A 119,600-nucleotide genomic window follows, 5' to 3' on the forward strand; every position below is an offset into this window, starting at 1 on the left:
TTGGGAAGTGGGAGTTGGGTAGTAAGAATATCAAAAGCTTTGCCTTTAAATATGTTACAATCTATAACTAGCACAGTCTCCTAGAAAAGGAAGAAGCTGCATCTCTCTTCTTGCCAAAAGAGCAGCTGACTCAGAGCTGCAGCTGTGCCCAGGCGGTGGCTAATGGGCTGAGATGACTGGACATTGGAAAGTGATGTGGGCAGCTCGTTTCAAAGCCTAGTGGGCTGGAAGATGGATGTTCAAGTCTTCAATGTTAAGGACAGCTTTATTATGTTCCACAAAGATAAGAGCACTATTCTAATTAGATAATTAAGCCTCATGGCACTTTGGCTTAGATAGAACTCTACCTACAGAGAGCCTAGATTTCTCTCCTGAGCTCTGAAGCACAGACTGCCTTCCCAGCTCCTGGGATTTTTAACATATGGAGGTATCACTTCTAGCTAAGAGGCTTGCAAAGGGTGCTAACATTGCCTCAAAAATAAGACATTATTAATGTCATCTTTCCTTAAAATTATAGGCAACCCTGGAAGTTGAGGTAGACATTTATATCTTTCAGAACTCTTGTGCACTTCATATTTAAGTATTTAAGCACTTGCATGCAGAAACTCTATGAGGTGGGTGGGACTGACAATTATTATCATTGTCAGCTAAGAAATTTAAAGTTTTAGGGAAAGAGAGAGAAAAACTAAACTGGAAGTACTGAATAGCAGCACAGGGTCGCAGAGGTGATTGTATCCAAGTTTGGATAAGGAACAAGGTGTGTTAACTCTGAGTTCAGTATTCTTCCCGGCAAAGCACACAAACATAATTAGAGAAAATTTATCTGTGCCTTCCTTAATCTCTTCTGTAGGTTTTCTTTTGGAACAAACATAAACCTCTGCAGTCTAGTTTATGTTCAAGGGTTGTTGGGAAATAATTCAAGAAGGCTATTGGCAAGTGAAGGATGGACTTGCTTTTATTGAGCGGTCATAAAATATCTCACATAAGCAATTGGAGAATATCCAGTTCTTTCTGGTTGCAGAGAAACTTGTCCTCCAACTCCTGGAAACAGGAATTTTAGACACAACCAATGAAGTTCAAGCAAACAACATTACCTCATCAAAAGAGGTTTTCATTAGCTGTTCACTTTCCAAGTAGCATTAATATAAGTTTCTAATACTTTAACCCTTGTGTGTATAAATCTATATAGTACAGCATTGTAGCTAACTCTTGATAATAAAGCTGTTCTATGGGATATACATAGAACATATGGCTAGATTAAAGAAGCAAATGCCACTTATTTCCATTCAAAATGTACAAGCAATACTAGTGGTCAATTTAACATTAAAAAAATCAATTTTCTTTTTTTTTGCTGACTCATAATGACTCAATTTTCATGCTAGAATGCTATAAAAATATTAGTCCAAACAAGAAAAAAGAGCAAAGATAACCCTAGTGATGCCTTGCTGTGTGTACCAAACCTTCTGACTTCTGAAATAGCCCATTTCTCCATGGTATCTATCTCGTTACCCATCTGTGTTCAGCAAGCTGGGGCTTAGTGTTGGGTTTAGGTGTTGGAAAGTTAAATAGAAATCTACACATGTGGAAAAATGATGAATACAGATAAAGGAATAGACCAGCACTAGAGGGATCCAGGGATTAGAAGACTCCTGTAGTTAATCATGTCTTTCTACAGTATAGGAACACCTTCTCCAATACCCTTCTTCCCAGTCCCACTAATCCTCTAGGCAGAAGTAAAATCCTTTCTCTTCTATTTATAGCGGTTCCCATTATTCTGGTGCCACCTGCTGACTCTCCCCCCATCCCCAGCCCATTTGTTCTTTTCTACTGTTACATGACAATTCTGTGCTGAAGTTGTGACCTGATTGTATTGTTAGGTAATATTTTTTATTCCGTTTTACCAATTAGCTTGTAAATCCTGTAAGGACAAAAATTAAGTGTCACTTTTTTTAACAGCACTCAGAACCTAAATAATAAACACCCAGAAATTGGCTGATATTAAGATGATTTGAGTCAGACTCCAGAATAAAGGCCAGAAGATGACCATACTTCCTAAGAGGACAAGCACCATCCAGTCCAGAAGAGAAGAGCTGGGTCTTTTTTCTCCTTCATAATTCACAGACTTAGTTTCTTGAGTCGTTATGCAGTGAGCTTGGAAAAGAGCTAGACTTGATGCCTATCTCTGTCTCTATCTGTATGGAAAGTTTTAATACATTATTGGATTTCCAGAGGCTTCACTTTCCTTGTCTGTAAAATGGGGGGAAACGGAGCCTACTTCCAAAAATGATCCTAGGGATTCAGACAGATGTGCAGACCCACCTTTCTTTCTGTCCTCTTTACTGTCTCTCCTTCACGCTGGGCAGGACTCATTCATCTTGGATATTGAGCAAGAAAATGTTGCATTAGGAGGAAATTTCTAGCATCACCCCCTACTTGACTCATTCCTGCCTTGAGATTCTGAAAAGCTTCATTTCTGTCTTGACTTCCCTCATCGCCTGTAGTCAGTCCCCAGCAGTAAGTGTATTGAGAGCATCCAACTTGTGAATTAAGGGGTCTTGAATTACATTTGCTGTCATCCATCTGCTGCAGTCTAATGAATCGTGAGCCTCTGAATTCCAAGTCTGCATCCTTCACCTTTTCCCCTAAGTGCAGGCTCTAGGTTCTCTCTGACTTTTTTTCCTACTCAACTTTTTGATTCCATGATGTTAAGAAAGTGTCAAACTCAACTGTAGTTCACATTACTAGGATCTAGACATTGTTCTTTGCCACCTTCCTATCTTCAAGACAGAGCTGGGCCATCTTTGTCCAGCAGGGAATCTCCTGTCATGAGCCACAGACTGGCCTGGGTCTATGTTATCCCTATCAGTAATGAGCCATAAGCTTTGACCTTTTTGGATATTACTTTTCATTACTGCAGTTAATACACACACCCTTCTTGGCTGGTTAATTCATTCACTCTTTCAAGTTTTCATCTGTCTGAGCTCACATCCTACTTTGTACCCTTGCCTAAGCCCTAGGATACAGAGTGAAATAACTGGAGTGAGTTCCATTGGTTTTGATCTAGCCATATCTCAACTTCACCTCACACTGCACTTATCCCAGTATGACTCATAGCTGAGCCTGAATCATCCTTAAAATCTAACTTAAACTGTTTAGAGAAAATGAGAAAATGAAGAAAACCTTAACAGATCCTAATGCATGTTGAATAATTTAGATATTTCCAGAAGTCTTTCATTCGTCACCAAACAAACAAGCAAATTACCTTTTCTAAGTGAAATCATTTACAATAAAAGTAAAGAGATTAACAAAAGGATAGATTGGAAAGGAAAACATACTGGGAAGTGTAGTTAAGTCACATACTGTTCTTTCTTAGAGAAGGGCAGAGAATGCAGCAAAATAAATTTAAGGAAGGACTTGGTCTCCTCTGCAAAAAAAGCTTTAGTCTTAATAGATGGCTGATTTGTTATAGTTCTAATAAAGTTAATGGAAATGAGCAAAACCTTTCCAAGTAATACTTGTTTTTACTTTAAAAAAATCAATATGTGCTGTCCACTGAATGACAATTAAATATGAAACCAATATGTAGAGTTTGCAGAATCTTCCAGAACTGTATGCTTTAAATGAAAAACTGCAAGGACTTCAATGCTTTAATGACCAATCACTGCTTACCCACTGGTGGTCCGACTTGGGTCCTCTGAGCTAATTTGAGCAAGCACAGGGAATATTAGTGGTAGTGGCTCCTTTCTGGGTAGAATTGTGGTTAAGCCATATACTCCAGCGTGAGTTTCAAGCGTCCTATGGAGTCTCCTTCTCTGCCAGGTTGACTTGGGTTTTATATATGGAAGTGAGCCCACATTGCTAGATCGGCAATTTACTATAACCTCAAATTACATTATAGTTTATTCTTATAGAAAGTGATGTTAAGAAAACAGAAGTAGAATATTAGATAGAGACTTCAAAAATAGAAAAAAAAAAGTTGCCAAGGCTTTTTTTTTCTTCAAATCTGTGTTTTGTTGTCTTTAATGGGAGAAAAAATATATATATCTATATATATTTTAATCACTTGGAAATTTTCATTTAATTTATTTACTTAGTCACGGTCTTGCTATTTAGCTCAGGCTGGACTTGAACTCCTGCACTCATCCTTCTAAGGAGCCGGGACTATAGGTGTATACTACTAGATGGGCTTTGGACATTTACATCTTTTTTAATATTTATTTTTTTAGTTGTAGTTGGACACAATACCTTTATTCCATTTATTTATTTTTATGTGGTGTCAAGGATCGAACTCAGAGCCCCACACACACCAGGCGAGCACTCCATAGCTGAGCTACAATCCCAGCCCCCATTTACATCTTAACTAATTAGACTACATAAAGAAATCACCAAATAATGTCTTACAAAATAGTGCTCTACTTCCACAAAGTGTATGTTCTTCTCTTTCTTTCATAGAATTATAAAGAGTCATAAATTAGTACACATTTGTAGGGATGATAACTAGTCTGAGCAGCAAAATAGAACTTTGAGAGAAAACTATAGGGTTAAAGCAATTTTATGTCACTAAAGATTTATGCAGAAGGACTTGTGGTATATACCTAAAGGAATATTAAAAGTTAGGAATGCTAACAATACCTTATTTTTTCATAAAATTAAACATAAATTTTATGCTCAAATTTGCATATAAATGTGAAGATATAACTCCATTAAATATGGAATCAATCTAAATTATACTATTCTCTTCTCAATTTGAAAATGTTTATTAAAATAGGCCCATGACATTATAAGTCCATCCTAAAATGGAATCAATAAATGAAATCGCAGTATGCAAATAAGTCACAAAATAGCATTTGCTTATACAACAAAAACGTTATTATAATGATGTTGTGTGGTACTGATTTTGGCTCATTGATTTGGCTCACTGCTCACTCTGATATACACATCTGCTGACATAAGATTTATCACCCATCTTTTAATTAAATTGTTGAAGCATGATGTAGAAGTCATGATCGAGGGAATAATGATTGCATTTTATTCTCTTATTTGGCTAATTTTGGGATATTTTAAATATTTTTGAAGATAAAATTCTAATTGAAAGTTATTAAAGATTGTAAATATTAATACCAGAAGTATATTTTATACAATTAGCATTGTCATAGTTCTTTCTTCATTATACCTATGTAGGCTTTCAACTAGCTGTTTATACATAAATTATAAAAACCTGAAGTTTTAATGAATTAAGTGATTATTTAAGTTGTAGAAAGGTAGATATCTGTCTTTAAAGGCAAGCAGACTTCTGTTTTATTTTCACATGGGCATGAAAATTCTCCAGTTTTTCAACTGGCCTATTTGATATCAAATGCTATTGTTGAAATATCCTCTTCAAGGAATTATGGAAATACCGAGGAAGACAAAAGAGAGAGAGAGAGAAGGAGGCATAATTTTTTTGACAATAAGGATTTCTTATTTTGTAAATATATAGACATATTTGAGTATCTTTTAAAATCACAAAAACAGATTAATGCTACATTAAGATTAGATTTTCCTTCTAGTTGTACCACTTAACATTTTGACCTTAAATAAGACATTATATATACCTCCAAATGAGATAATTTATGCAAACCACTTAGTCTAGTGCTTGATACAGTTCTAACAAATTATTGGCCATTGTTACCTAATGTTATTTAAATGGTATCAATCTGTATTTCTATGACTGAAATATGGCATGAAACATTGCCACTTCAGTATTGTATTATGCCTCTGCATTGCGCGATAACAAAATTTTTATTGTATTTACCTTGGAAAATAGATGAAACTTAGAGGTTCAACTCCTCCAAAATTGTCTTCAGCCATACAAATTTCTCCCTACCTATCTAATTCAAGCCTGTAGCCTACATTGTCTGTACTCAAAAGAAATTTCCTAGAAATGCTATGGATTATTAAACAAAAGTAGAATAAGTGTTTCCTTTGTCCTAGTTCTAGGAAATCTAGAAATAAATAACTCTAAGTTCTTGTTCATATAGACTTATTGGCAGAAAGAAAGAAAGAAAGAAAGAAAGAAAGAAAGAAAGAAAGAAAGAAAGAAAGAAAGAAAGAAAGCCTGCTAACACTTTCAATGAAGGGGCAAAACTAGACAGTGGAAAGCCAGAACCAAAGACTATATGCATGTATTTTTATTGGAAGTGATCATAGGGAAGAAATGAAGGGCAGTGGAAGTGAAATATAGAAGAGATAAGTCTTAAAAGGATGAGTAATCTAGTTTGTTCCAACTATTGGTATATCATCCCATTGGCCTGAGATACTCTATGAAAAGTTTCAAAACTGATACTTCGTGTTGGCATTGACTCCTTTTTTCTCACTGGTCCCCTTCCCCATTGGTCAAGTATAGCCTGTCACTGGAAAAGTTCCTGGAGAAGGGAAACCTCTACTCAGGACAAGTGGGGTTCTTGAATAATATGATAGAAAAGAATTTCATTCAGCCACATGCTGGACAAAGACATAGATTTATTTAGGAAAGCAATTACACGTTCAAGGGAGAATGCAGGCTATCCTGAAAGAGAGAGGAGGGAGAGAGAGTGGGGGGAGACAAAGGGACAGAAAGGGAGAGACAGAGAGAGAGATCTTTGGGGGTAAAGTAAGAAAGACAGTCCCCCAAAACTAAAGGCCAAATGTTTTCTCTGATGTGCAGATGTTAATTCACAATAAGGGGAGGGGTGTTAGGGAAGAATAGAAGTATTTTGGATTATACAAAGGGAAATGAAGGGAAGAGAGGGAAAATGGGAATAGGAATGAAAGATAGTAGAATGAACTGGACATTACTATCCTATGTGCATATGATTACATGACCAACGTAATTCTACATCATGCACAACAGGAAAAATGAGAAATTGTACTACATATCCGTATAATATGTTAAAATACATTCTACTATCATGTTTAGAACAAATTTTTTAAAAAAGAAATATACATTCAAGGGAGAATTCCAGCCATCTTGAGGGCAAGAGATTTTTAGGATAAAACAAGGAATACTGGTCAACTCCAAAGGGAGAGACAGCAACCCATTGTTCTAGAATGTCTATATTTATAGAAGAAAGGTAACTAGGGGCTGAGCCGCAGGTGGAGTCAGGGTGGAGTTACACAAGTTCTCACCAGTTTTTCTAGCACTTGAGTATTAATATCATTTACTTTTTGCAGGAAAAGGAATGAACTCGGGCTGGGTTGCTCAGGAATGCCTCTTTTGCATTCCAACTGGCCACATGGGAATTTACTTCTCATTTTAGACTCAATATTTCTTTTTCTGTATCCTTAGATTCCTATCTCAGTCCCATGGCTTTAATTCCCTTGCATTGTTGACTGATACTTAGTTGAGTGACTAGCTGATCTTGCCAGTAATTCAAGCCACAGGGGTAGGAAATGTGAAGTATGTTCCAACATTCCAACTTACCAATACTCCACTCCTTTCCTTAATATTATGTAAAAGCATTTATGGAATCTTCACCTCAATTACTGTAGATTTTTGTGCCCCAGATTCAAAGAACTATCAATTTGTACCAGACCCAGGTAGCTTTTCCAAGACATTGACCTCAAGTCATCAGTAAGGCTTCCATTTCCTCCTCCTCCTCCTCCTCCTCTTCCTCCTCCTCCTCCTCCTCCTCCTCCTTCTTCCCTAATCATGCAGGGCCAATGCATTCACACGTTTCACTGATTTCTGCCTAGTTACTATCCAGATTGTGAAATAAATTTCATGTGTAAACTATTTTCTTCCAAAGGGAGGGCTATTTCCTAATCCATTTGTACAAAGTTCTGATTCAAGATACAGGACTGTAAAATAGTAATGAGAAACAAATCATTTTGTGCGACTCTGGTTTCGCCCTTTTATCGATATCTCTAGGCAAGAGGAAGCTTCTTTCCTCTAGCAAAGGAATTTTCTCTATCAACCTCAAGCATTTCAGTGACTTAAGATTTTCAAGCTTGTACACATAATGCCCAGTTTCAGGGATGAAATGCAGGTGGTTTAAATGAGAAGAAAAGAGGGGCAATGATAAAAAATGGAAATAGCAATTCAAAGATATACTATCACCAAAGGAGACTGATGCAATATGACATTTTGAGAAGTTTTGTGAAAGGCTTAGAAATATCTGACAGTGCAAAGACATTGGGAAGCATCTATCCACCAGCTCTCATATCCCAGTGGTCAGGAGGTGCTCCACGGTGTGAGTTCTTCAATACTTATGGGTGTCCCTGAGGTAGGAGGTAAAAAGGATGTGAGACAGTCTTAGTTGAAGTACTGCCCCTTGCATCTTTGTAAAGCCTGGACAAAGTGGTGATCTTCAGCATGGCTTAGATAAGAAATTGGTGGGGAAGGGGACAGCAAGAGAAGATTTGAAAAAGGCACACAGAGAATTTTAAGGATGCTATACTAGATGTAGTACAGTTTACACTATATATTTTTTCTTTATCCTTTACAGCTTATATACTCTTCAAGAGTACTTTTTCCCCCAAAACATGTCAGCTCTTTGAAGACCACATCTATTTATTATTTACTAATTACATATTTTTATTTGTGTATTATAAATATATGTAATAGTAGCATTCTTTGCTATATACTTGTTCATGTATACATTATAATTTTGTCAATATTGTTTCCCCATATTTCCCCTTTTTCTTCCTTCCTCCCTCTCTCAATCCCTTATCTCTATTCAACTGGTCTCTTTTGAGTACCACATCTATTTATATTACTTATTTCTAAAATATTTTTTCAGTTGTAGATGGATACAATACTTTTGTTTTATTTGTTTATTTTTATGTGGTGGTGGGGATTCAACCCAGTGCATCACACATGCTAAGCAAGTGCTCTACCACTGAGCTACAACCCCATCCCCTATATTACTTATTTTAAATTCTAAGATGATCCATCAATGTGTGGTGTTCCATGATAATAGCATGTTAAATGATTGATTAAATAATAAATTTGTTTTCAGCTTCCCAAATATCTGACTTTCTAAATAACTGGCTTAAATAAAATAATAAGTATATTTACTAGTAGAGGAGATAAGATAAAGTCAAAATAGTGATGAGAGTTTATTTTACATTTTATTAAGGTACATATATTTTAAATTTTAAACTAGCCTGTAATCCTAATGTTTTAATGGAATATACTTTTCTTTCCTTACATTAACTGCTATGATCACATTATATGTTTAATTTTGTATTCCTTGAAGTAGAGATATTAAAAAGGAGTTAATTAGCACTTTAAAAAAATAGTAAGCCTATGTAGTCAAATAGTATCCTTCAATAATTCTACCGTCATCAAGACATGAGAATACAGAACAAAAAACTTGGGAGAATTAACAGACTTAATTCTCAGTTATCACATCTAAAGAGAAGAAGTTGTGACCTAAATAATCTTAAGACTATTTACCTTTGAGTTTAGAATTGTAGGGATTTATAACAATAGTAATTTCTTAAACTCACCTAAAAACCAGGGCTTTGCTTGAGGTGATATTAAGACCTACATATTTTGTTCTTAGACAGGATAGACTAAGTGGAAATGATACCCAATATTAGTATTGGGAAGGAGTTACTTAGGTTTAAAATCTTAAATAAGATAATCTATACTTGAATATTTGTGAACCCATGTGATTTCCTTGTTCCTTCTATATTTTGCAAGTAGATAGAGGTGTAGAGTACTGATAGACTAATTTTTAAATATTCAAACGTGTCTCTCACAAGGATATATTGTGGAGGATATATTGTGATGTATACTTAAATAGGAGAATTCAGCTGTCTTTTATTAAGTTAGAAATTAAGAAGATTGGTAAAATAATTGCAACAATCAGACCATTCTGATTTTGATAAAAATATACTATTTATGTCAACAAGGAATAGGATTACTATTATTTTTAAATAGTTTATTTTTGTTTTATTTTATAATATGGCAAATAGCAACAACTATAGGCAACAAAAATTAAAGTCCTTGGATCCTCAATATTTTTCGGGAGTGTAAAGAGGTTTCCTTATATTGAGATTCGCTGCAATACATCACTAATTGTCCAGTGACAGGACTAGGCAAAGAATTCAGAAATAGAGCCAATGGTGACTGGAAGATTCTGTGAAGACTTCTTGGAGAAATAGAAACTTGCATGGGGTCTTAAGTGACAAGCGGGATTTAAGTATTGTAGAATGGAAAGGATTTCTATGCAATGAAGCTGGTGAGGGCAAAAACACAGGTACAAAACACTGAATGTAGGGGTAGGGAGACCGGATCAGTTTGGCTGCAATGGGAAATAAAGTAGTAGCAAAACACATAGAAAACAAATGAATGGTGGGAAAGACAAAGGCTGGAACACAGGACTAGGGATTTAAATTTGATCATATTAGCTATTGGAAACCATTGAACATTTTCAAGGTGTTGGGGGGAGTGACATGAATATAAGTGGATTCAACTTTATAGAGAGGGAAACTAGTAGAAATCTTATCACATTAATGCATATGTAAATCGATAAGAACCAATGTTGAGGGTTTATGGTTTGAAGCCTGAATGATGTGGGAGAATAGAACATGAAGGGAAACAGTACTCAGTAGGGATTTGAAGAAAAGATAAACTATTTACAATAATGCTAAATCACTATTTGGTGTTAAAGATGCTCCTGAATCATAAATGCAAAATGATATTTGATATAACTTAAGTATTTTTTATTTTTATATTATTAGGATTTTAAATTATGTGAATATATAAACAAAGTATATGAAAGATTTAAAAATTAATTTGAATAACTGGTTAATTAGAATTCCTTATATTTTTAACCATGCCACGATTACTATAATTTGCACATGGACACACATTATCGAACTGTCTCATTTATTATGAATAAAGTATAGTTCTTGTTGATTTAAAATAGTCGCTTCATATATAATTAACCCCTTTCAATGTGAAGCTTGAATGCTTCTGAAACTTACTTTATTCTAAGTTGGAAAAGCACTATATTCAAGAACTAAACCACTACTGAAAAAAAGTTTCTAAGACTTTGGAATAAATAAATTCCTTGCTTAAAATAATGTGGTTGGTTTGCTTGTTGCACTCCAACATTGTGCACACATTCTCCTTTTCTGTCCTTCACACACACACACACACACACACACACACACACACACACACATCCATTAAAAAATGAACAAATTATTTTTTGGAATACATCCAATGTAGATTAAGCCCATTAACTAATAAATTGGTACCCTTAAAATTAGAGCTTCCTGGTCAGTCCTGGTTTTAGTACAAAGAAATATATTTAACATATTTCTTCATAACCAATCTAGCCCCTGAAACAGATGATGATGAAATCTTGCAGGAAACCAAATGGATTTGTCATAATATTCTACCATTAAAACTTAATGACTGGTTATAATTTCAATTAAATATTTCATTTTGTTAATATGAAAAAAACCTCATCCACAGCTCAGCAGTTGTGGTGTTAAGAAAAAACCTATTCATCATTTCTTTCCTTGAAAATGACAAGGTTAAAATGAACATTTATTTGGTGAAATAAAATTATTGGCATGTAAGTTATTAACTTATTTGATGAGTGTAGGAAATAAATTGAGAAGAAAGCCATGTACTTGGAGATTCAGCATATGGTTTACTCATTAATTTTAAAAGTTCAATTCAAATTTTTATATATAATTCAAAAGAAAGGGATAATTGAAAGGAAGTCAGAATATGTTGAATTGGTCATTTGTACACAAACGAATTACAGCATTTTAAATCCAGGAGAACCACAAATCAAAATACGCTGTTAAGTATTCTGTAGCAAACTCACATCTATCCGAGCCCAGACAATTTGTTTGGCATAATAAGGATAGCAAAATTATCTCTGTTGCTCACCTGGCTTCATAGTTTCCTTTCCAATGTTTCTCTGGCTCTGTAGAACCCTTTTTCAATTATTTCCAGAATCTTAGAGATACTCTCTAAATACTCCTGTGACCCTCTTGGATTCTTTTCTCGTTTTAAAAAAATTGCTACAGATGGCTTAAATTAAAGAGCTTCAATCATTTGTCCATATTCCTACCCTCTCTCTGTATAATTTCTTTTTTTTAAGAGAGAGAGAGAGAGAGAGAGAGAGAATTTTAATATTTATTATTTTTTAGTTCTTGGCGGACACAACATCTTTGTTGGTATGCGGTGCTGAGGATCGAACCCAGGCCGCACGCATGCCAGGCGAGCGCGCTACCGCTTGAGCCACATCCCCAGCCCCTCTCTGTATAATTTCATTAAGATAAAGTGAATCTTCCTAGTGAGTCTTGGAAAGCTCTGAATGCACAAAAAAGTAGCCACCATTGGACTTTGACCTCAGAATATCTGATATACCAGAATTTAAGAAAATAATTCCTTCCCTTTTTTCCCCTTATTATTCTTCCCTCCTTCGAGTTACTAACCAATTTACAGTTCTTTGGAATTATATTTCTTGGCCCTTATGTATACTCTACGGGCCTCTCTAGATACACGGAACAGGCTTGAACAAATAAGTGAGATACTGTTTGAGATAACCAAATGCTCAACATAACTATACTGCATGCTGGGGGTTGTTTCTGAAAACATGTCAACCACAAATACTGGTTAAAATCCAATTAAATCCAATTGCACAGGTGCTTGCTCTCTTTTTTTTTAAAGAAAGAGTGAGAGAGAGGGAGAGGGAGAGAGAGAGAGAATTTTAATGTTTATTTTTTTTAGTATTTGGCAGACACAACATCTTTGTCTGTATGTGGTGCTGAGGATTGAACCCGGGCTGCACACAGGCTAGGCGAGCGTGCTACCGCTTGAGCCACATCCTTAGCCTAGTGCTTGCTCTTTGTATGATCATCTCAGTTAGAAAATACTTTATTGGACTATTCCTTAATACAATGTTTTAAAGATAAATTTATATTGGTCTTGGCAGAAATCCTAGGGCAGAAATCAAAATATATAAAAAAATCAAAGCATTTTATAAATGTTACTATTATATAAAAATGAGAATATTTTAATTTAATAGTATGGAACGTGGCATTACTTTGAAAATAATTTAATTGCTGTTTATTGTATGAACATATTACTTTGAAATTTCAGTTACACAGTTTAAAAATAATTGAATGAATTCATCATAATATACAAAATCACTTTTATGTTAGAATATTTGTATGGAAACTTAATCAACTGTTTGAAAACTACTATTATTACTAACCTATTATTATGTTTAGGGAAATGAAAAAAGGCAGGTAAGTTTAAATATTGATATTTAAATATTGATATTTCCAATTGTTGGTTTTTAAGCTATATTTTTTTTTGGAGTTAAGAGGTTTTTCCTTTAAAAATGCATTCGTATGTACATGTTGACATCTGTGTAATAGTTCTGGAGACAAAAAGGTTTCTGCTCTGCTATGGTGTCACAGACAGTATCAGGAACTTGGAGCTGAATTCTGCTTCCATCTTTGTTCCTGGTATTTGATTGTTTACCCATTAGTTAAAGAGACACTTTGACATCACTGTTCTGCTTGTTTCTCTAATGGGAACATGCTGAAATTTCTGTGTATGCTTTTCAGAGATGGACATTTCTTTTTTGCCCCTTTTCTTGTATTCACCCAGTATCTCACATAATGGAGGAATTATTGTCTGGAATTCAGTCAAATATTTATTGAGTACCTACTACCATAATGGAAATTAATACATAGCATTTACCAGGTTTTAGATGCTGTTCTAAACACTTTGCATGTATAGACTGATTCCATCTTCATGGTACATTATTATCGTCATTTTACAAGAAAATAAATGATACAGAGATGGGAAGAAACCTGTCTAAAGTCATACAACTAGAAAGAGTTAGAACATGGACTTTAGCAAACACTCTACTGTGATTGGCGCGGGGAGAACAAAGATGAACACAACACAGTCCTTGATCTCAAAGTATTTACTATTCAGCAAGAGGAAAACTAACATACTTTTAATGTAACTGTAAATCTAGTAATAATAACACTAGCAAATACTTATGAATTTTATATCTATTCTGAACCCTGTAATCATCCTTTTTTTGGTATTGTTTCACTCTCACAAGAATTTTATGATTTTCATTTTTTAGGAAATAAAGATAATTTTCCCCCATGTGGGAAAGAACAAACCACTCTTTGATTGTCAGTTTGAAGCTGGTCTGGCTTTGAAAACATTCCCCTGAAAACCAGAACACTGAAGAGTTCTTTTGGATATCAAATATCTCACAGAACGTTACTTTCATGGTGACTGTGACAGAGCAAGATAAAATTGTGTACTCTCCACCATCTTTTCAGAGCATAGATAAAAACAACAACACTGACCAAACAACAAAAATGACCCATCATCCACCTTTCTTGGATAATATAATGTGACTGTTCCCTTTGATCAATTGTAGCTTTAGATCTACTTTGTTATTTTCATTTTCTAGACAAGAATCAGTAATATACCCTACATAAAATTTTTCATTTCTGCCAGATTCGAATCAAGCAAAATCACACTCCCTGAATCCTCTTGAAAGCATACAAAGAAAGCCTATATGAAGCCCCATCTAACATCCTCTTTTGGGACTTCTCACAGTTCCTGTAGGGTTGCCTTCCTTGCTGCAACGAACCCATAAATCCAAATCCAACTTGGTTTGATCCCAAGTGTGTTCCTATGGTCTTTTGCTTGAGGGTATTAACAGAAATGAAGGTATTTCAGCAAGGATGTGCTGTTGGAGCAAGACCCTAGACATAGTTTACAATGTGTGTATTGGAGGCCCCTGGAGAGCTTCTCATGTTCAGGTATTCCAGTTGACTCTGGCATATGTTCTCATGGGACTTTTCTGGCTTTAGGATCAGAATTTTATTGTTCCTCATTGAGATTGTTCTCTGGCCTTGAAGTTCTACTTCTATGGTCTGCTGTTTAGTGTTTTGTCTACATAAGGAAACACCATAAGAAGAAAATGGATATAGACCTGCATTGTCTAGTTTTGAGACAATGCCAGGGAAGGAGGAGTTAAGAAAATATCATTAGATTGGTGTTCTTCAGATAAAAGTTGCCAGGGTCACCATTTTAGAATCTTAAAAAGACTTTTCTCTTAGTTTTATGAGAAATGACTTATTTAATTTCATCTCTCCAGAGTCCAGGTTTTTTTTTTATCATGTCTCTGATCACTATAAATTAGCTTTTGCCCAAATTCCAGATACACATAATTACACGATTATCAACCTTATGGACCCCTTGAGTTCCCATGTGGTCCTCTTAATCTAAAATTGCACCTTTTAAACCAAACACTTGTTTCTTCTCTGTTTTCTGAATATAAGCAATACTTAGGCTCTGACTGGTAAAATTTCCCAGAGCAATTCAGAATTGTAGTGACAACTGGGGGAACTCTGACATCAGCAAAACATAAAGTATTTACAGAGTGTGCATAAAATATCCCTGTCTCATGGCATTTGTATACTAAAGTAACGTGTTAGGCTAGAAACAAAATGAATATAAATGGTATGATGTCAAGCAGTGAAAGGCCAGTACTATAAAAAGTTTGGGTGTGTGTAAAGAGAAAGATGTTTGTTTTTTAGATATGGTCATTTGAGGGTCTATAGAGAGAGATATAATTTTAAGAGAGGTAGACCTTGGCCTGAATAAAGTGATGAAGTACACCAGGTGAACATCTATCTAGGTGAAAAGGGTTACAACAAAGAGAAAAGCAGTGCAAAACATAGAATAGAGTGTGCATGGCATTATTTTAGGGAAAACAAAACAGCTGGTCTGGCTGGAATACTTTGAAAAAGCAGAAGAAAAATAGAAGATGAATTTGGAAAGGTAGCTTGGAACAAGGTAATGTGAGATTCTGAGGGCTTGGGAGATTTTGTTATTTCTAGTGTAGACAGAGAAGATACTTTGCACTGATTTATGTATTGAAGGAGTCACTCTGGCTGCTCTACTAACAATAGAAATCAGGAAGGCAGCATTAAGGACTCTTGGATTATGCTGGTTGAGGATGTAGTTAAGATTGTAAGAAAAGGAGGATCAACAAATAAAGCTGTCTGGTGTGGTTCTAAAGAATGCTAGAGTTACAAAATGGGAAAAGGAAGGTAAATTCCTAAGACATTGTAGAGGTAGGGTAAATTGGAAAGTGAATGTGGATGGCAGCAAGATTAGAGGGAATAAAAAAAAGGAACGCAGATGTGAGGCTCTGAAAATCCACAATTGGGACAGTGGTACCAATAATTACACAAAGGGATTTAAAACAAGTTTGAGAAAAGGGGAGATAATGGATTTTATGTTCACTATATTTAGAAGTAGGGGTCGAATTGATAAAATCATAAGTTCATTCAAATACCAAAAGTTGAGGCTAGTTTCACAGGTCTCAAGGAAAAAACAAGGGGCTATACTTTGGGAGTGTTTTAGCAAAATAGGCAGGAGGCTATTAGCCAGGAGTTGTTTCTATACCAGAAATCTAATGTAAGCATATTCTGAGTTGCCTTCAAAACATTTCTTGTAACCAATTAGGGAAACAACTACTATAAACGAAACCTCAGCCAGTCACAAGCATCCAACAAGATGACTGGATACAATCACCCACCCCCAAAACGTATCTACCTAGGGGGAATGCCTAGCTGTGGATAATCAGGCAGTTTCCTCACTTTGCTACTATAATAAGCCTTGCAAGTTTTCTGCTAATATTGCTGGAGCTGAGCTCTCTGAACCTCTTCTGGTTTTGAGTGCTGCCAGCTTTATGAATTGTTCTTTGTTCAAATGAACTGTTCAGTTTAACTTTTTCTTTTAACAGAGTGATAGCTAATACAAGCAAAATGTTCACATAATAATGGGAAATGAAAAGCCTGGGAAATAGGAAAGAGGGATTTATTTGTAAACGCCTTTTAAAAATGTGATGTAGCATAAACATGACTGTAGAGCTAGACTGCCAAAGTTCAAATTTCTGCATCAACCTTTTCTAGCTGTACTACATAACATTGGATAAGATCATCTGGGCCTTAGTGTTTGCATTTGAAAATTATTATACTAGAACTTCCCTGATAAAAGTGTTGTGGTGCAAACATTCTTCATCTGGAGGCCTTGAAATTTCATAACATCTGTAAACATTGTAATGGAAAAAATTATGATCCTATTTCTATTAACCATTCACAAAATTTGATTCCTTCCTTTACAAAAACCCTATATAGTTTTAGTATCTATGACTTTGTTTCCTATAGAAAGTATAGATATTTTCATATTGCAATACAGTGGTTGCAGACATCATGAAATATTGTGATGACTGTTACTTCAAAATTACCAAATTTATTGCAACTGGCTGTTAGATCGCATGTGATGACTGAACTTATCTATTCCTCATACCATTTAGTTGGCCAAATCTCCTGTAATTTTATGCCTCTTGGTCAAACACAATCATTTTGGGTTGCCTGAATGTTTATAGAGTCACACATCTATATTGCTGTCCAATATCCACAAAATACAAATATTTGTTCATCAATATGAGGAAGGAGGAGAATAGTTTGATATTTCCATTGTGATGGATTCTTTGGAAATCATATATATTTAATTTCATACATTTAAAATATTATTTTCAGATTAGATCCATAGGGTTAATCCCATTGTCAGACATGTTCAGGGTACAAGAAATCTTGAGGTAGAAGGATAAAATGAGTAGGCATGACAACACCTGGCCCTTAAGTTCAATAAAATGTCTGCTACTATTGTTCTTAAAATTTTAGAGAACAGAAATTGAGTTAAGTTCTATTCATTCTTGCATTCAAATCAGCTAGAACACTGCTGTGTCCATTGGCAGTCAATAAACACTGAAAGAATGAAGCCAAGTCTATGTTGGCTTCTCAGGATCTTCAGTTGGGGTTGAAAAACAGGTGTCAAGTTGTGGGGCCACTTCTTATGCATCCAGAAAACTCCAGAGTATGTTAGAGCGCTTGAGAGTTTAGACGGAGACACATATGTGTCCCTAAACTCATCCCAATAAGAATATGAATACCAGTAGCTTAGAGTGGCCAGATCCTTAATTCTTCAAAGCTCTCCATCACCCAAGAAGGCAACCAGGTAAAGTATTGGACTGAGAGGTCCCTTGCTTATTCCTGGGACCTAGTTTCAAAAGGACAGTTTCTGATTGAGCAAGATAGACAGCAGCCTCTCTTCCCTAGGTGGGGCTCAGGGTACAGTCGTGGTGAGAACTCCGAGCCGCGCGCACCGAGCCCTCTCTTCCTCGCCACGCCCACTTCCTGCCCCATCCAGCGCCTTTCCAGGTCTCTCTCCTGGTGAACCGGATGCGCTGTCAGTCTCCTCCTCCGTGTGTCCTCGGCCTCCACCCAGCTCCTTCGCTGAGCCTTTGCCACCCCGAGGCCCCAGCCAGGAGGCTCCTGGCGGCTGGCCTGGCAGGTGTGGGGCGCAGTAGGAGCTGGGCGCTCACGGTTACCGCGCGTGGAGGAGACACTGCCCTGCGGCGATGGGTGCCCGGGCCTCTCCTTCACTCCGGAGACCGGCGGGGCGGCGGCTGCGGAACCTGCCCACCGGGAGCTTTCCTTTTCTCCTCCTGCTGCTGCTTCTCTGCATTCAGCTCGGGGGAGGACAGAAGAAAAAAGAGGTAGAATGAATCCTGTTGGCTTTCTCGAGTGGGCCTGGGCGGGCTGGGGCGGGACACGTTGCCAGGAAGCCCCGCATGGTGGCTAGGCAGCGGGGCGGCGGGGCGTGGGCGGTGGCGGCCGCGTGGGTGGAGGCCTAGGGGCGGGTGCTTTGCGGTCCGCAACCTTTTAGCCCAGTACTGTCCCCTGAAGGGGAAAGGACGCGTCCGCTTGGCTGCCCTGGGCTGCTCCTGGGAATGTCACTTAGGACCACTGAGAGTCCCTCTGTGTGCAGGCCGAGCTTTGGGCGCTGGTGTCGCTGAAAGGGGTGTGGTGGATGAGAAAATACCCTTGAGAAGTATTTATAAAGCTCCAGGAACTATTTAACTCTTTATTTTTCTCCTTTTCTGGATTAAACAGAATATCGAGAGTGTTTTAAGTTTTTTCTCTATTCTGAATTATACCTTCTAAAAGGGTAGGTTTATTTTTATTTTAAACTCAATGTGTAATTGTGAAATAACCTCATATTATTTACGTTATGCACATTTTTGGGTGAAGTTCAGATCACCAGATTTTAATCTTAGTCTTTAACTTTGGCCAGAGTGAGATTTGAAACGACTGTGTTTAAAGTAATGTAGAGTTATTTGTGAATTTGGTTATGTATCATTACTATGGATGATTGATCTAGAAGTTTCAGAAGAAAAATTCAGTGTTTCTAATTGTGGATCATTTTGGTTAATATACTGGTTATGTAATCCAAGATGGTTTTTCTTTGGTGGAATTACACAACTACACATGTCTCATAATTTGAATCAAGATATTGCCAGAAATTTCTTAATAGCTGGATAGAGAGAGAAAAAATAGATAACTTTCGAAGTAATCGTTTTGTCTTTTCTTATTAATCATTGCAGAAAAAACTGTGGTCAATATTCACTGTTTTTTTTTTTTTTTTTTCCTTTTGCGTCCTGGGGATTAAACTCAGTGTCACTTTAACCACTGAGCCACATCCTCAGCCCTATTTTGTATTTTATTTAGGGACAGAGGCTCACACTGAGTTGCTTAGGGCTGCTTTTGCTGAGGCTGGCTTTGAACTTGAGATCCTCCTGCTTCAGCCGTCTGAGCCACTGGGAATACAAGCGTGCACCACCTTACCTGGCAATATTAATGACTGTTAGTTTTTTGTTTTTAATTTTAGCATGAAATTAGGCCATACAAAATTCCTTGTGGAGTTTTGACAACAACATTTAGAGAATCACTAGTCACTAGTTTTGTTACAGTTGTATTTAGAAATATAAATTGAAGATATATTTTTAATACTTGGTATTTATATGCTATATTTCAAGAGTTTTAGGTTTTATAGTTGTTGATGAGAAAAGTAGAAGATTGAGTAGTAGACTTTTTTTTTCCTTTTTCTTTTTTTTTTTTTGTGAGTTACCAGAGCAGAGAGCAATAAAATATGATGAGGAATTCCATGGAAATTCTGATGTTTTACCTCCTGGGAATGTCACTTAGGACTACTCTTTAAACTGCAGAGGGAAAAAATGCAAAAAGGGTACAGGTTCATGGCATCTTAGTGTCTCCATTTGTAATATTACTTGAATATGTAAAGATGATACCAGTGTAATTAATTAAATCTAAAAGTCAGTAGTATATTTCCATTAAGGTATATTTTATAGAAGGTATTTTTAAAATGAAAAACTGGGGAGAACAATGCTGAAGATTGAAAATGAGCATCTTCCAAAATTATTCTTTTTCTCATAAAAAGGAGAAGCTAATACTAATATATGGTGGTGTTACAGTAACCATGTATTTTTCTTTATGGAAAAAAAGGCATATTAAAAACATTTGAAGTTTTGATACTTAGGTCTCTGAAGTATTATAGGCCAGTTCTGTATATAGTACTCTGTTAGCAAACTGTGATATCTTCTATTATTGAAATAAAAACATTATACATTGGAAATAATGAGAAATGATTGTTCACTAGTATGATGCTTTTTCAGGGGTACCTCTTTTTTTTTTTTCCTGTATGTGGTTTCTTTCTTTGCTGACATTAGAATCTGATGCCCAGAGTAAGATTTGCCATTGAACCAGAAAGTATAGCAGCTGAAATGTAGTTTACTGCAATGAATATGACTACCATTATATATCAGAATAGTTGACATGGCATGAAGAGCTTTTCTTTCTTGGGAATTCAAATTGAACTCTAAAATTGAGTCTGGAGTCAAGAATGTATATTATTTGCTTTTAAGGAAGTAGTAATTGTGGTGGTAATATTTACAACATGTTTTCTTGAGTCAGACAAATGATACAGTTATAACTCAGTCCTTGATTGTATGACACAAGGCAAACCATTTAATGTTGCTGAATTCTGGTTCCTTTTTTTAAAAAAAATACAGACATAATACCTATATCTTGGGATCATTGTTGGGATTAAATAAGTTTATGTAGTATCTAGTGTGATGACTAGAACATAACTGATGATCAGTAAGTGGTAAGTAGCTATTATGGGTTTCTTATTTAAATAAACATGTTAGTATGGTGAAATTATAAAATGTAAGATTTTTTAAAAATTATTTTTAAGCTTTATGATGATAATAAATTATATGGCTTCTAAAATAGATTATCTATTACTTATGATGAAACACTGAGAATTCTAGACTTTTATATTGAGAATTTTGCACATAGAGATTTTGCATCAGAATTAGTGATACTCCATGCATTTGTGTATATGTATGTGCATGTACATGTGTATGTATTATGTATATGTTTATATACACGTTTCTTTATGATGACATTTTCATTCCTTAAAAATAATTAGTTTTGTTATGTATTCTGTTTAAGAATATATGTAGGAATAGTTAAGTGGATAGACAAAGAAAAGTGAGGATTCTTAAGCCACATCTCTTAATTGTATTAAATACAGTCATTAAAAAGTAATTTTTAATTCTCAAATTAAAATGATGTGATGTGAGTGTGGAAGACTTTGGCCTCTTAGTAGTTTTAATTTGTATATTAACGCATTTTGCTTTTCTTTTGATAGTTTTTCTATTTCATAGATTATTATATCAGTTAATCAGCTTCATTTGGAATTGTTGTAATTTATAATGACCTCTTCTGATTATGTAAACAGAGCTCAAATTGTATAATGAATTACAGTAGAAGTATTGATTTGTTAGTCATCAAAAACAGCCGTTATAATAATTTATTATATTTGCAAGGAATGTAATTAGTTAATAGGCTAGGATATGTAGGTATAATGAATATGCAATATGAAAAATTGATTTGCTCATAAATGCTTCCTGGGAGATTAGTAAAATATTTGCTTAAAATTGTTCAGCTGCCTTTGACATAATTCTGTATGCCATTAATGTTTTTAAACATGTTTTACACTGGGTGAATGATATCTAATTTCTAGTGTCCCAACTGCGAAATAGAAATTTTACTTAGAAAATGATTACAAGGGAGAAGATGGAGGTAAGCAATAGAAGTTCCCTTTAAGCAAAGAACTTAAGTGGAAGAAGTATGCAAACAGTACAACTTTTAGAAATGCATAACAATTTTACATTGATCTGCTTACATATAAAAAACAGATGATGCTGATGTCAGGCAGTTGTTTCATTTAGGTTAGATTATGTGTGTGATAATCTTTGAAGAATGATTGAAAATGACAGGTCTTACTCAGAATAGCCAAATGTGCCTGTCCAAGAGCTCCAGTTTCTTGGATGATGGCAGAAGGTATGGTATTCCTGTATCACGGCATTCCATGAGGAATGTGTCACAGAATTCCATGACTTTTAGGTACATGAATATATTACAGCACTAGAGTTGCCAGAGTATCAACATCTGCATTGGTTCCTTGAGCTTTAATTGGTTAAGGGCAGTGTAAGAGGGCCAGGTGATCCTCAGGTATGTAGTAGTTGAATTACAGGAGAGCAACCTTGACTGTAGGGAACGCACATATTTTAAAATGCACACACTTTTTAATTTTTTTCTTTTTTTGGTACCAGTGATTGAACCCAGGGGCGCTTTACCCCTGCATCAATCCCCACCCCTTTTTATTTTTTCTTTTGAGAGAAGGTCTTGCTAAGTTGCTTAGTGCCTTGCTAAATTGCAGAGGCTGGCTTTGAACTTGTGATTCTCTTGCGTTTGCCTCCTTAACCACTAGGATTACAGATGTGCACTACCGAGCCCACTTTTTTTTTTTTTAAATAGAGAACTCTGTCTTGACTAAGACAGTTATATATAATTTTCACATGATGGCTTTATGCTACACAACATCCTTAAAAAGATAATCCAAAACCAAGTTAAGTCTGTAGCTTCACTCACAAATTGTGTAGAAACCCACGAAGAATTATCTCTTTGAGAAATTTCATCAAAAGGGAACATTTTTAGGGTATTTTCTTAGAGGTAAATATACCACTGGCAAGTATAGTCCCATATATGTACTTAATTGTATGTGTATGTCATAGAGAAAGATGGAATGAAAATATATAACACAAAGCAGACAACATTAACACTTAACCTTTTGTTACATTTACTTTTTCATCCTTTCTCTTTTGCCCTAAATATTTAGTAATTTGAATGCCAGTGCAGTCTGTTATGCCCTTGAGTGATGTTGGTTTCTTCACTGTATTAGACTATCCTGATTAGCTTATCTGCATAAGAATTCCTCTTGGAGCATCATGGTAATTCTACCAAAATAGAAAATTTATCTTTGGTTAAGTGTAGGAGTAATGTGTTCCCTGCTAGAAAATGGGTAGATGAAAAAAATGACTATTTGTTGCATAACAGTAGTGTGAGAGTGTGTATGTTTGTGTGTGTGTGTAAGTGTGTAACAAATGGATAATACTTCTGCTGATCTCTATGTAGTTTTTATTTCTGTTGTTAGGACAAGATTTCTGCAGTTCCTCAACTTGAGCATATCTATTGAGCATATCATCCTTTCCTCTCTCCATCTGGTCCATCTGATTTCTCATTGCTATTAACAGTGTTGTTTTATGGGAAACAAACTTTTAATGTTGAAGAGCTTCGTTTTTTTTTAATCTAACTACATGCTAGTATAATACATCTTTGCAGTTTTTTTTTAACATTTATTTAGTTGTAGATGGATACAATACCTTTATGTATGTATGTATGTATGTATGTATGTATGTATTTATTTAATATGGTGCTGAGGCTTAAACTCAGTGCCTCACATCTGCTAGGTGAGCACTCTTCCACTGAGCCACAACCTCAGCTCTCTTTGTAGTTCTTAAATTATATTTTGCAGATAGTAAGTAGAGTCTGTGATTACATGATTTCTTGTGGAATTACACATGGATTTAAGGAGAGAATTTTAAAAATAGGGCTCCTGATTTATACATAAATATGTAAAACATTTAAGTATTTAGGCTGAATATTAAAGCTTCAACATTGTTATTTAGAAGAATAGATAATACTTTTTCATAGTAATTAGTTTCTCTCTGCCTATCTATATTTTTCTTTAACTCTGGAAAAAAAATATCATGAGCTAGCTTATTGAGTGTTTTGGAATCTGTAACTTAATAAACATTTTAGTACAGATAGCATCCTGAAGAAATTCATGAGCTGAAGACAGTTTTGAATAAAAGTAAGTCCTTACTGACATATTTATTAAAGTTTTTGTTGATCACCAAAAATACCTATTGAGTTTTATACTTGAAGATGTCAGGAATTTTCTTTTTCCTTCATGTTACCTTGAGAAATCAAGTAACTGTGATGGAAAGGGGCAGTTCAGTATAAGTTAAATAAATGTGGTATTGATTGTATTTAATGCAAATATTTTATAAGTATATCTTTTAGAGATGGTTTATTTAGATGTTAATATTTATGTGACTTAAGTTTTGGAAATATTTTGATATTTTTGACTCTGCTTGAGACACAGAAAACTATTGGCAAGTTAGTTCATATAAGTGGTAAAACTTATTTTTTGTAATTATTTATAAATTGTGTAATCTGTTTAAATTTTAAATAGAGTGTAATACCTTAGTATAAATTCCTGAATTTGGTAAATTGGGAGTTGAAAATAAGTCTTAAATTGTATCAGGAAAAGATAAAGAAAGTAGCAATACATAGACAGGATGCTAGGCCTTTCCCTTAATTAGATTATTGAAATGCATTGCATGTTTGTGCCCTTCCAAAATTTATAATTTGAATTCCCAACCCTAATGTGATGGTATTAGAGGTATTGTGATGGTATTGGAGAGCCTTTGGGGAGTGATTAGATCCTGTGGGTAGAATTCTTATAAAAGGCACCTGATCGTTCTTGTTTTTCTGCTCTGTGAAGATATAGTGACAAGTCAGCATTCTGAAGAGAGCCCTTATCAGAACCTGACCATGCTGGCACCCTGATGTTGAACTTTCAGACTCTAGAAAGGTGGAAATAAATCTGTTTTTTAAGCTCCCCAGTCTAAGGTAATTTGTTGTAGCAGCCTAAATTGACTAAGACAGTTATCTATAATTTTGACATGATGATCGTGGCAGATGGTCTTGTTTACCTGACTTTTGGTTTGGTTTAGCTGGGACTATTGCAAGCTCCAAGTAGTAATTTTTATTAGTCAAAGATCATCATGATTTTTCCAGCATCTTTCAAATTGTTGTTTTAAAAGTGAGCAGATGATACAATTTTGGGCAAGTTTCTTTGTTCTTAAAGGATGCAAGAAGGTAAATTTTCTCTTTCTGTCTTTGAGTATGTGTATGACAGTGGGATGCTTGAGTTGCTGATCTCAACTTGTAATTATGATGGTACAAGCTTGAAGCAAAACCTGTGGAGGAAAATAATAAGAATGTGAGGTCTTGATTATGTAACTTAGCTAACCTTGTTATTGTTCTAACTCTGGACTCTTGTGTTCTGAAGTTAATAAGTGTTTTAGCTTTTCTCGCTGCTGTGACTGAAAGGACCCAACCAGAAGGGAGGAAAAGTTTATTAGAGGGCTCACAGTTTCAAGATCTTAGTCCATAGAAGGCTGGTTCTATTCCTTGGGGCTCTAGGTAAGGCAGAATATCAAGTGGAAGAGTGGCTGAGAGAACCAGCTCACATGATGATCAGGAAGCACAGAGAGAGGTCTCCACTTGTGAGATACAACTATATACCCCAAAGCCACACCCCCAATTCCCACCTCCTCCAGCCACCCCGACCACTTCAGTTACCACTCAGTTATCAGGGGATTAATTCACTGATTGGGTTAAGACTCTTACAACCCAATTATTTCTCCTCTAAACCTTCTTGCATTGTCTCACATGTGAGGTTTTTGGGGACACCACATTTAAACTATAACAATAACCTTCCTTATTGTTAAGGAAATTTCAAATTGGATTTATAGTTGTATCATAAAGCATTCTGCTAAAGAAGAAATTACTGAAGTTTTTTTTTTTTTTTTTTTTGGATCAGTGATTAAGCCTAGGTGCTTTACCTCACCCTTTTTATTTTAAGACAGGGTCTCACTCAGCTGCTTAGGGCCTTGCTAAATTATTGAGGTTGGTTTTGAACTTGTGATCCTCAGCCTCCCAAGATGCTGGGATTACAGGTGTGTACTACTGTACCCAGATGAATAGAGGGTTTTGACCCTGTTTTTACAATTTGTACACTTACCGTTTTACTCCAAAGTTCTCCTTCTACTCTGTTTTAATAACTAGCTTCATAACCCTATTTATGAATTAGTAGAGGATTATTTAAATATTAGTAGATGATTATGCAAGTGTGCATAACCCTTTCTGATCCTTGAATCTCAGTTTCTGATCCTTGAATCTCATTTGTGCAGAAGTGAATTTTTCCATGTGTTTCTTCTATTGATAGAATTTTGTTTCATTGTATGTTTGAAATTCTATTTAAATATTGTATGAACCAAAAGCTTTTAATAAAAATACTGTAAGCTTAATATGTGTCTTAAAAGCTGCCAGCCCAAGAAAAGAGTGGAAGAGTAATATATGCCTCAGATATATTTTCTGTATATGATTCATTTTACATGTGAATGCTTTTAAAAATATTTTGTGTGTATAATAGATGAGCAGGTGGTTTCATTTTAAAGGCACACCAAATAAAATACAGGGAAATACCTTTATTTTGAAAAAAGCAATCATATTTTAGTAACATTCTTTTGATTAACATTTGAGTTAGTATTAGGCAAAACTAAAACGGATTTCTTAAGAAGGTATGCTGATTGGGCCATGTTTTCTTAAGAGCTGGAGTTTTCAAGGGGAATAAAGGGACTTTTCATCCTGATGAAACAGGAGTGATTGTGCTCTGTCTTGCCATTGTTTCCAATACATTTTTTTTTTTTTGGAGTCTTTATGGGAAAGAAGGGTGGTTGAATCAACTTTTAGCACTGTCATAATGGCATTCTAATTCAACTTTGCTTCCAACTGACAGCCACAGGAGTTGCATGCTTTCATCCTGGAGCACAGTGCACATCAAAATAGTAACTATAGAATTTTTTTAATACTACATTATACAATGTAGTGAATGGGAAATGTCAGATTTTGGGCTAAATAAGGAAGCTGGGGCTAGAAGTAAGGTTTGCGGACACCAGAGTTTTTGTTTCTATATTTCTATGATCTGTTTTAAGAGAATTTATGCTGTCATGGTATTTCCTCCTTTAACATTTTCATATTATTTTATTACTGTCATTATTCCTTCTTTTATCTTTACATAGTTTATCATTTATGGAATTCCTGTCCCAGGGGACTTGTTTAAATGTTTTTTTTAAAATTCCAATTTAATTTGTTTCAAATGGATCTGTATATGAGTTGGATATGACATAGGATGCCTTGTGATGATTCAGAATATGTATACATTGGGTAATGTTTGAATCAGATTAGATATTTCCCTGAACAGTTTTTATTTATATTAAAAGCATTCAACATTCTTCTAGCTTTTTAAAATACACAATACATTGTTGTCATCTATAGTCACCTTACTGTGCAGTAGCACACCGTTACTCCTAGCTAATATAACTTAGTGTACCCATTGATCAACCATTCCCCATGCTCCCTCCTGCCTCCTTTCCCCAGCCGCTACCCACCAGAATCAATGTTTTAAAATTATATTCTGCATATGAATGAGATCATGTAGTACTAATCTTTCTGTGCCTGACTTAATAGTTCCATCCTCATTGGCAAAAATGACAGGATTTCATTCTTTTTTTTATGGCTGGATAGTATTGTATTGTGTATATGTACTTCATTTTCAGTATTCATTTAGCAGTTGATAAACACTTGTGTTGTTTCCATTTCTTATCTACTGTGAATACCCGTGCAATAAACAAGGAGAGTACAGAAGTCTCTTTGACATATTGATTGAACTTCCTTTGTGTATATAAACCCAGTAGTAGGATTGATGGATCACATGGTTTTTGAGGAACATCTATTCAGTTTTCCATAATGGCTATATTAATTTGTATTCCCACAAATGTGTACAAGAGTTCCCTTTTTGCCACATACTCATCATCACTTGTTATCTTTTTGAGAATGATCATTCTTATTAGGATGAGGTGATATTTCGTTGTGTTTTTTTAATTCTTTTTTTTAATGATTAGTGACACTGAGCAACTTTTCATATACTTGTTGCCAGGTTGTATGTGTCCTGAGAGATGGCTATGTAGTTCTGTTGCTCATTTTTAAATTGGGTTACTTTTATACTGTTGAAATTTGGAGTGCTTTATATATTCTGAATATTAACCCCTTGTGAAATGTATAGTTTGCAACTATTTTCTCTCATTCTCTAGGTTGTCTCTTTGTTCTGCTGGTTATTTCCTTTGCTGTTTAAATGCATTTTAGTTTTATGTTATCTCATTTGTCTCTTTATGCTTTTGTCTCCTGTACTTTTGGGATCTTACTGAAAACATCCTTGCCCATTCCAGTGTTTGAAAGTGTTTCCTCTGTTTTCTTCTAACAGTTTCAGGTCTTACATTTAACTCTATCCATTTTGAATTGATTTTTGTATCGTGTTAGAGATAGGTTTCTAGTTTCATTCTTGTGCATGTTTTTTTTGAACCCAAAGAGTGACTAAAGATGTGGCAGATGAGTCTTTTAAAACTGCTGAAACTTAACCACTGTAAGAGTATAATTTATAAAATTAGACCATTTGTTTCTTTGGGAAGTTATTTAAATAAATGAAGTTAGACTCCGGTAACCTTAGATCACACCTAACATCTAAAGGATTTAATCTATATGGTTAATAATGTATGAGGGGTAAGGTTCTGTTCTGACTTTCTTGCCCAAACTGGTATAATTCTATCACAGATAAAACACTCTCACACATCTATTTGCCAAATGTAGATATCTGGACACATTTCTCTGAACCTCAAACTTTTTTAAAAATCGCCTCTGTCCCACCTCAGCCAAAGATATCTGCTGGGACTTCTCAGGAGAATTCAATCTTTGAGGAGTGCAGTTTAAATACCAGTGGCCTTGTAGGACACAATTTAAGATTCTTTGCATGTTCTTTAGGTGCTTTTTCCTGAATGAGCATTGTGAGGTTCTGAGATAGTGTGCCACTGAGACATAGAAGATATAAGGCAAGGAGAGAGGCTCTAGTTCTTCACAAATAATTGAGACAGACTCATGGCCAGATATAAGTTTTTTCCCCCAGTATTGTTCAGGAAGGCCAGGATGACCATTGTATTAGTTTCCTATTGTTGCTATAACAAATTAAAAATTTTGTGACTTAAAACCACAAGATTAATTATATTAGTGCTCTGAAAGTACAGTGTTGTCTCACTGGGCTAGCATCTAGGTGTCTGTAGGGCTAGCTGCCTCAGGAAGCACTTAAGGGAAAAATCTGTTTTCTTACTAAGAGGGATGGTTTACTGAAAATTAAATATTAAAACAATCGGATCTCTTTCTGTATTTTAAAACATTTAATTTAGAGTAGTACATTTTCCTTACATTTGCATTTGTGAATGTATTGTATAAGGAAATTGTGTCCATCATGTATTAAAAAATTATTCTCTAAGCCTTCAGTCTAATGTAGAGATGTGCATTTGTAGCATCTTTTCTGGACTGTGGTATTAGAACATGGTATTGCTTGAACTATGGAATCAGAATATGGTATTGTTTACATATTTAGAGTAATGGCCTCATACAATATACTTTTTGCAATGTTCAGACTACAGCAAGAAATTCAGTACCTATTCTTTAATAGTATTCTACTCTTTCTGAGGTCCAGCAGTTTTATTGCCAGTATATTTTCCCCAAAACATTTAAAATGTTTCTGGAGTTCAGAAGTAAATTTCAATGACTAGTGTTTGGGGGAACACAGCTTTTAGCATCATCTTATTTATTCCTCATGGCTTTTTTTTCTTTTTTGGAATAGGTGGTATTGTTACTATTTTAAGATGAGGGAGCTAACTCAGTTCAAAGATTTTTTATCCCAAGGTAACATAGTTGATAAGGGAAAGAGCAGGGTCTCAAACAGATGTAAGTTGTTGATCATCTACCTCTAAAGTCACTACTTTTTTCTTGATATATGTACTTCAGAGTGGACTTGTATACCTTGCTTCACAGAAGATATGTACTCTTAGCATGAATCATATTTTAACCTTTTAATTGATGTTGTATATGTTGAATATATTCTTGGCTAAGAAAATGTTGCAGCAAACTGGGAATCTGCAACAAAGGTTTTAGTCAGATAGTCTTTAAATTATCAGCTTTGGATCTTCATTAAGCCACCATATTTTTCTGGGTCTCAGTAAAACTAGAGATGAACCAGATGTCTTTGATTTCCCATATGTTACCATTTCTTTTAATGAAAGAACTAAAATATACTTCAGGGAAGTATATTTTAAATACTTTAAAATTTATTTTATTTTCAAGGGAGCACTGAAATTGATATTTTTTTTCAGTTAAATAAGTATGTCTCCTTGCAGTGTTTCTTTACTTAGCTACCAAGTATTAATCTTTCTCTCAGTGCTCTCATAGTACTCAGAGTCATGGTCTTTGTTAAATGTTATTAGTTTAAGGTTCTTTATGTTGTTTATCTTCTAATCTTCTAAATAACCTGGCCCATTATCATGCTCAGAGTTAGTTCCTTGCTTAAGTATTTGTTTAGTATTTAAAGCACTAGCAATTATTTCTCCAAACAAGATTCACCTTTAATTAAATAGTACTTGGGAGGAGTCCGGTTTATGAAATAAACTTTAAGTGATGTGTAATATTTCAAAATGGTGAAAAAGGATTTGGAGTTCTTTCTTTAAAATTAAACCAAACTTACAAAAAAAATTAAATGTGATAGATTCTGGTGTGATTTTTGTTAATAAATTATATGATAATTTAAATTATCATAAATTATATGATAGTATAGGATATTTTCAGTTAATGTTTAACTTTTTTAGCATGATTCTAGAGGTCCTTTCTGTGGAAATATTTTTGGTTTTAGTAATTTTCTCAGGTGCTGCTTTGAATTCTTTGACATTAATGTCATTCTTTATTGAAGTATGTAATATGGTTATTTTTATTGACTTTATTTTTTCACATGTTATAATTTTTTTTCTTTTTTGAACCTGGGGGGTTTGAACCCAGCCCTTTCTGCATGTGAGACAGGTGCTTTACCTGGGAGCTACATCTCAGCTCACACCTTATAATTTTGACAGGTCTTTTCTTTACTTTGCATATAATTTGAGCAATTCTCTTGTATCAGTTTGTAAAAATCGACTTGATGAAATTTTTTGCATTTATAATGTTGTAGTCAAGTATGGGAGTGACCAAAAAAGTAGTATGGTATGACGAACTGGGATAGAAGCTGCAGGGGAAATTTGGATGAATGTCTGTGATTGGTCCATTTGAACTAATAATATAATTATCTTTTTATTGTCTATATAGCTTTGTGTGTGTATGTGTGTGTGAATGTATTGAATTAACTGTGGCATATGCAAGACTAAAAACCACTGTATGTTGAGATGAACGATTTATTTATGTTGCTGGTAATGAAGGACATGTTAATGTTTGATATCTATGTTTTTATCCTCTGTAGACCTCCCTTTCCCTTCTTTTTTTTCATCATAAGAAGCTGCTCCTTTATGGCCACATATTATTAGGCCAGGCTCAGATCTTTGTCAACTCTCTTGTGTCTTGCATAGGATTGGCATAAGATTGGGCTAGTGGCTAGAACACTCCCTGGAGTTTTTCTAAATGGAATTGGCAGAAAGATTGCCTTGCTGGTTGGTTTATGAAGTTGGAAGAATGTGCTTTTTTAGATTATCACTTTTGGCACAGAAAACACTCATGTTTAGTAGTTAAGCTGAAACAAAGAGGGGATATTTATTCAATAAATATTTAAGTACTAACTGTGCCAGTTTCTATGCCACTAATATAGAAATAAAGCATACAAAAAAATTGTTGCCGTCACTGAGCTTTTAAAACTAGAAGGGAGTATTGACACCATCAAATTCTTGGGTTTAGTCCTTCCTAAAACCAGATTTTTCTCTATTTTTTGTCATATGATGTTATCAAGTCTTTTTTTCTAAACTGAATTAAATTAGGCTTACATCATTATTAATTCCAGGATTTTTGAAAAATTTAAAAGAATATTTTATTTTTTTCCTATTTTTATTAAGAATGTAAACTAGAATTTATGTGGATTCTGACTGATGAATTTGGGTAAAATTCTAATATTTTCACATTTCTTTCAGTTTTTGGTATATGGATATTATCCTATTTTTTTCTCTCATTTTCATTTCAAGCTTTACCACATTGTTTTCTTTTTTAGTCATTCAGGAAAATATATTTTTTTAGTAAGCTTTTAAGTGAATGTACATTATCTAATACTTTTTTATTGATTGGTAAAATATAGCAATCTTATTTGAAAATTTATCTGTATTCAAGTAGAATAGAGAAAAAAGATTTATAAATAATAAATTTTGGGTTGTATATACAAAGCATTGCTTTTAATGTTTGTTCGGAAAGAGACTACAGATTTCAAAAAGTTACTCATATTATCACTACTTATGTGTTGTTTATAGCTTTTCCATAACATTGTAAATTCTTGGTTACTTCTTAGTATAGTTGAAATGATGTGTACATCATGTCTTCTCTGAATAGTAATTTTTTTCACAGAACACCTTAGCACATATTTTATTCTTTCTCTAGTGTTAAAACAATATTTTTATAACGTGTTCTATGTGTACTCATATAAAAACATATGTGATTGAATGGTGACTGATTTTCTTAATTATACTTGATGGAAATTTGTTGAAAGATTGTATTATTATTTAGTTTGAGTATGCTGCAATTATATTTATAGCATCTGAAATTGTGTATATTCAAATAGGAACCTATGTTTCCCCCCCATCCCCTTTGTTTATCTAAAGAGCTTAGGAGAGGAAATTTGGAAATGATTTTTAAAATCATGTAATTGTTTGGATGTAATTAAAGCAGACACTAATATTATATATTATTTTAATTTCTTAATTAAGTTGAACTAGTGATAATTACCATTTATTACATGCCTATAATTCTAAGTATTTTGTATGTACCCTATTATTTAATCACAACCTTAGTATGATTTTAATTTATAGATGAGGTTAAGAGATGAAGATGTTTTATAAATTAGGATAATTTGCTCTGAATCATACAACTAGCAACTCTGCCAATATTCACGTATGGATTTGACTTCAAAGTTGTTCTGAATCAACTCTTTTTCTTTCTTTGTTTCTCATACTGAAGGGAGAAATGAGTGAATGTGTACCTTTCGAGATCTTGAGGTGTAGCACGAAAGCCATCTGATTGTTTAGAATATCATTATGATCTTATATTTTATATTGAAACTGTTTTGCAAACATTGCTTTGTATTTCACTGTCAGTTTAGTCCTTTTTTTATTTTGGTACTGGGGATTGAATTCAGGGGCACTCGACCACTAAGGTACATCCCAGCCCTGTTTTGTATTTTATTTGGAGACAAGGTCTCACTGAGTTGCTTAGTGCCTCACTTTTGCTGAGGCTGGTTTGAACTGGAGATCCTTCTGTCTCACTCTCCTAAACTGCTGGGATTACAGGCATGCACCATTGCATCCAGCTACTATTGGTTAAAAAAAAAAAAAAAAACTTTTTAAATAATAATCTCAGTTGAATATAAGGATGGCATCAGGATGGTGTACTACATTTTTCTTGGCATACTATCAAGTCATACTCTAGGGACAATTCCGCAAAGCCATATCTGGTCATATGGTCATATCTGGTCATATCTACCTCTGGAGTAATTACCAGCTTCAACCATAAAGGAGTTGTGTATGTCAGTTAACGTCTCCTAAACAAGTGTGATGGGATCTGCTAGGTTGGCTTGCTGTACTTCCAATACATTCTGCTGCTCAGGAGCCCCATGGATTTAGGTAGTGTGTTTGTTATTCAGGGCACAGCAGGCGTCTGAACCAGAGCCTGACATTGAATCAGTGGGTCTGTATCATAGCTGAGAAAACCCGGAGTTTAGGGACCCTAAGATATTAAAGGAGCTGCTTTAAATCTCTCCAATTTTTGCCTTGCAGAAGATATAGCTTTATTATTCTGGTCTAGGAAACAAATTCTGTCCTCTGCCTCAGAGGGAAACTATGCTTCCATGCCATTTATTACGCAGATGTTCTTGAAAGAGATTTTGGAAGAAAAGCTGCCGAGACATGCAGAAAGGTCATGGAGTATTATTTTCCCAGGACATGTTATCATGAAACTTCCCTGATTGTTCCAAAATGTAAGGGGGAAGAGCACTTATATTCATATTAGCAGAAGGTAGAGAATGAAGAAGGTGGGTAAGCCATTTCTTTTTATAGGTAACTTTAGGTGCATCCTTGCCATTTTGAGGTCATCATTTGTTCCTGGAAATTATTTCAGACATTTTTGTTTGAAAGTTTATCTATCTTATGTGAACTTAGGGCAATTTAAGAGACATTAACAATTGATGTGTATTCAGTTGTTAACCTGCTTAAGTCACCTGTTAGTTTTTTGTCCATTAATGTACAATAAATCCCTCCTTCTCCCTCTTTTACTGCCTAGAGATTTGACCTATTACATTGTTCATTACTGTCTCAAAGTGTGCAATTACAGATATAAATAAATGAGTAATAGAAAATTGAATAGATTGTAGCATTGTTAGGAGGCATCATTCTTTAGTGCTCGACTTTTTATCTTTGTTTTATTGTCATCCTCCTCTCAATTATTCATTCATCAGACTCTGTGTCTTGCATAGGCTCTTTCCTATAAATGAAATGTTATTTTTTACTGTAAGACATTAGGTTATGGTGGGTCTGGATAATATATATGATGATGTAAAGCATTCAGCCACTTTTAACTCCATCAGAGTGATTTTTTAAAATTGGTAATTCTGGTTACACTGCCTCACCAAGCTTATTTTTAGGGTTTTGACCCATGGCTCTTTCTGTAAGAGTTAGTTCTCATTTTGTAGCTGACATTGTCTTATTCCACTTGAGAATTTGAGTCAGTTTATACTATATTAGAAAAATAGATCAAACATTTTAGGTTACATTTACACTTTGTGTCCAAATGGGTTTTTATATAGGTGCAGATCACTTGGAAAACATTAGCCAATTAGAACCTAAATAAACATGTTCAGCTTTATGCTTTCAATTATAAGGAATGTCTCCTGCTGTTAGACTGCTCTCTTTTTATTATATTTTAAGGTTATTTTGAAGGAGAAATATATATACTAACTTTGGGATGGTTATTTTCCTGCAGAGTTTTCACTTTTATTTAATTTTTTTTTGAAGTCATTATTTGGAAAATTTTTAAATTTTATTGTAAGGTTACTCATCAAAAACTAATTTTTAAAATACAATGCAATGTAATTTAAAGGGAACATTTAGTGGGATATATTCAGTTAAATAAATTTCTGTGTATATATGGCATGTAAATATTTTTATATTTGAAATTAACAGGAATTTTGTGAAATGCAAGGGGCTGGTGTCGTGGCTCAGTGGTAGTGTGCTCGCCTAGCAAGCACGAGGCCCTGGGTTCGATCCTCAGCACCACATAAAAACAAATAAAGGTATTGTGTCCAACTATAACTAAAAAATAAATATTAAAAAAAATTTTGTGAAGTGAAAAAGTACATTTCATGTCTTCTATTATGTTTTTTGAGGTTAGGGATTAAACACAGGGTCTCATGCATACAGGCAAGTGCTCTACTGCTGAACTACATCCCCAGCCATGCGTTCTCTTCTTAAGAATTTGTGTTTTTAGGAAAGACTAAGTCTGCCTTATAAAGTTACCAATGTTGTATTGAAAGATTTCTAAACTGGAATTATTTGAATTTATTTTGCAGTGATTATCCAAATTTGTTATTTTTCAAGTCAAATGGAATATTTTCACAGCAGCTAGTTTTAATATTAAAGAAGTTAAATATCTAATATGTGCGTTTATATAGTTTCATTGTAAGAGAATAATTCATTTTTTTATTTCAAACATTCTTTTGAAGTGTATAGTAGTTCCCACTTAGTTTTGTTATCATTTTCCATGGTTTCAGTTACTTCTGGTCAATCATACTCCAAAACCAGTAAGTGCAATATTTCAGAAATAAATAATTCATGTTTTAAGTTAAAAATTTGAATGATGGTGGGTCTCACTAAATTTTATATTTTGAGATGGGGGTCTCATTACCTTTAAATAATTCATAAGTTTTATGCATTCTGCTGAGCACCATGATGAAATCTTGTAACATCCCACTTCTTCCCTTCTACAATGTGAATTATCCATCATATCCATAGTGAATATGCCATTGAGCAATTGGTCATGTAATAACCCTCTTGGTTTCAGGTAAGAGAGAGAGAGAGGGACAGGGACAGGAACATGGAGGGAGGGAAGAAGGAAGGGGGGAGAGTGAGAGGGAAGGAGGGAAGAACAGACCTCTGGGGGGTCTTAAAACCTAACTCCAGTAGATTAGGGAGGATTACTGTTATTTCTTTTCTAAATATATAGTGCATATCATTTTTTGGTAGCATTATATGTTTAGACTTTTAAGAGATACATTTATGTCCAATATTGAAATTAATTTTGAATTGAAAGGGTTATAAAAGTGAATCAGACACTTATAATTTATATAACATAAATAAATTTTATAAATCTGTATTAATAGCACATTGATATAATAGCAATTGAATAAGATACTGATTTCAGATTTTGAGACTGATGTTAGTTTTTTAAAAAAATATTTATAAATGATGCCAGATATGGCTGTGTACGCCTGCAAACTACTCAGAAGGCTGAGGCAGAAGGATTGCAAGTTTGAGAACAGCCTCAGCAACTTAGTGAGACCTGTCTAAATATAGAAAGTAAAAAACATGTGGGGATGTAGCTCAGTTGTGAAGCACCCCTGGTTCAACCCCAGTACCATAATTAATTAATTAATTAAATATGATTAACTGGTTTATTTGAACCTCTTTGTTTCCATTTAACTTTTTCTAAATATTTTTTTTCTAAATAAATTAAAGCAACTAACTAGAGGTTTTGAATAATTTCTGAAGAATTCTTTCTCACTTAGATGTTGGAGTCTGGCTTATAAATTTGTCAGCTGATGGTCTATCTTGCTTAGCTAGCTAGTTAGGCATCTAATGTTTTTTATGTAGGTATGAAATTTTGGCAAAGTTAAATACATTGTTTTTTTGTGAGGAATGAGACAAACCTGTTTTAATAAATTCTTTTTTTGTTCCAATACCTTTTTATTTTGAGATGGGGTCTCACTACATTGCTGATGCTGACCCTGAACTCCTGGTTTTAAGTTATCCTCTTGCCTCAGCCTCCTGAAGAGCTGGGATTGCACCATACCACTTGGGAGTTAATGCTTTCTTACTTCTTGTTTGGAAATGGATTGAGGATGCTTTAATGCTGTAATGAAGAACATTTTGACTACTTTAAATATGAGCAACTGCATCTTAAATTTCTGAAAATGTGTGTTAATTAACGTTTTAAATGACAATTAAAGAGACAAAAAATTAAAAATGCTATAAATAACATATAGCTGGATGACTATATAATTGATAAGTAAAACTGAAGCACATTTGGAAAGGAAGGGAGATGCTAGTAATAATTACCCCATAGCAATAAGAATAAACTAGAAATATTTGAAGCAAATCTAATACAGTGTAAAGACAAAAGTTAATAATGTATTTTGTTGTGGATATATTTTTAAAAGCACACTTGTGTTTTACACAGAACATCCTAGCATTAAAAATCAAAATCATACTTTGTTTTAATATAGTCATGTCAGGGCAGTTTCGTTCTTTTTAGAATTTTTGAGGTAGAAAGCATCTTTTAAATTAAAGTTTGTGCTTTTTATTTGGTTAGTGTCTTATTCCATTTTCTGCTGTTACAACAGAATACCACAGACTGGAACAATGTGTAAATGATATTAGTTTATTTAGATTACGGTTCTTGAATATGGGAAATCCAAAGAGCATGGTGCCAGCTTTTGATGAGTGCCTTTCTACTGTGACACTACATCTTAGAAGGACAGGCAAGTATATGTAAAACAGAGTCATATGGAACTCATTGTTTTTATCAGGAACCCACTCCCGTTATAACTAATCTACTTCCAAGTAATGACATTAATTCATTTATGAGGACAGAGCCCTCATGATCTAATAACTTTTTAATATTACCAGCTCTTTTTTTGGTACTGAGGATTGAACACAGGGATTCTCAAACACTAAGCCACATCCCTAGCCCTTTTTTTATATTTTGTTTTGAGACAGGGTCTTGATAAATTGCTTAGGGCCTCTCCAAGTTGCTGAAGCTGGTTTTGAACTCTCCATCCTCCTTCCTCAGCCTCCTGAGCTGCTGGGATTATAGGTATGCATCACCATGCCTGGCTAGCATTACCATCTCTTAATACTTTTTTAATGACAACTAAATTACAACATGAATTTTAGAGATAGCATTCAAACCATAACATTTATGTTTTATAATTTTCTGTTTATCTATATTCTGTATTTGATGAGTCATTGCTATTATACTTCAATTTTCAAGAAACTTTTGTTTTTCAAGAACAGTTTCCCTTAGTTCTTTGAATATAATAGCTAATTTGAAGTTTTTCTGTTGCTTATATTTTTTTCCTTTAACCTATATCTGCTTAAGATTTTTCAATTTGTGTACTTATTTTAGTTATTTTTATGCATGCTGTTTTGAAAACTGAACATTTTAGATCAGAAATTTTTGTAACTGTAGATTCTTATTAATCCCCTTTCCCTCTGGAATACTGTTTATTTTATTTTTTATGTTTATTTGGATTACCCATAGTTCTGGATGAATTTTTGTGGAGTTTGGCTGCAGTATATAACTTCTGATTTTAATGGTCAGCTTCCCACACCCACTTGTTTTTATTTTTAAGCCTTGCTTCCTAGAAGTTGTCAATGACTGGTCAGAAGTGTGTACCCTAGAGGCAGTAAGTTTTCCATCTTTTGCCAGTTTCTTGGTGTGTGGTTTGAGGAATGCTTTGAAAGTTCAGGGACTTTTAGCCAAGCTTACCAACTGTCAATTATCTTTTCCAGCGGTTACTGAGCAGGTTCATTCTGTGGCCTTCCAGACTAGTAGGCATAAATGCAGTCTTAGAAGGATTCCTTTTGGCTATGTTTTTCCCTAAATGTTTTTTGTTATATTTATGATTGATATGCTGTTGTTTTCACTGTTATGAGTATCTAATTGTTGCTGTAATTGCTCAATACTTTAATCTTTGTTTTTTTGGATAATTGCAGAAGCAGTACTATAGATGCTTTTCCTGGAGATCCTCTCTTGTTTTTTCCTGGAGCTGAGGAGGAGAAAATGGTAACCCTTTCATCCAGCAGGAGGAGTTAGAACAGGATGGTAGCCCATGGTCTTCTTAGCTTGCCCCTCTTGGGAAAGACTAGATCTAGTAGATGGATATGACATAGGTGGATATATATATACTCAATATAAGGAAGAATTTTGAAATGTCATTGTTTTGAAGTGGAGTTGGCTGCTTAAGTGAGAGAGCAAGCTAAGTTTTACCAGAAGTATTCATCTTTTCTGATCAACCTGCATGATGAGGAACGTAAAATTTTTCCCTTCAATACAGATGAGAGAGAGAGAGAGAGAGAGAGAGGGAGACAGAGATAGAGATAGAGATACACACACTTCCTGCCAAGGAAATAAGTATACAAATGAATGTATGAATATTATTATAGTAAGTGCTCTGAAGAAAAAGCATTCCCTAATAACAACCTATTCTTTCTCTTCAGAATACTTACTATAAACAATAATATTTAATAATAATAACAACAGTAATAATAATAATAATAATAATAGAGAAAACATAGGAGTTTACATTTCAGTGGAGACCTGAAGTTAAAAGTAAAAAAATCTTCCAGTTAGCAAAAGATCTGTCTAGAGGAGATACATTTTAGTCGTATAGTGAGCTAAGGGGAGAGCACTTATAATGATATTGGAGTTGTAGACAGATATCAAAACAAAGAAGTACTTCCTGGGTCATGTTAAAAGGTAGGCAACAAGACTAGATGATAAAGTATTTAAATCAAAGGGGTGACATGATCTCTTTTAATGTTTCAAAATAATCACCCTTGGAATAATTTGGAGAAAGAATTGGTGAAAACAAGAGCAATGCTGGAGAAAACTTCTAGGAGGCAGCTTTAATAGTTTAGGTAATAGAGATTAATGGTTGATTAGGCAGTTAATAGCAACCAGGGAAGTCAAATCAAAACTACGCTAACATTTTAGCTCCAGTTAGAATGGCAATCATGAAGAATACAAAGAACAGTAATTGCTGGCAAGGATGTGTATGTATGTGGGGGAGTACATTTATACATTTCTGTTGGGAATGCAAGTTAGTGCAGCCACTTTGAAAAGCAATATGGAGATTTCTCAAAAGCCTAGTAGTGGAACCACCATATGACCCAACTGTCCCACTCTTTGTCCAAAAGACTTAAAATCAGCATACTATAGTGATACATGCATACCAACGTTTATAGCAGTGCAGTTCATAATAGGCAAGTTGTGGAACCAGCCTATGTGTCCCATCAGATGAATTGATAAAGAAAATATGGTAAATATATGCAATGGAGTTTTTTCCCTTTTTTTAAAAAAAATTAATTCTAATTAGGTATATATGACAGCAGAAAGCATTTTGACTCATTATACACAATTGCAGCACAACTTTTCATTTCTCTAGTGGTATGTGATATAGCATTGCACCATGTATGCAGTAATACACATACCTAGGGTAATAATGTCCATCTCATTCCACCATCTTTCCTGCTGCTAGGCCCTCTCCCCTCCCTTCCTCTTTACCTAATCATAGTTTCTCCATTTTCAACGGCCCCCCCCCAAATATTGGATCAGTATCTACTTATCAAAGAGAACATTCGGCCTTTGGTTTTTTTGAGATTTGCTTACTTCGCTTAGTGTGATTTTCTCCAACTCCATTCATATACCTGCAAATGCCATAATTTTATTCTTTTTTATTGCTGAGTAATATTCTTTTTTTTATTGTTGGTCATTCAAAACATTACATCTTTCTTGATATATCATATTTCACAATTTGATTCAAAAGGGTTATGAACTTCCATTTTTACCCCGTATACAGATTGCTGAATCACATCAGTTACATCAGTTACATTTCCATTGATTTACACATTGCCATTCTAGTGTCTGATGAATTCTGCTCTCTATCCTGTCCTCTACTATCCCCCCTCCCCCCCTCCCCTCCCCTCTTCTCTCTCAACCACCTCTACTGTAAAACATTGTGTATATATACCAGTTTCTTTATCAGTTCAGCTATTGAAGGGCATCTAGGTTGGTTCCACAGTTTAGCTATTGTGAACTGAGCTGCTGTAAAAATTGATGTGGCTGCGCTACCCTAGTATGCTGATTTTAAGTCCTTTGGTTATAGAAGCAGGAGTAGGATAGTTGGGTCAAATGGTGGTTCTATTCCTAGTTTTCCAGAGAATCTCCATACTGCTCTCCAGATTGTTTGCACCAATTTACAGTCCCACCAGCATTGTATGAGTGTGCCTTTCCCCCCCATATCCTTGCCAACGCTTATTGTTGTTTGTATTCTTGATAACTGCCTTTCTGACTGGTGTAAGATGAAATCTCAGAGTAGTTTTGATTTGCTTGTCTCTAATTACTAGAGATGTTGAACATTTTTTCCTGTATTTGCTGGTCAGTTGTATATCTTCTTCTGAGAAGTATCTGTTCAGCTCCTTAGCCCATTTATTGACTGGGTTGTTTGTTTGTTTTTTTTTTTTGTTAAGTTTTTTTGAGTTTGTTATATATCCTGGAGATTAGTGCTCTCTCTGCTGTGCGTGTGGCAAAAGTTTGCTCCCAAAATGTAGGCTCTTTTTTTCACCTATTGATAGTTTTTTTTTTTGATGAATGTGTGTGTGTGTGTGTGTGTGTGTGTGTGTGTGTGTGTATCACATATATAATTATAATGCACTAATTAAAATAACAAGGTTTAAGAGGGTAAAGGAGGATAGAGAAAGGGAAGGTATTAGGGAATGAGACTGATTAAATTATATGCATATATGAAGATGCCATAATGAATAATACACTATTATGTATAATTATAATGTACTAATAAAAATTTTAAAAAGTTGGAGATGGAAAGAAGTGGAGAAAAGTAGAATTCATTCAACATGATGATGCGGGAATTGAAGAAGGGAGGTACTGATAAATGTTTCTTAAATTTCTGACTTGGTTAGCTTTGCTTTATTTACTAAAACAGGAAAAAGTTTTGAAAAAAAATCAGAATTCATTTTGAATCTGGTAGTTTTTATTTTCATGTCTTTATTATATAATCGCATGTGGTTTAATGATAGAGATATGATCTGAGATAAGTATCAGATGACTTGGTCATGGTCTGAACATCATAGAATTTACTTATTGAAACCTACAGGTATAGCCATTTATACATTTAAAGTGTATGGGTTGTGTGTGAATGTTTGTATAGAGTGGGGGATACTGGTGTGGAGAGAGAGAATAATCTGCTGCTCTTGGAGTGGTAATGATCAAGCACAAGAGGAAATGATGCAATAAGGAGATGTAATAAACACAGGATATTTGATGCTGCTGCTGCCATGTAACAGGGCATACTGTTTTATAGTAAACTTTTTTAAAAAAAAATAAACCAGAAATAAAAAACTTGAAAGTAGTGATAATAGTTTTTCAGCTCCATTATGGGGATCACCATTGTTTGAGATCTGTTTTTGACCAAAATATCCTTATGCAGCACAGTTTACACAACCACCAGTTTAATATTATAGTTGTGGTGATAACTAGAAGTACAGAATCCTAGGATTAATCACAAGCTATTCACTGGGTAGGTGGAGTCTTTATGGTAAAAGCCTCACTTGTATTGCAACTAAGGGACTTTAGAAAGCAGTGGCCTTGGATTTTATAACTCAGGCCAATACAATTGTGTGTCAAAGCAATAAAGGAAAAATCCTTTTTCTAGGGGGGTACTACAGAGAGCTTAGATTGTTCTGACCAGTCCTTCTCTATCTGCAGGACCTCACACTCCTGAACTGTTGTAGTTATTCTTGGAACTATAATTGAGAAAGAGGGGAGATCTGGGTCGTCTGGGGACACTTGGAGAATTGTTCTGTAGTTCTCATATACTGTAGGATAGATCTCTTTCCTGGCTTCAGGTAATTTCCTTTCAGGATATGATCATCCAGATCTCTAGATTTTCAGTTTTCTCTATGCATAATTATTTCATCTCTAGCACTTTGCCATGTGATTCTAGCTGTGTTGGTTACCTTGCCTCTACATGTGTTCACCTCTTCTATCCCTCATCCTTGAATGTTTATCAAGGTAGTGGAGTGGAGTAGTCATAGGGCTCACCTTACTTGTTTCTTGTCTCTTAAACACATGTGCCTTTTATTTCCTGATGGCCAGTGTCCTGAAAATTATTTCTTTTTGTTTGTTTCTGTTAGGTGGGTAAATCCAGTCCCTGTTGCTGCTCTGTCTTTGCCCAAAATGGAAGATATACATATATATATTTTAAGCAGTATGATATTGACAAGAAAAATTCTTGAGGGATAAATGTAGTGATCAGGTTACCCTTATATTTCTATGAAGTTGTCTCAAAAATTAAGTAAAGATTTTTAGTATATGTGTGGAAGCCAAAATGGACTTAACCATTTTTTTTTCTAGCCTTAGAAAATGTACTTCATCTCTCTTTGTTGTTGAAATTAAAATGAAGGTTTTTGTAAATTCAGTGTATACTAAAAGGAGTTAATGGTTTTAATAGATGACAAATTTGACCAATTGAAAAATAAAGGTCCCATGAATATCTTTAACATACTCTAAAATTAAGGTTATGCGTAAAATAGCTCCATGATGACAGCTAGCATTTCCCAGGTGTAGTTTGAAAATTTTCTAACTTTTACCTAATATTTGTTTTCTCAAAATGTTTAGAAGAAATATAGAAAACTAAGTACTCTTTCCTACTTTAAAGTCACATATTCTAATTGAATACATTATTTGTAATAATGAAATGAAATATCTAAATTGGATGTCTTTTTAAAAGGTTGATTTTATTTGTATAATCTCCCACAGAAAGAATGAAATGTTTTAGTTGCGTTTTGATAAAAAATATTTGGAACTTGAATTAATACATTGTATACTAGTAGTAATGATAATTATAGGTCAAAGTATAAATTGTAACCTTATTTTTTCACACTGTTATTATGCTTTTGCCATCATTTATCAATTGTAGTCATATTTCCCCCATAAAATCCCAAATTTAACTGGATTACAAATAAGTGTTCAAAGTATGATACTTGGTTTAAGTATTTGGAGATTTTGCATTGCTTAAGTGAGTGGATATAGTGTTTTTAGAGGATTGACTGTAGTTTTATTTATAATTCTTTTTACCCTTTCCCTGATTGTTTCAGAAATGAAATGTTCTGATTATAATCAATTATCATGTCAAGTATGAGAAGGTCTTTAGTAATTTAATTGTAAATTGGTCTGTGGGTTGTGATAGAGACTACATGATAGGTAATAGGATTCACAGTCCAACGTAAAGCTTGGTCAGTAGCGGCAGTTAAAAGAAAATAATTAGTGTGGAAGGCCAGGAGAAATTGGGTGAGTTCAGAAGAAATAGTAAGACTTCTGAGAATATCATAAACTAGTGCATTGTAGGTTAGAGATATCAGAGATAAGCAAAATATGCAAATGAGAGAGTACTTGGACAAGATCAGGACTGGAACAGTGGGAAGGGGCTAACTTTAAGAATAGAGATTTGCTACAAATTTTTATGGAGGTAATTTAAATCTCTTATAGACCAACCCAAGAAATGTCTACAGCCCTTGGCCCTTTGAGCCAAAGGGCTCTGAACCCGTATCATTTGGCTTATTATATAAATTTTGGAAACTGCTGCTTTGAAGGTAAATTTTGTATTCTTCTTAGGCCAATTGGGTGCTTGTTTATGAAGTATTACTTTCTAGTTTCAGTTTGTCTCTTATACTTAGGTAATTTATTGAGTAATGAATGCTTCTTTTTCTCCTTTGTTCTCCTTTAGTCCCTTTGGAATGGTGAACTTTGTGTTAAATAAATTTTTTTGAAAATCATTTTTACATGGTCAGATCTATAGCATTTTATTAACCTAACCTCCCAGAATATTGGTTGCATAAGCCTAGAACATAGGATATGTATAATATGCTAAATATACATCAAAATCAGATTTATGCTGTTTAGAAAAACTTTCATGAATTTGTTTTTAGAAAATGACCATATATATAACATTGGAATTAAGGACATGTACTAAAAGCATATGGCTGAGTCTTAGCATCTTGAGCTCTACCTAGTTCATACTTTGTAATTTGTCAAAAATAAATATAGCCTAGATTTTTAAGTCAGTTGGAATTCTAAATTGGTAATTAGGGATAAAAAACTACACTTAATACTATGCATTGTTTTTATGTATTAACATGTAATCTGTGTTTATCTCTCAGCATTTATATATTTGTATGTATTTGCGCACACTTTCCGTGGTCTGGCATTGATACTTTCAAGGTATCTTGAAACTAATTTTTCACATAAGTTGTTTTTTTCTAAGCTTCAATAAAAATAACATCAGATTACCTGTAAATTTCAAGAGCTTCTGGTTAAATAAATCTGACTGAAAGTAGAATTTGGAGGGTATTATGTAATTGGTATTTTATGTGATTATCTAGAACTTCATCTCTTCCTCATCTTCCTACTGCAATCAAATGTTTATTAATTGATATGTTAAAAGTCTGCCAAATCAGGGGAAGGTACAGATATTTTACCTATATCTCCTGTCCCAAACATTTATATCCTCTTCATTATCAACATCCCTACCAGAGGGTACATTTGTTATAATTGATGAACCTAGAATGACATAATAATCACATAAAGTCTAGTTGGCTTTAGTGTTCACTCATGGTGGTGCACTTCTATGAGTTTGGATAAATGTCTAATGTGTCCATCATTTACAGTGTTATATAGAATAGTTTCACTGCCCTCAAAATCCTGTTTTCTTCATATTCTTCTCTCCATCTCTCCCTATCCTGGAAACCATTTGTCTTTTTACTGTCTTCATAGTTTTGCCTTTTCTAGAATGTTGAATAATTGGACTTGTACAATATATAAGCTTTTCAGATTGACTTCTTTTACTTAGTAATATGCACTTAAATTTCCTCCATGTTTTTTCTTGGTTTGAATAGATCATTTCTTAGCACTGAAAGATACTGCATTGTCTAGAAATATCATAGTTTATCCATTCACCTGTTGAAGGTCATTTTTCTTGATTATGAGGTTTGGCACTGAAGCTTCTAAAATAAATTTGTACAGTTTTAAAAAAAATTATTATTTTTTGATTGTGTGTGTGTGTGTGTGTGTGTGTGTGTGTGTGTGTAGACACAAGTTTTCACCTTCCTTGGATATATACCAAGGACAGAGATTGCCAAATCTTGCCTTTAAGAGTATGTTAATTTATAAATAACTGTCCGATTGTCTTCCAAAGTGACTGTGCCATTTTATATTTCTGTCAGTAGTAAATGAGTGTTCTTGTTGCTCCTAATCCTACTTAGCAGTTGATACTATGAGCGTGCTAGATTTGTCCATCTGGTACATGTGTAGTGCTATTCCATTATTTTCATTTGCATTTCTCTGTTGATACATGGTGTATATCACATTTTTATTTACTTAATTGTCATTCATATATCTCCTTTAATAATTATTTTTCAGTTGTACGTTAACCCAGTATCTTTATTTCATTTTTATGTGGTGCTGAAGATTGAACCCCATGCCTCACGTGTGCTAGGCTAGCACTCTACCACTGAGCCACCCCCCAGCCCCTGATGTATCTTCTTGATAGGAGCTTTGATAAGATCTTTGGCCCTTTAAATAAATAATCAAGTTGTTTGCTTTCTTGTTAATGAATTTTATGGAGTTTTTTGTATATCGTGGATAACAATCCTTCATCAGATACATCTTTTGCAAATATTTTCTCCCATTTGCTTGCTTATCTTCCCATTTCTGTTACATTAATGATGTCCAGATTATCAATCATTTCTTTTATGAGTCCTGTCTTTGGTGTATGTAAAAAGTCATTACCATGCACAAGGTCATCTGGATTTCTTCTTCTGTTATCTTCTTTTAGGAGTTTTATATTTTACATTTAGATCTGTCACACATTTTGAATCACATTTGTGAAGCATATAAGGTTGTATCTAGATTCATTTTACTTGCATGGAAAAGTTCAAGTGTTCCTGTATCAATATGAAAAGAATGTATTTGCTCCACTGTATTTCCTTTGCTCTTTTGCCACAGATCATTTGACTATGTTTATGTTAATCTATTTCTTGACTCTGTATTCTGTTCCATTGAATCTGTTCTTTTGCTAATACCATGCTGTCTTGATTGTTGTAACTATGGTAAATCTTGAGGTTGAAGGTTGGGTTGTGTTCCCCAATTTTGTTTTTTACCTTGAAAGTTATATTGGCTATTCTGGATCTTTTATCTCTCCAAATAAACTTTAGAATAAGTTTGTCCAGATCCATAAAATAATTTGCTGCGATTTGGTTTGATATTACATTGAATTAGTAGATCAAATTGTGAAGAACTTCCATCTTGACAGTGTTACATCTTATTATTCATGAATATGAAGTAACTCTCCCTTTATTTAGTTTCTTCTTTCATTAGAGTTTTATAGTTGGCTTCATATAAATTTTGTAAATATATTGTTAGATATTTTTCTAAATATCTCATTTTTTGATTTTGCTCATGTTAGTATTGTGTTTTTAATTTCAAATTCCACTTGTTCATTGCTGATATTTGGGAAAACATTTGAGGTTTGTTTTTTACCCTGTGTCCCACCTTTTACTATTATGACTTATTAGTTTGAGGAGTTTTAATTGCTCTTATTGATTCATTTGGATTTTCTATATAAATGATCCATGTGATCTGAGAGCAAAGACAGTTTTATTTACTTTTTCCAGCATGCTTTTAATTTCTTTTTCTTATTGCATTCGCTTGGGCTTGAGAGTGAATGGTCAGAGGGGACATCTTTGCTTTTTATTTAGTGGGAAAATATTTATTTCCTCATCATTAGATATGATGCTAGCTTTTGGTTTTGTTTGTTTTTTGATGTTCTTTATCAAAAGTTGTAAAAGATCTCCCATTTTCCTGGTTTCCTGAGAGTTTTCTGTTTATCATAAATAGGTTTTGAATTTTGTCAAATGCTTTTACTGCATCTATTGATATGATTATTTGCTTTTTAATCTGAGCCAGTTTTTATGATGGGTTACATTAATTACTTTAATTGATTTTCAAATGTTGAATCAGGTTTGCATACCTGGAATAAATATCACTTGGTTGTGTTGTGTTATTCTTTTTTTACATTGTTGAGTTGGGTTTTCTAACATTTTGTTGACGATATTTCAATCAATGTTCATTAGAGATAATATAGTCTGTAGTGTTCTTGTAATGTGTATTGTGACTTGGATATGAGGTATCCCCCAAAAGCTCCTGTATTAATGTGGAAATGTTTGTAGGTGAAATAATGAGGTTATAAGAGCTGTACTAATTAGTCTATCCTAGTTTGAGTGAATTGAGTGTTAACTATGGGCAGGTGGGGCATGGCGGGAGGAGATGGTTATTGAGGCTATGTCCTAGAAGTATGCATCTGTCCTGTGGCCCCTTCCCCTGCTCTTTTTCTCTATATCAGTCTTTCTTGTTTCTGCCATGAGCTGATAGATTTCCTCTGCTGGGTTCCTCTCTCAAGAAGTGCTGCTACCTGATGCCTTAGCCATCTATGGACTTAGACCTCTAAAACTGTGAGCTCCAGATAATTTTCCCTCCTCTGTTTTGTTCTTATTAGGTATTTTGATCACAGCAATGCCAAAGCTGACTAAAACAATGTCTTCATCTGGTTTTGGTATTAAGGCAGTGTTGGTGGCATCAAGTGAGTTATGAAGTGTTCCCTTTGTCCTTTGAAAGAAAATACAGAATTGGTATAATTCCTTCCATAAATGTTAGTAGAATTCCTCTCTGAGCCTATTTGGGCCCAATGCTTTCTCTTTTGGAAGTCTATTAATTATTGATTTAATTTCTATCATCAATGTAGGCCTTTTTAGATTGAGGATATTTGCCTATCTGTTCATAAGAAATATTAGTCTGCAGTTTTCTTGTACTCTCTACTATGGTTTAGATATGAGGCGTCTCCCCAAATCTCTCTTTGGGTGTGTTTTTGCAGATTGTGTTTTCCAAGGGATTGGTCCATTTTTATGTAGTTTATTAAATTTGCGACATACAGTTATTTTTAGTACTACTTTTAATCCTTTTACTGTCCTTGGAATTTTTAGTGTTATCATCTTTTTTTTTTTTTAATTTCAGCTCCACTTTTTCCTTCTTTGATAATCTCCCTTTCTTTGTATAGAGTGAATTTAGAACTTATATTACTTTCGTTCTCTCTAAAGAACTTCTTTTAGCATTTCTTGGAAGACAGATTTATTGGCAACACATTTTCCTAACTTCTTTGGCAGGTAAAGTCTTTATTTCTCCTTCTCCTTTGAAGCATGTATTTTCGGGCATGCAATTCTGGAGGTTTTTTTCTTCTTTCAGCACTTTGTTTCACTCCCTTGCCATCTTTTTTTGTATGGTAAGAAATCAGATGTAGTTCTATCATATCTTTGTTCCTCTAATAGGTAAATAGGAAGGAAGGCAGAAAGGTTGGCAGACAGGGGAGGGAGGAGAATGTGAGAGATAGTGAGGGCAGGTTGTTATTCAGTACTTTATCTTTGATTTTTCTATAGTTTGAAAATAATATTCCTGGTGATTTTTTTATTGTTGTTTTTTAATGGCACTTATCCCTTGGTGTTTTTAGAGCTTTTAAGTGTATTGTTTTTTCTCTGACATTAATTTAGGGAAATTTTCAGTTATTCTTGTTTCAGAGATTTCTTTTACTTTCCCTCCTCTTAATCTTTGCCTTTTGTTTTTCTGATTAATATATGTTAATTTTTTGTAATTGTCAATAGTACTTGTATTTTCTGTTCTGTTTTTTAATTTATTTTAGTCTTTGTTCTCTTTGCCCTTCATTTTAGAGGTTTCTTTTGATAGCTCCACAGGTTAGAGATTTTTTCCTCAGCTGTGTTCTCTCCACTGATAAACCCATCAAAAGCATTTTAACTTTTTGTTGGAGTGCTTTTGATCTCTATCATTTGGTTTTGTTTCTTAGGATTTCCATCTCTCTTTTTACATTGCATATCTGTTCTTGTATGCTGTCTACTTTATTCATTGGTGCCCTTGGCATATTTATTGTAGTTGTTTTAAATGCCTAGTCTCAGTTCCAACATCCCCTGTTATGTGTTTCTTATGCTTGTTTTAGCTCCTTAAACTGTGTTTTTCTTCTTTTAATTATGTCTTTTAATTTTTTTCTTTTGAAATCCAGAAATCATGTACCAGGTTAAAGGAACTTTAGTAAATAGGCTTTAAATAATGTGGTGGCAATGCATTCTGTCCTCCTTTAATTAGGTTTCAGTCTTTCAGTGAGCCTGTGTTCCTGGACTGTGGACTGTGTAAGCAAGTGTTCTTCAGGTTTTTCTTCTCCTTTTAAAGGTGGGGCAGAATACATATAGTTGAGGTACAATTGGGAATTTTCTTTTTCTCCTGGATCAGTTAGCCTCTGATAAAACCCCTATATGTTAAACTCCGGATAACTAGTTTGTTCTGAGAGTAGGTCTTGTGTCAGAACATAGTGCTTTGACATATTTCAAAATGGCTCCTTTTCTTTTCCCTTGCTATTTATGGTGAAAAACTGGTGAGTTCCTACAGACAGAACTCAAAAATGTGTGAGTCTTCCCCCATGACTGAGGCCTCATAAAGTTTTGAACTCTGGGTTGTGCATTTTGGATCTTTAGCAGTTTGTTAATTACAGCTCAGGTTTTCCTGTCCCTGCAGTGGTTCCCACTGCAATTTCTACTGTTGAGACTGCACGAATGAGCTGACTCCCTTTGCTCACTTGTTGTTCCAGTCTTGAAGGCAGTGACTTTTTGTATGGATCCAAGAAGTGTTGATTTTTTAGTCGGTTCACTTATCTTTAGGATGTAATGGCTACTTAGAATTTTCTCATGTGTGGAACTGGAAACTAGAAATATGCTATGCCTTTTTATTGAAATTTTTCATTTGCTTAAGTGACCTTTTAAATTTGTTTCAATCGAGACATACAATATTTTGTTACAAGATTTTCCTACTTTGGAATTAATCGAAACCAATATGTTATGTTTTGTTCCATTGCACATTGGACCATAAGAATGGATGTTAAAGTACATTTCATCAGGTTAAATTTCTATGCTTTAGATTGGTAGTGGGTTTTTCAAAGTCAGTTCATTTACAATAAGATGCCTTTTTTGACACACACACAAACACACACACACACACATATATCTATATCTATATATATATATAGATATAGATATATGTATATTTATATATATATTTATTTGAAAATTTTACTGTGGTTGTATGATTTAGAAAAACTTCTTGATGGGATAGTCTTTTACATCTTAAATATTAATATCTTCTTAAAGATTTATAGTTTGGTATAGTAGAATAAAATTTATATAATTTATAAAATTTATATGATTTTATATAAATGTTACAGTGCTTTTGTTTTAAGATTATTTTGTAAAGCATTTGTGTGACCTCACTTGTTGTCTTAATACATATTTTTATTAAATTGTCATTAATTCATGAGAGACCATCAAATTGACAGTAGGGAGAAAAATGATCTTTTTAATGAAAGCAAAAGTAAATATTATTGGTGGGAATAAGATTAATTAAGAAAGATGTTGATTCAGCAAATATCACCAAAGATATAGCCAGGAAGAGATTATGCATACTTTTGCAGTCACACTGAGTGCTTTGAATTGCTTGTGTGCTATTTTATTGTCATTTCACTTGTCAAACTTTGCAAAGAGAGAAATTAAGTATTTGTTTCTTTCTCTTAAGTAAATTGCTTATATTAACTTTAAAGTACCTTCACATAATTGCTTTATTTTGATCTTTGATTCCAAATCCTCAGGCTTCATGTGCCTTATTTGCAAAATAATGATAATAATTGTGCTATTATTTTATAATAAAAATATTATCATTGTTATAAAAAAGTAAGATGTTGAATTATTGAATTAGAATAAAATCAGAAATGAATTTATTGAAGGATAGATGGATTAGAATAGGATGTTGGTAGGCTTAGGAAATATGAAAAGAATGTTAATTCACTGGAAAGATGAAAGATGAGTAGTGATTCTTACAGTTTATTGTATAAATTTCTTTGGTAAAAGCTTAGCATTATTGTTTTTTTTTTTTATTGGTTGTTCACAACATTACAAATCTTAGCATTATTGTGACCAATAAATTTGTTAGGGATATAAAATGTTTTATTATTTTTTGTTTTTTCTTTATGGATTATAGGTTTTATTTCCATATAATTTATCAAGTGGACTATAGTTTTTACATCTCACATTTTACATATACTTATAAACAGTATTTTGAGCTTATTTACAGATGATTTCTCCTGGCGATAGGAAAAAGAAACGCAGTGGTTTGAGATACATAGTATAGTGTTAGCAGTTGGACATACAAGTAACTATCTTTGTGACCTTGTGCAGATAGCCTAATCTTTATAAAGGTGCTTGTGATAGTTGCTGTTTTACTGGATTATTGTGAAGATTAAGTTTTTTATATGTGAACATATATATATTATGTGTGTATCCTTATCATTTATTATTTACTATATTTGTTTTATTTGAATAAAAACAGGCACCAGAAATTGCCCATGGAAAAATAGGATTAGCATAAATTAAAAAGACAAAAATAAAAATAAGGGTAAATGAAACTTTAAAATTATTAGAGTGGGAGACTATCCTATGATGTCATGTTAGAGAAGTGCTTTTTTTAAAAAAATTTATTAAGTACTGGGGATTGCACGCAGGAGCACTCAACCATTGAGCGACATCCCCAGTCTTTTTTATATTTTATTTAGAGACAGGGTCTTGCTAGTTGCTGAGGCTAGCTTTGAACTTGCAACCCCCTTGCCTCAGCCTCCCCAGGCACTGGGATTAATGGTGTGCACCACCATGCCCAATAAGAAGGGCCTTTAAAATAAAACCCAAAGAGATTATGAATTGTAGAGGAACATATTTAACTTGACTGTATTAAATAACAAAATTTGTGAGATAGAGTATATCGTAAATGGATTTATATATCAAGTCATAGAAGATAGATGCCATACATGTAAATAATTAATATTATTAATACATTACTAATTTATTACCAAGATAGAACAATTACAAAAAAATAAGACAATCCCACTGAAAAATAAGTAGTCTGAAAAGAAAGTGTATAGTAGAAACCTGATTGATTAGTAAACATTAATATGTGTAATATCATTGATCATCATGGATATGAAAATTACAAGGTTGAGATACCATTGTTACTTGTCTGTCTTGCAAAAAGTTTAAAAATTATGAAAGTGCTAGAATTGATAACTATGAGAAAATGGGGACATCTACATTGCTAGTAAGAGTATAAATTAGTATACAATTAGCCCTCTGTTTTTGTAGGTTCCATGTCTTTAGATTCAACTAGTTGTACTAGCAAACAAGCAAAAATTGTTTAGGTACTGAGTATGCACAGACTCTTTTCTCCTGTTGTATTCCCTAAACATTACAGTATAATGGCTATTTATGTAGCATTTACATTGTATTAGGTATTATAAGTAATCAAAAGATGATTTATTAAAGTACATGGGGAAGTATACAGAAGTTATAAGCAAATATTATACCATTCTAAATAAGGATCATGTGAGCATTTATGGATTTAGTATTTATGGATCCTCTAAAGTTACTAAGGGACCACAGTAATTAGTCTGGAAAAGCAGTTTGGCTAGATCTTATAATTGGTTATTACATTTTTATATGCCATAGGCATTATATGTCATAGTCTGGTAAATAAACCTCTGTGAACTTCTTTACAGAATAATTTTTAAATGCATAAAATAGAATTTGTAGATAACCCTACTGAAATGTAGTTATCAAAATATAAAACAATATAGTAATTTTTATTAATTAGTAATACAAATCTAATAACTGAGCTATAAACATTGTGATTTCAAGAGAGTGATGAGTATAAACCATATTTTGAACCATCAGCAACAAATGGGATAGAGTAGGAAAATATCTATCATTTCTATTGGTTATGAAGTGGCAGGTACTGCTAATTCTCCTCTGTTTTTGTGCTTCTACTTAAAACTGAAATGCTAACTTTTAGTTAGAAATTTGTGAAAATGAAGCCTTTCTTATCCCTTCCATTGTTCATGAATTCCTAAATTATAATCATGGAAAATGTAGAGTCCCAGTTTAAGAACCTTGTAGAATGTCTCACTCATGAACAGTACCAATCGTTATAACTTTGGTTTTTTTTTTTTTTAAATTATTCTTATAAACAAACAAAAACGGAAAAACCTGTGACCATTATTAAGAGAAATGAAAAGATTTAATGTGATATATAAATATGATGAAGTGCTCTACAGCACTGGGAAAAACTGAATTATACTTATGTGTCAATATGCATAGGTTTCTTTTTTTTTGGTACCGGGAATTGAACCTCGGGCACAACTACTGAGCCACATCCCCAGCCCTTTTATTTTATTTTATTTTGGAACAGAGTCTCACTGAGTTGATTAGGGCCTCGATCAATTGATAAAGACTGGCTTTGAACTCAAAATCCTCCTGCCTCAGCCTTCCACGCTGTTAGGATTACAGTGTGTGCCACTGCGTCTGGCTTCAACATGCATATGTTTCTGAAACAGAAATTTTAAATTAAAAGTTTCAGTATGATATTTTAGAAGTTTGTTATATAAATTAAAACGTCAAATTAAAAACAAATCTTATTATGTTTTTATATATAAAGATAGATTTGAAAACAATAGTATTTGTTCCTGACTGGGAGATAGGAAAATAAGATGGGATAAAGAAGATCAAAGGTAATTGTACTATTTTAATTCTCCATGTTTAAACAAATCATAACAAAACAAAAAAGCCAGGTATATCGCAAATAAAGAAACCTGAGTGGTGGATGCTTGAGGGTTTATTTTTATTTTTTTTGTAGTTTTTAATTAAAACAGCTCAAAGTTTCTAAAATAATGATTATAATCTGAAATTTTTATAGTAAGAAATAAATATTGCAATGAAAAAGAAGTAGCATCAAGATATGTTAGAAATTACCAAGAAATTATAAAGATTTCTGTCACATTGCTTCATGTATGGGTTGATCAAGTACATAATTACAGAATTGATATTTTTAAATTAATGTTAAGTTTTATTTGCTTTTTACTTTTTAAAATTTGAAATATAAAAGAAAGCCTTGAATAGTCTTTGATTATGGTAGCTGAATGTGGTTAGGTACTCCCAACAACTTAATAGCTCTAAATATATCCATTTTTGGAATCTTTATCATCAAAAACAACAAACAAACAAAAAAGCCAAAACAAAAACAACAAAAAACAAAGCTCAAAACTTTTATCTTACTACATGCAGGAAAACTATTATATTTGTTGGATTTATATTGGTTTCTTGTATCTCTTCTTTCTAATGGTTCACTAAATTAGATTTGAAATATCTGGAATTGCTTTCTTCAGTTTCTTAGCAAAGAGATACATGAAATTCTTATTATTGAAGAACTTCTGATTTATACTGCAGGTCATTTTTTTTGAAATAAACTAAAATGTTAGTCAATAAATATGAATGTAGTAGTAACTGTGCAAGTTAGAATACAAAGAAACATCCTCACTTTTTCAAATAGCATTCTGATCCTAGTAAGAATTAGATTGAACTGAAGTGAGCATAGCTTCCAAAACAGTGCAGTCAGTCAATATATTGGAAGATGAGTATAGGAGCAGCACAAAGACATACAGTTCCTGATGCCAATTCCTAGATGAATCAAAATTTCTTGACTTTTCACTACTATCTTTTGGATATTTCTTGCACTCTCTCTCTGTAATTGACAATTCTGCTGCTATATTGTTCATAGGTGATAACTTTTTCAATAATATAGACATTTATAAAGTAGAAATATACATAGCTCTATAATCTTCTATGGAAATAAACCATTATCAATTATCAATGTATCCTTTCAAATTTTAGCTTATATATAAAAATGTTAGTGAATAAGTACATATGTGTATTTTTAAAATATGAATTGGTATGTTAGTGTCCTTAAAAATAGTTTTTAGCTGATAAATAACATTTATTGAATTACTTAAATTTTGGATACCCTGTTAAATAAGAGGTATTGTTAAATAAATATATTAATATTTTATGTACTGTATTATGTTCTAACCAAACTTATTTTGTAGGCACAAATATTATTTCCTAATATTTGCAATTATAAACAGTGCTGCAGTGAATATCCTTTTACATAAACATTTGCATATTGCTTTATTTCTTTAGATTTCATAGATATAATACTAAAGGATGCACATCTTTAAATTTTATATGTCTTAATGTGCATTATTTTTATGTGTATTGATTTCATCAGTGTATGTACATATTGTGTCCCATGATATGTTTTTAAACATTTTCACTGGTATTTAGGATAGAGCATATTTATTTATTAAATCATGTATGATTTTATAATATTTTACCTACTAAATATTACCACTAAATATTGTATTGTATGTAAAGACTAATTCCAAGTTTTAATGATCTGCTTTCATCCTGGCTCCTGTCTCTGATCACAATACCAAGTGTTTTGCCACAAGGGATTAGGGGAGGTTGTCTGATCCAAAGAAATATGCATTGTTAGTAAATTGTTGAATTACTTAGTTCAGGAACTATCTGGTCATTAGAGATTCAGTGAAGAACAAAGTCATAGTTCTGAGCTTTCAGGAATTTATAATTTAGTGATAGAAACTACTAAATATCTTAAAATAGTCAACTTTTTAAAAAACTACTGTTATAGAATAACTATTAATGCCCTAGTTTCCATCTCCACCTCTAAATATTTTATAAATTGCTATAAATTTGGAAACTAATGTATCATATCCAAAGTGACCATATAACTTACTCAAACTGGAATATTTTTGAGAGAGTAAGAGGAGGTGCTATTATTAATAGCTAGGTAGAGATTCCAAGTGCATTTTGTAGTTTGGGGCTTCCAAGACAAACCAAGATTGTCTATAATATTAATTACTAGAGTTGGTAGTTTTATATTTTAATTTACTTGTATTCAAGAAGCATTATACTTACTAACATTTAGTATTCTACTCCAGAGCTTATTTTGTGAGTTCTTTATTTTGATTCACCTCTTCATGGAATTCCATCCATAGTTTTTCCTTTCCTGAATACATTTATTTCTTGGTTAGATTTTAACCTCAAGTAGTTTTTCTCTCCATAATGGTCCAATGTGCACAGAATTTATTAAGTTTTGCCTTAGATTCGTTTTGTACTTGTTATAAAGAATACATTTCAAGATGAAATGGTTATTTATGCTGAAGTGATACATGGAATGGTAGTCAGGTATTTGAGTCTGTCCTGGGCCATGTGATTAGAATATTGTCTCTAATATGATATATTCCACACTAAGTACCATATAAGACATTCCTTTGGACATTTTATTGCTTTTGGGAGCAGTACAGATGGCAATTAGTAGGTAGTTTGATACTTTTTGGTTGTATATCTTTTGTACAAAATATCCAAAGCAAATCTTTTGAACTACTGAAAAAACTAGACTTGCTCCCTTGCCATTTTGAAATAATTTTGGTAGATAAAAGTCTATTCAAGTTGATGAAAAAAGCATTGGGAAACTTTTTAAGTATGTTTAAAGCTTTGCTTTTGCCTTGTTTTGTATTGGATTCTATTTAATTTTCTTGCTCTTAATAACTTAACCATTATAGACTTTATCGACTATGTGACAAGAATAAGCTCACTGAAAAAGTATCTCTCAGTTTCTGAATTTATGAATCATTATTATTTTTGTTTTTCCATATTCTTGTAGTAAAGCTTTTTTTTAGCTGTAGCATGTATGTTGCCATTTACAATGCAGAGTTGCATACTTTGACTTTTGGAGCAGCACAGATCATTTTATGATACAATATATTATTATAATATGTGACATGCTGTACTCACTTTACACTAGTGATGGTCATCATGTCTGGATCTGGCTTCCCAAGAGAGTAAGACCAGATGGCTGTATACAGCTGCAAGTAAAATTTCTTCATTACTCTTAACAGCTACTGTGGTTTTTTGTATTTGGTACCTCCTTTTTTAATGGGATATTTATTTATACAATGATGACTGTTCAACAGAAGGGTTAAGAAAAAAAAAGTGACAGAAGCTAAAGCTGTTAGTAGAATAAAAATAAGCTTCTCATTTATCCCATTTTATAACTATCCCTGATAGAAATGACTTCATATTTTGAACCTTCAGAGAAAATATGGTCTTCAACAATGATGCTGTCTTTTTACAGGAGGGTATTGTACTTCAGCATTTTGAGAGAGAAGAATAGTCATAGGACAACCCACATATTTTTTTAAAGACCTTTTTACTTTGTAGTAAAAATAAAATAGAATAGCTCCCAATACTTAGGAGCCTATTTCAACTATGACTTTATGAACTGTCTTTACTACGAATATATATATATATATATATATATATATATATATATATATATATATATATATGATGTAATTAGTATAAACATATTACCTTCTGTATTTCCACTTCCTGATAGAGTTTTTACTACCACAGACTACATGTGTCATCATAGTCTGTAATATTTCACTGTACTAATATAATCTCTTCACTATTAATATATATACATATATTTTTTGGGGGGGGTACCAGGGATTGAACCCCTGGGTGCTTAACCACTGAGCCACATCCCACCCTTTTTAGAGATAGGGTTTCATTAAGTTGCTTAGAGCCTCACTAAATTGCTGAGGCTGGCCTTGAACTTGTAATTCTCCTGCCTCAGCCTCTTGAGATGATGGGATTATAGGTATGGTTCACTGTGCCTGGCCTAATGTAGCCTTTATTTCCTATTATTTGTATTTTTTGACATTTCTCTCTTAAGTATATTTAGATTTTTTTCTCTTGAATTATATTATTTGGGTATGTTAAGGAAGGTATGTTTAGTAAATCAACAATTATCAATTTAATGTATTTGTATCATTTTTGTGTGGGGACTTGCATTTTGGGTATGAAAGGTATACTTAAATTCATGTAATTCTGTATATTCATTAGTCTAATATTGTTATTACCACTAGTGTAAAATACAAAACATTAATGAAATTCATTTGGAAAATAAGAGGCCCAGAATAGCCAAAGTAAATCCTAATGAGAGAAGTGGAGGAGGGGGCATCATAATCTCAGACCTTAAGTTATTCTACAGAGCTTCAGTAACAAAAACAGCAAGGCCTTGGCTCAAAAAAAAAAAAGACATGAAGACCAATAGACTAGAATAGAAAACAGAGACAAACCCACATAAATTTATATGTGTCATACTAGTGAAAGGTGCCATACATTGGAGAAAAGATAACCTTTTTAACAAATGGTGTTGGGAAACTGGAAGCCATATGTAGAAGAATGAAATTTTATCTCTGTTGCTTACCCTGAATAAAACTCTACTGTCATGTATGACTAAAAAGAGAAAATTAAAAAAAAATTAAAAACAGTCAATTCAAAGTGGATCAAAGACCACTTAATTAGGCCAGAAACCCTGCAGTTACTATAAGAAATGTAGAGGAACATTCCAACATGTCAGCACAGGAACCACTTCTTTAATAACACTCCTAAAGTACAATAAAAAAATCAAGACTTAATAAATGGGATGGCATCAAATTAAAGTGCTTCTTCATAGCAGAAGAAACAGTTGAGCTTGAAGAGAGAGTTTACAGAATGGAAGAAAATCTTTGCCACCTGCACCTGGGGCTTTCATATTCAGGTTATACAAAGAACTCAGAAAACACTAAAAAAACCAAATAACCCAGTCAATAAATGGGCAACGGAACTAAACAGACACTTCTCAAAAAAAGAAATAGTCAATGGATACTAGCAATTAGAGGAATGGAAATGAAAACTACAGTGAGATTTCATCTCATCCCAGTCTGAAAATTATCAGGAATATAAGTAATTATAAATGTTGGCAAGGATGTTGAGATAAAGGGTAACTCATACACTTTTGGTGGGACTTCAAACTTGTGCAACCTCTGTGGAAAGCAGTATGGAGATTCCTCAGAAAACTTGCAGTGGAACCACCATTTGACCCAGTAATCCCACTCCTCAGTGTATATCCACAGAATTTAAAATCAGCATACTACAGTGATGCAGCCATATCATGGTTTATAGCAGTTCAATTCACAATAGACAAACTTTGGAGTCAGCCTAGCTGCCCTTCAACAGATGAATGGATAAAGAAAATGTGGTTTATATATACAGTGGAGTATTATTCAGCCATAAAGAAGAATGACCTTATGACATTTCCCAGTAAATGTATGGATCTGGAGACTATCATGCTAAATGAAATAAGCCAATCCAAAAAAGACAAAGGTTGAATATTTTCTCTGATATGTAGAAGATAACCCACAACGAGGGTGGGGGGAAGAATAAAAGTTTAGTAGGAAGGGATAAAGGGTAATGAAGGAAAGGGAGGAAGGATAGAAAAAGGAAAGACAGTTGAATGAATCTGATATAACTTTCCTAAATACATATATTAATATACCAGAGTGAATCTTATCATTGTGTCTATCCACAAGAAATCAATTAAAAAACTATGGGTAAATGGCAGAAAGATTATTACAGGAAAGGGAGCAGGATACAGGGAGAGGGAAGGGGAAGGGGAGGAAAGGTATTGGGTTTGAATTAGAACAAGGTACATTCCATGTTTGTACAATTATGTCAAAATGAATTCTGTCATGTGTAACTTAAAAGAACCAATAAAAATTTGGTCACTTATATTGATAAATGCAATATGTATGCAAATTTGGAAACAAGTTTTTTTTAAAGACAGAGACCATGACAAATTGAAGTAGAAATCCATTTAAAAATTATATTTCATTAGAATATTAAGTTCCTTTTTTCTATATTATAGCTTAAAACTTTTAGAAGTTACCTATTTTTTGGCATATATATGGAAAAGTTTGAGGGCTTCTTAGGAGCTACCTATATATGTTCAGGATTCTTTGAAGTTTACAATGATAGCCAACATGTGGATCTTCCCCCAGGGAAGATTTCTGAAGGGAGTTCAGGTTGATAAAGCTACAATTGAGCATATTACTAGAAATATCCTTACTGGGTATCTAGAAAAATTTTGTTCAATTGAATATTATCAATTATCAATTGAAAGTTTTTCTAAAAAGAAAAAAATCACTGTCTGAATACATATTTTTTCAAATAATTTTTTCTTTTCTCATTTAGATCCCAATTTAGTTATCGTCTTTGTTATGTTTGACTTGAAAACATATATATTAAAGTCTATGCTGTCATATAAACTTGTGGATACTACTGTGCCCTAGCCAAACTCCTTTTTTACCTATTTAGACAGACAGAAGATCTTTAGGATTTTTAGAATAATCTGTGAGGTGGAATTGGTCTGGCATTTTCCAGGATTTTTTAAAATTTTGAAATATTACCCTCTTTTAGATATTAAATACATTAAAGAACTTCCCATATGATTTATTTAATGTATTTTGAATTTCTTTTTACTTTTGAATGTATTGATGGTTGTGATTTTTAAGCATTTTTTTTTTTTTGTATTTGTGGATGGGCAGAATGCCTTTATTTTATTTATTATGTGGTGCTAAGGATCAAACTCAGTGCTTGTGAACATGGTAAGCAAGAGTTCTGCCTCTGAGCCATGCCCCAGCCACCATAGTTGTGATTTTGATGGAGTGTAGGTTGCATTTCCTATAGGGATACCATGGTTTGCTCTTTGCAACTTTGGTGTGTCTTATTAAAAGATACCTAGGTTTAACATGGTGCAGTCAGTGAAACATAGTGTAAAAATATGAGGATTACTGAGATCTTTTCCTATTTAAGCTTCACTTTGAAATGAGGCATTTTATTTCACGTTATTTGATGTACAATTTATTGTATGTTTGGTGTGAATGGATTTCATTACTAAAGAACAAATTGAGAAACAGATGGAGTGATGTCATATGTTGGAGACTTAAGCTGAAATGCTCTAAGGGTCTATTTTCATTAAAAGTTTTAAGAAAAAAATATAAGAGATTCGAAAGAGGAGTGGGCATCTGGTATGGCTTAAATATTAGGTGTACTCCAAAAGGTCATGTGTGAGACAAGACAAGAAGGTTTAGAGTTGGAATGATTGGGTTATGACAGGCTTAACCTAATCAGTGCATTAATCCTGGATAGAGATTTAAATGGATGCTAACTGTAGGCAGCTGTGGGGTCTGGCTGTAGGAGGTGGGTCATTGAAGTTGTGCCTTTGGGGGTATATATTTTGCCCTTGGTGAGTAGAGTCTCTCTCTCTGCTTTTTGGTGCTGTGTTCCCTTTTGCTTTCCTCTGCCACAAACTTCTGCCATGTTGTCCTGCCTCATATCAGACCTTGTTTATGGACTGAGACCACTGAAACCATGAGCTACCAAATGAACTTTTCCTTCTCTAATTGTTCTTTTCAGGTCTTTTTGGTCATAGACATGAAAAAGATGACTAAAATAGCATCTGTAGTTAATATGACTGATTCTATTAACTTTGCTTGTGTATGGGACCTGCTAGTTTTTCCTCCTTATGAGGTAACAAGCATGGGGTTTCTTCTTCTTCCTTGAAGATTCTAAGTTACATACTTCTTTATTCATTTCTGATATGATAGCTTTATATCACTTGTTTGCCTGTTTTTCCTCCTGTGCCAGTAGTGGACAAAGCCAATTTTTTACACACTCTTCACTGACAGATCAGAGTGGATTTCAAAATTTTACTTTGAATTAAAAGTGGCTATTATCAATCAATTATCATTCACAGAAATAACATCTTTACCATCCTTTCCTGAGTTAGTGCTAATCCAAGAGCAAAGCTATAGCTATCACCCAGTTAATATAAGCAGTATATCTTCTTTTAGTACTAGAAATTATTTGCAGTAATACTTTGAGAGTAGCAACTATCTTACGATCACTCATTTTCCAAAAATTTAGCACAGTGCTTCTTGTTACATAACAGGTATTTCACAATTTTGCTAATAAATTCAGTACAATGTTTGAATTGTGGTTAGTAGTTAGATAATATTTGGTAATTCTGAGATTGAAGTATTAGTACGATATTAAAAAAAAAAAAAAACTTCCCACTGTAAATGTTCCCTTAACACTTTCCTTATTAAGTGTTGCTAACAAAGTTTGATCTGAAGAGAAAGGGATGAAAATTTGGTTGTTTTATCATTTCTAAGATGCTATGTTAAGAGTTCTCCATATATTAACTCATTAGTACTAACCAGTATCTTTGTGAGAAATTATTTGGATTTTAAATAGTTGAGAAAAACATTCAGAAAGATAATTTGGTTAAGTCACATTGTATATAAATGTAATCATTATTTTGGACTTGCCATCAAATCTTTTGTCCTTTTTTTTTTTTTTTTTTTTTAAATTAGTGCATGTGACATTTACGCTGTTTTTTAACATCCATCTCATGGATGGTTCTGTGTTCCCTTAACTACACAAGCTTTCCTTCGGCATGATTTTTTCTTCACTTGTTTCATTCTCCACTTGGAATAGGGGGGTGAAATTCATCATTATTCTCTCCAGTGTGCTACAAGGGACACCCCAAAGAGAATTTTATATTACACCTTTAGGACCTACTGTAAAGATAAACTCATTCCTCTGAGTTGTTTTGCTCTAATGTATACATGTTTTTAAATTTGTTTGTTTTTCTGCTATTATTTTTTTACATGGAGTCCCAGATAAGAATTGTGAAGGGTATGAGAAGATTATTTTTCCACCCCATAAGATTTTGAAAATCCTCAGATTACATAGTAAGAAAATTATGTTTTCTGGGGGAATTAATCATTTATTGTTTATTCTCTCACAACACATTTTCATTAAGATTTGTATGTTTTTATCACTTCATGGAAACACTCTGTGAGGACAAGCATAGAACAACTAATCTAGATTGAGATGTGGATGCTTAGCATTGGATTGGACTCACTTATGCCCCCTAGCCTCTCTGCTCTCTGAAATTTCAATATTTTTAAAACAACTTTTTTTTTGTTTTTACTTTACATATAATCATTTTAATACAATGGTGGAATGAATACTTTTTTAAAAATCTTATTTTATTTATTTATTTTTGCATTACAATTCTTAATACACCTTTTAAAGCTGTATTTTTTTATAAAATAAAACTCACCCATTTAAGTGTACAAAACTCAGTGATTTTTTCAGTAACAGTGAGTGGTGCAACCATTACCAGAAAATAACTTTGTAACATTTTATAGCTTTAAGAAGATACTTATACCCATTTACAGTTAATCCCTATCCCTCATTTCCCCAGGCCCGACCAATAACTTTTTGTCTATAAATTTGCCTTTCTAGAGAATTCCTGTGAATGGAATTATATAGTCTGTGGTCTCTTGTATCTGGCTTCTTTCAGTGAGCATAATTTGTTTAAAGTTTATCCATGTTGCGTAGAATTTACGTGAATTTTGTTTTTGTTTTTTAAATTCCCAACAGTCTTCCATTGTGTGGTATACAATATTTTGTCTACCCATTCAACAGATGTTTAGGTTTTTATCAGATTTTGTTAAAATCATGCTTTTACAAATTGGTAAATTGCTTGGGTCATGGGAAAATAATTTGTCAATTAATATTTGGTATGTAACAGTTTATACATGAAACAAGTTCCTTGGATTAGAATTGCCACCTTCAGGTTGGTCCTCATGTGCATTGAAAATATAGAATTGTCATTGTCTATCAATAACAATATGTTGACATTAGTGAAGTAGTAAGGGAAAAATTTTAATTTGACTTAGGTAGGTTTTATTTGTCCCTTTGTTTAAAAGGACATTTATGTAGTTAACATCGTTGTACTCCTACTATTTCATTGTATATTTCTAGTATGAACCATTTGAGACAATTCAAAAGTGTTTAGTCAAAGATACATCAGACTAATGGACTGCAGCTTTAAAACAGGGAAAAGATCTTGAGGCAAGATGTATAGAAACTGATTATTATTCTCTTTCTGGGTAGAAAGTGAAATAAAAATAGATAATCTATAGTATAGGAATAAATGAATACTCCAAAAAAGTACAGGTCTTATTCTTTTTCAGTTTTTTACTAGTGACTGATTTATATTTCAGAAGTTTATACATATTGATATATTTTTATATAGTATTTACTCCTAGAAATTTTCAAATTATATATATTTAGAATATCAATTTTACTTAATAAATAAAAAAATCTCATGTCTTAAAACTGCCAACCTCAATTAAAGAAATGTTTTACCCTCCTCTATGTTTATATTGTTGTTGTAGGTAGGATTTAGAAATACTCCTGCAACTTGTACTTCTAATATTTCATTCTTTCTCTTTCTTTTGTTGGTTGTGCTGGGAATCAAACCCAGGACCTTGCTGCATGGTAAGCACACACTCTATTACTGAGCTACATTCCCAGACCCTAGTTTCTAAGAAAATTTAAGGAGAGTGGAACTCCTAATTTAGTCACACACTACTTTGATATCCATTATGTCCTATGGACTTAAAAAAAATCTAGAACTACAAAGAAGACAAAAGGTGACTCTTGCAGCCCTACAGTTAAGTTATGACACAGTGTGGTAGGTGGCCCAATGGAGATTTCTGTAGAGGAGGGAATGACAGCCTGTCTGTAAGGCATTTTATGAAAGGATCTTTGAATGTATGATATTTCAGTTTGTGAGTCATTTAGGCCAACAATAAATTTACATTGGGAATAGTATTAGTAGAGAAGTGAGGTGGACATTTTTTTTGTGTAGGTAGTACTAAGCTCGGTCAGTAAAAATAATGCCATTTTTTTTTGAGATCCATTAAAGCTATAGCTTCTCAACTCTAACTTTATGACAGTTATTCAAGGGACTGATTAAGAAAAATTCTGATTTCAACTCCCAATCCATTACACACTAGGAGAAGTGGTATAGGTGGAGGATGAGGGAACAGAGGTTAGGACCAGGTGGTGATCTTGATTTTTATATGTCAGGTAGCTTTTATTGTATCAGCTTGCAGCTACTAAAAGTTTTCAAACAAGGCAGGCTCTAATTGTTCTCTTGGTCTTCAGGCTGCCTGGTATCTTTTTTCTTCGTTTTTGTGTTCTGTTTCCGCAACCTTTTATACCTTTTAGGGAAGTTGGGGCTTTAAAATCAGTGTACCTTCTAAAGAGGTGTATCTCTTAAAATTTGAGAACTTAATCACTATTAAATTTTGAGAAATATAAAATCATTGAGGGTAGGGACTAAGCCATATTTACTCTTGGACTTAGGTTCTCATTCTATGACTGGTACACAGTAATTATTATTTTTTAAGTTAGGTAATGCTGATTACTTCTCGTGTAAATACACACTCTTGGAACTGTGCTTCCATTATTTCAGAGCATGCATTAAGAATCATTCTGATGATTTCCCAAAAAGTCTATCAAGATCTGTTGAAGTAAGAATTTTTCCTGATGGATTTCTTTTTTTCTAATCTTCATACTATTTGGGAAACTTCAAAGTAATTCTATGAAATAATTTTAGACTCAGAAAAGTGTTACAGAGCACCTAGCTGCCTTTTATTGAACTTTTCCCAAGCTTAACAATGTGCATAGTAGTTAAAAATAAGTATTGTGTATATATACTAATATGTAACAGTAAATCTCACCATTTTATAAAATATAATGCATCAATAAAATTTTTGGAGAAAATAAAGTAAAAAAAATAATCAACATTAGTTCATTATTAACTAACATTTAGTCCACATTTCAGTTTTACTAGTTTTCCACTAATATAATTCTCCTGTTCAAGGACCCAAGCAAGGGTACCACATTGCAATAGTTGCCATGTAATCTTAGTCTTCTCTAATCTATGAAAGTTCCTCAGTGTTTACTTTCTCCTTTTTCAGGAATTTGGCTCCTTCAAAGAAGATTCATCAGTTATTTTATATAATGTCACTGCATTTGGGTTTCTTTAATATTTTCTTGTGATTAGATTGAAGTTATACATTTTGGGAAATAACTCTACCCAGGTAATCTGTTCTTACTAGTAGATCATGTGGAGAGTGCATGAGGTTGATAGGTCTTACTACTGGTATTGTTAAGACTGATTATTTGGATAAAGTAGTGTTTACTGGGTTTCTCCACCATTTCAGTACTACTTAAAACTTCATTATTAATGAACGTCTTGGGGAAAATAGTTGGGAACTATGTAAGTATTCATTTTCTCCTCAAAATTTTACCTAAACTTAAAATCTTTTGGTAGGTATTATTGTGGAGTTATGATGATATTCTGCTTTCTTTGTTGCTTCTACATTGACTGTTTGTAATTCTTCTTCTTATTCCCAGTTTTGTACTCATGTAGTTATTTATCAATGTAGGTTAGACTTGTGGATACTTTTTTTATTCTGTGGTTTAGAATTTTAATGCTTTTTGTCATTTCTTTTATTCTCAAAATTCTCCTGCTTTAGTTATTGGGATTTTTCTCCCTGTCTGAGGACTTTTTTTCTCTTAATTTATTTGTTTGTTTATTTATTTCTTACATACATGACAATAGTGGAATGCATTACAATCATAATTATTCATTCACAACATCATTTTTCGTAACTCTGTATGTAAAGTATGTTCACTCCAAATTATGCCATTATACATGAGTTCTATTATTATTATTATTATTAATATTGCATTACAATTCTTAATACACCTTATTCCTCTTCTTGGACTATACCCAAGGACCTAAAAACAGCATACTATAGGGACACAGCCACATCAGTGTTTATAGCAGCACAATTCACAATAGCTAAACTCTGGAGCCAACCTAGATGTCCTTCAGTGGATGAATGGATAAAAAAAAATGTCATTTATACACAATGGAATATTACTCAGCAATAAAAAGAATAAGATCATGGCATGTTCAAGGAAATAGATAGCTTTAGAGAAGATTATGCTAAGTGAAGTTAGCCAGTCCCCAAAAAAACAAATGCCGAATTTCTTCTCTGATATAAAGGGGGTGACTCAAAATGGGGTTGGGAGGGAGACCAAGGTAGGAAGATTACCTTAACGGGATTTTTTAATACTGGTTTTTAGGCCCTTGACTTGCCTTTTTTGAACACTTATTTAGTTTCTGTTACCATAAGAAGCTACCATAAATTCTAATCTTCTGTCAGTTTTCTCTGCTTCAGCCTTTTAATCGACCATGTCTTCAGAGAAAACCCAAGTCCCTTATTAAAAATTTGCTCTTTTTAGTTATATATGACAGTATTTATACAAATATGGAGTACATCTTTCATTCTAATTAGGATCCCAGTCTTGTGGTTGTACATGATGTGGAGATTCACTGTAGTGCACTCATATATATATGAAATTTATGTCAGATTCATTCCACTGGCTTTCCTATTCCTTTCCCTTTCCATTCCCTTTATTCCATTTTGTCTAATCCACTTGGTTCCTTTTAATGAAGAATGGTGTTTAGAAACCAAGGTCTTAATGTTAGGTGTGTTGTCCGTGTGCCAGTGTTCCTCAGCTCTGTCAGCAAAATGAGCTAGGAAATAGATGTATACAAATTTGTTTACCCATGCAAGTTGATACTTATTTCTGTATTTGTTTGTAAAATATAGATATTCATATTTCTATTTTAAAAGCCACAATTGATATAGATTCTTCCAACACCTATCCAAAATGCAGGATTTATCTTCACCTTCTTTATTTGTGAATTCTTTTCTGATAGTGATAAATCTGGCACTCCTTATCTGGCATTTACTTATTCAACTCTGTACTCATGGAATGATAGATATGTAAATCCATACCCCTGCAAGGAACCAAATAGCTTTAAGTATGTTTCTGTGTACAGTTCTTTTAATTAATTATTTTTTTTTTTTTTAGTTGTGGATGGACACAATACCTTTATTTTATTTATTTTTTTAAGTTGTGCTGAGGATAGCCAAGTGCTCTGCCACTGAGCTACAATACCAGCCTCTGTACAATACAGTCAGAATCATTTGTGAAGGCTTATATTTCATCTTGGTAAACCCCACTCCAGTTCTGGTTAATCTTTTTTTTTAAAAAAAAAAAAGATCCTATGTACAATAAAATTTATTTTCGTCTTATATATTTCTGAGTTTGAACAATTGCATAGTCATGGTTATACCTCCAAGTTCATGAGATAGAATACTTCATTTCCTGAGATGCTATGTTTTGGAAGATACTTAAAATTCACAGGAAATTTTTGTGTGAATTTCTGTGATATTCTCATCTGGTGTATATATAGTGAGATTAAGAGAAAAACTTGTTTGAATAGGCAACGAGAATAATAAGAGAGATTTGAAATGAGATTTTACTTCCTAATGTACAATTATTTGATATTCATTGTGGTGCTAGAACATAGATTTTTTTTTAAAGAACTGAAATTTTTCTTTTTAAACAGAAATAATTCAAATCATATAATTATATGTATTTTAAATCTATTTATTTATTTTGACTATTTTTTCCTGGATATTCTAATAGGTATATATTGATATCTCATTGTAGTTATAGTTTGCCATATATATTTTAATATTTATAAATATTGCTTATATGTATAAACATCACACACACACACACACACACACACACACAGTTTTCTCATGTATTTTACTCTGTGTTTTTCCTTGTTTCACCTATAAGCAAAAAGAAGAAGATTTAGAAGAGAAAAAATTTTATCCTGTTATTGTTTTCTTTCTAGTTAATCTGGAAAGGTTTTCATGTATTTTTATCATTTCTCTTGAACAAGTTGATTTTAATTACATTTGTAAGTAATTAATGATAGAAGACCTGGGATAATTGAGTCTACATGAAGAAATTTGGAAAATATTCAGTTTTGCCAGAAAACACTGCTAATTAAAACATTGAGATACCATTTTCACTTATTAAGATTGAGGTGTATACATGCATGTACGCAAGAAAGAAAAAAATGGGAATGAATAAGGGGCATTGTAATATATTAATACATTACAGATAGCATTGAAATCTCACACTAATAATGTTTTTTGGCAGCACTGAGTATTCAAAAATATTAATATTGGATCTGTTGGACAGTGCATGATGATGGACCTTTTATTCAGAGAGAATTTTTTTAATATTTATTTTTCAGTTTTCGGTGGACACAACATGTTTATTTTGATGTGATGCTGAGGATCGAACCTAGTGTCCTGCGAATGCCAGGCGAGCACTTACCGCTTGAGCCACCTCCCCAGCCCAGATGGACATTTTAAAAAAATATATATTTTCTAGATTATCTGTAATAGGAAAACAATGTAATTGGACTTCTTTTCAAGACATAATTCTTTTCAAGACATTCTTTTATTTTCAAGACATAATTGTGTAAAAGTTACATTTTACACAGATTTTTGATATTAAACATGATTATGTACCCTAAAGTTAGAGCACAGTGCTTGCAATCTTTTCTTAAACAAATACAGTGTTGTCTTAGAAGCCAATTATGAAAGTCAAAATTATTTACTTACCTCTACCACTCAAGGTTAGTTGGTTTTGAAAAATTTTGTGTATATTTCCATATTATTATTAAGCATACATAGCAGAATAACCTATACTTAGTGTTTGACTTAGTTTTTTTTTAAGGTTATGTTTTCAAATTATGTGTTCTAAAGAAATCCTCTTCAATACTGTTGGGAGACAATTCTCCATGGATCTCTCCTGTTTCTGCAGATTCTCTTGAGTACAAGCATTTACATGTTTTTTGTTAGACTATTGTTTTGCAAACCCTGGATAGATGGAGATATTGCCTTTCTTAGCTAGAGGGTGGATTTGCTTCCTGCCCAGGAAAATGGAGATAATTTTTTCCTTCAAGGTGGTCTGTCATGTTTACTAGCAGTCCTTTTAAAAGATTTGGGTTTCCTAATTATTAAGTTCTTCCGCTAGGACATAAAATCATTACTGTTGCATCTTTCACCCAGGCTGCTCCACACCATCCCTTGGAATGTAATTGACAACATGAAGCTCATGTTGACTATTTTGCCATAAGAGATAGCTCTAATTCAGGATATTGTTTCTTCTAGCCCTCATGAAATTATGGTTGGCTTCTTTGATAACTTGTGAGTAAAATCTTTGAGCCAGTATAGCTATTTTATGTTTTGGTAGACACATATTGGTGAAATTATGTATTTTTTAAACATATTATTGTAGGTATTCAGAGTGGTATGTGTAGATTATTGTAAGAATTTGGAATGGTGTGAGTGTGTTAGATTATTATGGGAGTTCAGAGTGATGTGTGTGTGAGTATGTTTAATGAGAAAACTATACTAAAATAGTTTAGGAACTGTAAGGGTCTGGCAAAGCGTCGGAGGAAGAGACCACAAGAGACTGGCTTCATGCAACAGGCAGGAGGGAGTTTATTGGAATCTAATTCAGCGTGCTGAGGCCCAAGGGTCACACTCAGGAAGGGAGAGCGGCCCAGAGCCGAGAGCAGAGGTCAAGCAGAGCTTAAGTACACTTTTTGGGGAGGGCGGAGGGCTTTGCATACATCAGAACAAATCATCATGAGGCGCGGGAAAATTGAACAACAAATCTGAGACATGATTAGTACATTCATTGGCGGGAACAGGCTGGGCAGGAGTGATTGATCACTCCTAAGCGGGGTACACATTCAAACTGATTGGTTTTAGGGCCTAAATAACTACGTGACAAACTACACAGAATCCCAGGTTATTAGACAACCAGGGAGTCAGTAGAAATATTTACTGGGCAGTTCCAGTATTGTCCTAACAGCTACAGGGATTACAGGTTCTGGGGGTAGCAGAGGAATTTTAACAATACCTAGTCCTTCACTTTTTAACTAAAGCCCTGCAGCTTGGGAACTTTACAATGCCCGGTCTTTTACACTTTAACTCAGGCTTTGTGGCTTAGAAACAGCTTAGAAATTTTACCTTTACAGAACTAGATTATTTCTTAACATCAGTTCCCTCTCCCTCTATTGATGGATGACCCTGCTCAATTTCTAGTCTGGAGAGTCTGTCTTTGCATCAGTGGTCACAATTCCTATATATTTAAAATATGAAAAAAATTGGGCTGGGGATGGGGCTCAGTAGTTAAGTACTCCAGGGTTTACTCCCTGGTACCAAAAAAAAAACAAAAAAAAAAAACCCTAAAATATGAAGTTACCTAATGATATTGGCTTGCTGAATTATAGTAAAGAACAGTGATATAATACTTATATTTTTAATAGCAAATCTTATTAAATATATACCTGTTTTCTGTAAATTATCCTTAATATGGAAATTACCCTTGCATTTTTCCTCAGATATAAAACTAAGAACAGTTAGTAAAAATTCTTTTATGTAGTTCTCATTTGGGGGTATATTAATGAGAAAGAACAATGTCTTCTAAAATAACTTTTATTTTACTGTATTAAGAGGATTATTTTACTTTGAAAATATAGTATGTTTACAGGCAGAATTAACACTCTTTGACAGTTAAATATAACTAAATCTAAGTAATTAGTTTGTTTTGACTTTAGGATCAATTTTTCTTCTTGCTTTTAAAAAACTATGTCATTTAAAAAACTTAATAATCACCCTAGTAATTAGCCATAATTTTTCTTTTTCATGCAGTTAGTATGCCATTGTATGCTTATCTGAATGTTCCATTTCTACAAAATTACTAATTTGAGTACTCTGCTCTTTTGCCAGATTATTTTTCCTCCTCTTTGCCCTCCTATTCCTTTTGATTTGTCTTTTTCCTTTGCTTGGGTGGGTACATAGCACTAAGATGTCTGTCTTTTCTTTTCTTTCCTTATATTCATGCCCAGTTTCTAAATGATTCATGAGGGAACCATCCTCACTGAGAGGAGAAGAGAAAGAGATTGCATTTTTCCTGAATTCTGTAGTAGAGCATGCTTAAACAGTGAAATTTAAGCATTTCTCCTGATCACTAGTATTTGCATGGTTTTGCAAGGGCAGAGAATTTTTCTTATACAGATACAATACTGTAGAATTCTTTCTTAGACTTTTTCAGGTAAAATGAATGATCAAAAGACAAGAGCCTTCTCTATAGAAGCTAGAGTGCTACCTCCTCCCTTTGACCCCATCTGAACAGGAAGTGATTAGTACCCCAACCTATAGAATTATATTACTCCCAGCCTCTCTGCCAGGACCATGTTATTCAGTATTCTGACTTTTATCACAGTAGATTAATTTTTCTTGTTTTTGACCATATATAATCAGTACTGTATTTTGTGCAGTTTTAGCTTTGTGTTTATTGAGATTTTTCCTATGCAATTGTATGCAAATATTTTGAAGAAAAATTTATAGTCAAATGGAGGCTTCCCTTTTAGACTTTGCTAGTGAGGGTGGTAAAGAGACCACAATTGTTATTAATTTATTTTTTTGTGGTGTTTGGCTGGATTACAGGAGTTATTATTTTTATCTTCCTAGGCTGCTCTTTTCCTTGTCTTTGGGTAGAGAGAGCAGAGCAAGCTTTACGTGAGGTTTTTTTTTTTTTTTTTTTTTTTTTTGTGTGTGTGTGTGTGTGTGTGTGTGTGTTTTGGTCTGTATCCATTCACATTTTAGTATTGTTGACTTCTCTAACATCTGGTCTGGAAATTATGAGACCAAAAGAACCTAAGGAACTCCTCATTCTTCAGGCCAAGCTGCCTTCTCTCTACCTTTCACAATCTTCTTATGTTTGTTTTATACATAATTAACAGGGTTTTTAGCTCTGTTTAGTAGGGAATTAGGAAAATGTATATCTATGGCATCGTTATGGAAGCAGAAATTGAATTGTTTTACTTTTAGTATCTTTTTAAAATAGTCTTTTGAAGTCATTAGGAAAAGTAAAATGAAATATTTTATGCAATCTGGTCAGTTAACAGTATATTCACCAAGAGAAGGACTCTGAACAGAAAGTAATTTATAATAAAAGATATTCTCAGTGTAATCTGTTTATGTTCTAAACTGAAGAATTGTAACCCTGTGTAAATTTAAATTCCTGTGTTTAATTACAGAATCTTTTGGCTGAAAAAGTAGAACAGCTGATGGAATGGAGTTCTAGGCGTTCAGTCTTCCGAATGAATGGTTATAAATTCCGAAAATTTATAAAGGCACCACCTCAAAACTATTCTATGATTGTTATATTCACTGCTCTACAGCCTCAGCGGCAGTGTTCTGTTTGCAGGTAATTTACATATTTAAAATTCTTAAAACTACTAACTCAGGTTTAGAATTGTATTTTATGAGTAATATGTATAAGAGAATTAAAAAATTGTTCATCATTGTGAAATGTAGCAGTGTGCATTCTAGTATGTTCTAGAAAATGACTTTGATAGGCTAATATTTCTTTATTATGGGCATATAAAATATTTATTGCATAGTTATGTATACAGTCACTAAAATTGATACGTTATCTTTAATTCCTACATGTTGTCTTGTAGATTGCCTCATTATATCTGTGGTCAATGAAGTAGCTCCCTTAAATATACTCTATTTTAACAATTTTATAGAGGATACTCTTTTTTTTTTCCTGAGGGAAATCCATTTACTTTTTGATGTCTCTGGTGATCAGCATTTTTTCCCTAGACTGTAGAAATATATAAATTGAAATTAATTAAATATTTTTTAGTATGTATACACTGAAGAAAATTTTGGGCAAGTATAAATATGATATATATGCAACAAATACTTTTTCAATACTTATTTTGAGATAATTGTAGGATCACATGTACTAGTAAGAAATAATACAGAGATATTCTATATATCTTTTCTAGTTTTCTCCAATGATAGCTTCTTATAAATCTGTGATGTACCATCACAAGCAGGTATTAGCATTGATAAGTCAAATATAGAACACTTATAACATCATAAGAATAACTTTCTTGTTCTTTATAGCCAAACGCACTTCCTCCTGTTCCATTCTCTCCTTTGAATTTCACCCTAACAATCATCCATTTTCCATTTCTTTAATTTTATTTCAAGAATGTTATGAAAATGGAATCATATATTGTTTGACCTTTTGGGTTTAACTTTTTTACTTGTATAATTACCTCAAAATCTCTCCAAATTGTGGCATTTATCAACATTGGTTCGTTTAAGTATTCAGTAGTAGTTAATGGTGTGAATATTCTATAGTTCATTTAACTATCCATCTGTTGAAGGACATCTGGGTTTTTTGCACTTTTGGGCTTTAGACTATGTATATAAAGTATACATGAAATGTAAATGAGTTTCATAGTTAGGCTTTAGTCCTGTCCCTATATATCTCAATATATATTCATGCAAACATTTCAAAACCTGAAACCCAGTACACTACCAAAGCAACTTTGGATACTATGTCCTAAGCATTTTGGGTAAAAAATACACAAACTATAAAACCACTATGAAAATTCACTTCATAGATAATGGTGTTGAGTCTTTTCCTATGTTTATTAATCTTGTTGAACATGTTTTTGTGTGCTTATTTGTCATTTGTGAATCCTCTTTGTTGAAATATCTGTTCATGTGTTTTGTCTATTTCTAATTGTATTCCTACCCCTATCTTTGTCTGCTGAGTTTGAGTTCTTTATATATTTAGTTACTATTCCTTTGTCAGAAATGTGGTTTTCAAATATTTTCCCCCATGCTATTATTACTCCTGTTTTTATTTTCAGCACAAGGTTTTTTTTTTTGTTTTTTGTTTTTGTTTTTGTAGGTATTAATTTTGGTGAAGTTCAGTTTATCAGATTATATTCTTGCTTTAGTTACCAAATTGCAGAAGTCTTTGCCTTGTCCTAGGTACCAGATATTTTCTCCTATGTTTTTTCCTAAAAGCCTTATAATTTTTTATTTTAAATTTTGATGCAATCTTTGGGAGGAAGCATTTAGTCTTTTATCATTAAGTTACTAGCTACAGACATTTTTTTCTGGATGGTCTTTATCAAGTAAATTCTTCTTTATACCTATTTTGCTGAGAATTTTTATCAAAAATTGATGTTTTATTTTCTTATCATTCTTTTTGATGTCAGTTAATATAACTTTGTTCATTAGCATTGTTGGGGTAGTAGATTATGTTGATTGACTTTCAAATGTTGAACCAGTTTTTTATACAGAAGTTTGTGGAATATTATTCTTTTATGCATTGCTAGATTTTATTTGCTAGTATTTTGTTGAAGACTTTTGTATCTTAGGTTAGAATAAAGATGGATCTGTAATTTTCACTTTTTTATGTTGTTATTTAGTTTTGGTATCAGGATAATTCTGACCTCATAAAGTGAACTGAGGAATGTTCCCTTCTCTTTACTTTTTGGAAAATATTATGTGAAATTAGTGTTATTTTCTTCGATTGCTTGATAGAATCCTCCAGAGAAATCATTTGGGCCCAAATATATATTTTTAAAAAGCTTTTGAACTAGATATTTCTTCTTATTAATGTTTAAGGACAGTGTAGTTTGCCTTTCTTCTTGGCTGAATACTTTTTCTTTTTAGGAACAAACACTTTTTAAATTTTTATTCTTCAGGAACAAACTCGTTTTTATGTTGTGCCATGACTCTCTACACTATATGTTTAGTGTAGACCTTTAAATCATTTTGGGGCTTTTAAGTCATTTTGAACTCCAGGGGAGACTCAAGTTATTAGTAACTGGTAATTGAAAATAGTCAGTTTTACACAAACTAACTTGCAGAAGGGAAATTTCAGTGTTCTGAAATTTTCAAGAAGGACATTATAACAAGCTAATAATGTATATTATAGCATGACTAGAAGTCAATAGATAAGATAGTGAAGAAAAATATTTTGAAAAACAGAACTTCAGATGATACTAAGTATCAAATTTGAGGAACAGTGCCTAAATGGATATATAGCACTGTTGTTAGAATTGGACTAGCACATATAGATAGGGCTTATATGCCTTAGGGATGCTGTAAGGTTTCTACTCAGACAAAAATACCACTGTAATAGGTATTTTGTTATAACAGTTTAGTTTTCATTAAAAAAAGGTGTTTGTGTCTCTGTGTTTGTATTTTGGAAAAATCATTTATTTGCTTCCAAAATTAAATGTTAATGTGGAAAAAATAAATTTAACCAAGGTTTAGAAAATAAATATATTGTTTTCCTGTTGTTAGTATTTTCGTTACTGTAATCTAGAAGGATTTTATTATTCAAATACTTATTTCACAGTGACATATAATTGTATGTATTGTGAAAACATAGTCCATAACATAGTGTTAAATTGTACATGTTTTGGGTATTATTTTACTAGATTATTCTGTTGCTAAATTTGTTTTTCAATATAGACCCTGAATTTTTTAATAATAGCTAGCTTATAAAACCTTTATTTCATTTCTATTTACTATAGCCTTTATAGTAACATACATTTAAATGTTAAATGTTTTAGAATTAGAAGAGAAAAAGATATTACTAATAAAAATTTAGTTAATGGATCAAGGAAGGAGCTGGGTTATTGGCAAAGAAAGCACAGGTGAAGATTTAGAGGCAGATAAAAAGCATGCAGCAGATTTATGGGCCCCATATCAATGCTTTCTGATTATATGGGGGTAGGCCAAGGAATTATTATTCTAAAATGTATAATCTTGACAAACCTAGTGTATGTAGCATTATGGAGAATGGGAAAGAAGCAGGTTCATGACTCATATCTTTGATTTATTTTATTTCATTGGCAAGCAATGGGAATGGAAAAGCTTATGTAATGGGATTCAATGTAAAATTGAAAATCTTTATTGAAACTAGAATACATAACTTCTTAATGACAAATCTGCAAAATTAAATTGTTTTCTTCCTCTGTACTGAGCAATTTAGGAGCAAGAACCACTCTGCTTGGAAATCATTATGTTTGCTTTATGGTGTGAAGTAAATTAGGAAAATGATCAGTATATATTTGAAATTGTAATTCTAGCTTCAAAGTTGTATTGGGGTTAAAAGGAAGCTGGAAAAAATAGAGCAACTAGTTGTGTTACAATTAAGTTAGATTTTCAACAGGGTAGTGAAGAAGTTTTCTGTAGTAGTAAAGTAGGGTTGAAAATTAGAAAGTTCATATAAATGGTTTATGTAATAAATGAGAAATTGCTAAAGTATGATGGATGGTATACAGAAGCATGAGTTACTATGAGATTTTGGTAATGTCTACATTGTAAATTTGTATGTTGAAATTACTATGATGATATTGGAAATGGAGAAGAATAAAATTGAGCTATCTAGAGTATGGCTTTGGAGTACGTTAGATTAAGCTAATAAATTTATTTTATAGGGTGATATAAATTATAAAGGAGAATATTAAGTAATCATTATTGAGCAATAGTCTTGAGTTCTAGGTGGGACCCATATGATACTGGGCAGAGTGATTCAAAGAGACCTTGAGGCAACATCTGAGATGAAAAACTAAAAAAGAGCTTTAGGAAAAATTCTTCAAGAAAATTATTTAAATTATGTGTCTGAATTATTAATTAAACATTAATAATTTTTAATTATTAAACAACCATCTTCTCAACAACCGTCTTCCCTCCACCACATGAACTAAGTTTTTCTGGGTCCTTCTGTGTCAGTGGAGTTTGGACTATTTCTATAATACTGTTGTAATCTTCTATAATTATAATAGTGTTTGAAAAGTTCATAGCTATAATTTCAAAATATATGCTTTCCTTTGTGAGACTTTTCTGATTTTTTTCTTTTCTTTGAGAAATTTGCTTCTGTTCTCAAATTACACTTAAGATTCTGCAGTTGCTTTTCTTTGTTGAAAGGCTGGTGAATGCCTTGCCTTCCGTTTAAGTTCTTTTAGCAAATCATTCTGCTCTTCCTTCACACAGTCAGTTTATTCACAAATTTCAGAATTCAATTCTCAGCTCTCTCAGTGCTAAAATCAAACTCCTTGGCCAAATAAAGTTGTTAATTATGACTACTCAGTACAATTCTCACCTCCAAACTTAACTCCAAACTTCCTTTATCAAATTATACTGTAGGGAATATTCCCAATAATTGCTAAATCTTTTAAATTAAATTATTTTCCCATTAAGTAACTCATCTCCTCCAGAGTTTCTTACAGATAGGCTCTTTTAAGAATATTAATATTAATTAAGAAAAAAATTCAGATGAGGGAAAATCAAAAGCTATTTGTAGAATCAAGCAAAGAACATGCAATTCAAAATTTTGGTGATGAATTCTAGAAATTATTATATTTTCAGACTCCAAATAAATGAAAAAAATAGTAAATTACAAAGATATTTTAAAATAATTATGAAGAATGTATTACATTGACATATTAGATGTTAACTGGATAACACTCCCCACCCAGTTGAATAAAGTTTTTTCTATTTGTAAACTTTTGGGGGACTTACGTTAAGTCAGAAACATACACACACAGAATCTCTCTCTCACGTAACTTGTTACTCTGAAAGATAGATCCATTTTATAGATGAAAACATTATAATTGAGGGGTTATGTAATTTATGTGAAGTCACAAGCTTACACTTGTCAGTATTGGGATTTGTGATTCTAAGGCTATTAGATATTAATACTTTCCTTACATACATATATATTCATCATCATCTGTGAACCATAATTTATATCTTGGTCTCTGTTCTCCACTTATCAGTCTTAGATCAGGGCTCCATCAGCCAGCATTTCTTAAACTCCTAAGATTCTTGAAAGCTTTTGTTCAAGGAAGTATCTCTTAAATGGGACTAAGACATTGAATGTAACTAAAAAAACCATGTGGAAAAGAGCTCATTAACCTTTGGTTTCATTACAGTGAGGTCACATCTCTTATAGTATTAGATTCTAAAATTAACAGATAAAGTAAAAATCATGTATGGATAAAATTATCCTTTCTGTTACTTGAAGCACATATAAGTACATTATTTTATAAGTGGAAACATTGCTTATTGCTTGCTTAATCCTTAGAAAAAGGAAAAATGATCATTACATTTTTTCTCATTTACTTGGCTACCTGAGTAAGCTTTTTCACTTCTTTTTCAAAGACTAGAAAATACCTATGTCATTCTCATTTTTTCCCCCTGTTTGATACATGAGAATTGTTTCAGGCTTCAGTGAAACATGTAATACATAATACTTTATATAATGAAGCTAAGGTTATTGCTGAATCTCTACTTTTTATATTAAAGGCATATAATTTGTTTTGTTTTAATGTTCTTCTTAGGTGTTTCTTTTTTTAGATTGTATCATCCTCTTTGGCTGTTTTCAGGGAACTTCCCTGATATTGTAGCATTCCTGAATTATTTTCTGTTTTCTGAATTCTTTCAATTTAAAGTTTAACTTTAGTCTTTCTACCTACCTCTGTAATTTCAAACCTACAGAAAATTGAAAGAGTAATATATAGTAGACACTTTATTTTATTCTTTATCAATCAAGGTTTACTAATTATTAACATTCTACCACTTTTGATTTTGTTCTCTTCATACCTATGTCAAATACCAGCAAAGTTACCCATGAGTTGTAGACATCATGGAATATTGCCCTAAAGAACTTTTAGTAATACATTTTAAGAACTGTAGCCATTCTTACACAATCAGAATACTGTTACAACTTTAAGCAAATTATCATTAATTCAGTGGGGTAATTTGTTGTATACCCCTATTTAAATTTTGGATTTGTCTCCAAATATCTTTTATAGCATCCTCCCTCCAGTTTGGGACCTTATGAAGCCTTATCTATTACCTTTGGTTGCTGTGCTTCTTTAGTTTCTTTTAATCTTCAACATTTTGTGCATTTAAAAAGATGTGTTTTTGCTTTAATGACATTGAATGCTCCTTTAAAAATATTTTTTTAGACATTAAGTGTTCCAAGCTCTAGATTTGTCTGTTTCCTCAACATTAGTTTCAGGTATTTATTTTGGGGAAAAAGTACCATGGGAGTCACTGGTATATTTCATATTCTTTCATGTCAGGAGGCATATAATTTAGGTTGTTCAGATACCAGTGTTGAGATTGATCACTTGGATTATGTGATGGTCACCAGATCTCTTTGTTGTATAAGTGTATTTTTCCTTGTTATAAATATTTGGGAGAGGCAAATATTTATAACAAGGAAGGGAGGGACAGTTCTTAGTTATCATGTGAATATCCTGTTTCCTAGTAGATTTTTTTAAATTAGTGATTGTAACATCCATCAATAATTCTTGCTTGAATTTGATATTTGTGAAATGGGGATTGTTAAGTTGTCATTCCTTCTATGTTAATTAGTTGCCATGCATCTGTAAAGGAGAGCTTTTTGTAACTCAGCTTCTCTTTTGAGTATTCCAATTCAAGGATTCTTCTTTTTTCACCAATCCATTACTATGATTATTCTTCTTATGTTCAAATTGTCCTAAATTTGGCCAGTGGGCATCAACACCTGTATCATGGCATTTTTGTTCAAGAAAATCTAAGTAATTTATACTTTCTTTACAATGAAACTATGATCAATACCTTTTCTCAAGGAGTTGTGATTCCTCTTGGTTAGGAAGCATTATTTAAAGAAAGTAAGTTATGTGGTAGGTATGCTCATTACTGGTGGGGTAGTGTCATTGTGGTCAGGCTACTATGGTATCCCCAGAAGAACGTCAAAGGCCCAGTATCATGCAATTGCTAGAAGTGGTTAGGTACAATGATGTTACCATTATGGCCTCTTTCTTCACAAAGTAAACACATCTAGGAAGCATTGTAACTTCTGTTTTAAGTTAGGATAGTGGAGCCAGCTGGCAGTGGTGGTAATCGGGGCATTGTAGGTTCAATCAGCAGCTTCATAGCACTTGGTCTTATCAAATAACTGGTTCTTACTCTGAGCATCTTTGTTAGTGATCCATTAGTGATCATTGGGCAGGTGCAATGTTTTTTCAGAAACAGAGATGTTTTCAAGGAGAGGCAGAAGATTATATGCATAGGTCATTTGCATTAGTTAATAATAAAGTAGGATAGTTTTTCAAAGTCAGCCTTGGTTAGGACTGAGATCTGTTTGGAATTCTGCCCACTCTACAGAATAGCTATATCACTTTGGATATTGCGTAAGTATTTCTAAATCTGAACAGCCTTAGTAGCCCTTCAAATGCTGGTGTATTTCAAATTAGAGTCATTAGTAAACCAGGAGTACACATTTTGGGGAACCTCTGAATTAGGCCCCACTGGGCTTTGTTTTAAGTGGCAGAGTTGGGGGTTCTCCCAAGGTATAGCTGCTGCTATTCTATGTAAAACTGAAAGGCTTCTGTGGCCAGGTCAACTGTAATTTTTTTTCTTTTTTTTTTTTTGGCACTGAAGATTGAACCGAGGAACACTTAACCACTGAGCCACAGCCCTTTTTATGTTTTATTTTTAGACAAGGTCTTGCTATGTTGCTGAGGCTAGCCTTGAATTTGCAATCCTCCTTCCTGCCTCAGCCCCGACTCGGTGAGATTACAGGCATGTCCCACCACTCTTGGCTAATTGTATTCTTAACTTTACCATTTCTACAAGCAAATTCTGTTTGATCCTTCACACTTAATGAGTTGACCTCTCCAAAAATTGGGATATTAGGCATTTCTATTTGGGGTTTATGTCAGGTGGATAGAAAATTCAGAAATCAAATGGGCACTGGTAGGTACAAGACAACTTATGTTGCCATAAGCTTGAGTCAGAAGATCTTTAGTTACAGAGACCTGTGGTTTAAAGAGGTTGTTGGTTTTGTGTGGCCCCAAAGACATTCCCAGTGCAACCTATTGGATTAGGACACTGATTTATGGGTTATTAAAATAAGTGATCATGAACAATATTCAGATGAAATGTATACTCTTTTTTCAGTAGTTAAAAGAATATAGTCAGGGGTTGGGCATCCTTTTGGTGATCAAGTCTGAAGTAAGCAGTTTTTCTTTAACTTCAGAAGAAATTTAATGTTCTTTGCTGACATAATCCCAAGAATTTTTATTTGGCATGGTGATGAAATTGGTGCCAATTTAATTCTCTTAATGTGATTATGATTCTTTTTTTGCCCTAAGAGCCAAAGTATGCTTACAGTTTTTCACTGACAGCTAATAATTTTGTTATGCTATGATTCACAGTTGACAATGCTTGGTCACCTTTTGCAGGTATACAGTAGGCTCTTTCAATGTGTAGATAAAGGTTTCCATTTATTTCCAGGAAATTTAATTATATTACAGCTTAAAATATCAGTTCTGTTTCATTATTTTTTTCCACCTCAGGGATTCAAATTCTCTGTTTAATCTTTTTTTTTTTTTTTGGTGGGGGGGAGTCCCATCTTTTATACTTAGCATGGACTTTTAAACTTTCATTTTGTTTTGTGACTCTTACCTGCTTCTAATTCCTATTCTTAATGTACTTTATTATTTTTTTGAGTCTGTTCTTTGGGGCCTTGTAATATAGCTTTAATTTCTTCATCATACAGTTTTCTTTTTGCCCCTTTGCATTGGTATCCTGAATCTGATTAACATTTTATTCTATTTCAAGTTTTTGAATTTGAATTTCTGATTAGAGGTTTTTTATGTCTTCAAATGCTTTTGTAATGACATTTACTTTAGATTATTTATGTTTCAGTTTTCTTTCTGGTTTCTAAAAGTTTTTAAAGGGGAAATGTTTTATCAACTGAAGAATTTTGATCCCCCCTCACCTGTGATAGTTTTTTTATAGATACTGTTGATTATTTGCTGCTCCTTAAAAATATCTTAGATTAGAATAACAGTTTATATTTAAGGAGTGATGGGGGCTTACTGATTTCATAATTCAAATACCCATTTTGTTTATAAGTGAAATAGTTTGAATGTAGCAAGACTTTTTTTTCCTTCTAGTAATTTTTCCTGTTAGATGTCCACTTTGTTTGCAGTGATATGTTCTGAGATAAATTTTGTTTTTCATAGGTCCCTTAATTTCCAAGACTTTGTTTTCTGTTTTGTCTATCACTAATCCTTCAGTGCATGTGGCCTCTTAGTAAGCTGCCTCTTGTCCCCACCCCCCTCTCTCTCTCTCTCTCTATATATATATATACACACACACACACACACACACACACACACTCTTCTGTTACCTTTTAAAATTTACATTGAATAATTATACATATTTATAGAGTATAATGCAATACTTGATATGTGCATTGTGTAATGATTAAATCAGGGTAAAGCATTTCCATGTGCTTACAGATTTATCATTATTTATGTTGAGAAACTTTGAATCGATCTATTCTAGGTCTTTATAAAATACAATTATTGTAAATTCTAGTCACCCTACAGTGTTGTAGAACCTTGTAACTTATTTCTCCTGTGTAACTTTTATTTTGTTATCTGCTATTCAGCCTGCCTCTAAGTCCCCTCTTCTCAGTCTTCCTTAACTCTGGTACACACTATTCTGCACTCTACTTTTGTGAAATCAAACTTTTAGCTTCCACATGAGTGAGAACATAACAATATTTGTCTTTCTGTGCCTGTCTCATTTCATTTGACATAATGTCCTCCTATTCAATTCATGTTGCTGCAAATGACAGGATTTCATTCTCTTATAAAAGCTACAAATATTATTAGCTACAAATACACTGTGTATGTATTTTACATTTTCTTTATTCATTTGTGTACCAGGGGATACGATACTTACTGTTGATTTTGTACTTACTGTGAATATTGCTTTAATAAACATGGGAATATTGGTACCTCTTTTATACACTGCTTTTATTTTTTATTGAATATATACTCAGTAGTGGATTTTGTGAGTGTTCTATTTTTAAATTTTTGAGGAATCTCCATACTATTTTCCATCATATCATATTAATTTATATTCCCATCAACATCATATAAGAGCACCCCCTTTTCTGCATTCTCATCAGCAATTACCATTTTGTATCTTTTTAATTATAGCCATTTCTAATTGGAGTGAGGTGATGTCTCACTGTGGTTTATATTTGCATTTCCCTGATGATAAGTGATATGGAAAAATTTTTCATTTACATGGTCATTAGTATATCTTATTTGAAAAAATCTTTTCAAATCATTTTTTTATTTGTAAAATCTGATTATTTGAATTTTTGCTGTTGATTTTTTGAATTCTTTATATATTCTGAGTATTAATAACTTGTTACATAAATATCAGCATATATAAATATTGGCATATATCTTTCTTCCAACTTGTAGATCCTTCACTCTGTTTTCTTTGTTCTGCAGAAGCTTCTTAGTTTGACATAATGCCATTTATCTATATTTGCTTTTGTTGCCTTTGCTTTGGAGGCTTATCCAAAATAATCATTGGTGATAGTAGTGTTTTGATGTGTTTCCCTTAGGTTTTCTTCTAGTATTTTCATGTTTATATTTGGATGCATTTAGAGTTGTTTTGTGTATGATAAGAAATATAGGGATCTAGTTTCATTCCTCTGCTTTGGACACAATTCTTACAGCACTTTCTAGGGTATGTTTTTGGCACTTTTGATGTAGAGTTGACTGTAGGTGCATAGATTTGTTTTTCTAGCTTCTGTGTTCTTTTGATCTGTGGGCCAGTTTTTATGGCAATGCCATGCTGTTTAGTTACTGTAGCTTTGTAGTATATTTTGAGGTCAGATAGTGTGATGCCTCTAGCTTTGTTCCTTTTGCTCAAGATTGCTTTGGCCATTTGGGGTCTTGAGTGGTACCATATGAATTTTAGGATTGCTTTTTCTATTTCTGTGAAGAATTCCATAGGTATTTTTATGGGATTTCACTGAATCTGTAGATTACTTTAGGTAGTTAGAAATTTTAACACTATCAGTTCTTTCAACCCATGAACATGAGATATCTTTTCTTTTTGTTTTCAATTTTTTATCAGTATTTTTAAGTTTTCATTGTAGAAATCTTCTTCTTTCTTGGTTAAATTTATTCCTAAACATTTTATTTTTTTGAGCTATTGTGTTTGTGTTTATTTACAAGATCCGTCCTTTACAATGTCTAATAGTCACTGTTGGGCTGGGGATGTGGCTCAAGCAGTAGCGTGCTTGCCTGGCATATGTGGGGCCCGGGTTCGATCCTCAGCACCACATACAAACAAAGATGTTGTGTCTGCCGAAAACTAAAAAATAAATAATAAAAATTCTCTCTCTCTCTCTCTCTCTCTCTCTCTCTCTCTCTCTCTCTCTCCCTCTCTCTCTCTCTCTCAACAAAAAAGCCACTGTTATTTATCTATCCAGTATTAAACCTTTTTTCCGTATTTTCCAATTTAGACAAGTTTTTTTCCTCATCATCTCGTCTCTTTGACCTCACACCACATTCCACCTCTGTTAGGCTCCTTCTTTTCCTTTTGGTTTTTCTATCATCTCTCCATCTTATTTTCTGTTCTGGGGTTGGTTTCTAAAGTTGCAGGTGTGAATTTGTGAATTTCCAAACTCTTGTGTACATTTATATTCTGTATGATTCTCTTTAACCTCATTACATTATCAGCATGAATACTTTTGTTCATTCTTGTGGAAAACTAAGTGGTTTGTAGAAGTTGTTGGTTGTCATTATCCTACAGGAACTCAGTAATTTTCTAGGCATAGTATTAATCTTAGTAGGTAAATTTGGAATCTAACTACAAGTAAGGTAGTTCTTTTAGTAAAAATTATTATACTGATGATGATGAAGAAGATAATGTATTTATGCTAGAACACATGAAGTTTAGGGTTTTCTACTTCCTGTGGGCTTAGTAGAATTTTATTAAGTGAAGTGAAAAAGAATGCTTTCATATTGGCATATAAAACTCTGAAGAGTTTTTTATTCTACAAAATAGTGTTTTATTTCTCTAAAACTTTCATAACTTATGAAAGTTATGACAGAAATGATATAGTTACTTTGAGAAGTATCATCTTGATAGCTACTCAAACATTTAACATAAAGATAGGTGACTCAGCCACATCAATGTTTATAGCAGCACAATTCATAATAGCTAAGCTATGTAGCAAACCTAGGTGCCCTTCAACATATGAATGGATATAGAAAATGTGGTGTAAACACATGGTGTATTTGTCATAAAGAAGAATGAATGACTTTATAACATTTGCCAGTAAACAGATGAGTATAGAGACTATTTGAAATAAGCCAGGCCCCCAAAACCATAAGTTCAGTATTTTCTCTCATATATGGAAGCTCACCCACAGCAAGGTGAGGGGTATAAGAATAGAAGTTCAATGAAGCAGACAAAGGGAAATGAAGGGAAGGCCAGGATGGGATGAGATGGGAAAAGGAAAGAGGGATGGGACAGGGAATACAGTGGAATGAATCTGACATAAATTTCCTATGTTCATTTATGAATATACTACTGTGAATCTCACCATTGTGTATATCAAGAAAAATTAACTTAAAAATAACTATGGATAAATGGCAGAAAGATAAATAGAGGAAAGGGAGCAGGGTGGGGATAGGGTAGGGAAAGGAGAGATACTAGGGTCTGATTAGAACAAGATATATTCCATGCTTGTATAATTGTCAAACTGGATTCTATTGTCATGTATAACTAAAAAGAATCAATAAAATGTCTAAGTTTTTTACATTTTTATCCCTAAAGCTAGAAATGTTATGTACTAAATTCATGTTAATAAATTATACTTAATACTCATGTTATTTTGAGGCTTTTGTTCTCTCTTTTCAGTTTCAGAATGTTAGTCCTTTAACATATTAAGTAAGATTAAATATTTTTTTATGATGTCAGACTTTAGTTCTGAAATATTTTCTCTTAGATACACAGACTTTTGCTCCCACAGGGATAACTTTACAAAATATAATACTTTTTCAAGTAAAATTTCTTCAGATATATTCTTTGTCTGTGGTAGATTGGTATTTTTGTGAACAAAATACAATGAAGAAATTACTTGCTCATTTTATGTCAGAAGATATTTGTGCAGAAAGGAGTTAACATAGCAAGCCTTAAATTTCTGTCTTTAGACAAGCCAGCTCTTAAGGTTTGCATTCGGATTATATATTGGAACTTGGAAATTATAAACTATAACCACTGTTTCTTAACTGATAGTGGAAGCTCTCTGTTCCTAAACTGTTGTTTAAACAATGAAGTTAATGCTGACCACCTGCTTTCCTTATGGGAGTCTGGAATTTTGTTATGTACTCGCAGAACGTGTCTGTATGACCAGCCTTCTTGGGCACTGAATCTTTAATGAGCCCCCTAGGTAGAATGTGTTTTACATATGTCATAACTCTTTGCTAAAGGAATTAAGTAAGTCCTGTGTGACTTGGCAGGGAGTCACTCTGGGAAGCTTTCATCTAGTTCCCCTTAGACTTTGCTTTAGGCAACTTTTTTTCTTCGATGATTTTGCTTTATATCATTTTGCTGTAGTAAATCTTAACTATGAATATGACTATATACTGATTTTGTGAGTTCACCCACCAAGCATGGGGATGTTATTGGGGATCCTTAACGTAAATTTAATAATTCTGAAATGTTTCTTAATGCTCTTGTCAAGAGGTGAAATATTTAGTATTCATTTTAGTTCTATTTTAATTTTAATGTGTAAGATCTATTGAATAAAGTAGTTTTTACCTTCCACTTAGGCATCTTAAAAGGTATTAGGGGAAAAGAAATCAAACTATTTCATATAATCAGAGATTAGGCACTATTGCAGTGATGTAGTTTTATATCAATGTTGATATTTATTTTATTTTATTTTTTTTTTATTGTTGGTTGTTCAAAACATTACATAGTTCTTGATATATCATATTTCACATTTTGATTCAAGTGGGTTATGAACTCCCATTTTACCCCGTATACAGCTTGCAGAATCACATCAGTTACACTTCCATTGATTTACATATTGATATACTCATGTCTGTTGTATTCTGCTGCCTTTCCTATCCTCTACTATCCCCCCTCCCCTCCCCTCCCCTGCCCTCCCCTCTTCTCTCTCTACCCCCACTACTGTAATTCATTCCTCCCCCTTGTATTATTTTTCCCTTTCCCCTCACTTCCTCTTGTATGTAATTTTGTATAACCCTGAGGGTCTCCTTCCATTTCCATGCAATTTCCCTTTTCTCTCCCTTTCCCTCCCACCTCTCCTCCCTGTTTAATGATGGTCTTCTTCTCGTGCTCTTCTTCCCTAGTCTGTTCTTAGTTACTCTCCTTATATCAAAGAAGACATTTGGCATTTGTTTTTTTAGGGCTTGGCTAGCTTCGCTTAGCATAATCTGTTCTAATGCCATCCATTTCCCTCCAAATTCTATGATTTTGTCATTTCTTAATGCAGAGTAATACTCTATTGTGTATAAATGCCACATTTTTTATCCATTCATCTATTGAAGGGCATCTAGGTTGGTTCCACAACCTTGCTATTGTGAATTGTGCTGCTATGAACATCGATGTAGCAGTGTCCCTGTAGCATGCTCTTATTAGGTCTTTAGGGAATAGACCGAGAAGGGGGATGATAGCTGGGTCAAATGGTGGATCCATTCCCAGCTTTCCAAGAAATCTCCATACTGCTTTCCAAATTGGCTGCACCAATTTGCAGTCCCACCAACAATGTACAAGTGTACCCTTTTCCCCACATCCTCGCCAGCACTTGTTGTTTGACTTCGTAATGGCTGCCAATCTTACTGGAGTGAGATGGTATCTTAGGGTGGTTTTGATTTGCATTTCTCTGACTGCTAGAGATGGTGAGCATTTTTTCATGTACTTGTTGATTGATTGTATGTCCTCCTCTGAGAAGTGTCTGTTCAAGTCCTTGGCCCATTTGTTGATGGGTTATTTGTTATCTTATTGTCTAATTTTCTGAGTTTTTTATATACTCTGGATATTAGGGCTCTATCTGAAGTGTGAGGAGTAAAGATTTGTTCCCATGATGTAGGCTCCCTATTTACCTCTCTTATTGTTTCTTTTGCTGAGAAAAAACTTTTTAGTTTGAGTAAGTCTCATTTGTTGATTCTAGATGTTAACTCTTGTGCTATGGGTGTCCTATTGAGGAATTTGGAGCCCAACCCCACAGCATGTAGGTCGTAGCCAACTTTCTCTTCTATCAGATGCCGTGTCTCTGATTTGATATCAAGCTCCTTGATCCATTTTGAGTTAACTTTTGTGCATGGTGAGAGAAAGGGATTCAGTTTCATTTTGTTGCATATGGATTTCCAGCTTTCCCAGCACCATTTGTTGAAGATGCTATCCTTCCTCCATTGCATGCTTTTAGCCCCTTTATCAAATATGGGTTGGTTTCTGTGTCCTCTATTCTGTACCATTGGTCCACCTGCCTGTTTTGGTACCAGTACCATGCTGTTTTTGTTACTATTGCTCTGTAGTATAGTTTGAAATCTGGAATCGCTATACCACCTGATTCACACTTCCTGCTTAGTATTGTTTTTGCTATTCTGGATCTTTTATTCTTTCATATGAATTTCATGATTGCTTTCTCTATTTCTACAAGAAATGCCATTGGGATTTTGATTGGCATTGCATTAAACCTATAGAGAACTTTTGGTAATATCACCATTTTGATGATGTTAGTTCTGCCTATCCATGAACAGGGTGTATTTTTCCATCTTCTAAGGTCTTCTTCAATTTCTCTCTTTAGGGTTCTGTAGTTTTCATTGTATAAGTCTTTCACCTCTTTTGTTAGGTTGATTCCCAAGTATTTTATTCTTTTTGAGGATATTGTGAACAGAGTGGTTGTCCTCGTTTCCATTTCAGAGGATTTGTCGCTGATATACAGGAATGCCTTTGATTTATGCGTGTTGATTTTATAACCTGCCACTTTGCTGAATTCATTTATTAGCTCTAATAGTTTCTTTGTAGACCCTTTTGGGTCTGCTAGGTATAGAATCATGTCATCTGCAAATAGTGATAATTTAAGTTCTTCTTTTCCTATTTTTATGCCTTTAATTTCTTTCGTCTGTCTAATTACTCTGGCCAGTGTTTCGAGAACTATGTTGAACAGAAGTGGTGAGAGAGGACATCCCTGTCTTGTTCCAGATTTTAGAGAGAATGCCTTCAATTTTTCTCCATTCAGAATGATGCTAGCCTGAGGCTTAGCATAAATTGCTTTTACAATGTTGAGGTATGTTCTTGTTATCCCTAGTTTTTCGAGAGTTTTGAACATAAAGGGATGCTGTACTTTGTCGAATGCTTTTTCCGCATCTATCGAGATGATCATATGGTTCTTATTTTTAAGTCTATTGATGTGGTGAATAACATTTATTGATTTCCGTATATTTAACCAGCCTTGCATCCCAGGGATGAATCCTACTTGATCATGGTGCACAATTTTTTTGATATGTTTTTGTATCCAATTCGCCAGAATTTTATTGAGGATTTTTGCATCTAGGTTCATTAGAGATATTGGTCTGTAGTTTTCTTTTTTTGAAGTGTCTTTGTCTGGTTTCAGAATCAGGGTGATGTTGGCCTCGTAGAATGAATTTGGAAGTTCTCCCTCTTTTTCTATTTTCTGAAATAGCTTGAAAAGTATTGGTATTAGTTCCTCTTTAAAGGTTTTGTAAAACTCTGCTGTATACCCATCCGGTCCTGGGCTTTTCTTAGATGGTAATCTTTTGATGGTTTCTTCTATTTCCTCAATTGTTATTGGTCTGTTTAGGTTGTCTATATCCTCCTGACTCAATCTGGGCAGATTATATGACTTAAGAAATTTATCGATGTCTTCACTATCTTCTATTTTATTGGAGTATAAGGATTCAAAATAATTTCTGATTATCTTCTGTATTTCTGAAGTGTCTGTCGTGATCTTGCCTTTTTCATCCCGTATGCTAGTAATTTGAGTTCTCTCTCTTCTTCTCTTCGCTAGCATGGCTAAGGGTCTGTCAATTTTATTTATCTTTTCAAAGAACCAACTTTTTGTTTTGTCAATTTTTTCAATTGTTTCTTTTGTTTCGATTTCATTAATTTCAGCTCTGATTTTAATTATTTCTTGCCTTCTACTTCTTTTGCTGTTGTTTTGCTCTTCTTTTTTAGGATTTTGAGATGAAGTATGAGATCATTTATTTGTTGGTTTTTCCTTTTTTTAAGGAATGAACTCCAAGCAATGAATTTTCCTCTTAGAACTTCTTTCAATGTGTCCCATAGATTCCGATATGTTGTGTCTGTGTTTTCATTAAACTCTAAGAATTTTTAAATTTCCTCCTTGATGTCTTCTAAAACTCATTGATCATTCAGTAACCTATTGTTCATTCTCCAAGTGATGCATGATTTTTCCTTCCTTCTTTTATCGTTGATTTTTAGTTTCATTCCATTATGATCAGATAAGATGCATGGTATTATCTCTGCTCCTTTATATTGTCTAAGAGTTGCCCTGTGACATAATATATGATCTATTTTTGAGAAGGATCCATGTGCTGCTGAGAAAAAAGTGTAGCTGCTTGATGTTGGGTGGTATATTCTATATATGTCAATTAAGTCTAGGTTGTTAATTGTGTTATTGAGTTATATAGTTTCTTTATTCAACTTTTGTTTGGAAGATCTGTCCAGTGGTGAGATAGGTGTGTTGAAGTCTCCCATGATTATTGTATGGTGGTCTATTAGACTCTTGAACTTGAGAAGAGTTTGCTTGATGAACATAGCAGCACTGTTGTTTGGGGCATATATATTTATGATTGTTATATCGTGTTGGTGTATGGTTCCCTTGAGCAGTATCTAGTGTCCCTCTTTATCCCTTTTGATAGACTTTGGTTTGAAATCTATTTTATTTGATATGAGTATGGACACTCCTGCTTGTTTCCGCAGTCCATATGAGTGATATGATTTTTCCCAACCTTTCACCTTCAGTCTATGTATATCTTTTCCTTTCAAATGCGTCTCCTGTAGGCAGCATATTGTTGGGTCTTGTTTTGTGATCCATTCAACTAGCCTGTGTCTCTTAATTGGTGAGTTTAAGCCATTAACATTTAGGGTTATTATTGAGATATGGTTTGTTCTTCCAGCCATATTTGTTTATTAATGCTGCTAAACCTGATTTATTTTCCTCTTTGATTATTTTCCCCCCTTTACTGTCCTACCTCCCACTGTTGGTTTTCATTGTTTTTTTCCATTTCCTCTTCCTGTAGTGTTTTGCTGAGGATTTTTTGAAGAGATGATTTTCTAGCTGCAAATTCTTTTAACTTTTGTTTATCATGGAATGTTTTAATTTCATCTTCCATCCTGAAGCTTAATTTCGCCGGATACATGATTCTTGGTTGGAACCCATTTTCTTTTAGCGTTTGAAATATGTTATTCCTGGATCTTCTAGCTTTTAGAGTCTGTGTTGAGAGATCAGCTGTTATCCTGATTGGTTTACCCCTAAATGTAATCTGCTTCCTTTCTCTTGTAGCTTTTAAAATTCTCTCCTTATTCTGTATGTTGGACATCTTCATTATAATGTGTCTAGGTGTGGATCTCTTATGATTTTGCACATTCGGCGTCCTGTAGGCTTCTAGGATTTGGGATTCTGTCTCATTCTTCAAGTCTGGGAAGTTTTCTCGTATTATTTCACTGAATAGATTGTTCATTTCTTTGGTTTGGAGCTCTGTGCCTTCCTGTATCCCAATGACTCTTAAGTTTGGTCTTTTGATATTATCCCATATTTCTTGGATGTTCTGCTCATGGTTTCTTAGCAGACTTGCTGAGCTGTCTATGTTCTTTTCAAGTTGAAATACTCTGTCTTCATTGTCTGATGTTCTATCTTCTAAGTGATCCACTCTCCTGGTAGTATTCTCAATTGAGTTTTTAAGTTGGTTTATTGCTTCCTGCATTTCTAGGATTTCTATTTGTTTGTTTTTTATTTCCTCTATCTCCCTGTGAAATTGATCTTTTACTTCCTGGATTTGTTTATGTAGTTCCTTGTCAATGTGATTTTTCATTGTCTGATTTTGCTGTCTCATGTCTTCCTTGAGACTCCCGATCATCTGAAGCATGTATATCCTGACCTCTCTGTCTGACATTCCATCTGTTGCAGCTATAACCTCTTCTAAAGTTGAGTTGACCTGCATTGCCTGTGGTCCTTTTTTTCCTTGTCTTTTCATACTGCTGGCATTTCTTTCTGCTTGGTAAACCTGTTGTGTTTTTGAAATTTTCCCTCTATTTATTTATATTGCTCTTGTATAGTTGAAAAGTCTCCCTTGCAGGGCAGGTAGTGGCTGTGATCCTCCTCCAAATGGTGTGATCCGTCTACCACGCTGGCGGGCCCTAGGTCGGCTCTGCTGGCCGGTCGAAGGTCCGCCTACCCAGCAGGCGTGAGGGGCACCTCTGTCACTCCGCAGGTTGCTGGGCTTAACCTCCCGATGGGTCGCAGGTCCACCTACCTTGCAGGTGCCGGGGGAGGGGCCGGCTCTGCCCCTCAACAGGCCGCTGGGCCTGATCTGCCGGTGGTCACAGTCCTGCCTACCTTGCAGGCACTGAGGGAGGGGACGGGCCTGCCCCTCAGCAGGCCGCTGGGCCTGATCTGCTGGTGGTCACAGTCCCGCCTACCTTGCAGGCACTGGGGGAGGGGATGGGCCTGCCCCTCAGCAGGCCGCTGGGCCTGATCTGCTGGTGGTCACAGTCCCGCCTACCTTGCAGGCACTGAGGGAGGGGACGGGCCTCCCCCTCAGCAGGCTGCTGGACCTGTCCTGCTGGTGGGTCGCAGGACCGCGTTCCCTGCAGGCGCGTGTGGCAGCTCTGTTACTTGGCAGGTTGCTGGGCCTGACCTGCCCATGGGTCGCCGGTTCGCCTACCTTGCAGGCACTGGGGGCGGGGCCGGCTCCGCCCCTCAACAGGCTGCTGGGCCTGATCTGCTGGTGGTCACAGTGCCGCCTACCTTGCAGGCACTGGGGGAGGAGATGGTCCTTCCCCTCAGCAGGCCGCTGGGCCTGATCTGCTCTGATATTTATTTTTTGCACCAGTAGTTAGTTACTGAGCAGTCACTATGTATGTAAAGATATTATTATGGTTACTAGGGAGATAATGAGAACAAAGTGATCTGGCTGCAGCTTTCGTTAATCTCAGAATCTAGTTGAAGTTTTGAACACTATTCACATTACATAGTTATTAACTTATAATAATCTAACTTATAAACACCATTAAGGAAAAAACATGGAGATTTATGAGAAGTCTCTTGTCATATCTCTTAACTTAAATGTATTATGATCTAACCAGAGGATCGCAGAAATGACTTTCTCCCAAATTACCAAGTGAAGTACAACTCCAAATAGAACACTTGGAATGTAGCCTTTCAATCACCATTTAAAAGCCCCCTGTTCCTACTGATGGAGAGAATTAGAAATCCCCTGTGTTTCTCCTTTGCTAGCAAATCTCTTTTTACTTTTTCTAAAAAATAATAAAAAAAATGTATTACGATTTAGAGGATGTCTAGAAATTGATGAGACATATTAATCTGCTGCCATTCACTGAAAATGGCTGTATGACTTATGTTCTGTATGTGTTATGGATGTGTTATATGTGCTCTGTAGCAATAGTAAGTTAGTTTAGGAGAAGGGATAAAGAGCACATTAAAAAATTCTGTACTGAGAATAAGTCACTTTATTGGGGAAATTGAAAACTTTGAGGTCTGCTGCAGAGAGTGAGGGAGAAAGTTTTAACTGGCTACAAAATTTTAAAATTCCAAATATATAGTAAATGGATTTTAAGGTAGATGATGAATACACCAAGATTTGCATAATCTTTGTCATTTTCTAAAGAATTTGATTTGTCTCATGCTTTGTTATTCTTGGGACTCCTCTTAATTATTAGTATTATATGCTAAAAAGAGAAAAACAATAAACAAATTTATATAACTTATCCAAGTTTATACATTATGAAGTGCAAAGCCTACTTACTATACAAGTCCATATTTTCAGAATTCAAATGCTAGTTCTCTGTCCTTACTTAGTGTTTGACTTAGTGTTAATAATGGATTTGTATTACGTTGCTTACAAGTCATGATAGTGTTATGGTGGTAAGTTTTAAGTTTGTTGAATTTTATGCTAAATTGTTATAATATTGCACATTATTTTTCATTTGAACATAGACTGATATATTTAACTGAAGAATAAAACCTACAATCTAATCAGATGAGTTATATTATGAAAAGAAAACTTTCCATTTTTTTCCTCCAGCATTCTTTTATACCAGCTATCCTCTCTTCTGTATGCTTAAATGGTATTTTGAAAGCTGGCTAAAATATATATTACTGAAACCCATTCTTAGAACTAATATAATATATATGTTCAAGGATTTGCTTAAAAAATAATTTCACATTATTTCTGGTTTATGTGGACTGGAAACAACACTGTGAATTAAATGTATAATCTCTACCTATAGCAACAGGTATAGTCAGCGTTGTCTTTCTGAGTTTGAGTCTTTTTTACACCACTAATTCTTGGCCATGAGACATAGACAAACTGCTTTACATTCCTCATAGGAAATGAGGATAAAAATAGTACCTGTATCATAAAGCCTTAGCAAAAGCAACCCCCTGTAGCAAGGACACAAAGTGATACAAGAAAACCTTTGAAAGTCATAGAAATTCTTATTTATTGCCTCGACTGTGGTGATGGTAACACAAGTATAATTATATATGAACTCACCAAATTGTATAGACTATGGATATTAATTAGGTGCAGTATTTTTTTTGGTGGGGGGAATAGTACTGGGGACTGAACTCAGGGGCACTCGACCACTGAACCACATTCCCAGTCCTGTTTTGTATTTTATTTAGAGATAGGGTCTCACTGAGTTGCTTTGCACCTGGATTTTGCTGAGGCTGGCTTTGAATTCGCTGTCCTCCTGTCTCAGCCTCCCAAGCCAGTGGGATTACAGGGGTGTGCCAACATGCCTGGCTAGGTGCAGTATTTTTTGAAGACAGTTATACTTCAGTATAACTGAGGGAAGAGAAAGTAAGAATATTCCTTCAGTGTTTAGCATTAAGACATTCTTATGGGTACTCTAGTATTCAGAATCTAGGTAGAGCAATAGTACTGGATAAAAAAAAGTTGCTCGTAATATATATGTTATATAGTAAACAAGATCAGTTTACTATATAACATATATAATACATATAATCAAATGGTTAATTGGTACACCAGTAGTCCCAGAATTGTTTTAAAATAATATGTGAATCCCTGTACCTTTTAATTAGTTTTTCTATGAACCTCTAACTGCTCTAAAAAATAAAACATCTAATTTGAGGTGATGGAAGTCTTAATTTGATTTAGTTATTCTATATTGTATTAAAAATCATAGCATCGCTTTGTACCCTGTAAATAAACACACTATAATTTACTAACATATATGATACAGTGGTCTACCAAAAACAAAATACATTTGATGAGGAAAGCATAAAAAAGAATGGAGATTAAATTAAATATGTATAAAACATAAACGGATTCCTGGCATATACTACAATGAATATTGCTGATGATTTTGATACTTTCAGTCAGGTAGACAGCATATGATCTCCATCTCTTGGGACACGGTTTCTATGATTTTTTGTCTGCTTTTTTGACTCATTTCAGTGAAGTTGTTTAAAGTCTGCCTATATTCTGTTCTTTAGCACATGAATCTAAAGCATAGATTTGTTGGGTAATTCTAGAGGATTTAAGGTGTAAGTTAATGCATTAATTCATTTATTCAATAGATACATTATAAATACCATGAGTGTGTCTACTTACATTATCATAATAAGATTTATTACATTGTTTTGAACTCATTTTTTGTATTCATTATTTAATATTTTTAAGTGTTTGTATAAAGTATTGAAGTATATTGAAGCAAGTGCCTGTGTCTACCCCATTCCCACATGAATTAATTCATTTTGGTTCAGCCATTATTAATCTTTATTATTAGTTATGCAAATATTTATCAAATACATAATATAATTCTTCTATCTATAGTATGCATATATAATAGGTTATATACACTTGTTGAATGAGTTGGGTAAAACAGTTTTTATCTGTTTAGGTCTGATAATGGAAAAAAATGGATACACAAGAAACAAAGTTGTAATAGACACAACTCTTTATTTACTAACCAACAAGTAAATTATGTGGTTAGTTGCAAAATGGCAGTGAGCTGTTGATTCATCAGCTCTGTAGTGGCATTGGGTTTGTTTAATATATTTGAGTATATTCAACTGCTTACCCTAAGTATGTATAGCACAGAGTATTGCATAGGATACTGTTAATCCCCCATTTCTGTCTTTTCTCCCCTACTCAAGAGCACCAGAACCTTAAATATTAGGTAAGTCTTCTCACTTCAGATCTATGTATGTCACTATCAATAGAAATTATTAATTCTGAGTTTTATGAAGTCTTACTTTTGTATAACTAACCTATATTTATGTCTGTATATAATTTGTAAATCTATAACTAAAAAGGCTTATTATTCTAGGATTTTAATATGAATCTGTTCCTGGATATTCCTAGTTTTATTAATATTATTTTTGATAGTTTGGTTAATATTAAAAAGAGAAACCATACTTACCATACTTTTTAAAACATTCCTTCAAGAGCTTTAAAGATAAAAATTACATTCATCATGAGAAATATTAAATGTATACTACTATAGATGATTTAATAATCCTTTGTAGTTTTACATAACCTTTTTTTTTTAATATTTATTTTTTAGTTTTCGGCGGACACAACATCTTTGTTTGTATGTGGTGCTGAGGATCGAACCCGGGCCGCACGCATGCCAGGTGAGCGCGCTACCGCTTGAGCCACATCCCCAGCCCTACATAACCTTTTAAAAAGAATTATAATAGAAAAATTATAGCATTTGAGTTCACTGATGTTTTGTCTTGTTCCCATAATAAAAAATGGAGAATATTCAATATAACAAATTTAACTTAACAGTACCCAGCAGTTACTGCTTAAGCACTCCTTGATCCTTGTGATGCAGCATGACTGCCCTCTTCAGGCTGTATGCAAATATATTAGAAAACCCTAAATTCATCGGATTTGGCCATGAATGTTCCTGTGATCATTAACATGAAATATTTTTCAGTTAGCCGTGTTGGAAATGTAGTTATTTTGACTTAACTATGTGGAATGCTTGTAGTTTTTCACTTTTCAATTTAAAATGACATTGAGGTCTGAAGTGTGCTAAAAAGCACTAGTAATGTCTTACTTTGTAATATTAGTTTAGTCTGACATAAACATAGAATCCATATGCGAGAATTCACTGAATTAAGATTCTTAAGCCATCTCTTATTAGGTTTCCTCTATCCCCCATTAAACATTAAGAAATTGGAAGGGGGGAGTATAAGGGATAATGGAGTAAGGATGAATAGAGGATAGGGTCTTCACTGGGGCACATATTTTCTACTAAATCTTTTGTACTCTGAACATATGTCATTAATATTAAATTATATTTCTCAGGCTCATCAAATCATATTTAATGACCCAGATTTGCTTGCTGCTCTTATTGCTAATAAATTACACACATTGGAAGAAAGTCCCCATTTACTTTGTTGGTATTAAATTTTCACTAAGTATTTTATTTTAGTTGGAAAGAATGTTTTTTACTTTGCTTCCTATAAAATTCTTTATTTATTATGGTAGAGATATTCCTAGAAGATTTTACTGGATGTTTTGCCCTTCTAGATACCAAAGGAGAGTATGTACAAAATAGAAAACATGTTTATATATTATTTTAATAACCTATGTTTTCCCCACTAGGCCATTATAATAATATTTAGTTGAATTCCAAACATTTATTTACTTCTCCCTCAATATATTACATGCATGGTTGCAAGGAAGAGTGTTTTTAAAAATAGTATTTTGTATAATTCACTTCTTTCAAAAACAATATGAAATTGTTCACTATTTATGGAATTAAAGTCTTGGTCTTATTTTAACATTTACAGTCTTACTTTCTAACATGAAGTTTATCCTGTTATTTGAACACATTAAGAAACATTTCAGAGGGCTGGGGCTGGGGCTCAGTGGTAGAGCACTTGTCTCACATGTGTGAGGCCTTGAGTTGGATCCTCAGCACCATGTAAATAAAATAAAAAGGTATGGTGTCCACCTATAACTAAAAAAAGAAAAGAAACATTTCAGAGTGAGTAATTTTTATTAATACTATTTCTGTTACTTAATACTATCTATACTACTCATTCCCTGTTCTTTCTTTCTTATTATACTTTTACACTTTTAAAAAAACTTATTTTTCAGATTTTTTTCACATTAACTCTTAACTACATTCTACTATTATCCCATCTTCCTTTTTATGATAAATAGCACCTACAAATCTTCATTCTTTTTTGCATATATATGTCTTATTTATATATTACAGTATATGTCTTTTCCTTCCTTGAACAATCTTCATAAAGGTAGAGGCTTTGACTAGGGAATTATTCTTTCCCAGCAAGAACCTAAATAGAGTAACATAAATCTAGCTTGGGCTTTTAGTCAGACTTCTTAATTTATGATACAGTGGTAAGGAAAGTACATTATTTACCATCACTATCAGCAAAACTTCATTGATGTCTGTTTTATACAAGGTGCTAGGCATTGGACAGTCACTATGTACAAAACAGATCTGTGCATAAAATAAATAGTAGTATGCAGTAACTGTGAGAATTTTTGTTTCAATCAGTCACATCAGCAAGTAGGTAGAGATAATTTGAAGTGACGTTTGAGGAAGAGACAGTTTTTGAGTGAGCCTTGAAGGAAGACAGCACATTCTAAGCGAAATTTTTAATACATGGGATAAGAATGGACCTGGTATGTTCATGAAACAGACTTCTTGAATGTGGTATGTACAGATAGATTATCCAAAGCTGTGTCTGGAGTATAGAAGATCTTCACTTCTGCGAATTGTCTTCTATATTATATAGGTAGTAGGAAAGTTTTTCAGGATTTAGGAATAGAGAAACATCTACAATTTGGTTATTGAGCACTTAAATCTAAAAAAATTGAATCATACAAAATATAGAGTTTGAAGGCAAAATTCATCTTCTTTGCTCATTACTCTACCATGTTTCTTTTTTTTTTTTAATTAGGAGTACACATGAGTGGCTGGGGCTATAGCTCAGTGGTAGAGTGCTTGCCTCACACATGTGAGGCACTGGGTTTGAGCCTCAGTACCACATAAAAATAAATAAGAAAAGATATTGTGTAAATAAAAAAGACTCTGATATTATTTTTAAAAGATGCATATGAGGCTGGGGTTACGGCTCAGTAGTAGAGTGCTCAACTAGCCTATATGACGCAATGGGCTTGAGCCTCGAAACCACATAAAAATAAAATGAAGACACTAAAAAAATAGGTATATATATTATTATCTGATACTTGGTGTTTATTTGCATGCAGACTCTTACAAGAATGTAAGCTCCTTGAGATCTATCAGGGACTTTGCATTTATTATTCACTCCAGCATTATTACCAGGCAAATCACTTGTGCTAATATGGATTTGTGGATTAATAAATGCATGAATGTATACTTACTAGATTTTTGTAGGTCTATCCTAGGTTATCCCTGTCTCAGGTTATAACATAAGATGTTATACACAGATGTTGAAAAATCTAAACTAGGGTTATTTTCATCCTGATAATTTGTTGAAATTAAAACATTTTTATTTTGTTGTATATTATTACAAGGATGCTAGTTTTTGCCGATTTTCTATTTTCCTAGGTTTTATTTTAAAAGTTAAAATGTTTTTAATGAAATACCCTAATAAAGCAATTTTGTTTATATACTGTTTTCTTAATTAAAATGCTATCCTTGTAGTATTGTTTAATAGTAGTATTGGTATCTCTTAAGGTTTATTAGTATATCAGATGTTGTCCATGCTAATTCACTGTGTGAAGTTATATATTTTTCCTTTAATAATCAGTGATGAATTCTTATGAGTAATATTGTATTTCATTGGACAAAAATAAAAACAAACTAGGACTTATGTTGGTTTTGATTCAGTTTTTATTGTAGGATTGTAAGAGGAACAGTAGCACTTAGAGAGGGCCCAAGCTATTCATTCTGCATGTATTCCACTAAGAAACAGCACATTTTCATTCATATGTCAGCTTCATTGTACCAGCATCTTAAGTTCTTTCTCTCTTTGGACCTTTATGCTTGCTATTCTTGATGTCTGAAATGTTCACTTTCCAGCTGTTTTCAGTGATGACTCTTTCTCATTCTTAGGATTTCACCTTTAGTGGCATCATCTAAACAGCCTTTTAAGACTACACCATCAGTTTCTCTGTCATACTGCTTATTTTTTGTCAGCATATATCTTACCTTTTAATTATCTTTATTTATTCATTTAGATATTTATTATGTGTCTTCCTTCTAAAACATCAACTCTGTAAGAGCAGAGACCTTGGAGACTAGCTTACACCTTTCTTTTTCATGCTAAGTAAATATTTTTTCAGGGAATTAGCAGTGATTTAAATTTTATTAAACTATCAATATTTTCAAAATTTGTAACCATTTTCATAGAAAATATTACAAAATCTATCCTTTGTATATTTCTTTGTACTAAGCAAAATGCAGTCTTACAGTATTCTTTACAGTGGTCAGTTTTTGTACTATGCTTTGAGAAAATGGTGTCCTTAAAATATTTACTTTATGCTAAGTAATCTCAGATTATAGCACTGCTCATATTCAGTTTTCTTAAAATCATCTTTAATCATCAGCTATACTGCATGCTCCTTTTTAATTAATAAAAGAAGAAAAGAAAAAGGAACTAAAATGAAGAACTGCAGTCTTTGACCGTTGCAACTCACCTGTTTGTAAGATCTGCAGAGATGATTACTGTTTTTTTGTGTGTTTTCTTTTTGTTTTTCTCCTCATGTCTCTAAATCTTGTTCCTTTTTTTGATACCAGGGGTGTTTAACCACTGAGCCATCTCCTTAGCACTTTTTTTTTCAGAGTAGAGATTAGAAGTTTATTAAAGGACAGAAGAAAAGACTTATTTATTAAAGGACAGAAGAAAAGACTTCTCCCGGAGGAAGAAGGGCACCCAGAAGGTGGAATCTCAGCACTTTTTATATCTTATTTTGAGACAGGATCTAAATTGCTTAGGGCCTCTCTAAGTTGCTGAGGCTGGCTTTGAACTCGTGATCCTCCTGCCTTAGCCTCCTGAGCCACTGGGATTATAGTCTAAATCTTATTCTTAAAGCAGTATTTAATATAGTGAATTTATGTTTACATTTCTTGCTGTGATAGGTTAAGACTTAAATCCTCTCACCTCTTCTGATTTTTATTACATTTTATTTCTGCTTTTGATTAACATTGTAACAATAAATAGCATTCTTGTTATGTCTTGTCCATTAACTGTAGCTGACACTTATTGGTTTTCTGATTTTGACATAAAGATGAGTAAGCACAACCTTCCCGATCATTTCTTCTCTTTTTCTTTTACCTGCCAAATTTTGTCAGCAATACTTCTATATTGTCATAGTTAATATATTTTCATTCTAGAGTTTAAGCATAATATATCTGTTCCCCGTCGTTAGAGAGAATTAACAAATGTGAAAAAATATAAACAGCACTTACATTATGTATTTCCACATAATAGCATTTTTTTCAAAAATAGGAGGTTATATTTATGTCCTACTTTTCTGTAGGACAGTTGTGTATGACACCTGCCCCAAACAAAAGACAGCATTCAGAATAACTAATTGTTTTCTTCGATTGAGGGAAATTATGCTCCATTTTAATTTGCCTTTTTTCTTGACCTTGCCTCTTAATGTTCATTGTTTGCTTCTTTTCCTTTTGTGGTAGCAAATAGGTCTTCCTTAAATATAGTAAATATTACAGCAATTTCTGATTTTAATTATTGTCTAGCATCTATTCTCTTCATCTATAGGTACAGTTAAATTCCTATTCTAATTTGTAGTGACAACTTCATAGCTTCAGAATTAGATTACAGCTTTTTTACACATCTTCTACCTTTTCTATCTCACCACATTTTTACTTGCTTTTTCATCCCCTCTGATAATGTTTCTCTCATTGTCTCATGTTTTCTCACTTTTTCATTATGCTGTCTTTTCTCTTGATTATCTTAATGTAATTTCTTTCCTAAAGAAATGTGCAGGAGGTAAACTTTAGATCCCTTACATTTCAACATGTTTATTTCAAATTTGATTGTCTCATTGTAGAATTTTAAATGGAAAATATTCCTTCAGAACTCTGAAGGACTTGTTTTATCTGTCAGAGTCTAATATTGTAAGTGACCAAATATCCAATTTTTCTGTTTGCCAGTTATGAACTTTTTTTTCTGTGAAAACCTTTAAAATCTTCTGTTAATCCAGTGTTTTGAAATATCACAGTGTTTCTTGATGTTGGTCTTTTTTTCATTCCTCTTATTCAAAACCTGGGAAATCGTTCTAATTTGAAGGTGTAGTCTCTTTTAATTATATCTAAAATCTTCATCTGTTTCTTTTTTCCTCCCAAAGAATGTCTTAAAAAGCTTTTCTGTTGATTGGTAAAAATGCTTGTATATTTTGTGATGTACAAGAGGGTATTTTGTTATATTTTTTCATATAGTTTATGATACTTAGATTGCCTATCTTCTCAAACATTTATCATTCTTTCATGATAAAATTCAAAATTCTTTCCTCTAGCTATTTAGGACTATGTGATACATTACTATTAGCTATAATCATAATGTAAAATAGAAAACCAACATTCATATCTCTTATCTGGCTATAAATGAAAATTATTAAGCAGTTTCTCCATAAACCCCAGTCTCACCCTCTGCCCTCTGATAATAATTATTCTGCTAACAGTTTATGTCAGTTTACCTTTTTTATATTCTTCATATTAGTGAAATCATATTTGGTCCTTGTTTCTGTGTGCTTGCCTAATGCTCAACATTACTAACCTCCAGTTGTATTCATACGTAAATGACAGGACTGTGTCCTTTTGATGACTGACTAGTACTCCATTGTGTGTATCTACTGTATTTTCTTTACTCATTAATGAATGGTTGATTTTATATCCTGGCTATTTTGAATAGTGCTATAATACATATGGGAGAGCAGGTATCTATTTGATATTTCATTGCCTTTGAATAAAAATTTATGAATGGGATAGCTGCATCACACAATAGTTGTGTTTCTTTTCTTTTTTTCTTTTTTGTTTTAAGGCATCATCACACCATTTTTCATAGTGGCTTTACTAATTTATATTTCTACCAACAGTGTCTAAGGGTACCTTTTTCCCTATGTCCTCGAGAGAACTTGTTTTATCTTTTTGATTATAGCCATATCTTAGGTGAAATATCTCAGAATGTGGTTTGGATTTTATTCCTATATCTCTACTGATGTGGAGGACCTTTGTCTGCATCTTTTGAGATACTCTACTCAATTTATTTGCCCATTTTTATGTTGGACTATTTGATTTTTTTATTGCTGTTGAGTTCCTTATATAGTCTAGATATTAATGCTTTGTCAGATAGTTTCCAGATATTTTTTCCCATTCTGTAGGTTGTGTCTTCACTGTGTCAATTATTTCCTGTACTGCCCAGAAGCTTTTTAGTTCTGCATAACCTCATTTATCTATTTTTGTTTTTGTTGTTGTTGTTATTTATGCATTTAGCCTTGTTTTGAGGTGGTTTATTGGATTATAGTTCCAGGTTACTTTCTTCCCTCTTCCAGTTACATTCTACCTCTGTCTTTTTTGTTCTATGAATTTTTAAAAACTATCTTCTAATGTTCATATTTAATTTGAGCTATCTTTTACTTTGTTTCTTATATTCCTTTATTCCTTTTCTTCCTTCATTTTTTTTACATCTTTTTTTCTTTTTGGGGTGAATACTGTTGGTTGGACAAATATGTGTACCATGTACCCTGAGCATCCTGCACATTTTTCCTGGGTAGGCCACAAAAGGCCTGGCTGCTCTTTTGCCTGTGCAGTTTCTCAGGGTTTTGTGTATAGCGATAAGCTTTAAGGAGTTAGATGTCTCAGACAACTAAAGCACAGAGCACAGGCTTGTTAACAGTCCTCCCAAACACAGTGTTTCTCTCCTGTAACACAGGCGACTGTAAGTGTAGGCATCCATGATGGGCCTTTGTGTTACTCTATGAGATTGGAGGCAGTGAGAACTAATGCAAACAAAAATGAAGTAATAAACTCTTTTTTTCTTCTCTCTCTCTCTCTCTCTCTCTCTCTCTCTCTCTCTCTCTCTCTCTTATCTGTCTCTGACTCAACAGTATTATTTCAGAAGAATTTATATTTATCTTTTACTTTTTCTAAGTCTATTAGCATTTTCTTTTTAGTGTTTTGACCTATGAAATCTGCTTTTGTTTGGAGAATTTGTTTTAAAATTATGTGAGGTTTTCCTCTCATCTGATGATTTTTTTTTTATATATATATATATAGTCTGGTCATTAAACAATAGAAAGGCTGACACTGGGATTGGGGAGGAAAAAAGTTTGTGTGTACTATTTATACAAATAGTAGAAGTTTAATTATAAGACCCTTATTTTCAGATCTTTTTTTTATCTCTAGACTCTGCTGCTTATGAATCCAGTATTTTTCCTCATTTCTTACTGTCCTGTAGTTGCCTCTTAGATTGAAGCTTTCTCTATCAAATCTGTTCCACTAGTTGTTTTCCAAATATTTCTTTAAATTTCTTATCTGCTGCTAGTTTCAGTCTGTTTGAGACTTTACCTTTGTATTTCTTACATTTGGGGGGAAGAGGACGAGAGGAAACACTTGAGAATAGTTAACTGTATAGAAGAGACATTCTTTTTTTTTTTTTTTTTAAACTTCTTGCTTCTGGTTTCTATTATGTTATTTCTGCAATGCCACTTCTCTGTTTCTCCTCCCCCTAGATCTAGTAGGAAATATCATCATCTGGAAAATTGGTAAATGTTCAATAAAAATGGGTTCAATACCGGAATAAATATTATCTTAGAAAAAGGTTTGTGTTGCTTCTTCTGTGAAGTGTCTGTTAGTTCCTTAGCCCATTTATTGATTTGGTGATTTGTTTTTTTGGTGTCATGTTTTTTGAGTTCTGCATATATCCTTGAAAATAATGCTCTGAGGTGCATGTGGTAAAGATTTTCTCCTATTCTGTAGGCTCTCTTTTCACATTATTGATTGTTTCCTTTGCTGAGAAGAAGCTTTTTAATTTGAATCTATCCTGTTTATTGATTCTTGAAATTACTTCTTGGAATGTAGGAGTCTCTTTAAGGAAGTCAGATCTTAGGATGACATAGTGAAGATTTAGGCCTACTTTTTCTTCTATTTTGCTCAGGATCTCTGTTCTAGTGCCTAAGTTTTGATCTATATTCAATTGAGTTTTGTGCAGAGTGAGAGAGAGGGCTTTACTTTTTACTTTATATGGCTTTTCAATTTTCCCTGCACCATTTACCATTTGTTGAATAGGCATTTTTTTTTTTTTTCTTAAATGTATGTTTTTGGCGCCTTGGTCTAGTTTGAGATAACTGTGTTTTTGTGAGTTTTCTCTGTCTTCTATTCTGTACCATTCATTAGTCTCTGTGTTATTTTGATGAGGATACAATGCTGTTTTTGTTATGATGTCTCTGTAGTACAGTTAAAGCTATACTATTATGATGTGTCTTACTTCTCTCTTCTTGCTTAGTATTGCTTTGGCTATCTGCATCTCTTATTTTTCCACATGAATTTCATGGTTGCTTTTTCTAGTTCTGTGAAGAATTGTCTTTGGGATTTTGGAATTGAATTAAAATTAATGATCAAGCACTAATTAGTTAAAACTATGAAAAAGAATCCCAGCTCACCATAGACCTGACAGCTGTCTGGTCACTGGTGCCGGTTGATCCAGCCACTGTCTCCTGCACACTTGATGGTTGCTAAGCTGAGGTTACTTGTTGCATTTTGGTGGTAAGGGTGTCTTAGAGTTGAGTCTACTCTGCATGTTGGTACTGAGGTCTTGGTTCAGCCACGCTTTGCCAATGCACAGCCTGGGATACTTTTCTGGGTTTTTTAAACTTTTAATTGTGTCTAAAAATTTCTTTGGGTCCTTTAATCACTTTGCTTGATCAACGTCTGTGTGCTAGGCCCTATACTAGGTGTGGAGTACAGAGTGAATAGGCCAAGTCCTTGCTTCCATGGAACTTAATGAAGTTAGGATAATCATAGCATCTACCTCAATGTTATGAGTTATGTAGGCATTTTGAGGTCTTAAATAATTTTCCATCCAAGTTCTACCTTCCCTCAGTTTTTAATCAGAACTTGACTTTTGATAAAAAGTTAAAAATCTCTCTTAAAATTCATAAGATACATAATTTATATCTTTTAGGCTTTAAATCTAATATTATTCATTTTCCAAAAGAGCAATATTGGGTCAAAATCGTATTTAACCTTAAAGTAGACTTGTAACTAAGTATATAAAAACCTAGAAATAAAAAAAATTATATTGAATAAAATTTTAAAATGTAAGTGCTCAGCTTTTATTTCCATGCACACATGCAAATTTTGATATGGCCATTTTAGTAATTAAATAGGCAGCCAAGTTAAACATCATGAATATGAATGGCAATGTATTTGTGTAAGAGTATGTGTCTGAATTGTAGATGAACCATCAGTCTTGTGTGTGTTTATTGTGGAATTTCAGATTAGAATAGAGAAGGAAAGGATGGGTGGCAGAATTCTGGAAAAAAAAAAGGCATTGAACCATCATTAGACTATACACATGAGATTCTCTGACTTCTCACCAGTGCCATTGACTTTGGAGTAAGAGTTCCACTAATTAGAGCTCATTTTTGAAAAATTGGCCATTCAGGTATTAATAAGAGGCTACTCTTTAAATAAAATCAAAGGGGTGTGCCTTTGAATGGAGTCATTATTTATGTGCAATCCTTGGGCCCAGTCTGCTTTTTTGGGATAACCATTAGATTGATATAATATGATGTGTTCCTGAACCCAGAGGTGAAATTCCTGTCCAAGCCCCTATTGATAACAGTAATAAAGTCCAGTGACATTAAGGTGGAAATTCCAAAAGAATCTTAAACAAACCTATGCTTTATCATTTATTCTGTTTGGGACTCAAAAATTAATAATAATGGCACTGTTAATAGAAAATCTCAACTATATTCAAGTCTCTGCAAAGCTGACCACCTCAACTAGTACTTATTCTCAAAACTCTGTGTTCCATTTTCTTTGTTTGATTGTTTTCATCGTCAAATTTACATATGAAAATTTCTAATGTGCTAATTTGTTCATTTTGCTTACTGCCTGTTGTTTTTCCTCTAGAATGTAAGTCGCAAAGGAATAGGAACTGCACTGGTGTTTTTTTTTTTTTTTCTTTGTCTTTCTAGTGTCTGGAAGGACAATGCAGAGCAAAGACCAGGTCCTCATAAATATTTGTTAAATGAACACAAGAAGAAATGAATTTTATTTATTTATTTAAGAGAAATTTATTTTTCTCTGTCCCATCAAACTTTAATGAGTTATTTGGTAACTGACTTTAAACATTATCAGAAAGTTGAGTCTTCAAAATATTTTTTAACAATTCAAGCATAAAACATAAAATGCATGATTAATGACTCTCTCTTAATAGATGAAATAAGAGATCTTTGACTTGTTTATGAACAGATGAACAAATTGGAACAAATAAAAGCTTTAAAATTAATTCCTGAGATAACTGAAAAAGGATCATTTTACAAGCTCTAGCCTGAGGCTGGGTCTAACTGCCATCTCTGTACAGTTCATCCTCCTTCAGTGTAACAGATAATCTGCCAGACATCACAGAGTAGGTGGCCAGGCAGGACTGTGGGTGTGGATATGGGGATTATGTCAGTTGTTAACCAGGGCCCACACTGCAGTTACCAGGAGCTAGTTGGTATTAAGTTGCAATTCCACTGGACAGGAACCAGAGAGTTTATTTCACCCTGAAAACAAAAGCCATCTCCTTTCTACACAGACAAGTCCCCATACGGTAGGTGGGATTTGTTCTGTTAATTCATCTACCATATAAAAAACAATGGGCTTGATGCTGGAGATAGAGTGTTCAACAAGACAGTCACAGGCCCTGCAGCCATGGAACAGGACTTTCTTGATCATAATTTTCAATCTGTTTATTCTGTTTATAAATCCTTGTCAGGAGAATTAAAATACCTATTTCTGCTTCTTTGAGGTCCTATGGTCTTTTAAATTTCCAAAAAGTCTTAATTTTTATATTCTGTTAAATATTAATATTGAGTGGAACAGCAGAATAGAAAATATACTTAAGTGGATAGAAGAGGGCTTTTTCATGCGCCTTTACCATCAATTAGCTGGTTCACCTTTCACTCACTGAAGTTCATCCCTGGTTGAACCTTAGAACCATACAGAGAACATAAAAAACATAAAGCTTTAAAAAACAAAAATTAAAGCAACCTCTCTCACACAGTGTTCAGATCCAACCTCTGACCAATAAGAAAATCTCCAAAAGTAAGGGCCTAGACTTCTATGTAAGCAAGTCCATTTGTGCTTTCTAAATTATAAGATTTGACAAATTCCCCTCTAAGCTGATTTCCCTTTTTTAAAATTAACTGATTTTGTCTGAATTTACAGCCAAGCCATTGAGCATATTGTCAGGAAGGTTAGAAAACTGTAGCATAGAATTTTGATGAAGGGGCACCATTAAGTGAGCATATTCACTTGACTTTTTGTCTTAATATTTATTTTTACTTCCTACTTCTCCTCTTCTCAAGAGCATCCTTTTCTTTCAAGGACTGTGAGTTGAGACTATACAAGAAAATCTGAAAGACTCACAAACATCAAGTTGATAGGTTTCCAGGAAACCTATCTACTGGAAGCTGAAACTTATGACAGTGGGAAAGCTCATGAAATTCACCAGCCTCTGCTCACAACACTGTGGCTTTTCTTGTTAAAAAAAGATTTTAAAAGAAAAAAAAAGTCATTCTGGATGTTCCTATCATGCAGCTTGAAATTTAATTCCGAATTCAACATTCCTAGTTCCAAGAGGCACACTAGAAAGCAAGAGTGACTGCCTAGATCAGATTCACTCTTCAGTTGAAGTGACAAGGGGGTGCAGGGGATACCCCATAAAATGCCTGTAATTTAAGGAGCGCAGCTTTCCTGTCATCCAAGGCTTCCTGTCTGGGAGTTCTGCATGTTTTCTGCCTCTACTTAGGGCTTGCATGTAAAAACCGGAGAGGTCTCTGAAGATTTCTGTTTATCCTGAGTCTTCGTTCACATGAGAGAATGTCTTGGAAATTCTTGTCTGTGTTAGCTCAGAGGAGGCAGAAGTAACCCACATGCATGAAGTAGGTGCTTCATAATTACCTCAGTACTTTAATCTCTTTGTGGGCCATGGGACTCCTAATTAGGGTCCCTTCTCCCCTTTCCTTCAGAGCCAACCCCCGACTCCCAGGAACACATGCACAGGCCTCTCATATTTCAGTCCTGCCTAGAATTCCAGTTTGCGAGAGGCATTATTTCACATTATTTTCTTCCGGATACTAGAAAACTCTGCCCTCTGATTTTTAGGCATTAGCTTCCTTCCAGGGCCTCCCAGAACATATTTTTGCCCGGCAGCTGGTTTCCACCAGTTCTGCTGTCTCCTGGCTTCTCTTTTTTCCTTTATGCCCTTCTACCCTTTACACCGGTGCTTCTCAAGGGATGATCCAAGACCACTCTCTCAGAAGTACCCTGGTGCTTGTTGAAATACAAATATGGGGGTTCTCTTTATACTTGTTATAAATCAGAAGATAGGGCCCAGGTGTCTGCATTGTAATGCTGTTCCCAGGTGATTGCTAGGGAGCTAAAGTTGGAGAAGCATTGCTCTGTGCCTTTTTCACATCATTTCTTCCCTCTAGAATGTCCTCTAACATTTCCAGCTTTGTCATTCTTCTCATTTCCTCCTTTATACATTTGTCCTTATTCTCTTTACTATTAATGGTCACTAATGGTAGCTTTCACACAGAAACTGGGAATTCCTTAATGCAGGGATCTTGTATCAATTATCTTTGTAATTCCTGAAGTGTCTGTGAAGGTGTTTGTACATTAAGGCCACTCACTAACTTCTTGGTGAGTACAAGAAGGGTCCTTCACTCCAAACCTAGAAATATGGAGAGGACACACTATATAAAAGTTTCTTAAGTATAAATGGCAGCAGCTAGCATAGAACATATTTTAAGGTAGGAGATATTTTTGTATGCATTATATATAAAAGAATGCATATGACCTTGTTTCTTTTCCTTATAATATCAAACATCAAAGAAAGATTGTTCTGTCTCTTCAGGGATGATAATGAACAGATTATTACCTAAAATAGTTATTGTAAGGGACCGGCGAAACGTCGGAGGAAGAGACCATAAGAGACCGGCTTCATGCAATAAGCATAAGGGGATTTTTATTGAGGATCCTGATTCAGCATGCTGAGGCTCCAGGCTCACTCAGGAAGATAGAGCAGCCCAGAGCCCGGGGCAGCGGTTGAGCAGTGCTTAAGTATACTTTTTGGGGACAGTAAGGGCTTTGCATACATCACAGTCTCTTTTAACAAATCATCATACACCATGGGAAAATCAAACAATAATTCTTAGACTTGATTAGTACATTCATTGACGGGACTAGGGCTGACTGGAGTGATAGGTCTTTCCTAAGGAGGGGGTTACATTTAAACTGGTTGGTTCGGGCCCTGAATGTCTACGTGACAAGCTGCACAGAGTCCTAGGCTATAAATCAACTAAATGGCCAGTAGGGCCTTGTCTTAACTGCCTCAGGAATTTAACCCATGCTTTGCAGTTTAGAAGCAGGTTGACAATGCCTGGTCCTTTACATTTTAACTCAGGCTTTGCAGCTTAGAAACTTTACCTTTTCATTTTCACTGGACTCTGGAAATTTCAGAGTCCAGAGGAGATGTTCTAAGGTCGTGCTCTAAGATTTCAAGTTTATATTTGAAATCTCTTGTTTATAGAGCCATAGACTGAAGGATCTGAAGTTTCTAGAATCCTGGTTCTAGTAACCCAAGACCCCAGACACTTACTTGGGAAATGGGTAGTTCAGTTGAATGTTCAATGATGCAACAGTTTGAAGGCCAGGGATGTCTCCCTTCTCCTGTGACTCTCTAGTAATTAAACAATTGTGTCTCCCAGTATGTGGACTCTCTCCTGCCTTGACACCTCACAGCATCTGGCACATATGAGTGGCTCAGAAAATCTCAGCAGGTGAAACCATGAATGACATTTTGTTCTTGCAGTTTTCTTGATTTCTGACCAATTTAAAATTAAAACAAAAAAGTCTTGACTTAAGTAAGTAAATTTGTGAGTTGCATTGGGATTCTGGGAAAAAAAAGTATAGATTTGTTAGTAGTGATGTATTAAGTGATTTGTTATGACTGTTCTGTATCATTTCCCATGGCTCCCATCCCATTCCCCTCATTAGTTTTGCTTTTTCAATCCTAGAATTTCTTTCTCCTTTTTTTCCTTCCTGAGCAAGTGGAAGAACCTTAAGTTTGTTACATGACTTTAGAATGATTTCAGACTGCAGACGTCAGCTGATGATCCCCCTAATGAATCATCTTTCCCTTACTACTTGATGAATATGAGTGTTTATTAACTGGGGGTTGGGAAAGGAGACAAGAAACAGGAATGGAAAAAACACAAAGCCCTGGATGTACTAATGCAGTCTGAACACATTTATTCAGGTGGGAGGCAGGGGCAGTGTGAGAGGTCATTCTATACTAAGTATCTAAATGCAGAGCTCTTTGTCCACAAAGAACAGCATTATTTCCCTATGCAGTGGAAACAAACAACAGAAATCCTTTTGGTGTGACGCAAAGTACCTACATTTAAATCCCAGCTGTCTTTTAAGTCTGTGTGACCTTTGACCACTTACTTGTAAGAACTTTTTGTTTTTCTAGTTTATCAAATGAGAATGATAATACAGATCTCCTTGCAATATTGTCAGAGATGACAACAAGAATCATGAATGCAAAGCACATGCTCAAGTTGGTGATTTCAGTCATCATTGCCATCAATGGCCCTAAGTGAGAGCCTTAAACCCTGCTCTCTGACCCTGGCACAGTAATTCTAAGGACAATCCTCACTGACTTCACATGGAACCGAAGATTATCAGTGCATCTTCTCTCTGAATCCTTCTTTCTTTAATTTCTATTGGAAGACTCTCTCTGCTCCAGTATTCCTCTGCGTGCCCATATTTCCATGTTTGTCTGCAGAGTTAATATAAAAATTTAAATCTTGGTTCTCTTTCTCTTTTACAGGGACTCTATAATGGAGATGATTTTGGTTGGTGTTACACAAGATGTCTTTAAATTATTCGAAGGAGGAAAAGATAGGCTTCCTTGAGGATGTCCCAGGGTCAGGACTCTCTCAACAGAGCCCATACAATCACTGAGCCAGGGCTGATATAGGGCCAGGTGCTGGGCAAGATGTCAGGGCCCCAGGTCATCTCTTTATGCTAGAGACAATTTTTCCAGTCTGAGATTCTTTACTATGAACCTCAAACATCTATTTCCTTTCCTTCAGCTTACACTGATATTGGCTTTTCAACCTGATGCTGAACTCTGCACATTTTAGGGCTCATCAGTTTCACAGAGAGTATTTTCCAATGCAAATGCTGAGACCCAAGTCCCAGATTATGATTCAGCATCAGAGATTTGGGGAATCAGCACATGACCCTATGATAACTATTTTTTTTAATTTAGTAAACATGTGCTGTACATTTTATATGTGCCAGGCTCTCCTCTAGGAACTGGAAATGCATTGGTAAAAAGGGAAAAAAAGATGTTGCTCTTACAGGGTTTACATCTGTCAGAGGGAGAAAGACAAAATGTAGAACTACTGAATAAAGTACACAGCAGATAGAAGTAAGTGCAATGTAGAAAAATAAAATAGAGAAAAGGGCTAACAGGTTCATCACATGACCTGTTTCCAAGAACTTCTTCATTATCCTAAATCCTAAGTGTATCTTTTCTTTATATATTTTTTTATGGTCACTTTACCTGGTCCTTACCCCAGTTGCTCCCCTTGCTGAACAATTTAGCGACAGGATGTCTAACCCAGGACAGGACCCTCACTCCAATTTCATCAGTTTGGGCAGAAGGACTTCATTCTTCACAAGACCTCCCATAGCCCAGTCCTTAAATGACTTGTCCCAATGTATCAATCAGCTGAGAGGAAACTCTGGAGAGGACAGAGAGAGAAAGAAAAAGAAAAAGTTTAAAAAGGTAGTAGCAAAGAGTACTGTGAAAACTAAGTTCCTTTCTGAATGCTGACCCTGGTCTGATAGATTGAGGCTGGGAGCCAGAGGAGTATTTGAACCTTAGATGGGATGGTCACATGTCACATTAAAAATATCTTCATCCTCTGGCAACATCTCCTTGTCTAGAAGCCCTGGGAAGTACTTGTTTCAGTCATGGGTAAAGATACTTGCTTCCATGTTGCCTTAGAAATAGATTAATTGCTTAGCTCTGAGGCTTTCAGTCAGCAAAAATTACATAGAAGGGAATTCCAAGGTATGATGAAGGGGAGTCAGGGAGTTCCTTGGAATAACCCCACTGCCAGTCAGTAGAATGGGATTAAGCCATCCAGTCTGAGGGCTGGTGAGGACAGCAGCATATTCCTTTCTCCTGAGTCAGGTTCTCCTTGGTAATTAAAACTGGCCCCGGTTTCCTGTGGGGAGTAGGCACTCTGCTGCCTCACTCCTGTTCAAGCCCCTTTGCAACCCAGCTGCTTCCTTATCCTTTACAAAGCAGTTTGATAAAGACCTGTCTGTAGGCATGTGTTTCTCTTCCTTGTAACTGATTTCTCCCTTCAGCACAGGTGGCTGGATTACTGCCAGGCAAGTATCTCTTTACCTTCTTCTTTGTCAGACCCATTAAAGTTTGTAATTTGTAGTGATAAAGTTATTTTGTCTTAAAATAGTGAGTAGAAGATAATTCAAGTGTTCTTGATACTCATAGGCTTAAGACTCATTTTGATGATGAAGTAGATATTCCTAAGTGATCCCTGGCCATAGACATAAGAATTGATCCGAATACACCGTAAAAATCAGCCTACTTTTTGTGCCAGCCTTTAGTATATCAAGGCAGAACATAAGAATGCCAGCAACAAACCAAGATACCTGTGGCCTCTGTTCTTATCTTCCTGCTTAATGTTCTTGTAAAAATTTCTATATATATTATATATATATATATATATCTCAGGGAAGTTGAGGAGAGTTAAATAGAACTTCTGGCATCTTATAATGGAAGGAAGACCATGGAAGAAAGGAAATACAGGAAAAAAAGCAACTCCTTTAGATAACACCTTTCCCACATCCTCACAACCTTCTGGGTTTGGAATTCATTAAATAAAGAAAGCAACCAAAGTCCAGAGAGTTCTTCCCAGTTTTATTGCCAATAACTTACATCAGTGTTTTGTGTCCCCTGGTTACACAAATTATGATGCTGTCACTTTTTGAATATAATTGTGATGATTTTCGGTAACCTCAGAAGCCCCTCTCCTTTTTCCCCAATAATGATAATGGATTTTTACTGATCCATCCATTTTTACACGTCTGGTCCTCATTGGCTAAGAAGACATTGTGAGATGTGGGCTAGGACAGAGATGGAGGGTAGGGCCTTTTTATGGCCAACCTAAGAGAGTACCCTGACTGTGCATGCAGGAAAAGGTTGCCAGGCAGTTGCTAAAGGGCAGGAAGCATAGGGCAGCTGTCTCTAGGAACATGCCAGCCCTCCTGCTACATACCACAGTCATTGATGCTTGAGTCTCTAATCCATAAGATAAAAGCCAGGCTGTTGGAAACCTTCCACAAGACTATTGCTAACTGAGCTCTTCTAACCTGCTTAGAAGTCAAGAGGCTTTCCAATGGACTAGTTCAAGCCCAAATCCAACAATTGTCCAGCATTGCTTCACCAACTATCAAGGATGACCTAATGGAACAGTTAATGGAAGTAGACAGGGTGTGAATCTTAACTCAGGAGTTTGCTATCTGTATGATTTTCAACAAGGTCTTAACTACTCTATACCTCAGTTATCCCACTTTGTAAATGAGCTAATAGTATATACTAGATAGGGCTTAGTGTATTGCCCACTACACAACTCCAGGGGGTGCTGTTTGCAAAGATCATAATTAAAATAGAAATACTAAAAGTTCTGTGATACAAAAATGCTTGTTATTATAAATATTAGCTATAATTGATACATGTAAATAATTTAGCATGATATCTATAATAGTTTTAAGAAAAGAATCCAATATCAGTCTCTCTAGAAATTGACTATGATTTGTTATACTTTTTTGAACCTTGATTGTAAGAAGAAAAATGTTTAGAGGAAAGAACATAGTCTGAAAAGGCTAACAGGTAAAAAAAAAAATGTCTTATTTAGGTAATCAAGAATTTCTGCATTCAGGAGCACAGAAGTTAGATCATTAAGGATCTTGAGCTTACTACTGAGGGGTTTGACCACAGGGCATGAGGCAAAAGAGAGCCAACAAAGAGTTTTAAGTAGAGTCATAATGTCAGATCTGTTCCTTCGCAAGTTTATTTTGGCTGAAATGTGAAAAATAGAATGATGAATTTGGCAGTGAATTGAAGGACTGATTAATTATATCAGGCTTGGAGACAGACACAGGTTTGAATCTTTCTTCAGGGTTTATTCTCTCTGTTCACTACTGTTATTTATTGCAAATATTTAACCTTTTTTGATCCTTGTCAGTCTCCAAGCCATTGTAAGTTGCAAGCCTACTAAAAGGATAACTACCCCTTTTTAAATGTTAGCTGTCTGCGCTTTCATTTTTGAATACCTGCTAGGCATTGGAATTGTTTAGAAATCAAATTTTAATATAGTAGGCATGATCTGGTCTCCTTGTTTCCTCCCATCCCCTACAATCTCTCCACTGAACCAGGAGAGCACCTGTTCTAAAAGGAAAACCAGATATTACTTTATGATCAGAACCTCCTGGGATTCCTGTCTCTCTCCTCATCAAAGCCAGTACCTCACTGGACTCGGTGGCCCCATGATCCATTCCCTTTGCATTTCCACTCCTGCACAGCCCTTCCTCCACACTGGTTTCTCTGTGGTTCTGGGATGTGCTAAGCACCATTACCATTTGTCCTTTGTTGTAATACTCTTCCTGCCGTATCCACAAGGTTTGACCATTTGCTTCCTTCAGGACTTTGCTCAAATGTTGTCTTTATCAGAGAGGCATTCCTTAACCATCTACTGTAAAATCATGCTGCTGTATGTTTGTATGCTTTCACACAAACACACACACACACACACACACACACACAGTCTGTCTTCCTTAGATTGATTCTGCCCTGCCCACACTGTAGCACTTTTTAACAACCTGATATTTCATTTATTCCTTTGTTTTCTCCCCATTAGAATGTAAGCTCTGAGAAAACACTTTGTTTTATTCACTGGTGAATTCTTAGGTCTAGAAGAAAGCCTAGTGAGTCATTCTAAATTTCATACTAAGCGCACATAAATTATGGAATAAATGGATGCATAAGGGAGTTGGAACTAACTTTCCTCTACTTTTCTTGCAGGCCAGTTGAAGGTCATCTTGTTTTAAGCAGGGATCTCACAATCCATCTAAGCCCTGTAATGGCTGAACAAGCAGACACACATTGACCATGAACTCTTGCATGCTTTGTAAATGTGTTTCTTTCATTTGTCAGCCTTTTACCCTCTCCTGGTCTTCTTCAGTATGGGAGAAATACAAAAGGTTATCTCCCAATAGTGATGAGCTACAAGGGGCTTGAGGACATGGTGGGATCTCTGAGGATCTTCCAGAATGTGCTGACCATGGTGATTCTCCTGGGACCTTGGAGCAGTTTTCAGTGCAAGCCATCAGCAACAAACATAGACAAATGTGGGTGGCTCTCAGGCAGCATGGAGCTATGGGAGCGTCTCACCCAGCTCCTCTTTTAACTTTTTCCAGGCCACAGGGCTATGTTCTGACTCAGGATGCTTTTCCTATCCATGTGCTATGGATGTCATAACTGGCCTCCCCTGAAGCCAGTTACCACCTGATATTTCATTTATTCCTTTGTTTCCTCCCCATTAGAATATAAGCTCTGAGAAGACCAAGAGTTTCTTTTATTCACTGGTAAATTCTTCGGTCTAGAAGAAAAGGTCCAGATGAGAGTTGTGGACCTTTCTGGACTTAGCATCCGTTCCCTACCCCTTTGACCCCAGCCCCAAAACCCCAGGTCCTGGAAGCTGAGGGGATGTGAGATCGGGGCTGAGTTTTACATGAGCTGGTGGTTGAATTTAGGGCTGTGGTCATTCTGTCCACTACTTTGCTTACCATTCTCTGTGTTCCTCAATGACTCTATTGCCCTAACCCTAATTGCCTATAGTCCTTCATATTATACACACACACACACACACATACACACACACACACACACACACATACACTTTGTGGTCACTGTTTTTTTGCCAAATAAGCTGATTTAGATGGAATCATCGTTCTTTAGCCCACTATAGAACTAATGTGTGTTTTGGAATGACTATGGAAAGTGTGACACTGACACAGAGAAGGAACATTTTATGGCTGGTAATATAGATTTCAAAGCCTGCCAGGGTCTTATAGA

General features: G+C 34.0%; 1 protein-coding gene across 1 annotated transcript; it reads left to right on the plus strand.

The window, feature by feature from the left end:
• Positions 1-18,284: 18,284 nt before the first annotated feature.
• On the plus strand, positions 18,285-98,853 carry LOC144364812 (dolichyl-diphosphooligosaccharide--protein glycosyltransferase subunit TUSC3-like). Its single transcript, XM_078036466.1, has 3 exons — positions 18,285-18,608; positions 74,254-74,423; positions 98,717-98,853. Exons 1-3 carry the CDS (start codon positions 18,471-18,473, stop codon positions 98,835-98,837), a joined length of 429 nt encoding a protein of 142 aa, XP_077892592.1. The 5' UTR covers positions 18,285-18,470; the 3' UTR covers positions 98,838-98,853.
• The last annotated feature ends 20,747 nt before the right edge of the window (positions 98,854-119,600 follow it).

Source organism: Ictidomys tridecemlineatus, unplaced genomic scaffold (genome assembly GCF_052094955.1).
Source record: "Ictidomys tridecemlineatus isolate mIctTri1 unplaced genomic scaffold, mIctTri1.hap1 Scaffold_3719, whole genome shotgun sequence".
NCBI lineage: Eukaryota > Metazoa > Chordata > Mammalia > Rodentia > Sciuridae > Ictidomys > Ictidomys tridecemlineatus.

Coding starts and splice junctions, on each gene's coding strand:
- LOC144364812 (XM_078036466.1), top strand. CDS start 18,471: ATGGGTGCCCGGGCCTCTCCTTCACTCCGGAGACCGGCGGGGCGGCGG. Junction 18,609..74,253: donor GAGGACAGAAGAAAAAAGAG/GTAGAATGAATC, acceptor GTTTAATTACAG/AATCTTTTGGCTGAAAAAGT. Junction 74,424..98,716: donor CGGCAGTGTTCTGTTTGCAG/GTAATTTACATA, acceptor TTTATTTTTTAG/TTTTCGGCGGACACAACATC.